General features: G+C 39.5%; 4 protein-coding genes across 5 annotated transcripts; 3 read left to right on the top strand and 1 right to left on the bottom strand.

Annotated features, from left to right (window-relative positions):
- Positions 1–304: 304 nt before the first annotated feature.
- On the top strand, positions 305–14,330 carry ube3d (ubiquitin protein ligase E3D; the record flags this gene model as incomplete). The annotated part of the gene is made up of 9 exons (XM_083897798.1): positions 305–396; positions 3,175–3,386; positions 3,866–3,956; positions 5,817–6,042; positions 7,122–7,194; positions 7,284–7,365; positions 9,219–9,327; positions 11,410–11,576; positions 14,150–14,330. The coding sequence occupies 9 exons, from the start codon at positions 305–307 to the stop codon at positions 14,328–14,330; spliced, it is 1,233 nt and encodes a 410-aa protein (XP_083753924.1).
- A 34,615-nt stretch (positions 14,331–48,945) lies between these two features.
- Positions 48,946–50,719, bottom strand: tpbg (trophoblast glycoprotein). The gene has a single exon (XM_083886821.1). It carries the CDS (start codon positions 50,576–50,578, stop codon positions 49,439–49,441), a length of 1,140 nt encoding a protein of 379 aa, XP_083742947.1. The 5' UTR covers positions 50,579–50,719; the 3' UTR covers positions 48,946–49,438.
- Positions 50,720–53,674: 2,955 nt separating this feature from the next.
- Positions 53,675–73,500, top strand: ibtk (inhibitor of Bruton agammaglobulinemia tyrosine kinase). 2 transcript variants are annotated; one of them, XM_083886497.1, is made up of 29 exons: positions 53,675–53,813; positions 54,811–55,683; positions 55,889–55,985; positions 56,772–56,896; positions 58,287–58,397; positions 59,590–59,760; positions 59,988–60,105; positions 60,354–60,534; positions 61,182–61,305; positions 61,673–61,847; positions 62,129–62,282; positions 63,991–64,375; positions 64,533–64,792; positions 64,882–64,968; positions 65,084–65,166; positions 65,781–65,818; positions 65,904–66,000; positions 66,104–66,205; positions 66,462–66,579; positions 67,139–67,199; positions 67,418–67,545; positions 67,742–67,854; positions 67,977–68,122; positions 68,306–68,424; positions 68,729–68,827; positions 69,011–69,160; positions 69,921–70,115; positions 72,000–72,132; positions 72,561–73,500. In XM_083886497.1, exons 2-29 carry the CDS (start codon positions 55,360–55,362, stop codon positions 72,684–72,686), a joined length of 4,020 nt encoding a protein of 1,339 aa, XP_083742623.1. In that variant the 5' UTR covers positions 53,675–53,813; positions 54,811–55,359; the 3' UTR covers positions 72,687–73,500. The 2 variants fall into 2 exon arrangements, with proteins under 2 accessions (XP_083742623.1, XP_083742624.1); XM_083886498.1 differs by having other exon boundaries at positions 67,980–68,122.
- Positions 73,501–82,652: 9,152 nt separating this feature from the next.
- On the top strand, positions 82,653–86,997 carry tent5aa (terminal nucleotidyltransferase 5Aa; the record flags this gene model as incomplete). The annotated part of the gene is made up of 2 exons (XM_083902165.1): positions 82,653–83,078; positions 83,538–86,997. The coding sequence occupies 2 exons, from the start codon at positions 82,653–82,655 to the stop codon at positions 84,315–84,317; spliced, it is 1,206 nt and encodes a 401-aa protein (XP_083758291.1). The 3' UTR covers positions 84,318–86,997.
- Positions 86,998–144,179: the final 57,182 nt, after the last annotated feature.

The raw sequence follows: 144,179 nt of genomic DNA on the forward strand, positions 1-144,179 counted from the left end.
AAAATTTAACATGACATAAAAAAATGGTAAATAGAAAAATTTATTTTATTTTGAAACACGTAACCGGATGTGGCCTCTGTCTAACAAAGTCGTACTTCACACCGGTTTGGTATCGTCACGCTGCTGCAGACTTGATGTACCAACATCTGAATGCATGAACCTCTTTAGAAAGGAGATACATTCACCCGTGCGTCCTTTTCTTTCCCCCTGAGAGTGACACACAATCCAAACACACCCAGTTAAACGGAGTTTCGATTATTGGATCATATGTTCACAGATTATCGTTAATATTTACGCTGACTGAATGGCAGACGTGGAGGAAACAGGCACAACACACGTGCTGGAGGTGTTTTTAGAGCTGAGAAAAAGGCTGCAGAGTGGACTCCTCATTGTCGGGTGACTATTATTGTTTTTAAAACGACTTATTTTATTCGGTAACAGTTTGGTAACGTTGTTATCTGTACTGACAGTATTAGTGCAGCTATGCTAGCTAAGCTAAGTAGCTAAGTTAGCATAATAAGTAGCTTCTTCTTTTATGGTGTGTTACAGAAGTTATTATCGCAGTGTTTCATTACTGCATCCTCGTCATCATCATCTCCATCTTATTTTATAACCTTTCTGTGTGAAACACGATATAACGTATAACTAGTTCCCTACTTAATGAACCTGTGCATTGTCAGATATGTGTAAATGAGGCAAATATCTAGGGCTGCAACTAACGATTATTTTCATAATCGATTAATCTCGATTATTTTCTCGATGAATCGAGTAATTGTGTGGTTCCGTAAAATGTGAGAGAGTTTTGAAAAATCTCCATCAGTGGTTTTATCCACAAACCAAAATTATTCAGTTTTAATTATAAAAAGAAATCAATTATCATTACTAAATGACGATTAATGTATTAATTAAATAATAATAGAATCACCATTGGAGCCCTACAACTATACTTATACTATTTTTGCCTTTTCAATTCTTCTTCATTTTCTCTTATTCCATTCCTCTTTTTTATTCATGTCACCTTTCTAATCTGTCCTATTGCTACTGTAAGAAGTGGATTTCCCCACAAGTGTTAAAGTGTAAATAAATTCTAATCTAATCTACAGTCATCTAATCGAATCTATCATTGATGCAGTGTGTAAATGAAACTCTGCCATGGTCACATAATAACCAGAAACTCATGGACTTCTCTCAGTGTATCTTGACTTCACACGGTGAAGTCCACATCATCATAACTTTTAGTTATCAATGCATAATGTAAATAATATATAATATATGTTACTTACATACCTATGTACATAGTATGTACAGAACAATCAGATCAGGCCCAAAGTGATGGGTTGCTTTGCTCCACCTGGTGAAATTTGAAAGTACATGTTTAATAACACTAGATGGAGCTGAAGAGATTTGTCGAGAAGTTGCACTGAATTGTGGGACTCCTCAATATTCGCTCACATTACATAGCTGTGTGTTCAACAACTAAAATAGGATTGGATGTTATGTGAAGAGAGGTTAAGATGAACTGTTATCTCATCTGTGTCTCTCATCGCTTTCAGGATACTTAGAGTTAACAAGTCATGTATACATGACATGGCAAATAATCTGATATGTATGTATGTATTAGGGCTGCAACACATGATTATGTCCATAATCTATTAATCTGTCAATTATTTTCACAATTAATCGAGTACTTGTTTGGTCCATAAAATGTTGACAAAAGGTTGAACTGTGTTTACCAAACCTGGAAATTATGATGTTTTCAAATGTCTCATTTTGTCCACAAACCAAAATGATTCAGTTTAAGGATTTTTTTTGTTAAGTAGAGAGAGAAAAAAACAGAAAATGTTCACATTTAGGAAGCTGAAAAATCAGAAAACTCAATTATCAAAATAGTTGACGATTAAATTAGTATTCGATTAATAATGGAATAATTTATTTATTATTCACACCCCCAGTGTGTATGTACTTGTGCTGGTTTTCTCACTGTTGTTATTGTTATTGTCTATTTTTATATCTTTTTACATGGCTATGAAAAGATGTGAAATTAAACTGATTCAGGGTCTGGCATTTCCAGTGCTCAAATGCAACGACCAAACTGGCAACCAAAACGGTGGCCCCAGTAACAAATTGTCTCTCGTCAGTACTACTCTGCTCTACATTCACATTGATAATATTTATTTTCTGATACTGTGTGAGGCAGAATATTGCATATTTCACCTTTAAGCTGCTCAAACGTAAGATCATCTCCACAACCAATTACAGGGACTGTCAGAGTAAAGTACTGTCCTATAACCGGAGGAGCTGCTCACTTCATTGTTCCCGTCAGCTACAGTGGCCTTCATCATTTTTGTTCAGTCATTACTCTTCACTTTCCTTTAGCCGAGACAGCACGACTCGGCACAAATTGGAGGTCATACGTATGAGTGAAGTGGTGTTTTATTTGTGCAAGTTAATTGTATTTTTAAAAAGGAGTAGAGGAGCAGTATCTGGAGTCACATTTAGATGATTTTGCTTTTACTCAAAAACATTTTTTTCACATTCAACAATGACCGTACCACATGAGATTCATCTCGAGATCCTCCTAAATGCGTGTGTCTTGGAGAAGTTACAAGGGGAGAAGATTGGTTTACTTAATGAGCAGAACTGGGACTATAAACTTACCCAGTAACTCTAGTCCTGGGGTCATAACCTGAGATGACTAATCATTTTTATCATTGATGATTCATCCCTGCAGTTTTCTAATTGAAGATGAGAAACCAGTTTTCCAGTTTTATACATGCATTTTTATTTTTATTGATTAGTTATTTCGCCTTGAATTCTTTTTATTTCACTTTTAATGGACTTTTGTCAGAAATTTGAAAGAAAAAAGAATCAGCAAACTAAAAGAAAAATCCACACCGTAACAATTCACAACAACAAATCTTCGCAGATTATGATAACTGATTTTCATAGTGAAAATACTGAATAAACATTTCATTTCAAACATATTGCTTGTTTTATTCAAGCAACAGACTCAAATCTGTAAAACTGATGAGCAGCAAAGAAAGTCATTACATGTCAGAAATATCATGAACTTGTCATGAACTGATTTGAAAAAAATAGTAGCTTAATTATTGTATAGTGTTGTATATCTTTAGTTCTCATAGTTAAATGCCTGTGTTGCTGTCTGCCCTCCAGAAAAGCTGTAGCCAAGCGTCCTGCTGATGTGGTTGTGACAGGTGGAGATTCGTCGCTCTGCATCCAGACGCTGCGCGGCGAGCTGAACCTGGCTTTGCCAGCAGGAGTCGCTTTGGAGCAGGGCTCCTGCATTCCCACGCCGGCGGGAGAATCCTGTGATAAGGAGCTGCATTACAGACTGCGCATCACTGTTGCACGGAGCCCAGATGAAGGTAATATCCAAGGAGAGAGAGAGGAGACGCATCCAGACATGTGGAAGGTCCCTCTGCGAGGGAGATCAAAGTATTTTTTGGTTGCTATTTAGAGCTTACTGTCTGTTTTGAATTAATTGGAATGAGTCACTTGGTCATCTGAGACGGTGACGGTGTAGATTTTGACCTCAGGATATTCAGAGGCCCTCATGTGATGGTTATTGGACTCACAAAAGTGCTCCCTTTATGTTTGGAATTGATTTCCTGTCTTAAAGTGTTCACTCCTGAGTCGCTGCTCACTTTATCATGTGGCATTTCCAGAATTTTTTTTCCTTTGATTACTGGTGTGAGACAAAACCAAATTAGCCTGATTGCCTGCTCTTGAGCCAAGCAGCCGTCACCAGCCTCAGTATTCTATCAACTTTGTTCTCTGTAATACAAGGTTACTACCCCTTCTCCTAGTGTGGATCATTCATTCTGTTGCCTTTGGCTCTCCACAGAGGCTCCTGTCACTGTGATGGAGACACTCCGGGCAAATGAGACTTATTGCTTCCACTGCCAGAGCTGCATGACCAGGTTGCTGGAGGACAGGTGAGCAGCAGATGGGCGGGGAAGAGCATCAGTGGAAATGTTTGGGTTTTTTTCAACAGGAAGAGGAGCCAAGTGTTTATTTATGGCGTGACCCAGCGGTGGAAGTGATAGTCTGAGGAAGAAAAAATGATGGATGGAGCTAGAGCTGGAGTTCACAAATGTGAGCCTGACTGCGTTAGAGTTATAGAGTCAGTCTGATGTGAAGGTCTGAACTAACCATTTAAAAGAGAGGGGAAAAAAACAATTGTGTTTCTTACCTTGAGGTGGTTTCAGCCGGACAGTTGTATTGTTCTTATTGCCTTCAGCTTGTACTTTTCTCTGCTCAGCAATGTGACATGCTGAAAATTGCAGCCGCTGCATTAACGGGACCCTTGCCCTGCGGCTGGGTTTCTCGGCAATAACCTGAAAAAAGTTGCGCGAAACTTCAAACGGCTCTGGGAAAAGAATGTAGAAATGTCACTGGGGGGGGGGGGTCTGGTGCTCGCAGCAGTGAGGACAAACATTTTCAACAAAATAACATTTGGCCTTCGCATGTATTGCAACAATATGTGCAGTTTTTGAGTGATTAATGTTTGCGTTGCCTGCACCCATCATAAGTTGCCCTCTACAAAATGGTCTTTGTATAATCTGAGACAAACACAGTTTGTCCTAGCGCAGATTCTGCCTTTTATGAAGGTTTTTATGGTCAGCTTGTGTCTTTCCGGGAGGAGCCCATTTTACTACATCACGTTTGTGCTGCCGCGTCGGGTTGTGTTACCTTATTTAGACAGGTGTTTCCATTCATATGCTTTATTTGTATTGAGCGCAGGTGAACAACAGCACAGACTGCAGCCTTCAACCAGAACATTATCAGCGGTATGACACTTAATATGTCATTATAAAGAATATATGTATTTTTAATAATAATTATTGAAAAAAACAATTAACTTTAATTTTTTTTGTATTACTATTATTGATTATTATTGTTGAAATACAAACATTCAAACCTCTGGACAATGTTCTCAGAACATTCTCTTTTATTTGTTAAAAAAATAAATAAAATAAAATATATATATATATTTTATAAAAAAATACAATCAGATGGGAACTTTGTGTGGAGACCACAGAGCAAATACAGGAGAACGTTTGGGTTTTTGGTTCCCTAAGGCTGAGTGAACATTCTATAAACGTTAGTTTTTGGTTTGTTTCTAACTAACCTTAGGAGAACCGTGGGCTAACGTTCTTTTGGCACCTTGAATTCCATTGGTTTTTAATTAATTGGCACTTGCTTCAATCAAGAGCTGCAACTATTATTAAATTCATTGATCAACTATTTTGATAATCAATTAATAGGTTTTTTTGATTATTATTTTATATATTATCTTTTGGAATTAATTTTCTTGTTTCTTTGCTCTATATAACAAAGAAATCATTAAAACTGAATCAGTTTTGGTTTGGGGACAAAGCAAGAAAACAGTCGAGAACATCCAGTTTTCATGTATTGGTAAAGACCCATCAACATTTTCCGGACCAAACACGTACTCGATATAATCAAGAACATAATTGACAGATTAATTGATGATGAAAATAATCATTAGTTGCAACTCTACTCCAACGTGCTCATCACCAGCCACAGGGAGCTGTTTCTGTGGGGTGGAAAAAAAAGCTCTGCTAAACTCACTAAACATTAGTTTACAAGCTCCAAGCAGCTGAAGGACAAGATAAGCACGTAGCTGATGTAGCACAAAGGAGCATTTAGTAACCAGCAATATTTGTGTCCCCATTTTTATTTGTACCTCCTGATTTTCAGAGAACTCTGATCCCTACAGTTTGCACATACACACACAAAAAAGAGAGTTTTCTTTTTCTCTCCCTCTTTAGAGTGTTTAAGCGAGTGCTCCCTCTCCCTAATGGCAACTGGAACGCCCTTGTGGACGACTGGTGTTGCCACCCGGATCCATTCGCCGACAAGAAGAAGTTGCTGCCCAGAGCCGAGGACTGTTTAGTGGGCGACACCTTCCTCCTGCTTCACAGAGACGACAGCTGTGATCAGACTCTCACGGACGAAGTGGGGCACGTCGGCGTCGAGGACAGTCACGATTCAAAGGTGAGTGTTGTACAACAGGAAGAGATAGTTTGGTGCCGTAGACACCAAGATAACCACCTAAAACATACTTACTCCCTGCAGTTGGGATGGACCAAATGGGAAAAACACAAAAGCAAGGAAACATTGAAATACACCACTGTTCAAATGTCTGGGGTTACTTAGAAATTTCCTTATTTTTGAAGGAAAAGCACTTTTGTTCAGTGAATATAACATTAAATTAAATATAAATACACCCTATACATTGTTAATGTGGTAAATGACTATTCTGGCTGCAAACCTCTGTTTTTAATGGAGTATGTACATAGGTGTATAGAGGCCCATTTCCAGTGTTCTAATGGTACATTGTGTTTGCTAATTGCGTTAGAAGGCTAGTGGATGATTAGAAAACCCTTGTGAAGGTTAGCACGGCTGAAAACAGTTTTGCTGGTTCTTTGACGAAAGGGCAAAATTATTATTTTGAATAAAAATCATTATTTCTAATCTTGTCAATGTCTTCACTATAGTTTCTATTCATTTTGCAACTCTTTTGATGACTAAAAGTGTGACTTTTAATGGAAAACAAAAACTTTGTACAAAAAAATTGTATAGGTGACCCCAAACCTTTGAACGGTAGTGTACGTCTGAGGGAAAACATCTAAAAATTTGTTTTTACAATGCATAAACATCATACACGGAGCCTTTGTTGTATTGATATTGAGGAAAGTTATATTATTGTAAGAATTGCTGTGTTGAATTCTAGCCCAGTCCATTCCTGCAGTGACGCAGCACAAAAATGGTCTAAAGATATTGTAATAAAATACAAATAAAAAATAAAAATAGATTTTTAGTGGTAACATAAAAGTATACTCCCCCGCTGAGACGTTGGATCCTCTTATTGCTGCATCAGTGAAGTTTACGTCCTAACACTAACACTATATATAGACGAGTGGATTTTTGTCTGTGCTTGACTGAAACTGAGAGAAATGGAAAAGAGCAGAGGAAGAAATGACAATCTACCTGCCGTACTTCTGTCTTCCACTTGCTACTGAGAACAGCAGTGGTACATTGTTGATTGCTTTTTTTACCTTTGTTCCATACAGAAACCCTGCCGTCGACTGGCCTTTGTCTACTGTAAGAGCTGTTCTTCAGTTCTGGGAGAGGCCATTGCACCAGGTACACACACTGTTCAAATAGATTCTCATTCTTAAATGTCACGTTCAATTCAAGTTGAACCTTTTTTTTTTTTGTCTTACATCTTACAGGGATCCTGAAACTGTACTTCACACAGGTGGTAGTGGAGCCCGCGGTGGGAGACAGGAAGACAGACACAGACTCACTTGACAGGCAGGTTTTTAATACAAGGCTTGAGTGGTGATAATTAGTAAAACTGCTGGCTCTTTCATAGGGAAATTATACAATAAATTCGATCTTCTTTTTGCACTTAATTAAATCAGCGCAAGGACTATAAATCACTTGTTTTTCAGTCAGTGGTCTATCAGTGTCTATAATATTAACCAGGAAAACAGAGCGATGAGCACGTTCATGTTTATTGGCTCTCACAGCAGTGAAGTGCTCTCAGAACTCGATGTCCAACAAAAAATTTCAGGGAATGAGGCAAAACGACATCTGTGTTCATGCTTTTAGTCCTTGTAAAGTGATAAGAAATATATATCCCTTCTGACTTTGTCACCCCACAGGAAAATGTGTAACCACCTTACCAAATTTGAGTGATTAAAAAGTTGCTTAAAAATGGGTTTTAAATGGGACATATTATGCAAAATCAACTTTTTAATCATTTAAATCCTTGTATTTGGGACTCTGGAGGCCCTATCAGTCGGCAAAGTGTGAAAAAGTACTCCGCTTTGTCCGTAAAACATGCGAGAGTGCTGGCAAGGGCGACGGTATTCGAAAACCTGGAAGTCAGCAAAGTCCACGAAAAGTTCTATTCTTGGCTCCACAGTGCAGCACAGAGTCCTACACAAACTTCCAGCCTGAGAGGATTTATCTGTCCGGTGGATACATGTACATATATGACTGCAATGTCTCTGCTAGAGCCTGCAAATTATAAATTTTCGAAATGCTAACTGCTGTTAGCTCCCAGTAGCCTCTGTGGCTGATGTCATTTCCTGTCCCTTAAGTTTTTTTTTTTAAGATGGACCTAAAGAGATACTACTAAACTGAGCGTTCTTAACAGGGCTGTTTTGGCAGGGTCATTGAACTGCTGTAGTGCTTCATCCTTATGGTAATTTGACCAAAGCATGTCACAGACATGTTCATTAGGACACCAGGGAACTAGGTTAAATTGGAGAAATAGGGTATAATATACCCCTTTAAATCATGTAAATTTCAGCTTGCACACTTGTGGGGGAGGGGAAGTTGCACTCGTCAGTCGTAACAAGTAGAGAACCGACATTTTCAACATTTCAGTGGTAGTTTAACGACATATTGCACAGATGCAGAGTTAGTTTAGCAGCAGTGCTCCACCCTCTCTCTCCCCGTCTCCCTCTTTATCAGCAGCACCTGCAGCCTCACAGCAGGAGTCTGCACCTCTTCTCCTCCACTTAATTTCCTCATCTGTAGGATTTTTTTATATAAAGTGACGGAGCTTTTCTGTGTGTTTTTTACCCGAGTGTAGGAGCAGGTGCAGTTACTCATGAGCAAACAGGCAAAGCGTTCATGAAGTGCACCACAGGTTTTTATATCGTTTTTAGAACGCTTGAGGAAAGTTATGAGCTATATTTTTTTAGATACGCGGAAAAATCCTGCACAGACGACTGAAGAGAAACAGTTTTGATTCTTCACGTCATAATTCTTTATTGCACAATTTTTTTCACATGTTCTAAGCCACTATTTTCTCTGAACCTCTGAATTTGCTTTGCAGAGTCTTTAATAATAATAATGGCACTTTCCCAATTTTTTACTTCTGAATTCTGAATCTCTCAAGCATCTGTGTGTTGTTTTATCGACCACGTTTGCAGCTACTGTACATAAACTCAATGACGAGCTGCAATATTGATACCATTTTCTAAATCCTGTGTGAGTCTTATGTGCAAAGGTTTGTTTTTTATTGTGTTAGGTGAGGAAAAAAAAGCATGAAAACCATGTCATCTCGTCAAAGGTCATTGAGTTGACACTCCTGTGTCTGACAGTTGACAGGTTTCAATTCCAAATGTATGAAGGTTGTCTCTTTTGGACAGATCCCTGTTCGTGGAGAGGACAGTCGCCGCCAGGCTGTTGGAGCTGTCCAACACGCTGAGCTCCTTCCACTTCTCCGTCCAAACGCCCGATGAGAAAAACTTCTTACTGGTAAGTGTAATCACATCATCAGAACAAGGTTGCGTAAAATGTTAAAAATAGACCAATCAGTCATTTCAGAAATGGGAACGAGTGATATGTCGGGTTCTTGAGGCAATGTAATGAGCTGATTGACTGTGATTTGTTTGAGGCACGGCCAAGAATTGAGCTCCTTTAAAAATCAGCTTGACATGGATTATTACAAGCAGCTCTTACAAAAGCAACACAAACACTCAGCTGTAATAAAATCAGATTGCACTTGTCTGATGCGTTTATTCCTGGACAGTATTTTAAGAACATGTGTATCTATATATTTTTTTTAATAACCTGTACTGATATGAATGGAACAGTGGGACCATTTGCATGTACACTCTTAGAAATAAAAGTGCTAAGTAGAACCATATAAGGTTCTTCGGCTTGTCCTCATAGGAGAACCCTTTTTGGCTCCAGGTAGAATCTTTCTATAAAGGTTCCACTTGGAACCCTTTTGGTGGGTTCCACCAAGAACCCTTTTAAAACCTTTTATTCAGGAAAGAGGTTTTAAAGGGGTCTCTGGATCAAAATGGTTCTTACTGGAACCATTAGTGTTACCAAGAACCCTTGAAAAACCCTTTCTTCGGGAAAGTTTTTCAGAAGCAAATGGTTCCAGGTAGAACCTAAGCCCTTGTAGAAGGACCCTTTTGGAACCCTTATTTCCAAGAGTGTACATGTTATGCAGACTGTGTTTGTAGCAGAGTTTAAACTAGTGGACATCAAACATGCTTCATTTATTTGAAATTATTATGTGAATTTATACCAAAATGGAGCGAATTCTCATTTAAATACATCATTAAAAACCCTGCGTCACATCAGTGGAGGCCGAAACACTCGTTAGCCCTTTTGTTTAGCAGATATTCAATTTTATTAATTGTACAAACTCCACAGTTGTATGAGAATAGTAATCAGACTGGGTTTTTACATATTTTCTTAAATAAAATCCAGTATGTGGAAATGCATTACCCAAATTGAACATTTTTAAGGTGAAATAATACACAATTGATAATAAAGCACCTGGAATATGTTATGTATGTATAGTGTATATGTTGTATAGCAGGGGTCACCAACCTTTTTGAGATGAGAGCTACCTTAAGGGTAAAAAATAATATGGAGGGCTACCACATTAACATTTTTTTGTTTGTTTACCATTTAAATGATTAATATTATGCATTCAACTGCATACACATTCATTCCAGTGCTTACTCCTAACGATTATCAGTTTTTATTAACAATATCAAAGATATTTTACTGAGCCATCATATGGATACATGCAAGTGAGGTGAAGTGAAGTGAGCGCCCGCGGGCTACCAGGTGCCCGCGGGCACCACGTTGGTGACCCCTGTTGTATAGTATGTGCAACATGTCTCACTTGGGAAGTCATTTTTTAAAACTTTAATAGATAGTTTAGGTTTGTTAAAGTGTGTTTGCATGAGTCAGCGTCTTTCGTACAGCTATGCATGCTCCCTGAGCTGAGAGAGGCTGGAGTAATAAACATTTTATCAGCTTATGTTTTTGTTATTTTAAGAATATACTGGATATACTATTCAAAATGCATGACACACTTTATTCTCCCAAGGGGAAATTTGTGTGAAAACAGTGCCACTTTGGGTTGATGTTTAGAAACAAGCATACTTGATGGATTACTTGTCATTCCTAGTAATCATACGGAATCAACAACATCCCGGCAGGATTTGAGGTGTTGTCACAGTGCATTTAGAATTCAATAAAACTTATTATAATGAAACTATATATACAGTGAGTGTATCTCTTTGTTCGTCTGCCTTTTCTCTCAACTGACTGAGTTTCCTGTCAGTCCCCCACACCAAGGTCATGATGTCAAATCCGCAATTTTGTAAAGTAACAAAAACTTACCCAGCTCAACGCCAGCATCTTATTTTTCTTTGGACTTTGGTGCAGGCGAGTAAAGTATCACCCTGACCTCTGTCGACATGAGTGGCTGCGTTGAGCTTGTTTGACGGAGGATGATCCCACTGGCGTGTGACGCGGAGCATGTGTACCTCTCAAGTGTTAAGTGACCTGTCTCTGCTTCTTCTGCAGCTCTGGCTGCTGAACAGTGACTCCATCATAGCGTCGGTCCCAGAGACGCGTGTCGGGGGTGTGAAGTCTGTCGGCTCCGCTGCTCTTCACAGTCCATCGCCCAGAGCTGCCGGAGCCCTGAAAGTCCTCTATGTTGTCTGCTCCAACCCAGGCCCCCAGCAGAGAGAGTAAATGAAAACACTTCACATGTCCTCCACCTTAGTCCCCCCCCAAAAAACTGCCTCTCCTTTTTTTTTTTTCATGCTTTGTTTTCAACTAACTTCTTAATCTCTTCCTTTCACCTTTCCTTTCCTTTCCTTTCCTCAATCACAACCTGTCTGGGAGGGATGAAAGACTACTTTGTTGGCGAGCAGGTTTTATTTGCTCAGGGTCCCTGCTCAGATCTAATTGCCTGTAATTTGCAAATGAGATTGCCATCAAAGGTGTTTATCATCTCAAAGTTGTCAGTTACATAAGCCGCATTCATGTTTGTTGCACATACAGGGGATGTTGTTTTGACTGGAGTGAAGCTCTGTGTACCTTGCTGTGATGCATCAGTGAGGTGTAGGTGGATGTGCTGCATGTGGTTCTCTACACTTGGTACAGCAGCACCCCTTTGGAGGAGCCTTCCACTCTCATTATTTTCAATGAATCAGCATCAGCATTTTTTTTCCCTCCTCCTCCTCCTCATCTTCCACCCTGAAGTCAGAGAGTGAAGGCAGAACAGGGAACTTTTGTTTTTTCTCACATTTTGACAAGCCCACTGGCTAACTGCGGGAGAAAGGGTAATTAGAGGCAAAGCTCGCATGAAAGGAGAAAGGCTTGTCTCCACTGTCAAAGCAGCGAGAGTCCATTTAAATAACATAATGAACTCTAGAAGCTGAGTGATGCCCCGGTAACTTTCGTGCTGACACAACATTATCCATTTCTACATGTGAAATGGGGCTGCATAATTGATTGCAATGAAATGGAAATTGCAATATTATGACCAAGTGCAATATCCGTAATCGAAACACACAGTAATTAGAATTAATATTAATATTGTGATAAAACTGCAATATGGTGAAATTATGCAGTGCTACGTAAATCCACGAGGCCAAATTTTTGCCGTCCAAATGTGAAAATATGCTTTGTTTTTTTTTAAAGACTCAAAAAGCAGCTTAATCATCGTGATTTGGATTTGTGTGTGTGTGTTAAGATCCCAAAAAATATAAATAGTAACAATTTTCACTACGAAATAATACACATCATGCAGCATTAATATGAAACAAAAATGTATTGGGCTGTGCTGAGTATGTGTGTCCCTGTCTGTGACATGCCACTGTTACCATGGTTACTGCTTGTTTTCACTTTTCACATACGCGTCTCATATTAAACGAGTGTCAATATGCTCATGAGATAGTAAATTAAAAAAATATATGTGGTGCTACACACCCAAACACGTAGATTGGGTTTAGCTAAATGGAGACTATACTACATTGCCTCTCGGTGTGAATATGTGCGAACTGTTGTTTGTCAGCTGTGATCAGCTCCAGATTTTCCCTTGACCCTCAATTTAGAATAGTAGAGACTCTACACCAAGCAAATATTGGCTGATTTAATATTGTCCCAGCTAATTTATCCCTCTCCCTATCCCTTAGCATTTCGTGTTTAAACCTGCTTGAAGTTGATTCCCAGTGTTTCATCATCTATTAAACATGCTCCGCATTAGAGTCTCCTCTGTGAAGTGCTCCACAGTGCAGCGATTGCCTCTGACATCTCTGAAGTTTTGCAAAAGCTAAATGCTGGTCTTACTCACGCTTCTGTCTCCCCCCTCCCCCCTACATAATTTACCATTCATCCTTCATTACTCATCTCTGACATTTTTAAATTAAATGTTATGCCTGGGGAGCCAAATACCCATGACGGTGGCCGTCTTATTTGGCATACAGTCGGCGACAGGCAACTGCAGCCAGCGGTTGCAATGTGTGTTGTTGAAACTGCCAATAATTGGTTGGAGAGTCAGTGAGCCAGTGCCTAAGTGGATTACACTTGTCACTAATGGGAGTGACGCGATTATGAGAAATTCACAGGCGCCATCACAGTCTGCTACAATGGAAAGTAGTAGGGCTCATAGATACGGAAATCCAGTCTAATGAAAATTATATGGACATCCTATTTTTTCCTCTGTACGATTAATTGTAATTAATGATGCATCACATCCTACTCCAAGCACACATGGTTATGATGGAGACTGGTTTGGCTGAAAAATGTCGGAACTCCATCATCTTTGCTAATTAAACAGACAAATCTGATGAAGACCCTTCTTCTTGGGTGGTTATAATTAGCAACGTCTACATGCACGTAATGTAAACAAAGCTTAAGCAGCAGTCTTCCCTCAGTGTGATGTCTTGCGTCGAACTGCCAAAACTTTGAGAAGAATTGCTTTTCTAAGGAAGTGCACAGATGGCTAAATGTCACCCAAACAAACTGGATCAGCGCTGCACACTGACACAGCATCAATCTTTCCCCATCTTGCTTTTCAGCTCAGTCTTCTTGCTCCACACACGCGCACACACTAAAACACTTGCCATCAATCCACTCGTATGTATCGCCGGTTATCCAGTTCACACTTGAAAACGCCTCAATTTAAATGACAGGGGCCTAATGCTTCAACACGAGATGCACGGCAGCTATTTCCAGGCATTGGCCTGATTGCGTAATCACGTGGCGTTTCTCTATAACTCACCCCCTGCTGTGTGTGTGTTGCGTGTGTTTTCAGAATTATGTCGAGTTGGGAGGTCAATGTCATCGGACATCCTGTGGTGCTGCCCCTGAAGGTGTGTGAGGAGCTGCTGCAAGTGATAGATGACAGCAATTCTGCACTCCCTGGGTCGATGCGTCACATGAGATCCTACGAGGTGAGACAGTTGCTGTGTACCGCAAGTGACACCAACACATGATCCCGAAGAACTGCTGACTCTTGGCTTTTTTGATGCATAATTATATCATTTCGGAGGTTGAAATGGCCTTTTTAAACGTAAAGTATGTGAGTTGGGGAGGTCTACTGACAAACATTAGCTTGTTTTTATGGTCAAAAATGTCATAGTTCCTGCACAATGAGCCAGGCTACTGCTCCTCTCAGTCTGCTTCTGTCAGCCGAGCAGTTCTCGAGCTTTTGCACATTAATGGTGATATGGATACCGGTACAATATTGCAAAAAAATAACAGTGTTGCCTGACAGCAAATAGATTGCCAGTTCCTTTCCCGGTTAAAGGCCTTTCTGTTTGCGTGTGTGCATGGCTTTTCTCCAGCTTTTCCAGTTTCCCCCCACTGTCCAAAAACATGCAGAGGTTAATTGGACTAAAAATTCAGCATAGATGCGAGTGTGAGAGTGAATGGTTGCTCATCTCTCTATGTTTGACTCCTGACCTGTCCAGAGAGGAGAGCTTGCTTCATTTGTTAGGTGAAATTTAACAAACTTAAGGAAGGTCCTGTCTGTTTATAAACAGTCCCAGCTGTGTGCACTTGAATATTTATGTTCCATCATCAACAACACGCATTCGGATTGGTACCATCCGCCAGTGAAACTTTAACTTGGGTAGCTCATGTAAAAGGTCACGCTAGCTTCATACTATACTTTCCAAAGATATGATATGATTTAAAGGGGACATATTATGCAAAATCAACTTTTTAATTATCTAAATACTTATATTTGGGACTCTCATGGCCCTATAGTTGGCAACTTTTTTTTAAGGTGGACCTAAAGAGATACTTCTAAACAGAGCGTTCTGAACAGGGCTGTTTTGGCAGGGTGATTGAACTGCTGTGGTGCTTCATTCTTATGGTATTTTGACCAAAGTATGTCACAGACATGTTCATTAGGACACCAGGGAACTAGCTTAACTTTGAGAAATGGGGTATAATATGACCCCTTTAAGTACAAATCCACTGCACACACCCTGTGTCTTGTGTGTGACTTTACCTGCTCTCACTCATTCTTATCTTTTATTAATACCTGTATGAGCAGCACAACAGTAACACTTTAAGCTGACGCCAATCACTCATTTCTCACTTTTTTTTTTAGGAGCATCACCTTGCTTTTCCATTATTTACTCGTGCTTGACAGTGGTTTTATTCCACCTTAATCAATTTCACGATTCAGTGCTTTCACCTTCCATATTCAAATGCAGGTAAAATGTAAAGTTTTCACTTTTGTCAGCTTTATTCCGGCTTCTATTCACCTGTTAATGTGCAAAAACGTGTATATTTAGCCCGAGTTGCCGAGGAAATCCCTTTGACTAGAAAATAGGAGGCGTTAACTTTGCTGACAACTCTATTCTCCTGGCTGTTTTAAACATAGTGACAAGGGTAATTAGCACCATTGTCCTCCACTCCGTGCCCCGAAAGTTTGGAAAGCGACTGCCACCACTTAAACAAGTTTTTTTTTTGTCTGCTGAGGAATAGGAAAGCTGAAATAATGTACAGTGAGCGAGTCTCGTATAGCAGCAGCAAACTCATGTTGTGAGCCCAGGCAGGGGGTTTTCAGCTGTAGGCCCGAAAGCAGGGGAGTCTGTACTGAAGAAGATGTTCTTACTTGAAATGAATGGAAAAATAACATGTCCATAAGTATAAGTTATTGGTGCAAATTTGGGCATATTTTAATTTAGTTTACTGCATATTTTGTTCAACTTAGTCTGCTAATTTTAATGAACTAACTAATAAAACCTACCAGCAACAGCTGTAACTCCAGCTGGTTCATTTCCAGTAGTTGCACAGTGCTTTAAAGGGGACATTTTATGCTAAATCAACTTTTTAATAATTTAAATCCGTATATTTGGGACTCTGGAGGCCCTATCAGTCGGCAAAGTGTGAAAAAGATGACTCACTCATGTTTTTGTGGTCCTCCTCAGTCTAAGTACAGGAGATAAAACACGCGATGTTGACTTCCTCGCTCACTGGGACTTCACAATGCGCTGAATTCTTGGAATTGCTGTCTCATGGCGCTCCACTTTGTCCGTAAAGCATGTGAGAGTGCTGGCGAGAGCAACGGTATCCAAAAACCGGAAGTCCGCCAAGTCCACGAAAAGTTCTATTCTTGGCTCCACAGTGCAGCACAGAGTACTACAAAAACTTCCAGCCTCAGAGGATTTATCTGTCCAGTGGATACATGTTATATATGACGGCAATGTGCCTGCTAGAGCCTGCAAATGATCACTTTTCCAAATGCTAACTGCTGTTAGCTCCCAAGTTTTGTTTTATTTTGCTTTTTTTTTTTAAGGTGGACCTCAAAAGATACTCCTAACAGAGTGTTCGGAACAGGGCTGTTTTGGAAAGGTGATTGAACTGCTGTGGTGCTTCATCCTTATGATATTTTGACCAAAGCATGTCACAGACATGTTCATTAGGACACCAGGAAACTAGTTGAACTTGGAGAAATAGGGTATAATATGAGTCCTTTAATAACAAATAAACTGCATGTATTCAAGAGAAATATAAGTCTTTTAGATACCAGTATGGGAAATGTCTCCAATATTGCAGAAAATACTCGATCAGGCATCAGCAAGTACGCAAATCTGTGCACTGATCCGATGCCAAGTCTTTAATGTACAGAATATTAGTTCCACTCCGATAACTGCAATTTACTTTTCTTTTTGATGTGCGTGCCCTTGTATACGATAATCATTCAAAAACCACTGTGCATGAGATGTCGACTTTCTAAAATCACATCAAGTGAAATGAAACTGAAACTGTGGTGTTATTTCACTTCCATCTGTGATCTGTTCCTTTTGTAATAACACAATTTCGAAGGAGAAAATCAACAGTATGTCCTCCTCAGAGGATGTGGAGTATGGAACAGAGGGTTCACTGCCAAACAGATTGCTTTTTTAATTTCTGCTACACTTTCCTGTTGTAAAAGGGTTTTTGTACCTCAAACTTTAAAATGCTTTCTGTCGTTTCACTGTCACTTACTGAGCCCCTCCAGATGAGAAACTATTGTAAATTCCAGACTATTTTGTTCTCTCCTCTCTCTCTCTCTCTGACACACTGGTCAAATGATAAGTTGTATTATTGTTTTCAGAGAAAACATCATGAGAAGTGGTAGGTGTGGAGGTGTTTTTGGAATCAGGCTATGATGAAATGGAAATGGCTTTGAGATAAAGGGAAACCAGAAACGGGACATGGTATCTTTCTGGTGGTTAGAGCAGGAAAAAGAGTGTGATAAATTGACACACTCCAACACCCTGACAGTAGAAGCCTCTCGAACTATAGGCGACAGAGGACAGGAAGGTAATGTGATCCTATAGCCATCTAGAGTTACTGGACATGGCCTGAGAGCTCCTCAGAATTCATGGTTTGAAGAAAAAGCAACCAGAAGTGGGAGCTATGGAATGGCAGTGGGGAAGCTTATAATGATCAGAGAAAGAGAGAATGGATGGAGACGATGACATGAAGATGCGTGCGAGGAAATGGAACAAAGAAGGGAGGGTGGTACGAGCCATGGTTTTTATACTGTTGCCTGCAATAACCAGCCTGAGAGGAGATGATGGCATCTCTGTTCAATCTCACTTCCACCTCATTTAATGGGAAAATGTGTATTGTGTTAACAAGTTTGGGAAATGTACTGCACAAGAAGAGGCTATGATACAATTTTACTCACTAACATCGTCGCTGTTCATTAGGGGGAAAAAAACAGTGCGAGTGGCGATAAGCTCAGACCGGATCCCGTGGCTTAAACTCTGCAATTTAAAATCACTCATTTGGAACAGATACTTTCTAATAGTGATATTAAAAACCCAACACACACACATACGTACACAGATGTTTTCTCTTATTCTGGCTGATTTGATCTCTGGTCAGGTTGAAGTAAAGCAGAGCTGTGCTCACACATCATGCATTAACCCCAATTTTTTGCAGATGATGACATGTAACAGCAGGACAAGCACAGGTGCAATTGCATTCAGGCTAACTAGTTCCTGGGCCTTGGTTCACTGGCTTTACTGCTTTACTCTTTACACCATCACAGAGCTGGATTTTAGTTTAAGTCGTTAGCAAGAGATGTGCATTTGGTGCTGTGACAAGTTAAAAGGGTCTATTAAGTGATGATGAAAGTGCATAATTACAGGTGCGACAAACCTTTAGAGGAGAGTTAGAAGAGCTAAGCACAGCTTATGTATGATAACAACTATGTATGCTTCCAACCTGGAGAAGCACTAGTCCAGCTTTTCCTCTTCTTGTCGAACTTGTACAAGCCTGCAGTCTGTTTGCTATTGTTGTGACTTTCATTATAGTCTAGGTAATCAGAATGACCTAAGGATTGGTTGTCTCAACCCAAGGCTTTTTTTTTTAAATCTGATCGGTCCATTTCTTGTTTTTTGCAGCAGACGAGTCCTCAGTTTGCTACAATCTTTCTCACCATTAGATAGCACTCATTCTTACAATCTGGACCGGACTGAGCCTGGAATCATCTGTTAAGGCTAAAACTGCATTGGTCTTCAGAAAGATACAACCTATGGTCTGTGATTCTAGCTTTTCTTACAAGAGATTTAGACCCTCAAGTGTCAAATAATAAATTAGTTTGTTTAATTTGTCTCAATGCTTTATAAGAACGTTGGCATCCCATCAATCACAGCACAGTGACATAGTTGAAATGTTTTGATTTGAATCCCTGTGAGCAGATCGAGGTCTGCCCCATAAACCAGCTAGTTATTACGCTGCCTGTGGAAAGTCTAGTGTCGTCTGCGCTGCTGCGATTCTTGTCTCCATCTCTGGGCATGCCAGTGATGTAATGGGCTGTAAAGTAATTCCAGCTCCAAGTGTCACTGTCAAACCCGGGAACAGACCCCCGCTTCCCTTCTCCTCACCCACCTCCCTCCCCCTGTCCCTCATTAATCTCCTCCACACAGACACACACAGAGACATATTCAAAATCTGATCCAGCATTTTTTACAAGGAAAAACTGTGGCCCTGCATCAATCACAACATCACAGCCTCAGTCTGAGAGCAAAATCTCACAGCATCACAACAGGAGCGACTGCACTTTGTCCAAATAAATTACTTCCACCACGATGCTAGCGTCGCGATTCAGTGCACGTGGACAAATGAATGCGAGGGGGGGGGGGGGGTATCAGATACTGTTAGACTATTCTCTCTTTGTGTTTATGTTTCTCTGCTTGATGATACAATGGCACAATGTTCTGTTCTCCAGAAAAAGGTAAATGTTATAGTGTTAGGTTGATGCTGTTACTCTCTATGGACTCTATTTGGATGCCTGACCATTACACAGCAGGGACTGTAATGATGTATTAAAATGCATATGAAGTACTTCAATATGGAGTTGTTCCCGCGTTTTGCACTCGATCTCCCACACCAAACTTGTCAAACCTCAAACTGTTGCCACAAAGTTGGAAGCATAGCATTGTCCAAAATGCCTTTTGATGCTGACGTGTTAAGATTGCCCTTCATTGGACATAATATAGATTTTGTCTCAGTGCATGCACGCACACACGCATACGTAGATGATCTGTTTTTGTTGATCCTCTGCACAATCCGTCTTGGTTTACAGATAAAACCACTGGGAAAAGACTTGTGAGGGTTTAGTTTTATGAAATTATTATTATTTTTTATCCTGGCCTATGAGACATTGAATCTCATAATAACTTGCTGACGGCTGCATGTAATGGCTTCTTGTGGTAATCTGTTGTAGTAATAGGAGCTTTTGAAATCTCAGCATTTCGGAGGCACAAGATCATTGTGGTCCCTTTTTTCTTTATGTGGATCATCTGTCTGTGAGGTGGCGTGGACACATGCCAAAGGGTAATGATAAAGTTCATCATTGTCTGGATCAGTGGGTTTGTTCTTTGCGCCAAGATTATTTGCTTGTCTGGTCTTGTATCTGCTTGAATTGCAGGATGCTCCTTTGAGTTTAATTTTCGGGCTAAGCATGTTCTACTTTTCACACTTCTTACCGTCTCTCCATCTTCTCGTGGGAAGCAATATTCTCTGTGCGGCTTGCTAAATTTGGAGTGTTATGATAACAGAGTCCCAGGCAGCGAGCATCAAAGTGTGTGTGCGCGCACATGCGTGCGTGCATGCTCCTTAACATAAGCCTCATGTCATTGTCTCAGTGCCATTTAACACCTAGACACTCTGTAAAGTCCCCTCAATTAAAGAGCTTGTGTATAGCGATGGAAAATAAAACTATCAAAGGTACTGTCTTGCTACAGCTGTAATGTAATGTATATTTCACTGTGCTGAACCTCAAAAGAATTCCAGTGAGATCAAAGAGCTGTTACAACCTGAGACATGTCGTCTTCCAGTGTTTGTGGGCAGGTTTACTGTCAGTGAGCCCCGCCACTCTAAAGACTTTCATGTAGTTTTTTTTTAGTTTTTTTTACAATAATCTGGTGAGTCTTCCTGATCAAACGCAGGTTTGTGTTCTTGATTTGTCCTTGCAGTCAGGCCGTCAGCCAGCTGGGATGGAGCTTGAAGTTCACAGTCGACGTGGCACAGTCATGGAACCTCCTCTATTCCAAAATTAGCAGCGCTGCCAACTCCACCTGTCATATTTATTGACTGAATTGTCAGACGTGTTAGAAATGTCCAGCAAGGTCGCGGTACAGTACCAGGGAACGCTCTGTGACTCTTTTTCCACCCATAGCAGTTCATTGTCAAGTAAAATGGTAAATGGCCTGTATTTATATAGCGCGCTTTTCTAGTCTTGGTGACCACTCGAAGCTGCTTTACACTACAGTTGTGCCATTTACTCACACTTTTCATACATCATATAGATGTGCAGTGCCTTTTCTATCACTCATCTTTCATGCTCATTCACACGCTGCCACCACAGCCGTCACAAATAACGTGGGGTTAAAGGAATATGTCACTGATTTGCATTTAGCTTTGTATTACTAGAATATGGGTAGTATTAAAAATTGGGCTTCCCAACCTCAGTTTCCCCTGAGTTGAAAAATATCTTAATTCTTTTTTTTAATTCCAACCAGTGACACTCAGCCCTGTTAGCGTACCTGTTAGCAAAGATGGTGGACACTGTTTACATTCTGGGAATGAGGTAATCTACAAAGTGTGGAATCTGCTTGGCACGTAACAAAAAAAAGAATGAAGATATATTTCAACTCCGGGGAAACTGAGGTTGGGAAGCCTATTTTTTCAAAAATGCTACCCCTATTCAAGTATTACTAAGCTAAATGCAAAATCGATGAAGTATTCCTTAAAGTGTCTTGCTGGGAATCAAACCCACAACCTTCAACTCGCTCTACCACTGAGCTTCTGTCGCCTGAAGTGTTTTCTGCTGAACTTTGACAGTCGGTATGGGTAGAGCTTACCTGGAAACAGGTGATCTGTTCCAGTCAGAGATTGAACTGCTTACGTGGGTTTTCTTAAACTCCAGATTATTGTCTGACAAATGTTTTCCAGAACTTCAAAATAGAGTATTTTGATATTACAGTTATTTTAAGATTTATTTTAAGATTTAAAGTATATAGTCTTCTAGTTACATTTAGTCATATGGCAGATGATGTTATCCAAAATAACTTAAGTAAGTGATCTGCATATTAAGGTTACAAGGAAACGGGAAAACGGTAAAAGGAAAATCAGTTTTTAACCGGCGACATCATTAGAGTTACAGCGCAGAGAGAGATCACCAGGAGGAAAGAAATAATAAGTGCTAGATAAGTTCAAGTTTAAGTTTTAAATTAATATGAAGTCCAGGTTTCATTCATTCACACTCCAGAGCAGCAGCTGCACAACTCAACACAAGTTTTGTTTAAGTGTGTTTTTGCTCAACAGCAGAACAAGCTCGGTAACTTGTGCGGCGAGAAGGCATTGGCATAGGAATGGAGAAGGCAGAGCCTTGAGTGAGGCAAAGGCTCTCATCCATCATCCCAATATAGAGCCTTAGGAGGAGCACAGTCATTGTCTGCAGCAGGCAGAAACCCAGGAATAGCAGATGGATGGAGAGAGAGGGAGACAGAGAGAGAGAGAAGTTCTGACTCTCTTTTTTTCTGGGCTTTGTTTCTCTGAATGTGTGTTTTTTTATATTTTTTTTAATTGATTAAAACTCCACCACCACCTGTGTTTTTTTCCAAGTGTTTAAAGGTGTTCAACAGCAACAAATAATGTGTTGCGGTGCTGATCAGCAGACCAGTGAGATTGATTACAGCTGTGCTTTTGGCAGCAAAAATCTACATTCTAACTGGGGAAAATAGTTGATTGTACAGTCCTTATCCCCAGGTCATTACTTACTGATGTTTTGGGATGGAAGCTTCTGCCACTACATGAGCATGGGTGCTTGATATGCAATATAGGGTGAGCTGAGGTAACATCTTTATCTTTGCAATGCTCAATCCATAGTGGAGCAGTTTTTTTGACATTTACTGTTTGATTCTATTTTCAACTCCCAGCTCCTTTTTAGATTTGCTTTGTAGTGTAGTCTGTTGTTGCCGATGCTGGAATAGCGATACTTCCAAGCAGCTGCTGAGCAGAACAGCCAGTAAGAGCACCCCTTGTACTGAGTTACCCTGTGACTGGTCACAGTCAGGATTTTCCCAAGCCTGGAAACAGAGAAGGTGCAAAAGTCTAGTTCTCTTTCTAATAATTTACATTATTCAAAACCAGCTTTTCAGTTCAAACTGGATATGTAACAAAGTAATGTATTTTAATTTGATTTTATGTCTCTATATACTGTATAAATTTATTTTTTCTTTTTCAGGTGGCGTACCTGAGACTCTGAGGTCAACAGTCAGAATCCAGGAGGTCATGACGTGTCACTCATTGAGATTTTAAATTTGTTTGTTTATCCCGCGCCAGGGAATTGAGAACACACAAGACGACGATAAAGCATGCATGAAATTGATTGTCACGCTTGTCTAGTTTTTGGATTTTGGTTGCTTGTATCAACATGTTTGATTGTTCATAATCACCTTCATGTGGAATCATGTTGACACAGGTTGTCGTCAGGCTCCTTAAACATGCATTATGTAATAAATCTAAATCAACTGGCCATAAAATCCCCCTTATATGTCACAGAGACTGAGGAATAATGTTAATATAACATACTGAACACACCAACAACAGTACAGCCAAAATATTTGCATTAAAAAAAATATTTTGCAGACTGCAAATCATGTTTATGTTTTGAAATCATGTTTTGGCATGTGGCGCCACCTACCGCCATCTACCAATCATTGCAGTTAGTAGAGTCTCAGCTGCCGAGCAACCACGGGTTGCCAGTTACGTCAGAAAACGAAACCTAAAAGACCTCGGTATGTTGAATTTGAATGTAGTAACCGTTTTTTGGCCACATTCTTACATATGGCACCTTTAATGTTAACACACTTCCAGTGAAAGCAAAAGGGGAAGAGGATGACGACAGAGGGTTGCATTTTTCTCTGTTTGGCTGTTTTTTTTAGATACAAAATTGTTTAATAATGATTGTAAAGCCTGTAAATGTACTCTGTAGGCCCATTTTTGTATCACTGACGGATTAAACTGTTGTATTTTTTAAAGTATCACCTCTTGTCTTTTTTTTTTTTTGGTCTACTGAAGAGCACTGCTTGTTGATATGTGGGACATTGTTCTTGACTTGGCTTGATGAAAGCTTATTATAGAGGCACTTGAGCTGCAGGGTACAGCAGTGCATCCTCCACTCCAATGTAATTACAGCTTGCGGAGCTAGGTGATTTTTGCCTAGTTGTGGATTTACTTGGAAAGCGAGTGTGTCGGCGATTGATACCATTTATGTAACGTGTATTAGCGATCGATGTGAGATGGTGTGGTTTAAATCAGGGGTGTCCAAACTATAAAGGTATACAGAGATGTTGTGCGGCTTTGGTTTTATAATATATTATTTATGGCCAGGGATGGACTTGGTCACATGTCCAAGGAAGATGCACTCATCTCGTATTATGTTATTTGACTCCAGATGTGGAAAGAAAGGCACATTTTAATTTAATACAATTTTTTCACTCCTGCGTGGTTGGTTACATTTCCATTTTAAATTGATAAAACGGCATTTCTATGTAAATATTACTGTTAAAAAAAGGGAAAAAAAGGACCAATCACATTATAAAATATGGCACTCGTTAAAAAATAGTTTGGACACCCCTGGTTTCAACATTACCAAGGCACAATATTGGCATTAGATAAATATATAAATGTAACTTTACATGTAAACATGACGAGCAATAAATATGATCCTTTAACTAAATGTGTGAATGTAACGTAATCTTAATTTGGGTGCAAGTAGTTATTACATCGCGTCAGATGGGGAGAGCATCAGCCAGATTAGCACCGTTAATTTAAAGACGGTAGAATACAATAGGTTAGAATAAGCTTTATTGTCATTGTAGGCACAGCATACAACAACTTTGGGAGCACTGTCGATCATAAACAACAACCCCACGTTTACTTCAGCCTAAAAGTTCATTGTGTCTCACTTAGTGAGTGCATCACTTTGTTTGAGTCTGAAGCATCACGAGGTTAGACTGTTAAAAAAGACATTTCTGTTCCCCAGATGAGGAAATAATGACTCGAGTTACCAAACCAACACTTAAGATGCCCTCACCTCTTCTTGGCTGATACAAAAAAATGGTGGTCTTCATACATTATCTGACCAGCAGTGCAGCACAATGTCAGACAACTGTTTCTAACTATGTCTATTTTTAAAAGCTCCCAGGAAGGCCGAGAGGACTATTCTTTTCCTGCTCCTGACGGCATGCCTGGATCTGCCGAATGCTGATGCAGCAAGTGACAATTACTTTTAAAAATACAAAGAAGTATTGTGCCCACTGAAGCGGCAAAGCAGAGAGTGAATTGGCTAATTAAATATGTCTAACGCTGAACCGTCAAGGGGCTCTCATTTCCTTTCTGCCCTTTCTCCACGAGTGCAAATGAAGAAGGCTCTAAATAACCCATTTGTTTCAAACCCGCTGAGCAGAAGGAGCTTCTCCACATTACTGGCTGCTGCAGCTGTTTTGAACACACCGCCAGACACAGTCACCCAGAAGCCTTGGGAAGTCGCAGGCATTCTTTGTCTTTCTCCCCTTGATGATAGTCAATGGATGTGTCAAATTAAAAAATCGGTGGGGGCCAGCACACCATGGTCTGTTGACACTGTGCAGCTCATTAGCATTTTTAGACAGTTATCTCATGAAAATATCACTCCGAACAAAGGTCTATTCAATACTGAGTTAACGTAATTACTTGTCCCTTGTGGAGGAATGTTTTTTTTTTTTAACTTCACACACTGTAAAGGATGTGGGTTTACAGTAAATTAAGGGCTTTGAACAAAATTTGACTATTGTTCACCCAGCAGTTTTTGAGCTATTTGGCAATGGAAATGTTGAGTGATATACATGTCCAAGCTCATATGACATTATCTTAATTTTGCTCATTTCACCTGATAGCAAAGATATTTAATTGTGTTATTACTTCACCCCACGGCGTGGGAGTGAAGTCCGTGTGTCTGGGCTTCCGCACTTGCACTTGCCAATATGACCAACAGAGGCCGCCAGAGGCTTGTTGCGTGATTGGGGTGAAGTCTATCATCTCTGATTGCCTTGTTATATATGGTATAGTACTGTATTGTTATGGAAGGAGAACAATCACAGACATTTTCTCTAGTTTTGGCTACTACTGATTAATAAATGGTGTGTATTTATACGGCGCTTTTGTAGTATTGATGACCACTCAAAGCTGCTTTACTCTACAGTTTGGCCATTCACACATATTCACGCCCATTCACTCACACTTTCATAGAGCACATCATCAAGTGCAGTGCATTTTCTACCACTTTCCAAACCCATTCACACACTGATTGCTGTGACTTAAAGCCTGTGAAATCCTGGAAATAATTTACGCCATATACAGTAAACTTCGACGTAAACACTGCAATTCCTCACACACACAGAACTTCACGTTTTCTCTGTGACTTCTGTCCTATTGGAGATAAATGTCCAATAAAACCACACATGATGTAATATATGGAGTGATCAAGCCCACTGAGGCCACAGTATGAATTTCAAAATGGATTTTCCAGGCCTGTACCTTTGCTAATGTGTTTGATATTATTTTCGTATTACACGGGACAGCGATGTGTGAGATTACGACGTTTCCACTGTAGGAAGAAAGGGACGCTTTTGGAAGAGGTCAAGCCATAACACATGTCTCATCTCTGAGAGGAAATGAGGCATTAGATTGAGTTGCAGTTTTAGTCACCCAGTCCTAATGGGTCATCTATCCTTAGAGTCTTGGGAGTTCCATGGAAGGAGGATCAAAGCATTTTTGATCTGGTTTTACTGAGTCACTCAAGTAAGAAGAAGGAAATAACACAGAAACATCCTAATAATATCCATAGGTTTTTGTTGTCTTTGTTGTCATGAGAAAACTGCATTGTCTCTCTACCCTGTCTTGGGGATCATCTGATTTATTGATTTTCTGTTTTTCATTTCATTCATTGCTTTTACATTGGAAAAACCAAACACTGCCAGAGTTTCACACTGAAATATTACATTCACAAGAGACTGTGTTACTTTCCATCCTAGAACAATGTGTATTGTATTTACATTTTCACTGCCTTACAGTGAGATGGATTGGCAGGGAATCAAGAGAAGATTAACCGTTGTGGCAATAAAAACCCATTGTTTTCAAAAAAGTAATAATATAAGGAAGTACATAGCACAATATACTATATATATTCAATATGCATTGGAGGTTGGAAGTTCAAAGTGGGAGTGACTTCACTTCCAAGTTGACAATGTTCTCGTTGAGAACCTAGATGTGAACATATCACGGGCTAGCCACCGCTAGCAATACCAGTAGACAATGTGTCCACTCAACGTGGTATTTTGTACACAAACACAGCATAACGGCTTGTCCATGAATAAAAAAAAATAACAGTATTATGTGTACAACTGACTTAATATGAAGCAAATAAAGAAGAAAGAAAGAGTAGATTGTTTTAACTATTAATGTGAGAAGCAGCCATCTTGGAATTTACTGTATGTTTGCTCTGACTTGAGGGGAGTTGAGGGCACGTCGTTCCTTCAGCTTGACCTAACTGGACCACCTCTACCTCTAGCTCAAGATATTGCTGTTTATCCACTGACTGTATATATATAAAAAAGAACAACATAGTGTTAATAACTCTGCTAGTTACAAAAATAACTCTTATGTATGAATGTCTACAGAAAAAATACCCTTCTTCTCACTTAATTTATAACTGCAGTACACATTTATGGTCTCTGTCATGATGTATTTCTTTTGTAAATTATATCCTCATCACAGCACAAATGAGTGGATGCCAGTGTGATTGATACCTGTTATTAGGGTTGCTTACTGTTCCGTAAAATGAGGATTTGTTCCATATTTGAAAGATAAAAGATGTGTTCCATATTGAACAAATGCACCTTATTTTTGATTTTCAAGTTAGTGTGAAACCATGACATGAAACATTTTCTTGAGCTTGAGCTCTCTTGTGTTTTTTTGACTGCTATTTTTCTTTGATCACTGTTTATTTGGATTATGAATTTATGCATGCCATCATGACTTGATCATCCTTTATCATTTTTATTATTATTTGTCGTCCGTGTCCTGTGTATGGTCGTAAAGTGCAATATGTAAACAGTTTAAGTGTTCCTGGTATCATCCAGTAGGTGCCTTGCTCCTAGGAATTGGAATCGGTCCTATACTGGTCAGAATCACTGGATTGGATATCGGACTGATAAAAATGCAATTTTGTGCTGAGTCGCGTTGTTGTAATCTCAGGCTCAGCGAGATTTCTGAAAAAACCCGGTCCGGTTACGTAAACAGCCTGGGCCGGGCACTATCCGTGCACATCCGGTTGCATATATTGAACCCCAGGAGAAGAAGAAGAACGTCCGTTGTGGAGGTGTTTCATGAGTGACAGTGTCTTCTGACTCTGGGTCTGACTCCTGGTCAAAGTCGTAAAAAGGGACTGCGGCAGGGATGACTAAACCATTGTAATGTTAAAATTTTTTTAAACAATGTTTAAAACTGCTGCTAATGAGTAGCAGTGCATCCACCGTTCCAGAGGGGGTGCTGCGCTTCTGAGAGCTGGTGTGCTGGTTACGTCACTTCCAGTTATTGACCAATCACCAGACAGTTGGGAAAGCTGTCGTTGGCTGGCCAATCACAACACAGTTCTGTCTTCTGGGTGTGAGATTTCAGTCTGAAACAGCGCGGCTGACGAGAGCTTCGGTGAGGAGAGATTTCTATCGGCTCGTTTCCAGCAATTAGGAGGTTTTTGACCATAAAAAACAAGTTAATGTAGGTAAGTAGACCTCCATAACTCACATATACTGTATGTGCGATGGGACCACTCTGTGGGAGCTTTAAAATACAGTCTATGGTTATTATGCTAATGTTAGCATTTAGCGCAAGACACACCTCAAATAACCACTAGCATAGCTCTGGATTGTCTGTTATCTCACTTCCAAAGTCATTTAGCCTCGGCCTCCAGCTTAATCCCTAATTTGCCCCACCACTCTAACAACCATATCTCCATCTCCCCCCCCGATCTCCGATCTTGTCATTTTAACAAGGCCATAGGGCATATCAGTGGGGCCTTCAGGGGCTCATTAACTTGTACATTGGTCTCAGCGAATCTCAGTGGCCAACTTACAGCAAACCCATGGCGGGCCTTCAAGCAGGTACAGGTCATGGAGTCAGTCTGCTGCTAAAGAAACAAATGACAAGAGCTGCCTCAGAGTGCACAAGGCAACTTCCCACCTCGAATAAGACACACAGAGAGCACTTTTGGAGCATATTGTGCCTGTGACAGGACAAATGTCAGACAGAAAACAGCTTACTGTCATCGAGTGTCTAGTCCAGTGTGAAAATACAGTATGTGGGAACGGAACTTGTCAAACACATCAGCAATATATCTGTTGTTTACGGCTGCAGAATTCACATCAGCTTTAGGTTTTTTCACTCATGATGCAAAACTTTTGTGAGTTCGACAGACACAGCTCTTGGTCTGGCAGGTATAGGGAGACATTTTGAGCTGACAGCTGACACGGGAGATGGAAACCCTGCTGAAAGAGGAGTGTACGGCTTTTGCTTCTGTTGCAGCTTGATATCTCCTTCTGCCCGGGGGAAGATTAATCGGCTGCTACTCCAGAGTCTGAGGATGGAGGAGCTTTTGTTTCACTTTCGTGGGGCAAAAAAATGCTTATCAGGGTGTATTATTGAAAAATAAGCAGTTAACTTTCCTGTTGGTTTTAATCCACACTCCTGGGGAAGACAAATATTGTGTGTTCTGTTGTAAGACTTTAATTCACAGATATAAGTTGGGCACAATGTTCAGAACTCATCATTCAGTTGTCTCCTGTGAACGAGATTACGCTGTATATGGACGGCCGTACGGCTGCAGGACATGAAGGATCTAAATGAGGGATGGGATAGAATTGGGAACAGGAAGGGTTGGAGACCGGGATGTTAACAATAGGGCAATCTGTCTGCACTCGTGGCTAAGACGAATGGTCCAATCTACACAGATTCATGTCTGCTCTGCTTTTCTCATGGGTGTATTGAGTTGCGGCCTTGTTGAACATTTTTTAAAAATGTGCAGGCACACACAGGGCAATTGATCTTTTCATGGTGTCATATCAGGCAAACAGATAAGCTGCACATTTCTATTGCTGTGGTAGAACTGGACGGATTAAGACCCTTTATGATAAATATCTTTCCAATTATCAAGAAGCCCAACAACTGCAGTGACCTGAGTGATGTGTTCAAAACGTTCCGGTCATAACAAGACAAAAGGTTTGTTCAGTGAGAGAGAGAGATGTGTGCTTGTGTGATAACTCCGCTTCTCTTCTGTTTTGGCTCCAGTCTTTTTTCACCCTCAAATTCCCGGTTTATTAAGCCTTGCACATAGTGGTCATATTTTTTTTTTTTAATGTTTTGCTCAAGCTGAAACCGTTTCAACTATTGCATATTTTGTCTTTTCTCTCGGTGCTAATTGGCAATATCTGCCATCTTTCTGTTGACTTGTGTGCAAAAATGTCTGAACACACTGCGAGAGCCTACAGCCGTGCTAGTGGCTCTGTCGAGTACCGATTTAAATGATAACGCTAACACACTGAACCCGTGGTTCTCAAACTGTGGCGCGTGTACCAGCGGCGGTAGGCAAGCTTCCTCTGGTGGTACTTGGGTGGTAGCGCAGGAAATTTGACCGCAGTGCGTAGAAAGTGAAACGGCGTTACTTCGAGATCTCTATATTTACTCAAGTGGTACTTGAGTAAACTGCACTAATCTATATAATGACTACATTCTTAAGCATATTAGCTGGTTGACATCAGCTAAGGCTGATACAACATTTAATCATAAATCTAAAAACTGGACAAATTGTCATTTCTCTGACCTGACGATGGCTGGAGAGTGAAGTTGGTAACACAAGTTTTCCTCAAGGGGAGATGAGTGGCTCTCCTGAAGGGCCCACAAATGTCTTGTGGGCCATGAAAGGTCAAATATGGATGTGACATGCTCCACATTGTAGCTTCAAGATAAAGAGTCAGAACCTGACCTCCAGAAGCCTGCAGCAGCACATCTTTCCCACGATAAACCCAAGAAAGGTAGCAACCTAAAACCAAAATGAATAATAGGTAGAGACATATTCCCACTGGCCAACGAGGACAGTGAACATTGTTTCTGTGTTCCCGTTGCCTCTTGCCAAAGACAAGCCTTTTGTCTGTTCCAATATATTTCCATGGATCTATCTTTAGATGGGATTCATGGCGGCGAGAGCGAGTCCAGTTTTCTCAATGGCTCCGGGACTGCGCACATGAGTGTCTGTGGCATTAACGATTGGAGTCGTGAGATTTATTTATTTTGTCTTGGAACTACTTTCAAATTCTAAAAGTCTGCACGCAGGTCTCGTATAGGTGGCTTCTTGTGCTTGACAGAAGCCTTAAATCAGTGAAGAATTTAGAGCTGAGACTAAGGGGAAAAGACCCTCTCTATCCAACAGAGGAGACAGATGTTATAGATGTACAGAAGATGTACAGTCAACTCATCAGCTTTCTTGTCAAAATTCCTCATTCATTTCTGCTGCAGCTCAGGGAGTGTATTTTTCTATATGTGAATTTTCTCTGTCAGTTGTAAAGGGTGGACGAGAGAAATATAAATGATGGATTTAAAGGTCCCACATTATTCAAAATCAACTTTTTAATCATTTTAATACTTATATTTGGGACTCTGGAGGCCCTCATTGGGACATCACAAGACGCTAAAATCCTGGAATTGTTATCTCACGGAGCTCCGCTTTGTCCGTCAAACACGCGAGAGTGTTGGCGAGGGCAAAGGCATCCGAAAACCAGAAGTCCACGAAAAGTTCTATCCTTGGCTCCACAGTGCAGCACAGAGTCCTACACAAACTTCCAGCCTCAGACGATTTATCTGTCCAGTGGATACATGTTATATATGACGGCAATGTGCCTGTTAGAGCCTGCAAATGATCACTTTTCCAAATGCTAAGTGCTGTTAGCTCCCAGTAGCCTCTGTGGCTGATGCCATTTCCTGTCCCTTAAGTATCGTTTTTTTTTAAGGTGGACCTAAAGAGATACTACTAAACAGAGCGTTCTGAACAGGGCTGTTTTGGCAGGGTGATTGAACTGCTGTGGTGCTTCATCCTTATGGTATTTTGACCAAAGCATGTCACAGACATGTTCATTAGGACACCAGGGAACTAGTTTAACTTGGAGAAATAGGGTATAATATGACCCCTTTAAGTTATTCTGCAAAATTTATAATTTCAACCCATTAAATTGTAACATGGATCATTATCATTGATCCACCAAGAAATGTATAGAAGGATATAATATGGGACCTTTAATAAAAACCTCAGCTAATAAAACTGAAACTAATGAATTACTGACTAGAAGGGGTAATTGGGGAAAAAAGCGTGTCTGCAATTTCTTTCAACTGACACTGTGTCCATGCTTGAACAGCGAAATATTCCAACCATCATCGTAAGGAAAATATTCTTGTTGTGATACCAAACACCCCAACGTTTCTCTGGGCTATTTCTCAGATCATTGCTTCTCTTTTCACCTCCTTCAAAAAAAATAATCCCTCAATCACTGAAAAAATAAACTATTTCCTGTCACAACTTGTGCACAGGGCATGTCTTACTGTATTGTTTTTGTACAGTTCGACAAAGTCTACAAACAAAGTTGTGCGAGTCGGATGTTAAAAATGTAAACGTTGAATGCGCCCGTTTCCCCCGCTTCTCATCTGAAACAGAGCCCGTCCTCGCGTAGCCTCGGGCTGTGGCTCTGGTGCTGCACTGACTTTAATAGCTGCAGTAACAAAGTTAAGAAATGATTCACTTCAATTTGCCCAAGGCTAGTTCGGTTGCCCTGTCCTGCACTACACAACGCTGTAATTGGAGAATGAATCATGGCCGTGATATGCAGTGTTTAAAAGTCATTTTTGCAAAGAAAATATGGAGAGGGTTTTGTTTTTTTCCCTGCTTTAATTGCAGTACACATTATTATTGTTATTATCTAGAGGCGTTAACAAGGAGGTTTTTAGCAGTGGCATTTTTATAATTACCATATTGGGGCATTTGCATATGTTTGCATAAAATGATCATTTTAACACATTAACCAAAAAAGAAAAAAGAAAGCAATACTCATAAAGTGGAAGAAATGTGTTCTGACACCCGCTGATGTGAAGTAGAAACACAGACTCATTTCACAAGGAAATAACGCAGTAAAATATCTAATTCTTTTTTCTGACTCTGATGAGAAGTTTTTAATGTGTTTTCTTAAATCTCATTTTTAACAAAACCTATTTAAAAGAGGCAGTAATGTCCAAATCACTTTATAGTTGTGGGCTGCTCTGTATTCTGTCTACGAGAGGAGGAGAAATAACTCTGTGTATAAGAATTGGACGTGGTCTTCTGGTTCAAGGTGGAGGAGGAAGTGAAGCAAGTAGCAGTTAAACCACCGGGGGAGACTCCAGTGGTTGCAAAAAGGACTCAGTTTGAATGGAAGTCTATGGGAAAATGACTGCTCCACCTGTAAACACACAGTTTTCACACACTGTATTGAGTACAGGGGTTTTGGCAGTGCTCAGAATCCAAATACACAGCCACTCACTTATTATGTGTGTAAAATGGAAGAAAAGTGCCTTTGGTCACATTTGCACATTGAGTGCAAACTCAAGTGAAAAAGCTGCACTGAATAAAAGAGTTAGTTAGTGTTGTAAACCCAAGACTAGTCTTGAGATCACTTTTTGAAGTTATCGAATTTCATTTTTCAATTCAATTTTTATTTGTAATAGCGCCAAAATCACAAAACAAAGTTCAAGGTACATGGTATAAGGCAGAAACATTTACAATGTTATAGAGAAATGACAAAGAACCAGACTCAAAGATCTGCCTCGGCCTGTTGGGGTGAAAGGAAAATTCAGGGGTAACAGTTAAATCATGTTAGGTTTAGAGAGGACAGTTCTGAATCAGTTATGACATTTCTATCGTACTACAATGTCATTTTAACGCGCAGCAGCATAGGTGGCCATACTACTGCTGCTGCTAATGATAATAATGATAATTGAAACTGGATTTAGAGCCATGAGGACAGATAGAGAATGAGAGAGAGAGGACAGGAAGGAAAGACACAGACCCGGGAGTGAAAGAACAAGGTTAATGGCATGTAATTAAGTCATATTCATACCTTGAGTGTGAGCGAGTGAGTGTGAGTGCACCACAGAGTTCCCCCCAGCAGTCTAGGTCTATAGCAGCATAACTATACGATGGCTCAGGTTTCCGTGAGCCAGCTCTTACTATAAGATTTATCAAAAAAAGGAAGGTTTTAAGTTTAACTTTATCTACAGAGAAGGAGTATACTGTCCGCCTCCCAGATATACGCATTCATTTAGGAAATCTTATACTTATTCATAATGTATAATGTAGAATAGACAGGAGGTGGAGCTGATGTTGGTAGAGCTCGAGATGAAGAGTGTGCTCAGGTCAAACGATGAAGGCCACAGAGACGACTCGTGGATGTTGTGAAGGACAGTTTGTGCAACATAAGAGGACGCAAGAGACGGAGGCAGATGATCCATCGTGGTGACCCATAAAAGGGTGAAGCTGAAAGAGGACGCATCATCGGCTGTGTTGGAGTTTAATACCAGGAAACATTTGTGAGGAGCAGGCTGTAATTAAGCGTATAGTGTAGCTTTTGTGTGTGAGCCCTCTGTTGTTTTCATACCACTAAATGATGCCTCTCAGTGCTGTCAGCGTCTCAAGCAGTGGATGTTATTACAGCAGCCTCTCAGTCTTTGATCTTCCCTTGCCTCCGCTTGTTATCCAATCGCTCCTTTATAACTTGAACAGATCCATCATCGCACTACAAAGTTGCTGTGGAGGAGCGCTCGCAGGCGCCGAAGACTCGGCTCGTGCTGCTCATTGCACACTGTGTGTGTGACGAGGTTGTGGCGCTCATAAGAAGCTGTTTCTGAACCGCCTCGACGCTTGTTGTAAAAAAAAAAAAAAAAAAAAAAAATCTGCAGCTCTTACTCAGGGAGGGTGACTAACAGGCCAGTAGGGACGATGATGTGATTACAGTAAGTGTGCATGCACAACCCATGAGTTGTCATTAACATTTTACGCTGCTCTTTGTAACATCAGTGTAGCACAGCATTATTGCCTGCAACCCTGCCAACCTTGTTCAGGATCACTGATGATGAGAGAAGGCTGTTTGAAAACTCTGCTAATGGGCACAAACCGAGGAGGAAGCGTTTCATTTCTCCACAGCAGCTGTCTGCTTGACTTTGTGCAACCGCTCACATGTTCTGATACACACACCTCCCCGCTCACTCCCTCACTAATTAAAGCTGGAGCGTACCTGGTGTTACCTGGAGGGTAAGACATTCACTGTAAAAGAAAAATAATACAAAGGAACTTTTATTTCACAGGGTAAACAATGCAGAAAGCACTGTTGGAAAGGGTGTTTTATATTTGCTATTAATGCTATTATTTTTTCAACACTAAAGTAAAAAACTAGTGTCCTTTTCTTAATTCAGAATTTATATATTTGGTTGTACTCCTGTTTTGTTCTTGTTTGTAGTTTTCTACGATACTGTCTAAAATAATTGTATAAATTACATATAAACCTTAATGGGATATGATGCAAAATCAACTTTTAATCATTTAAATTCTTATATTTGGGACTCTATCAGTCACCAAAGTGTGAAAAAGACGACTCACTCATGTTTTTGTGGTCCTCCTCAGTCTAAGTACAAGAGATAAAACACACGATGTTGACTTCGGCATCTCATTGGGACGTCAAAATGCGCTAAATTCCTGGAATTCTTGTTTCGCCCAGAGCTCCGCTTTGTCCGTAAAACACGCGAGAGTGCTGGCGAGGGCAACGTTATCCGAAAACCGTAAGTCCGCGAGAAATAGGGTATAATATCTCCCCTTTAAGTTATACTGTTTTTCAAAAGCTCACAATGTACCATTTCAACCCATTAAATCGTAACATGGATCATTATCATTGGTCCACCAACATTAAAGCATATATTGAGGTTTGAGTTGGTGCTGTTCTCTCAGCAGAAGGTCATAAATCATAAAAAGATGAACTGCAGCTTTGTACGAGAAATTTCATCATTTTATTTAAATAACTGACTTTTATGGGAGTTCAAAAAAAAAAAACACCCCAGTTTTAATTTTACAACAACATTTTTTACCAATCACGCATTTGCAGTGTATCATCCCTCTGTTTTATTTTATAGTGTCATATTTCATCATGGCACATTTTATTTCCTCGTGTCACCTTTAATGACAGTGGTGTTATCAACACCCCCCCGTCCACCCCACAATTAATCGTTTTTACTTAATTAACTTTGGCTGCTGACATTAATTCTGTCACCGCAGCGATGTTCTGAATCTTAAAAGTGTTTGATGGAGTAAAGACACACGACTGGGTGCAGAGTGAGACGCTGTTAACACGTTTATCAGTTTCGTAGCAACACGATTGTTTTTGCTTTTTTTTTTTTTTTCAATCTCTGTATATAAAATAGCACATACAGAGTATACTCTACAGTACATTTGCTTATTAATCCATCCTCTTATTATCTACTGCTCATCCTCTTGAGGGATGCAGGGGAAGCTGAAGACAATCCCAGCTGGTTTACAGCACATATTGATAATAATATGCACATTTACAGAACAGCAAACAGACGATTGTGAAAAATACCCCCACAACCTGAACACCCCCATTTATTAACGTGAGTCTTCATTAGTAGTGCGATGTAGTTCATCAAGGATAAGTGAGGTGATCAGCGTTTTATGGGGGAAGTTGCAATGTTGCATCTCGCCCTTCAAGTTTCAATAAGCATCATCATTCATTCATTCATTCATTCATTCATTTATCTTCTACTGCTTTGTCTTCCACATGAAGGTCCCTGGAGCCAATCCCAGCTGAGTGTCCAATTTGCCTAATCCCAAAAATCTATTTGTTTTTGGATCGTGGGAGGAACCAAAGAACCTGGAGGAAAAGTGGTTCCGTCCGGGTTGTAAAAAGGGTTGCGTGCTAACCACTGCACCACTATTGTAAAATGTGGTGGTCCAAAATGGAGGCCTTTGTAGAGCTGACACAGCTCCTGATATAAATATAAATGTTGCATTCTGGGGTATTGAAACGCATCAATGTATTGTTCACGTGTACACATTTTAACACCTAGGGCATGGGTGTCAAACTCTGGCCCGCGGGCCAAATTTGGCCCGCCGTGTAATTTCATTTGGCCCTTGAGGCAATATCAAATTAACATTAGAGCTGGCCCGCCGGTATTATACAGCAGCACCGCCGCTGTAACACCGCATTCACCGCTAATACTACAAATCCCATAATGCTCTGCTGTTGTTTTGTATTCATTGTTATTTTATTTTCAAATTTATTAGCTTGAGGAAAAAGTTAATAATTAACGTTTTATTCATGCATTTTCTCTTGCTACTTCAAGGCTTGAATGTTTGATTCATTCATTATTGTTATTTTATTTTCAAATTTATTATTAGCCTGTGGAAAAAGTTTATTTTGATATTTACCTCAGAAGGCTGCAAATAGAAAAGAGGCATTCAATTTTTATCCATCCATTATCTACCACTTATCCTGTATTTAGGGTGCATTCAATTTTTATTTAAATTTTATTTGATATGCCATTGATATTTTTTAATTATTATTATTATTATTTGAAACTCGATTTTGCATGTCACTTTAAAGTTATATAAGCCTTGCTTGTTCAATATTCAATGCAAAACTTGTTTGGGTCCCTATTAAAAGGTTAATTTGTTCAACCTTGGCCCACGGCTTTGTTCAGTTTTACATTTTGGCACACTCTGTATTTGAGTTTGACACCCCTGACCTAGGGAGTAAAACTTTGCAGGGAGGTTTTGAGAGTATAATCTGTAACCATCTCAGTGAGGTAGGACATGCTTGTTCCTACCATCCTTGCTTGGATGCTTAGGAGTTTGGGATCAATCTGAATAACAGTCTAAATGCACAGCCAGCACCTGGTATCACACTTTAGTACTTTTGTGGTATCGAATATCGGGAAAACAGCGTCGTCTTTCAATATCCGAGGAGGTTAATCTCATAATCTCAGTCTTGAGAAGTTAGTGCAGGAAGTTACAACCAGAGATAGCGCTCATTCCCTAAAGGAGCAGAGGAAGGTTGTTGCGTTATCAGACACTTATTTACTGCATTAATGTATGTGGAGAAGAGCTAGTGACAGGACAATTTCAAGTTGATACTGCATGGAATAAATGTGAGAGCAGTTATTAAGGATGTATTGAAGTCCAGATATAGAAACCATATTTCCATGGTTTCCATATTTCCATATTTAGAAAAATATTGTCATATTTTTTTTATCAATGCACAGTTATACTAATTAGTGTAGTTTTACTTGCTGGATTCTTGTTCTGGTCAGGCTTGAAGTAACAAGAGGAAGGCATTAAAGGGGACATATTATGAAAAATCAACTTTTTAATCATTTAAATCCTTATATTTGGGACTCTGGAGGTCCTATCAGTCTGCAAAATGTGGAAAAAGATGACTCATGTTTTTGTGGTTCTCCTCAGTCTAAGTACAGGAGATGAAACACACGATGTTGACTTCTGAGCTCATTGGGACGTCACAATGCGCTAAATTCCTGGAATTGTTGTCTCGCGGAGCTCTCCTTTGTCCGTAAAACACGCGAGAGTGCTGGCGAGGGCAACGGTATACGAAAAAACCAGCAATCCGCGAAAAGTTCTATTCTTGGCTCCACAGTGCAGCACAGAGTTCTACACAAACTTCCAGCCTCAGAGGATTTATCTGTCCAGTGGATACATGTTATATATGACAGCAATGTGCCTGCTAGAGCCTGCAAATGATCACTTTTCCAAATGCTAACTGCTGTTAGCTCCCAATTGCCTCTGTGGCTGTCCCTTAAGTTTCGTTTTTTTTAAGGTGGACCTAAAGAGATACTACTAAACAGAGCATTCTGAACATGGCTGTTTTGGCAGGGTGATTGAACTGCTGTGGTGCTTCATCCTTATGGTATTTTGACCAAAGCATGTCACAAACATGTTCATTAAGACACCAGAGAACTAGGTTAACTTGGAGAAATAGGGTATAATATGTCCTCTTTAAGGCTTAAAGGCTACTTTGGTTTTGTTACATTTCTATTGTTTAAATTGAAGTAACAGTGACACTTTTATATCTCACTAGCCTACAGGTTTGAGAACAAACCAGTAATCAAGCGTGTGATTGCAGCACATTCATTGCATGCAAATGCAAAGGCTTGAAAGCAAAGTCGGTCTTGAGGCGGCCGAGAGATGTTTATCAGACGAATGTGGGTCGAGAGGGTCACACAGCAAAACCCGAAAGAGACCTGGCTGGAGTCGAGGCTAACATTAACACAGCTGGTTTGCCTTTCATCAGCGTGTTTGCCGTCAAATCAGAGCGACATGTGGAGGAACAATGCCCCACAGATATCATTCCAGAACTCTTCTTTTTTTTTTTCTATGAGGGCTGTAATTCAAATATTTCTGATTTATGAGGATTCATCTCAAATGAATGATTATTTGACAGAGAGTGCCTCTGAGGCAAAAAAAAAAGAAAAGAGGAAACGTGTCAGGAGAAATTCCACAGTGAATTCATCCGTGCAGAGACTCCTCAACATACCTTTGGTCTGTGAGCTGATGCCTATATTTGGCTGCCCACTCATAAACCAAGGGCCAGTTGTCTGATCAGGTTTTTCTGTTCATGTTTATCCTCACATTGTTAAGGGAATTTGCACAGAGAGCGTGATACGTTAATCCGTCTTAAACTCTCTCAGGTTTTTGCACACATCGGTGACTTGCAGAAATGTGGTTTTTAACCATGAGAAATCACACTTTCATCTACAAAGGTAGAGAATATAATCCAGTGGGAAAAGTTTTTACCCTTGTGTTTAATCTAATATAGAAAGTACGGAATATGTAAGCCTGTATGTGGAGTGGGCAACAAAGGCTAATTGAGTTTTTATCCCTCTCATCTCGGATTGGCTCATGCACAGTAACCGGAGAGATCATAATTGCCCAAAGTGTTGGCTTGTGGATGTAATAGAGGTATCGTGAAGTACTATCCGATACCTACTTATGAAGCTCATGTTACACAGCACTTTAAGAATATTGCATTTCATTTGTGGAGGGGGCTGTCTGTCTGAGCCTGTATCTGAAGCCTATTTCATTATTCTCCAGCGCTGCTGCTGCCAGACTACTTTGCTGGCATGGCAGCTCAACTCATTTCATACAGAGAATAGAAAATGACAAGATGGAGTGCAAAAGGGCAGAACGACACACTTGACAACTGGGGGGGGTCTGAGATTGTAACTGGAGACACACGCCAATGTATTTCCACGTTCACTGAGGTCAGCGAGTGATCGGAATTGTCATTTGTGCATCCCACAGTCCAAAAACATGCAGATTTGGGGATTAGGCTAATTGGATGGATGGCACAGCGGCCCTCATGTGGAGCTTAAAGCGGTAGAAGACGGATGGATGGATGAATGGATTTCTGACTTGCTCCTGTTTGTATTAGAGGAAGAAGAGTAAACGCAACAAACAACAGCATCGAAAGAGAAAGTAATTGAATAGAAACCTTAGAATCATAGCAGTTGTGAATTATCGGAATCTATGATATTGAAACTCAAAGGTGTAAAATGTATAGTAGAATATTGTTATATAAAACTGTTGCAGCTGGTAGCAAGGAGGTTTAAAATCATTTTTTCTAACAAGTCCAAAGAGAGGTGGTCTTCATACTACGTCTCATCAGCCGCGGCTCCGTAACAAGGCAGGATTTTATTGTTTCCGTGCTTTCACGGGAACATCCCCTCGGAGAGCATAATCCAGACTAAATAATATGTGAGATCTGCCGTGAAATAGTCATAAAGCGAGGAAGGGATGCACGCAAAGGAATGAGGGGGTCAGTTGACCCGCTCTGCCGTGTGTGGGGATTTATGAAAAACAGTATCATTTTAGGCAACGGAACAAATTCCTCCGGTTACAGCTGTACCCCTGTGTCCACTTTAGCACCTCTTTTGTACGAACAGATTAATGGAAAGTGGATAGGTTTTGTATTCTGTGTGGACCTTGTTATGCTGTTTCTACGAGGCCTGCTGAGTTTTCTAATTTGGATGAATGTAAAGTATATGTTTTTTTTTTGTTTTTTTGTTGTTTTTTTTTAAATGGAGGCACCAAACGACCTTGTAAAGCAGTGTCGCCTTGCTGCCGCGCTGCCGAGGTCATTACTCATCGCGACACCTTCCGTCCGTCTACATCGTATAACCAAGAGTTTAATACAGTTCCCTGCTGACTGTGTGACCACACAAAACATCAACAAAGAGGACTGCAGTCGCTGTTGTAAATATGCGTCGCCATGGATATAAGCTCTATGTATGCTGTCTGTGAACATGGTGTGTAAAATGTCTTTTTTGGGGATTTACTGAAACCAAAAATCTACCTCAGTGCTGTGCCCTTTTCACGGCGCACGTTTCTTTGCTGCATACGTTTTATTTTTAGCACATTAAGCCCTGATGTCTTCCTTAAAGGGAGATGATTAAGACAGTATCATAAACACTGACATTAAAGGAACAGTTTGGGGAATTGGTTTATTTACTTCTTGACAGTTATATGCTTACATACTGTGTCTAAAAATAACGCCACAGCCTGGAGGTGGTTAACTGTGCGTCCAGCTTGGCTATCAACAACTTTAAAGAATCATAGTTGTCACAACAATTAACAACAGATTACAAGTCATGGTTTTATGAGGAAGATATGGACTGGAATATTTCTTAGATTATAGCAGCGGCCTCCTGAATTTAGTTTCTATTTGTTAACAGGAGCTTGACGGAAGTGTGATTGTGAGATACGATCAAAAGCACTGTGTTGTTCTAAAGGGACCCTCTGTTGAAACTGTTCTTCGAAGGTCAAGTGTTAATTTTGAACTTATGTTTTTAAGCCAAGAGTGAAATATGAACAGTATACTGTTCAGTGACAACGGGGGGGAATCTCCATCTGCTCATGACGATCTTGTGATGGATCTGCACTGTGCTTTCTAAGTGGACCTCTTAGTGTGATTTACTGGGTCAGATATAACAATAATATAACAATGAGCTTGGAATCTCTTATAACAACAAAAGAAAAGACAAGGAAATAATCCAATATTAAACCAGAAAACTCTCACGTCCATTTTAATCTTCACACTAGTACACATGACAATCTCTAATTAACATTTCACAGTTGATACAAGAGGGATAAAAGATATCAACAGCCTATGTAATTTATTGTAAATACGAAATGTCAAATATGGCACATATGCATTTTGATCATAAATTAAGTCAGACCAGAAATGGTGGAAGTAATACAATATAAACACACATAGTCTTGTATTTACATCTCTTTAAAACACGTGTTGATAATACACCCGTCACTTGTTATGATTGTGGCGCTGCACCTGATGGAACGCCTGTATTCACAGCCTGAATAATTAAGTGTTTAAATAATCGGCGCTCGAGCGGTGGGATTTGAGCCAAAATGGCAACTGTGCGACGCGTTGGTCGACTCAGCGCTGTGTGGATGTAATTTTGACCCAGTGTAAACACGAAGATGCCAGAGGAGTGACATGTTTCCATGAGCTCAGGGTTGAAGGTGAAGCAGAGAAGCAGTTACTCTAACAACTTGGCAGTTTTCCCTTTCTCTTCCACACAAACACCACATATCATTGTGATGTAGCGCCGCATTGTTCGGAGAGTGAAAGCCGCTGTAAAACCATTCTCGCTTTTTGTGGAAGAGCACAGACAAAGTGAGCTCCGGGGCTCATCCCAGAATTCAGATGTCCTTTTCTCCCGGTTTTTTAAATGCCACTGAAAGCCAGTCCTCGTCTCCCGTGTTTACAGGCCTTGCTGGGTTTTCAAGTGTGAGCTCCAAGAAAAGGTATTTGAAGGGGAATCACTGCACTTCCTTCTGGGACCGGCTCATTGATCAGCTGAGAAATCAATACAAATCTCGACACACGTGCGGTCGATTGGTTGTTAGCTGTTGTGTGTGTGTGTGCTCAGAGGTAACATTAAGCATCTGCTGTGTACGAGCAAAGACTGGCTTGTAAGACATGAAAACCTCCGGGATTCAGGTCTCTAGTGTAGACAATCCGAAAGCGAGGGTCCATCAAGATCACTAAATCGACATGTGTCATTACTGGGGAACGGTATGAGACTGTAATGGTAAATGGTCTGTATTGGGATCGCTCTTTTCCAGCCTTGATGAGAAGTCAAAACTGCTTTGCATCAGCTCTGTTGCCTTTCACCCATTCACATCCATTTACTTGTTTACTCATGCGTTCACCCTGCCATCTACATTCATAGTAAAGTGTGACCAACAGTTCATGAATCGTACACATCTTTTTCCTCCACTTCCTCGGCTGCTAAATCCTCTCCTTCATCGCCCACGGAAACAGAATCTTTGTCCTCCATTTCTGATACAACACTGGAAACTGAAACATTCGGAAGAATCTAAACGCCCAAGTTCTAGTAATACGCAAAAAAAAAAAGCAGTGACCTTATGGTCTCATTCGATGCAGCATGCAGTTTTATACTCTATGTATCTAAAAGTAAATATAGAATAGATATAGCTATAGAATCAATAATAATGAAAAATATAGAACACTTAATTGACCTCCGCCAAGGAGGTATATGTTTTCGCTGGAGTTTGTCTGTCTGTCTGTTAGCAACATAACTCCAGGATGAAATGTTCGTGATCTGTAGATGCTATCACTGGTTACAACACTCTGCTGTCTGACCCAGGAGTGCCGGCAGTGTGCATTTTGTAGGCACTGTGCTGCCTTGGCGGCGGTCTGTGCTCTCCGAGTGCTTTTCTAGTTGTTATTTTATTTTATTTTTTTTTGGGACGTAGCTCTGGTGGTCCAGTTGAAGCATTTGCAGCAAATCATGCCTAAAGCTGCACCCAGGTCTGACCTTTGGATTCAGATAATGTGGGTTATATTTAGCATGACAAAAAGCACATTTTATCCATGTTCAGAAGTTATTTTACATATAAAATTGCATCCTGTTTTTTTCATGAGGGATTTGTGCGTTTTACTACTAGAAAAACCAGACTTGAAAAGATCCATGTTGAGTCCAGCTTTAGTATGTACAAGGGCACGTGATGTGCCGAATATCATGAAATCCGTTAAACGTCTGGGATTTTTTGGAGGGAAATTTTATGCAAATGACAAATGACGTATTTTTTTTCGAATCATTAAATCTATTCCGTAAAGGTCGCTCAGGAAAGGTCCGTATATTATTAACATTTTTACACCCTCAACTTCCAAGCAGTACATCAACATTCCGTTAAAAACAAACAAGTAACCTCAGACGACCCTGGACACGCAAAGGTCGTTCTGTATCATGTATCATGCCGACTTCCTTTGTGTTTATTACTTTGAGCAAAACTGGCAGATTTCGTGTGTCTTCTTGGCTGTGTTTTTGCCTCTTCATCCCCACGCTCGCTCAGTATCTGTCCCACGAGCACATGTGGCAGATTCTGCATGACCGCGCTCACTCAGAAGAGCGGCAGCGGTGCTGTCAGCTCAGATCTGTCTTCGTTGCAGATAAGGATGCCTGTTCATTAAGTCCAACGCGGCTCAACAGGAGGTGAGCTCCGACGACGCGCTCATGTTCGGCATCATAAATCCACATTAGAGAGGACGAGGCATCTCGCGCGGAGAGACGTTGCTGCGTCGGTGGTTGAGGTGGTGATGACAAATGAATACGGCGTATACAGATAAAAAGCTGACATAGCCACTGTATCCTAGAGATCAGCAGAAATGATGGCACGGTCTATGAAGCACCGGCCCTTAAGACTGCCATTTACATAGCCTGATTCTCTTTCTAAGAGAAAGGTCAGTGGCTGGGGCAGCTTGCCAGGTGTTTGTAGAGCAGCAGACCAGTACAGTGTGATGAATGTAATTACGGCACTCTGGCAGTCTGATAACCTGCCAGTCTGTGTCTCTCAGCACCAGGAAAGTGCAGCAGAATATTAAATGAAAAATCTACAAACACGGTTGTTGAGCAGGGAGCAGTGTGTGTGTGTGTGTGTAGTGCACTGGGGGTACAGCCTTTTGATGTCCCGCTTATGCCAAAGCAAGAGACACACAAGACCTTACTCTGTGGAAAATTCCATTCCAAAGTTGAGGCCGAGCCGGCGGTGTCCTGGTAGTCAGGTCTCGGTGTCAGAGGAAGCATCTCCATCTTGTCTGTGTCTTTATTGGAGTGGTCTCATCTAACCACAGCACGAGTCAAGACTTTTCTTTCTTCTAGAGCTGCAACTAACGATTATTTTCGTAATCGATTAATCTGTCGATATTTTCTCGATGAATTGTTTGGTCCAAAAAATGTTAAAAAAACATTGATCAGTGTTTGTCAAACCTGGAAATGATGATGTTCTTGAATGTCTTGTTTTGTCCACAAACCAAAATGATTCAGTTTTAATGATTTCTTTGTTATGTGGAGCAAAGACTAAGAAAATATTCACATTTAAGAAGCTAAAACAATCAGAAATCTTGTTTTAATCATGAAAAAAGCTTCAAACCGATTCATCGATTAAATCATTTCAGCTCTATTTTCTTCAGTCTATCCTGAAGGTGGAGCTTTACCTAAGAGTGTATGCTCAGCTTTAAAGGCTACAATAAAAAGTCTCCCAGGTGCAATCAAAACCATTCTTTTTTTGTTATTTTGTTTTTAGACAATGCAATTCTTGTAATCTCTGTTTGATTTAAATAATTTAAAAAATTATAATATTCTTTATTTGGCATCCTTTGATTGATTGTTCAGCAGTTCTTTGCTTTTATCATTTTATCAAGTTATAATTATTTATTGGCTGCATCTTGATAGGCATGGTATTATCTATCTGATTGAAGGCTCAGCTGTTAATGCCATACTAACCATTTGTGTTTTTCCCACACATTCTGCAAGCAGTGTGACAAATATTACGAGTGTAATTTTAGAACATAACCACCTGGTTTGTGTAACTCAGACTGCTGAAAACTCATATTGAATTTGGTGGAATTTTAAAATATTTTTTCCCTCATGTCCCTTGCACTGCAATGAATCATTTAATAGTCGTTAAAAGGTGTCTTATTTGCACACACACACCTATCAGTTAAAGTAAAGCAGCAGAGATAACATTAGTGAGCAAAATCTCTTCCAGTTAAAATGAAGCTAGACTCGTAAAAGTCTCAACTTACCCCTTTAAACCTACATAAAAAAAGCCAAATCGTGCATAATCTGTCAAATACATTTCATAAATAAATCACAACTCACTTCTTAGAGTTTCAAGATCACTGATTTAAAACAAAACAAGCATCAATAAGAAAAAATAGTTGAGAGAAAGAATTTTTGAATTTTTTTTTTACCACCCCCTAATTTTAGTTTTCTTATTAGTCAATTTCAATGTCATGGCCTTTTTTGTTTTGTTTTAACTTGCCTTTATGATTTGTGTGGACTCCAGGAGGAGTAGCTGAGGGATCCTAATGAACAATAAACAATGCACACAAAGATTGTTTTTATTATTTACCTTCTGGTGAGGATAAGAGCCTATAGTGAAGGGAGTCTATAGAATAAAAAACAATATTCCCGTTCTGTACGTTCTCCTAGATCTAGTCTCGGAGGGAAAGATAGAACAAAGGAGTACAACAAACTCTGTCGACTGTCCGATTCCCAGAGCTCCCAGTATAGCTGCAATAAAGTCTCTGTTTAGTAGCAAGGACAAATATGTCGTTCTCATGTGGTGGCAATGAGCTTTAGGTGAGGGCTTTAATACAGAAAAGAGAGGGTCCAGGGAGCTGAGCACAGAGACACGCCGCTGCCTCACTGGACCTCGGCTGATGCCATAAGTCAAAGGCTGGCTATTTAGACGTCAGAGCTGTTTGGAGACTAGTGTTAACAAGCACAAAGGAGCCACTGAGTGAGCCAGAGAAGGTGTGGTGGTGCTTTGAGAGCGTAGAACAGTCTCTTCACTCATCTGTTTTGTTTTTTTCCCCCCTCTTCCACTTTTCACTCTTTCCCAGTTTTCGCCCCTTCACTGTAATTACACTGGCTCTGTCAAGCACAGCTTGAGGAGTGGCCCAGCAAAAATTAATATGAATATATGTCTTTAAGACGGTTAAGGTTAAGCATTAACTGCTTATGGGAAGGTGAGGGATAAGGCTTTGTTTAAGCTGTCCAAATAACTGGAAGTTACTTTGATGCCATAAAAAAATTGCTGTGCAAACCTGTGTGTGTGTGTGCGAGTGTGTGAGGAATAAGACTATTCACTGATGGTCTCTGTGGAAACATAAGGTTGTAAGCAGCCTGCACCTGCATATCCCTCCTGGGACAGGAGAGGTAAGGAGACAGATTTCTGGGGAATTATGCATGTGAAGTGAGGCCATCCATTTTAAAAGTCAACCTGCAACAATTACAAATTGAGGAGACAAGTGCCTGTTACTAACAGTCTTTTAGCTTCAACTTAATTTAACCAGAGGAAAAAGTGCAAATGAAAGATGTGATCATCATAATAAGACCTTGCGCAACACACCTTGAAGCCAATTAGGGAAAGAAACCTATTAAAAGTGCAAAAATATTACAGACATCTCCCCTTTTGGAACACGTGCCTTGGAGAAAAGGAGGTTTTCAGGTGGTAAGTGTAAGACTGAAGTTGTGACAGCACGGCTTTAGCCCACAGAGGCAGTTGCGCAGCTGCTGTGTTTGTCAGGAGAGCATTAACACCAGACCGAGCATCAGACCAGAACAGATAGTGTTACACATCGCTTCCCTTTCTGATGCCAAACTGGGCATAATCAGACACCTCCAGAAATGTGTCTGATTATGGCAGAATTACAGCAGCTGCAGCTGGCAGACAAAAAAAAAAAATGAACACACATTTCATACTGAAATACAAAGAAGTGTCAGATACGAAGACGGGGGCCACGTCGCAGCTGAGATGCAGGCCTGACGACAAAAAAAAACTGGGAAACAAATCTGGGCATGAGCCATGCAGTTGTACTACAAATTACAAGTAGCTACAGGCTGTGTGAGACTAGTTGTTAAGGCGTGTCGCGTGTGCGAGGAAGTGGAAATTTGTATCTCTGGATGTTCTTCAAACGGCCAGGGGAGGTCACAGTCACTTGTTTTGTGCGGATTTTCATTAATTTAGACGGCGAGGTGGCAACGTGCATGCTATAGTCTTCAAGAGAATACATTCATTATTAATTATTAATCTATAGCATACTGGACAAGAGGAAAAATAACAACGGACAACTATAAACAGTAATAGTACAGAACGCTTTTTTTTGTTTTTGAGCAAAATAAAAAAGCAAAGACGCTTAAGCTCATTTCCATAAAACCTCTGTGTGCCCCATGTGAATCGCGGGTTCAGTTTGCCTTCATTTGCATGTGCCACGGAAACAGCATGTACCATCTAAACTGTTTTATTTTTGCAGCGACTCACTGAAGTCTCTGGGCACATGTCAGGCCTGCACAACGACTACATTATTTGGGGGGTGGGGGGTGAATTTCCTGTGCAGTCTGGGATATTTATCAGATTCTCAGCAGGAAGCAAATTGGACTAGCGATAACAGCTGGTGACGATCATCACTTTCAGACCTGCACATACAGTAGACGCTCATTTAAATTCATACAGCACCGGCTGCTTTTCAACTTCTTAATCTAACTTGGTTCCTGCAGCAACTCGCTCCAACGGCACTCGCGCCGTCGCAGTGGAGACACTTTGGGATGTAAGCAGCACAGCTGAGGTGCAGACGTTTCACACATTGTTTAACATGCCGACAGCTGAAGTGAGGTTTAGTGTTTGTCATGTGTTTGAGGAATTAGTGCATGTTTATGTGTGTGCGTGCGTGTGTGTGAGGCCTTTGAATTGTCACTCTTGAGATTAAAGGCTCTCAGCCGAGATGGATATCATCAATCCAGACGCATTTTATTTTAACTGAATATCTTGACAGAAAAAGGGGGAACTATCACATCCACCGACTAAATCCACTAACTATGCAATGTGCACTATAGTCGTCCAAAAATGAATGGCATACTTAAATCACAAATTCACATAATCAAAACTTATAAACAAGTAGCATAGTATTTCTCTGCAGCAGAGTCAACATGAGAAGGATGCAACATTTTTTTTTTTTTTTTTTTGCTTAAAAGTCTACGCACTCCGTCCATTTATCCTTTAGGAAAAGTAAAAATAGAACATATTACTCTATATGAAACTCTTCCCCCATGAATCACTGTCCGTGAAATGTTACACGGAGGAAACGCAGTTGACGTCACAGCTTCCTTGAAGACATGCAGCCGTGGCTGAATGGAGGTCGCGAGATTAAGAGTCATGACAATGGGAATAGCATCATGGTGGGTAAATGGGAAGGAGAGGAAGATGCTCATGCAAAATGTTAATAGTTTAAGTTGTTTTAAGTCTCAATGCAGGGTCCCCAGACCATGTCCCATCCTGGATCTACACGTCCGAATTGATGCTCAAGTTGGCCAAACGTGGGTCAGAGTTTATCTCATACCTGTAATGGTACCCTTCCATGTGGTCCCTACAAGCATCCCGGATGTTGTACATCCAACGCTTGATGCCTTTTCTGTTCAGGTAGAGCACCAGCAGGAATATGAGGCCAATCAGTGCCAGCACCAGCCCCAAGAAAACATAAGACGTCTCCAGCACGCCCTCCATGTCCCCCGAACACTTCAGCTTTGACGGCTCCACCTGCACGAGCCGTCGTCTGCTCAGGGCTTCGGGGTCTGTGCAAGTCAGATTGTGCATGTCAATGACCTGAGAGGAATTTTTCAACCACAACAGCATCTCCTCGATGATGCAGTCGCAGCGCCAGGGGTTCCCCGCCAGCCAGATGCGGAGACCAGGCTTCAGGTCGAACTCTGCCAGGGCAGAGGGAGGCAGATACTGAAGACTGTTGTCCCTCAGGTCAAGGTCACGCAGTGGGGGCACCTTCAGCGTCCCGTTCTGAATGGAGATGATGGAACTGTTCTGCAGGCTGAGGTTGACCAGGTTGGAGAGGCTCCTGAATGTGTCCTCTGGAAGAATCAGGAAGTCGTTGTTGGACAGGTCCAAGACTTTCAGCATGAGGAGCTTCCCACTCTGCACAACGTTTAGGACCACATCTATGGAGGAATTATTGTGGAAAGACTTACTGAGGTTCAGGATCTGAAGTTTATTGTCATCAGGGAACGCTCTGTCGCTGAAACTCTGGAATTTGTTGTTGCTCAGGTCCAGTCTCACTAGGTTTGGCAAGTTGTCAAATACCATTTCTGCCACAGACTCCAACTCATTCCCGCTGAGATAGAGGTCGGTTAACATTTCGAGACTGTTTGGAAAAGAGTCCACAGTAAGACGGGATATGTTGTTCCCCGTGACAAACAGAATTTTAGTATTGGTCGGTAAAGAACGCGGGATATCGTCCAAGTCCTGGTTTTGGCATTTTACAGTTTGTGAGGAGCACAGGCATCTGTCCGGACAACCGTGGCAGGACAGGACGACTAGGAGGAGAACAAGTAAACGCATAATACCCGACTTCAGCGCTCCACTCCGGGTTTCTCCGCGTTCACATCCGCACGATTCTCTCAACGAGCGCATCTTGGATTTTACAAATCAGTCTGCGCAGAGCGTGCGTAAAGATCCAGCTCAGTTATTCGCGCCTCGCGGAAAGTTTTTCAACTGTGTGTGTGCCACCTTAATCCTTCCCGAAAACTGCTCCCACTTGCAGCCAAGGCTCCATATATGAACTACCCCCACACCATTCTTGCTTAGTCTACATGTCCACGAGGATGAAGGTGGGAGTGGGGGAACGTGCAAACTTCTCGGAATAAAAAAACACAAAACTCCAAGTTTCTTTTCCAAACCTCGGATTTTAAGGGAAGAAATGCGGCTGTATTCTTCACCAGCTGAGGGGAAACAGTCGAGTTCTTTGATGAAGTGAAGAACCGGCGGTAACTTGCTCGGTTACTGTTTCCAAAACACACAGCCCACTAGTGTCTCCCGAAGGTTCCTCCTGTTTCATGCGCACTTCCAAAATGCTGCTCTCCACTTTCTTTCTGTGTGTGTGTGTGGGGAGAGAGAGCGGCAGACCATTGGTAGGTGGGATCATACCATCATTCAGGAAATTGGAGGGGTGAACAGAAAACTCAAGTTTCTTTGAGACCAATTCCAATTTTCACTGTCAAACATCCACATGATCTGATCAAACAGAACGTTTACAGAAAAACAATGGAATAAAATGTTGTGTTTGTATTTAAGTTTGTTTAGGAAAACAGGACTCTCACACATCTGTTATCTGCACTCTGGTTACACACTGTCTATCTTGCATATACTGTTAATGATGCAATATAGACTAGTTATTAAGTAACTACTAATATTTTGATGTTTTGTCTATATATTTTATTTCCAGATGTTTGAAATGCACGTTTTTTTCTTATCCATGTAAACATTTTTTCTCTTTCATTTTACTGATACTGATAGGATGTCTTATTAATTGTATATAAGAGTACACAAAATACACCATGGGCTTCAGCCTTTTCCATTTTTGGTTGCTGGAGTACATTCTGTGAAATGCATCTGTTTAAAGGTGCCCTATGTAAGAATGTGGCCAAAAACGGTTACTACATTCAAATTCAAAATACATAGGTCTTTTAGGTTTCGCTTTCTGGCGTAACTGGCAACCTGTGGTTGCTCGGCAGCTGAGACTCTACTGACTGCGATGATTGGTATGCGGCGGTAGGTGGCGCCACATGCCAAAACATGATTTTAAAACATAAACATGATTTGCAGTCTGCAACAAAATGTTTTAAATGAAAATATTTTTGCTGTACTGTTGTTGGTGGTGAGTTCAGTTTGTTATATGAACATTATTCCTGAGTCTCTGTGACATATTAGGAGGATTTTATGGCCAGTTGCTTTAGATTTATTACATAATGCATCTTTAAATCAAATCAAACACAGCATTATCATTATCCTAAGGCACTTTCCATAATAAGAGAGAACGAAGATAAACCGTAGATGTATACAAATAAGTTCTTATCAGCATCATCAAACCAAAACTTCTTTATTTAAACAATATAAACAAGAATGGTCATAAAAGTTTTCTCATAACCACCCAGAGAGACTATATGTCACCTGTAACGTGATCAGAGCTCAGCTGTCCGTCTGTTCTCAGTTCAGATAAAAACCAGATGCTTTTTAAGCCAATTTAAGAGGGAAAAGTCAGCTGTGTGATCTTGGTAAATGTTCCTATGTAAAATGGCCTTTTTGTTTTATTGTCTCTTGTATCACGAACTTAGATACAGGCTTTTAAAAAAGACTACACAAGTTCATTTTTGGTGAATGCAATTCATTTCTGGTCCATCAGTGGCTTTTTGTTTGATCGTAAGAATATTGTGTATTGTGTATTGTGACTCACAAATCACAACCACAATATATTTACTTTTCTTGGAGCAGAAATACCTTCAGGGATGATTGGTGGGGAAATTAGTCCTCAAGTAAGGAAATGGGAAGGGGGGATTCCCCTGGATGAAGCCTTTTGAGCAATAAGACTTTTGTATGATTTGATATTCATTCAAAGTTCAAAACACACATTTCCAGAAATTATAGCCCTCGTGGATAAACACCAAAAGGTAACTGGTAAATGAAACACTGGGTCTTACAGGATCATTGGTATTTGTTGTCTCCAAACTTTTCTAAACACAATAGTATTTTCATTGAAATTGACCAGTCGATAAGAATATATTGATGAACTTTGAAAACATGTGGTTGAAACAGGGATGATGACAATGATGATAGAAAAACACAGCGTGCATTTGACAAAAAGCTGACAGAAAACAATTATTAAACAATTAATTGTTTACACAGTTCGTGTAAACAGTATGATAAGGTAAATTACATGTGAATGTGTCAGATAAACATTTCCATATCTTCTCTTCATAAAAGACTTGAATGGTGGCCCTGTGGTGAAAGCATCTGCTGGATTATACAGGATTATGCTGCCGAGAAGAAAAGCTGTGGACATGTGGAGCTTGAATTGCAAGGGAGGGCGTGCTCTCATCAATATGTCATATTTGGAAGCCCCTCTGTGGATCCCAATGTAACCTTAGCTTTACCCTCCCTTGAACCTGTCCCGTTCTTGGCCTAGATCAATGTGACAATCATCTAGGTAATTCCATGACACCTGGGTTGAGGCCAAAAGTGATACTGCACCCAAAGTCTTATCTTTTGAGTATAAAACAAAACTACCGTAGCGCACGCAAGGTTCTTGAGTGCAGCTTTCACATCACTTTGATTGTGGCATGGACAAAAATTGACTCAACTTCACTTTCTCTCGATAGCATCTTAACCTCGGGAATAGTCATCTTGTGCTCATTAGAATGCACTTATATGTGGACAGGTATCTTCTTTGATGTTTCACAGATAATTTGGAATGTTTCCTATAAAAATCCCCAAAAATATGTATCAGATTATATTTGTATACATTTGTATATAATTTAGATTCGTTTTCTATTTTTGTTATTTTCTAACTGTCTTTTTTAAAGTATGTCAATAAATTATCAAATCCTAACCCTGAAAAAAACAGCACTCACTCAGCCCAAGTAATGCCCTCAAAAATCAACCAATAGAAGAGAAGCATGCACACACACTGACCAATCAGAAGTCTCGATACTAACGCGGCTTCCTGACCTGGCTAGCTTGCAGGGCTTCAGTAAACTGTCACATTTTTCTCCAGAAAACTGTAAGGTGTCGCATGTTTGTAGTAATGACACGGTGTTTGTTGGTCGTTGATGCCACTTTCTCCATGTCCTCTTTTTTCTTCATCTAGCGGGAGGTAAGAAACGACAGCCGCGTTAATTTGATGTTCACAAACGCTAGCTTGCGATGATGTGTCAGTTATGCTAGCTGCTAACGTAGAATTACCGAACGCTAACTAACAATGTTTTCAAACCTATACCATTCATAGTTCATAGTTTTCTGTGCCCATTTTGTATATTAAACCAGCCGTGATCTGGCTATACAGTGCATATGAAAGGTTATTCTCACTGGGAATAGCGGTTTAGCTTGCTATCCACACACATAGCCTTATTTGGGAGATGTCAATCTTCTAAAGGCTATTTAACTCTAACGGCCTACTTCTTATACTCGGAGCTCAGTACGGTTTGAATAGGACTAAAACTGAAAAGCTAACCAGCGCATGGCATCTGGTCAAAATAGCCGGTTATATAAACCTCTTGTTAATTCAATATTTATTGTTATTATATTTATAATATATTGCACTTGTATAACTAGGACGTCCCTTGAGATTAATATTTCTTTGACGAGGGGAGATCTGTTCAAAACAGCCCACCAGTTACAATACAATATTCATCATATGTACAATACAATCTCTCTGTGTCTGTCAGTTACTGCACAGTCTGTCCATTTCCCGTTAAACTGAGAACAAAAATGTAATTTAACAACCAAGATTTGGTGCCATATGGCAATATAGTGTCTAGTACTCTCAAAAAGAACGTTGCCAGTTTGAATCCTGGTTTGGCTGGTTGCCTTTCTGTGTGGTTTGCATGTTGTGGAATTGGACACTCCAAATTGTCTGTGCGAATCTGTGAGTGTTTGACCTGTGCTGGACTGTCGACCTGTCCAGGGCCAAACTGACCTTTGTACTTGTAGTTTTGGAATATAAAAGAATAGAATAGAACCACCAACATAAAATCATAAAAGGAAACACGAGGAACAGCACTTGAGGTTTACGGATTGTGTGTAAACAAGCCTATGTTGTTGATTTTTATCACTATTTTATTTTTGAGAAATTCTCATCTTTTCTTCCTTAGGTGCACCCTACAATTATGGAGTTTTAAAAAGAAGAGTGGGTGTTTTGAGGGGAAAGGGGGCCTTTCCCCTCAAGTTTGATGGTTGGACTGCTGAATTAGAAAGTCAGGGCTTTGTGAAATTGTTGCCTTTTGTAATAGAGGAAAATCTATTTTTGTAAAAACTGAAATGTACATGTTTGTATAAAACTCAGAAGAAGAAGTTTTGTATTTATTGAAATCCTAATGCCAATGTATGCTGCAAGCACCTTAGTTTGTGTTCACGTCTTGGCCGAAATGGTGGACTGAAACAAGTCACACAGAGGCTCTGGGGTCGCTAGGGTGCAGTGGAACCTCAACACAAGCACAATTCTAGCACTCCAAACCATCTCGACCTTTTGTTGACTTCTTTTTTTTTTTATGCATTGTTTGCCTCATAAAGAGTATCTCTGTTTGCGTGTTTTTGTTTGTTATCTGATATATTGTTTTCAGTTTATTTGCACTAGTTAGTGGTTCCCTGTAAGAACATCTTTGTGAAACATAAGGGATTGTGAAGTTAGTGTGAAGGTCAGTATGAGTTTGACACCACTGAACTGCACCCACAAATGCCGCTCACTGCAGCATGCTGAGAACATTGTGGCAGCTCTGACGAGTGGCTCTGATGGGCAGTTGCGGGCATTCTTGTCTTCATACTGTCACAATGTGGGCACTTTGCGGGATGAGTTTGGCCGCACAGCCCTGCATATGGCTGCCTCAGTGGGCAAGAAGGTCCTGCTGGAGTGGCTGTTGGAGAATAAGAATGCTGACCTGATGGTAAAGGATAAGGAATCAGGCTGGACCCCATTGCATCGCAGCGCCTTCTATGGACAGATCCACTGTCTCATATCCCTAATCAAGGTAACATAATGGTTTGTGTAATGTGCTGTCCATTCTGTTATTAGCATCAACATGATGAAGAACATTTTTTTAAATGATTCGTCCAATATCAAGAGAAGCTGATTGTGATTCCTTGCCATTTATCAATTTCAACAAATACAAAATTTGTTTGGTTTGTTTCAGTGTTTAAACAAGTAATGTGAATGAAGTCCATGTTTCTTTTCAGCATGGTGGGCTTCTCTCAACTCAAGACAAGGAGAGTTTCTCTGTTCTGGACCTGACAATGAAGGACCGACCATCTCATGTTGTGTTCAAAAAAACCGGTAAGAAAAGATTTTGACATTTTCAGTTTAAGGTATGCTCTACATGAATGTGACACTCAACGCTGAAACTGTTACCTTTGTTTTTTTTGTCAAGATTCTCAAGCCTCATGATGGTTAGTTCTGTTTCATTATGCACTTCACATGTGGTTTATTTGTTCAGGCTTTAATTATTTCTCTGCAACATGACGTTCTTCTGTCTGTGTTTCAGTGAAATTCCTTTTTTAATGGCAGTGGGTTAATTGAAGTCCGATTTTTACGAAATCGCGTGACACTTTTGCTAACCGTCTCTAGCATCTCTAGTCATTTTTAGGTTAACCACACTCGGCTCTTTTGTTTACTTTATGCCTATATCATTCTGATATATCCTCTTGTCAGCTTGTTTATCTGTATACTTGTGTTATTCTTTTCTAAATTGAATGGGTTTGATGAAATAACTGAGTTAAACTGAAGAGGTAGCGATATTCAGATAGACAACAGGAGCTTGAGAAAAGGAGGGGAGATCTATGCATCCTTTGAAATAAACAAGAGAGCAACAGGGAGAATATATTTTGTTCCAATCACGTGGTGTGTTGAAATTATGATGGTGTCCATGTCTTCAGAAAATTCTTCAGGTGTGTCACATGTGAAGCACAAGTGTTGAGCAACATTTTTTATCTGCTTAAAATAGGTAATCTCTGCTCCTTGACACATTTTCAATGTGTTGGCGCTACATGGTATCAATCAGGCGTCACTCTTCAAGTGGAGGTTGTGTCTGTAATTGTAATAGTGTTTTCTTCCCAACTACAGATCCAACTGAAGTATACACATGGGGAAACAACACTAATTTCAGTCTGGGCCATGGTAATCAGGAGAGCCGGCAGCACCCTGAGCTTGTGGATGTGTTTGCCAGGACTGGAGTTTACATCAAGCAGGTAGGCTAACAACAGTGTTACCATTATTCTCTCGGGAAATAAGAGTTTCCCTGCAGGGCTTCCCTACCCTGAAAACCCCACTTGTGTGCTTCACACCAGTATTAGCCTCATGTGTCATCTCTGTGGCAACATGTGTTTTATGAAAAAAAAAAAAAATCAATGCTCATGTGTATTGTACATGAGGCAGACCACCTGGGTAAACCAGCAAAACAGTCACTCCCCAGAGTCATGTATTACACTACCTGTTCCTCAGGCTACATCAGCATTTGAAAATGTTTTTTAAAATGGCTCATGCTTAACTTGGTGAATCAACAGCTGGTAAAATGTTTGCTATGTTGAACCAATTTTATTATTGTGCATGCTATTGTGAAACCACAGATATATAATATATATATACATACATTTTTTAAATCGGGTTTTGGCCGGTGGTGGTGTTGGGATTAAAATAAAAAAAATAGAACACATGTCTTTCAGTGAAATAGGGCATATAGTAGTTGTGTGTCAGACAGGGAGTGATGGGCTCTGTCATCTTCTATATACTCTTATTTCGTGACTTTGAGCCACTCCGTGCATGGCCGTATCGTGCCAGCCAGGCTACAGTTTCATGGGTTTGTCATTTAGATGCTCTTAGTGTGATTAATATAGCTGCTGGCATCAGTGCATTTACCCCCCCAGTGGTGTGTGTGTGTACACATCAAGTGCTAGTTATAGTAGAGAAAAATAATGCAGAATGACTCTGTTAGATAAGTGGTCATTTAAGTCTATTCTTAACGCTTTGCATTTGAAAGCTGGTTTGTGTATTTGGTCAGAAACCATTAATCTGATGCTTTCCGACTCTATTATTGCTGAACTCTCTGTTTAAAATGTTTGTCTGACCTGCACAACCTGTCATGCTTGGCAATATCATAAAGCCTGGTGGGGGACGGGTGGATCTGATTTCATGACCACACAATGACCCATTGGAAGAGTGTATGGTCTTTGTCATCCCAGCCTAATTCAGCAGATGCAAGAGGTTAAATATTAATTCCACAATGACATGTTTTTAATTAAATGAACTACACTGGTGTGTATGCATGTGTGTGAATGTCCACATCAATGTGATACTTAGGGAAACATCCCTGCGCTCCATTGAAAGCTTGAGGGGACCAATGTATTAGTAATGATATTTACTTTTCCACTTGTGCCTTGGCCTTTATTGGCACGGTGTTTTACTATCACTACAAGAGGGCTTGGCTAAAGGACATGGAAAGAGATGCATCACAGCCTCTGCTCTGAGGTCAAAGATTAAATGACAAGAGCGTTTATCCAGCACAAACCAATAGATCAAAATGGTTGATTCTCTAACAATGGCAACAATAAAAACATGTAATGTCCTATTCTCCCCTTTCAGGTGGTCCTGTGTAAATTCCATTCTGTGTTCCTGTCTCAGAAAGGACAGGTATTCACCTGTGGCCATGGACAAGGAGGACGACTTGGCCATGGGGATGAACATACCTATCTGGTGAGGCTCTTTATTGAGCAGCATTTTGGTACAACCTTGTAGTGCAGTATGGACACAACAGGAAAGGTGTTCAACTGATGCATTTTAAATTGTGATTAATTAAAGACAAAGCCAGAAATAAACATATCAGTAGATGTAGTACATCTGTATTTTAATGAACTGATACTTGTGCTTTTGTTCATTACTTCAGTGTCTGGAATGACTTACTCATGACAATGCACGTCAAAATATATTGACTCCTTTGACCTGTGTTTGCTTACATGTCACAGTTTAAAGGACCTGCTGACATTGAACATTCATTAATCAATTCAACCAGTCATGTTGTGCACAACTGATAAAGGTGAAGGCTCCTCCCTTGCCACAGCCACATGAGCACAAGCTTCAAAATGACTGTTTCTGTTGCCTCTTAGGTACAATGCCTCACATTACGGACTCTAAAAAGACATTGAAAGGTGTTCCTGATGGCTGGGATACTTAATGTGGAGATTATGGGAGTCTATTAAATAGTGAAGCAGACCATGGCTTCCTCTCTGCACACGATGTTGATTATTTGTCAACAGGATATATGAGGCCAAAATGAGCACCGACTTAGAAACCAATGTCAAGCCATTCTCATTTATGTTTCTCCTAAATCAGCATTCTGCATGCATTGTAACTCATCCTAATGACACAGAATTTACAGCCAAAATGTATTTATTGCCCAACACAAATGCTTATCTTATATCAACAGTAGCTCTAGATTAGATTAAGAACCCTTTAAGTCCCGCAAGGGGAAATTCAATTTTGCAGTGAGTTAGTGAACACACACAGCACACAGTGAGGTGTAGAACATGTAACCCAGCGCAGTGAGCTGCCATGCCAGTGAGCGGCGCTCGGGGAGCAGTGAGGGGGTTAGGTGCCTTGCTCAACAGCACTTCAGCTGCGGACTGGTCGGGGATTGAACCGGCTACCTTCCGGTCTCGAGCTCGAAGCCCTAACCACTAGGCCACAGCTGCCCCAAGCAGTAACGCTATCTTAAATCAGCAAATGAATAAAGAGGAGCAGAAAATAAGACGGTGTCAATGCTGTCTCCTTTAATACATGAAAATAGTGATCCGTCTGATGCTATTAAACGCCTGACATTGAGTTTACAATGCTACTAACAGTTTTTTTTTTCCTCCCTACTCCTTGTCACTTTCATCACTCGCCTCAGGTTCCTCGGATGGTAGAGGGTCTCATGTCCCACCACTGCTCACAAGTGGCAGCAGCTAAAGACCACACAGTGGTTCTGACAGAAGAAGGATACGTTTACACTTTTGGCCTCAACACCTTCCACCAGCTCGGCCTTTCTCCTCCACCTACCTCAGCATATGTCCCTAAACAGGTAGGAGTCAACAGGGCTGATGACATCATGCAGTGCACTGTGTTTGTGCCGAAAACATATATAATATATTTATTTTTTAAAATAACAATTTAATTAGGTAACTGTCGGTTTAATACAAGTTAAGCTTCTTTTTTAATATTTAATATTAAGCACAGTCATTACTTTGGGAAATAGTTTTTTTTTAGCATATATTACAATACTAAAGTAACTTTTAATTACTTGTTTAGGTGTTTTCCAAGATGCTGAAAGGGAGGACAATTATTGGAGTTGCAGCAGGAAGGTTCCACACTGTTCTGTGGACCAGGGAGGCTGTCTATACAATGGGGCTAAATGGAGGCCAGCTGGGTAAGTGTCCCTATTAAAATGTCAGCACAGACAGTGTTATGGTGGCGATGCACCTCAGACATTGAATATAACTGACACGTTGTGGGTAAATGTGTGCTTATGGATATGCAAACTAATATTACTATGCAATATTTTTTTGTTTTTAAAGTTAAAAAATTAATTCTTTTAAGTATTAAATGTATTAACTGAGGGTAATGTGGTATATTACTACACAGTATATTTTATACCAATTGTGATGTAATCTCCAGGTTACCTCTTGGATCCAAATGGGGAGAAGTGTGTGACTGCCCCACGGCAAGTATCAGCCCTGCATCACAAAGATGTTACCATTGCTGTGGCAGCAGCTAGTAATGGAGCAACAGTAGTGGTGACGGAGAGGGGGGACGTCTACTTGTTGGCTGACTACCAGTGCAAGAAAATTGCTTCAAGGTGAATAAAGTTCATCTAATTACACTGCAAAAATGTAAAGTTGACTTGGTCTTCAATTTCCTTTCATGAAATGACACACTGTGCTGTTAACATTCTAAACACATGTCCATCTCTGTTATGTTTTTTTTTTTTAATAATACATTAAGTTCATATTACTACACATCTAAAAAAGCACCCAAACTGTTAAAAACGACATTGATTTTGAGCAACTTGTCTCTGAAACTCCATGATTGTGGGCACATTTTTTGTTGCAGCTCAGTTTGCAGTCGTAAATAACAAAAGGCTGCATCTTGTTAGTCAGCAGAGCCACTGACCACTCTGCACCCCCTCTGATATCTTAATCAGAAAGTGTGAATGATGGCTGAGGGTAAATCAGCCAGGAAATTGGAAACGTTTATCTTTATCTCTGCTTTGCATAGTGTTGATCTGTGAATATGAGTTGATTTGAAAGGACAGAGCTCAGTGCTTGGTCTCTATGAAATTCAGATCTACCTGAATTCTGATGGTCTACAAATCAGCCGTGATAATTAAATTTACCTAGTTCTATTTATAAATGGACAAATGGATTATTGTAACATTAAGATTGCAAATTCAATGTGAGGCTAACATAATTTTAATGTAATTTCCCCTTGTTTTCTTGTGTTCAGGCAGCTCAACATTAAGAAGGTTGTGGTCAGTGGCGGCACTCTGGACCACCGTGTGGACCCACAGATCCTGAATGAGGGCGGAGGGGAAAAGGCAGCCATCTTGGCATTAGATGAAGCAGGGAGGGTAAGTGCATTTCACTTTGTTGTGAATGTGTGTGTGTGTAATGTTTCTTTAATTTCACCTAAATGTGACTGTACAGCACAACGTGTGGTTTTTAAAAGTGTTGTATAAATGAATAAGGATTGGATAGGATAAATCTGCTTTGAAACAATGAAACCAATTTTAACCTTTTTACCTCAGTTTTGAAATGTTGTCACCGCAGGATAATGTATCATTGAGTTATGATTTTCTTTTTTTTGTGAAGTTCCTTTTACTTTTTGTGTTATTTAACTTATATTATACAAAGCAGAGTTGCAGCTATATGGAGTCTTGGAAAATGATGAGTAAGACATGCATTTCCTCCCTCCTATACTGTTCCCCTCTGTGTCAGGTGTTTTGTTGGCGCTCTGGCAGCTCGGTGAGACAGTGCCGGTGGGCGTACGGGCGTCAGGTTTTCATGTCGGACATAGCTCTCAGCAAAAACAGCATGATGTTTGTGACTCAGGAGGGTGAGGGCTTCAGTGGCGTGTGGGCTGGAGAATATAAGAAGTCTGGTGAGAAGAAAGGTGAGAATTTTAGGAACAAGGTATGTTCTGAATAATTAACTTTGCTGTTGTTTTTGCAAAAGTAAGCCGAAGTTCTCATGATTCGAATCAATCACTATGAACAATACTCTTAATTACAAGTTAATAAAAAGTAAATGGCAGCATATTCCAACAAAGCTAGTAATAATGAAGGCAAACCATATACATATGCTCATTAAAGCAGGTTTGTAAAATAAAAGGTTTGATTAAGACCATTTTTATTATTACCTAATCTGATTTACATGTTTTTTGTATTCTTACAGAGGTCAGTTTAGAGGTTTGTGGTCATTCAGATGCTGGGACAACATATGAGCGTATCCGCTTGGAGAGACTCCCGTATGTCCACAGAGCTGTCTGCGTCACCATGGACTCGAATGGCCGAAACTTTGGAGTGCTTCAGGCTGACCCCAAAACAAGGTGGGATCAGACTTCTGGCTAGGATTTTTTTTTTAAAGGGTGTCCCCTTGCCCTCGGGAAACACCCCCCCCCCCCCCCCCCAAAAAAAAAATGTATTAAAACATTTCCGGGCAAGCAGGGCTTTTGAAAATTTGAGGTAAAAATGGGGCATTCTGAGGCTTTTTGAAGGACCATTATGGTGACTCATGAAGTAAGGGCATGTAACTCAAAATGGAAAAAACTGAAATTAATTATTGTGCCAATTTTGTAGCTTTTATTTATATATTTATTTTTAGTCTAATTTTGTTGTTATGGCTGGGATTGTGTGTACTGACATCACTAGTCAAGGCATTGCAATTATAGAGGGTGCCCCTCATTTGGTGCGGGCCTTTTTTTTCTGCGCACCGCCCCTGCTGACTCTGCTCTTCTCTCTCCTGCATTGTGCGCCGCTGTAAGTGGACCCTTTGTATCCAACGCAGAATGGATAATTTCTCTATGCGCAGTTTTATCCCACATCCATATATGACACATACATAGTGATCTCTATGACAAGGATCGAGTACAGTCGAGATGAAATAGAGGGGATCTGAGTAGATCTTAGTAAAACGTGTTGACAGATTCTCAAGAGCGCACTTTTTATTGTTTTCACTCCGTGGTCTCATTCTTTCTGTAGAAGACCTTTTAGCGCTATAATTAAGGGAATAACAGATGCATCAGATGAGCTGATCTCTTTAGTTAACTGCTCAAAGAGAGAGAGAAGAGAGTGTTGCGGGGAGTTCATAAGTTTTGCTTTTGCGCAAAGAGACTTTCCAGCATTTAAAAGGTGCTGTTCCACCGTGTACTCGCATCTTTTTGGAATCTTGTGGTGTTCCAAACTGATCCTAGACAGACTCTAAGCGTCATCACAACATCATTTCGGTGTTTACAAGGGGGAAAATAGGGCGTCTTTAGGGCATCCTGCTAAAAGCCTGGGTGGGATATGTTTCTTGATGAAGAAAATTAACTGCTTCCCCTCATGTACTTATGTTTATGTCTGCAGAATTTGGCCGAAAGTGACATTGTGAGACCAATTATGCATGTTAACTGTAAAGTGCAGACTTATTATAAATATTTTCCCTTATCCAGTCTCAGCTGTAAGATAAAAAAAGGCAACAAAAAATTATGTAAATGCCGTAAATCAATCATAAGGTGAGTTTTAATAGGCAGACAGACATCCAACTTCATCAATTAGTGTATAGATGAGGCTAAATTATTATCTAAGTTTAGTTAAGTTTGTCATACATCATCACCCACACTAAGGTAAAAAGATAAAACATTTTTGTATTGTAATCTGAAGTTGGACTGGCTGTATCCTTTTGCCTAACTGTGCTGTATGGTTTAAAAAAAAAAATATGGTTGAAACAGCCAACTAGAAAATTTCCAGTAGATAAAGAACACACAATTTCTCAACTAACTCTGCCATCTAGTGGTGGTAACTTGCAGTCTTCCAAGAGAAAATGTATACTGGACAATCACTTATCACTCATAATTACTTATTTCCATATTCTTTTGTCGAACTTCACCGAAAACATTGGAAGATTGATCACAATTTTTGTTAAATTGTCTTAACACTTCTACCCTGTTGATATTACACACTACATTGTTATTTGTTTTTCAAGCATGGGCTCTATTGACATAGAATCATTATTGTGCATTGATTTCCATTGTCCACCCTGTGTCTTTAATCCAGCTTGTATGAGATTCCCAGCATTTCTCCATCATCCTTTTTCCAAAACTTCCGGAGCCTTCTGGAAGAGGCAGATGAAATGGACAGCATCCATGATGTGACGCTTCAGGCCGGTAATCGCACCTTCCCAGCTCACAAGTACATCTTATCCATGAGGTCGGAGTTTTTCCGGAAGCAGTTCATGTCCACAAACTGTATGGTTGATGAGGAACTTGATACAGATCTGAAGAAGAGTGAAGATGCAGTAGGCTGCAGCCTACTCATTTTTGAAAAAATCCCACCCGACATGCTGGAATATGCCCTCAACTTCATCTACACCGACTCCTGTGAGCTTCTGGTGCATGGGACGCGTCCAAGAGTTTCAGGTGCCTTGACAGCACATAACCAGGTGAGGAGGAATAATTCTGAGGTTTTATTCACCAACTTATATTATGTGTCAATATTGTTTCTTCACTCTACACAATGAGCTGTGATTAACTGTTACAGCAGACTCCGCTGTGGTTATTTTATGAAGACAGCCCTACTCTCTCTTTTGTCTTGGCTAGGATTCTGAACAGGAGAGGCTTATCAGTAGCCTGCAGGACTTGGGCCTGAGCAGTTGTTCAGCTCTTGAGGTGTATCGCTCCCTTCCTACTGCAACCAATGGAGATGGTGACAAGACCAAGAGCAAGGGATCCAAGCCTGGCAAGAAGAGTAAAGGAGGCAAAGGTGATAAGGCCGGCGCCAACGAAGGAGGAGGAGCCAACCCTGTGAAAACCTTGCAGGGTGTTGCAAAGAAGCTCGGCCTGGGGAGCCTGGCCGCACGGTAAGAAACCCAAGCAAGCTCTAAACCTTCAGGTAATATAACATCTTGTTTCATTTGTCATTTATCATGTTATATTTTGTCCTTGACAGACTTGATGCAGTAAAATATCAACATGGAACAATCAATGTCACCAATAAGAAAACTGGCAACAAATTCAAATTCTGCCAGAAGAAATGGTGGGTGTATGAGTGTATATCAGCAGTTGTAGATTTTAATGATATTGTAAACAACGCATTTGATATCATGGTGTACATTTTCCTGATAAAATTCTATCACTTTTTGTTTCCACAGCTCCTACCTGTGTGATGTTACTCTGAAATCTGAAGATGGCAAAGAGTTTCCTTGTCACAAAAGTGTCCTCTGTGCAAGACTAGGTAAGATAATGTGCTGATATGTCATCATGAAGAAACACATAGTTGCTAATAATAAATGTTAATTCAAAAATGGAACTACAGGTTATTTTACATAAACATTATTCAGCAGGTTAGCTCATGTGCCATTTTGGCTCCTATAATCTTGTGTTGAGCATGAACCTATAACCTGACATTCATTTCTTTTGCAGCAATACTACTATAATGTATCTATATCCTCTTAATAATGTAATGTATTTAACTTGAAATACTTAAAATGAAATTGATATTTTAACTAGGGCTGCACAAATAAGGCCTAAATGAGAATCACAATTATTTTGACTATAATTGAAATCACCATCATGATTAGTTGAAAAATAATATAATTTGTAATAATTGTGCATTTTTATATAACAGAGGCATTCCTCCATACACTCAAGGCTTTAAGTACAAACTGTGCTCTGGGAAGTCAATGAAAGATTCATGCAGAAAACATATTTACATTTACATGTTTATAGACGTTCATATTCACATACGTTGTTTATATCGTACGATTTTAACTTAATCTTGTTTAGCTGCTTTCCAAAAAGGAAAACAAGAAGCAGTGTATTAATTTTTCATGCTTTTTTTCTATGCAGAATATTTCAACAGTATGCTTGGAAACCCCTGGATTGAGGTATGCCACATTTTGCTGTACTGATATAAACCTATTAAAACTATTCTATGGTAGTGAATACAGATGTTTTGCACCCCCTCTTTAGGCCACATCCTGTAATGCTCTGGAAATGCCTATCGCTTCAGAGATTCTGCAGGTCATTCTCGAGTACATCTACACAGATGAGTCTCCTTCCATTAAAGGTAGCTTCCCCACAAGTTTTTTTTTTTAAGTTGGTGTTACTAGACTGATGTGCATAGTAAAAGGGCACTGTTAACAGTACTTGTTTCTTCCTTTGCCCTACAGAGTCATTGAATGTAGAGTTTCTCTGCAGTGTACTGGTTGTGGCTGACCAGCTGCTTATAACACGACTGAAGGAAATTTGCGAGGTCGTCATCACTGAGAATTGTAGGTTTATTCGTTTGTTTGTCTATTACGGACTCTGTTTTCTTTTTCTGTTCAAATGCTGCACTCATGCCATGTAGCTCCATTTTGACAGATTTGATATTTTTGAAGGTCAAGGTAAACCGACTCAACATGGACTTTATGGATATATTACCTTTCTCCTTATAATGTGAATGTAGCATGATTGTCCAAATTAGAGATATGGAAAAAGATAAATTGTCCTGAGTTGTTAATTCAACCTCTTTCATTTCTTTCGTAGTGACTCTAAAGAATGCTGCAGAGCTGCTGGAGTTTGCCACCATGTACAACGCAGAGCAGCTCAAACTCTCCTGTCTCCAGTTTATTGTGCTCAACATGGCTGCCCTGTTGGAGTCAAAGTAAGAATCAATTGTCATTACTTTCCAAGTGGTTTATTAAAGTATCATAATGGATAAGCATTGCGTTGCTAGAACAAATAAATCAACATTTAAAAAAGTGGAATTGTATATTTTTGAAATTTTTATTATCTGTTAAGACTCCCATGCCATAGTGTTGATTTTCATGAAACTGATTATGAATCTTGTGACGCTGTAAGAACAAAACTGACACACTATGATGATTAAAATGGCACTAATTAATGAACATGGAACATATGCAGAGGCAGATCTGCACTATGCCAGATGGACTGTCCTTACAGACATTGCTTTAATTTTGATTAAATTGAGAAGTAAATAAGTTGAGAGGCAAGATGAACTACCTGAGAGGTGGTGTAATTATACAGTATTTTAGTCCCGCTACACCACGTTTGGGATCAGAAAAACGTTATGCAGCAATTTAATAATTTGTATCCAGTCAATGTGAAGTTATGGAAACATGCACCAGTAGGCGAGAATAAAAAAATGTTTCTGATCTCTCTTATACCGAGTCTTTCCGTTTTTTTTTCTGTGTTACCGTCAGAGCTCTGGATGTTCTCAGTGATGAGGTGCTTGAGGATCTGTCTTCAGAATACAGGCGGATGGTGAGCCACCCCACCCTCCCCTCCCCAAATCTGAATGATTCCTCCCATGACAATACAATTTGCATGCTTTTCTTTTGGTTTTGATTTGTTATGTTTACTTGAGCAACTTGTACGGAAGTCCATGATGAACACACTTGAACGCAAATGCTACGGTTGTTCTTTTTGCTCCTATGCCTCCTCGCTGAATGAAGCAACGTCTGACTCACTGTTTTTTTCAGATTCCAGCCATGCAAAAAAGAATGATCACTCCCTACCATGGAATTCCAGATCTCAGTGTGTATGGAGACGAAGATTTGGACTTGGCTTTTAGCCCCAAACCAGAGACAGTAGTGGATCAGTCATCCAGGTACACAACAGTTTATCTCCATATTGATTCTTCATGTGTTTTTTGAGTAGACTTTTTAATAATCACAAGTGCCTTGTCATTTATTACATTTTAAATGTACTAATTTCTGCCAGTCCTTGCAACCCTATTTTACCCTTTAAAACGTGGTTCCTCCTAAAGTATCGGCTTTTCATTGCACATCATTGTCACTCCTCAGAGATGTCTTGTTAAAGAAAGCCAAGATGAAGGCTAAAAAGAAACCAAGGCGTCGATCTGACAGCTCAGGGGGCTACACTCTCTCTGATATCATCCACAGCCCACCTGCTACAGGTACACTCGAAAACAAATGGCATAACCACACCATCTCAGATCTATCAGCTCAACAAGTAAAGCACCAGGTTTCTTAAATGTAGGATGTAATGGTTTTATTAACATGTATTCTTTTCTCTCAGCAGTGTCCCAGTGCCTGATGAAGGCAGGCAAGGCTAACTCGACAGAGTCTCTGCAGGAGCTTCTAACATCAGACTCGGAGGGCAGCTGCATTGGGCTTGGTAGTCCTCGAGACATTCAGTCACCGGTCTTCAATGACAGAGCTGAGGTTACTATCTGACCACTACTAAAGTCTTCTGCGTACACTATCCAATGTCACACATTATTGAATTATTGTGCTAAGAAACCAAACTGTCACAAGCACATCTCAAGTACATTCTCATTGTGACATGGATAGAAAATTCTAATGCAATATCTCATTAGTAAGGTTTTTGTTGTTTATCACTTGCAGGACGAAAAAGCTTTCAGTCAGGGGCTAAAGACTCCACCTAGCACCCCAAATTCACAGAGAAATGGTCTCCAAACTCCCCCCAAATCTGCCTCACAAATCATCCCTAAGGTCCTGGCCTGGTAAGATATATTTGATCTAGCATCTTTTTCTTTTTTCTTTACAGTCTCAGTTTTCTATTATTCTCCTGCTCCATAAAAATCTCGAGGACAGAAAGTCCATAAGGCAGAGATGAGTTATTTTGCATGTGGCTTTGAGGTTTGAATGAAATGAAAGATTTTTAATAACAGACCTTATTTCTTCCCAATTTTGAGTTTTGCGGATAGAAGCAAATGCTTTCTTTCAGGGTTAACAAAAAATCTATTGAAAATTGAGCTGAATGTCCTACTTTCTTAATATGTGTGACGACATTATTACGATCTGCAGTCCCGCTCATCCAACCCCTGTCTTGGATCTGAGAACCATCATGGACATGGAAGCCAACTCTCTGCTGACACTCGGAGCAACTCCTAAAAGCCCTGGAAGGTACAAGAGTTCTGCTTCATTAACGAGCTTTTATTTGCAGTAACCAGTCAAGTTTGTTGATAGGAAACCAGACATGTCATAAGAAGAAGGAACGCTGTGCTGTTTCTTATTGATGGACATTATTTTTTCTCTCTGTTTACTTTGGCTCTATGAACACATTTTCCCTCCTGCTTGCGGTGTCAGCACGAGCATGAAGCACTCCCCTGTTCCCAATAAACTGTCCCAGAAGCAGAGGAAGATGCTGGCCATGGCCAACAAGGAAGCCAGTGTGGAGTCTACAGCATCCAAACCAACCCCCACAGTTACCCCATCCAAAAGCAGTGGAAAGGCCTGGTGAGTTGGTCGAAACATGAAGACCAGTGTCATCCACAGCTGTCATTAAATAACTTCCTTGTCCTCTTTTTTGTTGTTGTATGAACCTGAAACTAGAAGTTCCATTGTGTCAATACAGGCGAAGTAGACCTGCTCAGGCTTTGACCTACTGTCATTCACCCTCTTTTAAGTTGATGTTCCATCATGCAACATCCATAAGGATCTGAAATCAAGTGCCATATTGACATTTTGCAATGGGAAATTGATAGACTTGACCTCCAATCTGACATCTAGTGGACGGAACCAGCTGCCAATCACATTTGTGTCCTATGTGCTGTGTCTTCCGTTTTTCCTCTAATTGGGAACATAACATAGAGACCAGTGACTCCTCAGAAAAGTGTTTATGGAGTGGAACAATATGTCCACTTTTTTATTGACAGTCCATTCATACAAACTCCCCCTTTATGATCTGAGAATTCAAGTGTGGACATTACTTATGTTTTATGCACCTTAATCATTAGACCACTGGTATGAAAAGTCACTCGGGTGTGGAATTACAGGTCTAGTGTGTAAGAATTGTAACAAAGACAGAACCTTTTTGCTGTAGATGATTCCACTCAGGGGCACTGCATGGTATTTATTAAAAATGTTAATTGTTCAATTCAATCTTACACTTAAGTGACTGGTGTTTCAATAGAGACCAATATAAATGTCTAAGTAACGAAGGCATAACCATAATAATCTACATTTCACATTAATTAATTCATGTTCTTGTCTGCAGGGCAACAGCAGCTCAGTCCCCTCCCTCCTCTTGTTCATTTCGGGCACTGATCGAGGAGGAGAATCGCCTGATCAGATTGGGACAAACTGGAACACAGAAGAGCCAAGATGCTCCAAATTCACCGGTCACTCCCACCACTGCTGCCAGAAGGGTCACGTTCAAATGTGAAAACAGTGAGCCAGAGAAACTTGCTGGGTGAATATATCACTTTTACATAATTATGCACACTTAAGGCACAGACACATGTTTTTGCTGCTAAAACAAGACGGACAACTTCTGAAATGCTGTCCTTCCACTTGGTGGCACTGTTGAGCTATTTTTTGTTTTTTAAGCTGCAGGAATCGTTTCAAAACAGCACCTATCCATCCTATTTCATTGTTTTTTATTTCTTATCTGATTTAAAAAAGAAAAAAGAAATTTAAAACTGAAAACGGATTATAGAAATGCAATGTTTAGCTCAGACTGTTAACCCCTGTGAACATACAAGTCTAATAATCATTCAGCTTATACGTCGTGACTGTTGGTGGTGATTTGTTGAAGAGTTCCTCAGTTGCACAGATTGAGAAAGACAGAGCTCTGGTCACTTTGAGGTGAACAGCTTTAAATGACCCAGTACAGCTGCTCTGACCTGCTTGTCAACATGGAGGTCACGCTGACCTTTACAGTGTCCCCAGCTGGACAAACACAGTGCACATACACATGAACACATACAGTTCAACTCCAGTCCACAAAAATACAGTCTCTTCTCAGCTGTATTAATAACACTATTCTCATGTTTATTTTATGCAGATTTTAATGTGGGAAAAAAAATCAACTACTTGATGTATTAGAGCATCTCAGTTTTTCACTTGTCTCAGGTCTTTTCTGTAAAGACACTGTATTCTGCAATTTGCAGAGCAGATTTCTACATGGTAAGCTGAATGAGACACTCTAGTGAAACAAGTGATGATAATCAGAATTGATAAGGGCAGACCTTATGTCAAAGCAGATCATACATAACAGGGAGCAGGTTTCAGGTTCCTCCTGGTATTTGAATAAGATGGAGAGGTTCAAAGCACAGTAAGCAGCAGCAGCCTTGCTTTTCTTCACGTCTGGCTTCAGGGACAGTGTTTTCAGATTTATAAGGCAGGTTTAAGAGATTCCGCTCTAATACTGGGAATTAGATTTTTTTATTATTTCCTTGTCTTGCACAGTGAATTCTCTTAACTCACACACACACAAGATTGTGCAGCTATTCTTCTTAGGACACTGCATTAACTTTCATTCATTTGGACAGTCGGAATGAAGCCTCAACCAGTTCCTCAGAAATTATTTCTGTTTAACATACAGACATACAGACATCTTTTGCATGCCATTTAAAATATATGCTAATGATCCTGGTGTAATTGGAAATCAATATGGGTCATGAAGTAAGTGAATATTCAAAGACAAAATTATTTATTGTGCATTCTGGAGAAAAAGTAGGGTGTAAAAAAAAAAAGGCCAATTTAAAAAGTATGAATTATATAATCCACGACAGTTATACACTATTAAAAGAACTTTAAATAACCATGTCAAGTGACATGGCCAAACCCAGCCTTATGCTATGAAATAACTTGATCCTATAGTATTGTGAGTTGATCAGAGTTGTAACAAAAAATGTTGGTGGACCGCAGACAATTTATGGAAATAAAATTGGGCCACAGTTTCTAAGTATGGACATGGCTGCCATATAGGAAAAACAGAGACACAGCAGTAGTTCACTGTGTGACTTGATTCAAATTTACCCAAGAAACACAAACTTAATACAGTAGCCCAGCGACTCCTCTATCCTGTGATGGTAAAATGTTGTTTCTTGATGTTTGAAAACCTAAAACGAGTACTGTACTGTAGTTTGTTTTTGCAGACAGTATAATGAAGACATCTTAAAGCCAGGTGACCTGTTCACTCGCTGAGCCTTGTCAGTAGTGGTTGATTCAACCTTTCAAGCACATAGAATTGCTGCCTTCACAACCACAGCACAATCATTGACAGCCATCCTCTATCTGTTTCTCTCTGTGTGTGTGTATGTGTATGTGCGTCACCTGTCTGTCCCCTCAGGCCCTGGGTGCTGGGTGCAGTGGGCAGCCCTCCCCCCTGCTCCCGCATGACCTTTGCCTCCATCGTGGAGGAAGAGAAGAAGCAGGAAGCTGCATTGATCCGCAGCCGAGAGAAGCCGCTGGCACTCATCCAGGTAGGGCATCTTGTCTGTGTGCATTAGTGCTCACACTCTTGTAAATGACTAAATGTATAGCTTGTACACGCAGCATCCAAGTGGAAATGTTTGGTTCCTATCTGGCTTACATTAAGCTCATGCACATCACATTGTGAAATTAGAAATGAGGTGACTTAAATGTTAGAAGTGATTCCAGTTTTTTTTTCTGAGCTGTAGCTGGGCTTTAGCTGTTTTAGCCAATCTTCTGTCATCACCTTCACACGTTTTTTTCTTGCGGCTTCTTTTTTGCCTTCATGTAAAATGCTCTTATTATCATTACACTGTCTGTGTCAGCATTTTCTCCCTTTTTTTTCCTCACAAATGAAAATGTGGTTTTGATAACCACAACATCTCTGACTTTTTTTTCTCCCCGTTCATTTTTCTTGTCCCTTTTTGTGTTTGTGTAGATTGAAGAGCGAGCCATCCAAGACCTTCTGTTCCATTACAATGCGCGTGACAACCCAGATGAGCTGATAGTGGTGGAGAGGTCTTCCAAAGGTCCCATGGCAGCCCCAACCTGGCACAAACACTGATGTTTAACTGCTCAGCTTCGACATACCATTAAAGTGAGAACGTCCCCTGGAGATGTCATTGTCTTGTTGGCAGCGTTCGTGCTGCAGCTTCCCCTGAAATATCATCCCATCCATCAGAGACGAGGCTTGCACTTCCCTCTACAGTGTTACTTTAACTTTTCTGTTATTGCTGCTCAACATTTTGTTTGTGTTTGCACAACAGAGTGAGTAGTGTTTTACATTAATGTGGTCCCAAACAGATGCTTTAAATGTGGGATTACTTATGCATGTTTTGTTTTCTGGTGCCTTTTTGGCTATGCTCACATAATTAACCTTCCTAAATAAACATTTGTTAATTATATGAAGATAAAGTCACCAAAGAAGTGAAGATGTTTAAAGCACAAAATGGGTCCAAACCTGACCTTGAGTGTTTTTCAATTAATAAAAGCTCTCAATGTGATTAACAGTGCCAATATCAGTCCCAGCTGTGTGTTCTCCGAGGCAGGGCCCCCAGCTTATTTTCATGGTCCTGTTTTAATTTTTTTTATTTATTTTTTTGCTTCAGCTGTTTTGCTGTGATGATGGAATATGTAAATATGCACAGTTACCATATTTAAAAACACATGTATGGGGAAATGCTCAGCTGGGGTTGGATTTGTGGAACTGGAGTTCAAGCCTTTGAAATAATCATTGGATCATTCTCGAGGAGGCAGAGTTTTCTTCATCGTTTCAATCATTATTTTAATCCTCCATGAGTTTCTTTCTTTTTTTTTTGTATAGAGCCCACGGAAGCTTAGCAGGTACGTCAGTTCAAGACTATGTTATGTTGTCCACAGATGCCATTTGTGCGTGTGTGAGAGATGAAAGAATATGAACTGGAAAAGGCATGCAATAAAGTCTCAAGTGTGCAATGACCCTGTCTTCTGCCTGTGTTTCATCTTAGATCATCGGGAATGGAATGAAAAATAGACATGCACTTAATTTTCTCAATTATTTCCTTGTTTTTTTACGACTATTCTCGAACAGAACCGTGGCCCTTTACTAAAAGATGTGACTCTTGCGCTGCATCTTAATCAGGAAAACATTTAATTTTCACGTTTTATCTGCCCGGCATGAGCGAGGGACCATTATCGAGTCTCAGTCTGTGATTAACAGTGATGACCCTTATCTGAATAGAGAGTGTGGTGATTTAGAGATTTTATTGGCCCTAATTGCAGGTAGAGCATCCTGTCTGCAGTCAGAAGAGACAGCTTGTGGGGGAAATATTAATTGCACATTAAGCTCTATTAGCTGGTGCAGAGAGGACACACGAGTCAAGCCATGTTAAGTCAGACTGACACGGATAACCCGGAAACCCGGTGTATAATACTTAAGAGAGACTGCTCAACCTGAGTTTCTGTGCCCAGCATTGTAATGTAGTGGTTTTTTGTGGTGGAGGTGGAGGGCCACATGACATGTTAAATGGAATTAAGACTTTAATATGAGCGGTATGAAAAGGCAGCCGACTAATGTTCTTGAGATTGGTCTCTTGAATGTACTTGCCAATCAGCCAGAGAACAACTTATGTGCCTGATAAGTGTAAATCTTTTTATGTCTCAGCTTCTGGTTTCATAAAAATGTTGTTTGCTTGTTCATTTGTATTATTTATATTATATTGTAACGTTTAAACCCCTTTAAATATTTTTTTTCCTCCATCTAACAGAACTAAACCAAGGAGATTTAGCTGAATCTGGTGCTCCCCGTCTTTGTATGATGTTGGTAAGTTATCAGTGAAGTTCATTACTGGAGCTGTGCATTTTATTTAAATATTCTAAGATGGTTTTTTACATGTTGTATGTATTTATACATGTATAAGTACACACACATGAGAAACAACATTAAATAAATGCTTATGTCATGGCTGAAGAGTATATTTAGTGCAGCTCCAGTATTGACCTCCTGACCTGTTCCAAATATCTTTTCTAAAGGTGAACTTTTTCGGTGGAATAAATTGTTAAAACTGTTCTGTTATAAATAATTAACATATCGGGTGGTTGATCAGGACTTCATGTGTACAGTACAATACAGTGGAATTGAAGTGGATTTTAAAAAAATGTGTAATTGTAGCCACTTTTTTTCCTATTACAATTATGTTTCCATACACATTGAACCAAGCTAAGATTTGGCAGACAAAATCAGATTCTTCTATTGGCCTATTGCTGTTATGATCCTAGGTATGTCGATGAAATCATAATCTGTTTGTGTTTAATTAGTTCCACCATTTTTCCATGTCCCCCCGCTCTGGCGAAAGCAGAAATTCCCCTCAGGTTGGAAATGACTGCTGTAGATCACATAGTTTAGCAGAGAAGGCCATGACACAGCAATGGAGCATACTCTTCCTGTGGAGAGATGGTGGTGGATAAGGCCCTGGCCATCAGGGCTTCCTGTCAGGCAGATGGGAAAGTCATAGGGCTGTTCTCCAGACAATGAGGATGACTTCACTATTAATTTGTTTATGGTGGGGGAAAAAAAGGGGGGGGGGATCGTACCAGACACTCTATGGAAATCGCCCTATGTCTTCCAAACTGCGGCGAGGAGAGAGCCAAGGCAAAAACGAAGCAGAATCAAACACCCATTTATGAACGATTTCATCATTCGCCAGGCAGCGTGTCTGCGCCGTCTGTTAGGCTTTCGTGAATCTAAATGATTCTTCATTTCTGTACCAAACGGATGCAAATCCACCGAGTGAAAGAGTGCAGTTTTGCAGCATGAAAAGTAATATTCTTTAAAAAAGAATCCCTATATCCTTCTTGTCTGTGCTTTGGTAAGCAGCAAGTTGAAACCTGTTGATTCAAGGTTTAATATTTTTATTTTTTTTCATGAAACTGAGGATTTTTTTTGACTGAAATGACAGTAAAACAGCAAATTGTGGTACCAATCTTCTGCCCTCTATACTATATTGTCAGTCAGTGAATGCAACACAGATTTTTAACGGACAAATAATCTTGAAACAGTAGTGTCCGTCCATAATTTTAAACATTGCGATACACTCATGTTTACATTCAATGTGTATTTTCATTATTTTCGTTCATGTACCAGCTTTTTGCAGCCACAATGTTCTACTCTGACAAATGTAAATACTTTATATGTCCTGTGCAGTATTTTAGAGTCAGTTCCCAGGACATATTTGGTATCTCTGCATGAAACTTGATTCTACATTTGATTCTTATTAAATGTGGTTTGGACAGGGGGCCTCTCCTTTGTAAGGACTGCAGTATTATTTGCAGCAGCCACGGAAAGCACTATAGTTTGTTTTGGAACATGTATTCACATTTTTTCACAACATCGCCAAGAAATCTGGATCTCTTTGAATATACAGTATCCAATTAAAATATCGTCTTAGACGTTTTAAAAGCAGGTTCTGTTGACGTTGCAGTGCAGAGACTGAACAGTAGGTCGTTTAACAGCAGTGAACGCACGACCAGTCATCCATAATACCTTGAGATTTACTGAAGCGTTACTCGTACTGTGGTTCCAGTGCTGACCTGTTGCTTAAAGAGTCATCGGGCTCTGCAGTCAGAGCCTCAGTCACAGAGAGGGTCTGCTGGCCCTTTCAATCCTGCTTAATGGACATGGAGCCAGTTAGCTCTGGATTATCTGACCTCTCTGTGGCTGTCGCTCTGCTTTCAGCTTCACAAAGACCATTAGGGCCTCAGGAAGTGTCTTGTTATGGAGCTCGTGTAGCAAGAACGTTAGGACCTTTCTGATTGGCCGTCGCTCCTGTGTACGTCTTCTGGGATTCTGCTCGCTGTCGTGTCCACGTGTCTCCTGGCAAAGAATAGGAGCTTGTGATGTCTACAGAGTTTTGATTTGCGAGGTTTTACTGATTGACACTTCAGATGGAATTGTGTTAATTCAGCAGAAGTTGAAGAAAAAAATTATACTTTATTCTCTATAATTTTACAGGCATGTGGTTGTATTATTTGTTGTTCTTTATATTCAACAGAGGCCGCCATACAGGGGCTGCCATTTTGGACCACCATGTTTTTACAATATCAAACTAATCTTTCAGTTTTGACTCAAGGCTACATCTGTTCTCAAAAGCCATGTTTCCGTCATGGTACAGTTTGGTTTGGTTTGGTACAGTGCAGTGCAGTTTGGAAAGGTACCTTTACTTGTAACACACTTGGAAGGGAAGAGTGAAGTGAGGGAAACTATAAACTGCAACATGAAACGTCACCAAAAAATGTTGCTAGATTTCGCTTTAACCTGACTGCTTCTTCCTCTTCCTCAGTCTCCTACATCTTTACCAATAATCACCCTTTAGAAGTTTTTCAGCATTTTTTTTTTCGTAAAACATTAAGCTTTTTTTAATGAGAGTTAGACGACGAATTTGAAAGCGCAGCGTTTCCATCTTGCGGTCTTGACACAAGGTCAAACTAAGTGGATGCAGACAACCTTCTGGGTAAGGGCCCTTGACACAGCAGGCATTTTTCCATGTTTTAGCAGGAAAAGCACATGTTTAGCGGTCACATTAACAACGGCTCTGTTCAGGTAATTAAAGTCAGGATATTGAGATAGTAAACCAGCATGCACCTTGAAACTGAGGAAGCTAAATGGAACATGCGATTTTCTTACTGTGACTTAGCTGTCAAAAAGGACCAATGCACATATTAAGTTATCAATCTTTTCCTTGTCCCTTAGCAGAAAGTGAGCGTAAATCGCCGTAATTCCTCAAAACGGCAAACCACTTATTAGGTTGTTCCACAAAGGCCCCACTGATCCCCATGTCTTTAGTTTAATTTTCGATTTAATGCTGAGGCGTGTGGTTTTAAGGTGGTTTATGGTGGTTTCTTAATTTAACAATTAAGGGCGCAATTATATTTGTGCAGATGTGAAGTCCAAGGTGCGGCTGTTTGATGTGGATATAATCCAGCATTCAGTATGGTTTGGACAGAAGAGGGGAGAGGCTTTTCTCTTCAGGTGGTGGCCAAGTGTGCCAGAAACACCACGTACAGTATGAGAGATCACAGCACGTCTGCAGCATCTATTAGTCTCTCAAGTGCTTTAGCAGCGGCATCAAGCTGCTTTACTGTCTCTGGAGCTGCACGCTGTGAGACGACAAAGACCCTATAATAAGGAAGATTAGCTGACATGGGCCTCCCTACCTGCCTGTGAAACAGGACTCTCTCTGTAACCTTCAACTCGCACACGCATTCGCACACGCATTTTCAAGATCAAAAAAGAGCTGAAATAAAGGGACCCTCTGTGCTGATGTGAGCGCTGCTGCTTCTTCACATCCACAGACCCTGTTTAGCCCCACATTATGCTTCCATGTCGGCGGAGCAAATCTTTTTTTGTCACTGGGAGTCAGAGGCAGTTGGACTGAAAAGGCATGGAAATCCCATTTCTGTCTGTTTTGCCTCTTGATCCACGACCAAAACTAACTCGACCATCAGCAGTGGGAATATCTCTCCTGACAGCCGTGACAAAATAATGTGACCGTGCTGGAAAACCAGTTATCTCTGTGAGCGGAGGGCGAGCATGAAGGAAGAGAGAGGAGGCACTGAGGGGTGGACGATGAGTAAGATCTTTGTTTTCTAGTGATGTCACTGCTCGTGCTTCTCTTTTTCGACGCAGTGCTGCCTCGAAAACCACTCCACCATATGTCGGACCATCACTACGCTGCTGCAGAGCGTCTGAGGTCAAGTGCCTCTGATTGAATCGGACACCCAGTTATTCCACCGTCTTCACGATGTCACATGAGCGGCAACGTTAAAAGGGATTTCCAAAATAAAACGTCCGCCTTACTGTCATCATCAACAGACTCAGCGCACGTGCGTATTATATCACTCAGTACTCTTCATTGGCTCCTTATTCTATTTTGTTCCATGACACAAATGCACCAGAGTTGATGCATTCCACCACGGCTGATGGATTTTGGGTCTCTAAAAATCATCCCATCATATTATTGTAGGCTGGGGTAAATGATAAATGAAAGCTTACAATTACACTTAATTTCTGTCAATTCAGTAATTCAGCATCTGCGCAAAAAGTGTTATCCCCCTCAAACCTTCCTGTCAGTCCTTAAACACCGCTCCTTTGGATCACCGAGGCCCAAAGTGTGAGCCATGAGCCTTCAGCTGTCAAGATCCTCTCCTGTGGAATCGTCTCGCAGTTTCAGCTCAGGAGGCAAACACCCTCATCTACAGCATATGTGCTTAAAGACTTCACTTAGTGATAAATCTGATAGCTCAGGGTGGCTCTGGAGTGTCTTGGACCAGCTCTTAGTTGTCAAATCACAACAAATATCATCTGAAGACACAGTAAGACTGAGACTTAAGTAAAATTATAGACAAAAAGAGAAACCAAAAGTTCACACTGTGAGGCTTCAGGGGAGAGACGAATCCTGTGAAGGTGCAGAGAGCGTCGTTTTCATAAGGTTGTTTTTCTCTGTACTGTTCTAGTTTCAGAATGACTACTTTTATGCTCATTATAAATGATTGGTATCATAAAAGCATCAATATATGAGAGGAGTTTAAAAAGGGAAAAAATCTGGCCATCAGTTTGAGCAGCTCACAATCCCATATTATATTATATGTCATATAAAAATAATAATAATGTGATTGTAGTTTTGAATTGAGTGAGCTCCCCAAATTTTCTCAATTAAAAACTGCTCTCATTTTAATGATAGTTCATGGATCAAGTCTGGTGTTTAATTAAACATTTGATATTAATCCATAAGATCAGATTTATCGCAAAAAAGAAAAGGAAGAATTCTGTGCTCATATTTGTTCCTGGATCAGGATAAGTGATAAAAGGTTTGATAATGCACATTCCTTACCAGAGGAAAAGAGCTTAAAGCAGTGGGATATTACCCTTCATGGTAGATAAATCCAAATCATGCAGTTAGATAAATGCACTGGAAAAAAGGCATCACCTTTTCTTTTTATCCAGCTGTCCTGTCCACAAAATGCTCCACAGGAGAAGCAAGCACATGTGTGACTGTGAACAACGTCATACAGAGAGACGTGGGTGTGTTTTTGGTATAGTTTGTGTATGACTCTGTTTCATGTGTGTGAATGTTAGTCCTGAAGAAAGTCTCTAATGGCCCCTCATGGGCAAAGGTGTAAATGCTTTCTGAATTCCTGTGTCCACTTAATTTCTACGCCTCTCTTCGTCTCTTTCAGAATCAAAGATGAGTCACCCACCGCACGGTGTGTAATGAGGTGCCAAGTAATATTTAGACCAAACAGCTCGTCGGCTGCACTTTTTTGTCACAGCATGTGCTTGCCAACTGTTGGCCACTGTCAGCGGCTTTGATTCGGAGCTTTGATTTAGCTCCGCACAGATTGATTGCACTGTTAATGGCACCATCCCTCCACACCTGGGAAACACATATCTCGGCCCACTGGAACTGACGGAGAGTTCCACGAAGATTTTCCAGATGTGGGACTCGATTTCCGAGAGCTGCAATCATAACTGTCTACAGTAAAGAATGAAAAACAAAACAAAATTTGTGTTTGTAGAAACTGGTCATAAAGGTTCATTCTTGAAAACATTTTACTCCCCCCTTAATCAAACTACAGCAAGCGCTCAGAGAATGCAAACCGCTGCCAGAGCTGCTCACTTTTCCACACTGTATCAACACAGTCCCCTATCTTGCAAGGTTAACACTTTAAAAAATAATCCTGAATCCTGAATATCTGGATCACCACCTCGGTCTTCTGGGCCAAAGCCTACATTCCCCTAGAAATCCGTCCAAATCTGTCGTTTACTTTTTGAGTTATCCTGCTCACAGACAGACAGACAAACAGAAGCAGCTGAAAACATAATCTCTATATGTCCAACAGGACATTAGTTCTCAAATAGAGGTTAAAACAGGCCTACATGTTTCTATCCGAAGTACAAGAAATAGTACGAGAAGTAGTTTTTTTATTCTATAATCTGAAGTAGTTATGTTTACTTTCTAATCTGGGCCACACAGCACACACGTGGCTGGCGCTGCCTCACAGAAAGAGAGTTTGCATGTTCTCCTTGTGTGTGCATGGCTTTTCTCCGGGTTCTCTGCTTTCTTCCCATGTGTCCAAAACCATGCAGGGGCTTAAATCGAACCTCTACCGTTGTTTTGAGTAAAAAAGTTGTTGGCTCTAGATGTTGGTCCTACAATGAACAGTCCAGTATACTCCACCCCTTTAGCCCTATGTCACCTGCACCAGCAGCCTTGTGTCCCGCATGTGGAGGATAAAGAGGTAGATAATGAACTTTCATCCATCCACCATCTTTGGCTACGAAGAAATGTAGAACCTCAGCTATCGGAGCTCAGTATCACCGTAAAAACAACAATGCGTTAATGTAAATATCAGTAAAAGTGACTGTGTCTCGTCCCCGTAGAGGGACATTTGCAGAGGCTGATTTCCTGCATAGGTCCTGAGGATTGACACAGTGCAATTGAGTAAATGGGATAATCAGGGTTTACAGATCTGGGTGGCTGCAGTGACGCAGGGACTTTACGCTGCCTTTCTGGAGCATCAGTGACAGCAGCGGCCTTTCGCATGTCCACAACCGGACAGAGTGTTTGATTTATTATTTCTGAGAAAACTATATCCGAACCACTTTACTAATGATTGTTAATAATTTACTGTGTGCATTAAATCGTGTGTTAACAGGTATTTTTACAGTTCGAGATGAGGCTGCAAACCCCCCGACCCCTATAGTTGATGTGTCTAACAGGCTTATGAGATTACGGAAGAAAATATTTCCGTCTGTTTTAAACGGCAAAAGTCTCCACTGCACCTACGCGACTGAGCTGGTACAGGTATAATCTACAGTATAATGTAGAGTTTGATGGTGCTTTCATGTGGCGCTTTTAAGATTCATTTATTGCCAGGACCTGAACCGGCCCACAGATGGCGACATACAGCCAGGAGGAAGCTCGTTACAGCCTCAGAGATTGGAAAATACTTTAGTTCTTCCTAAATGTTAATTTGGATTATAGAGGGTTAATCCAAACTACAGGAGATGTATTGTGCGTAAATTTGGGCGCAAGTATCATGTGCAGGGTTTTTGTCATGTATTACTACTGTCGTATACAAACACTTGAGTTTAAAATCATTGTCATATAACGTTAAAATCAAGGAGATGGTGGATACAGTAGAGTCTGCAGACAGGGAGTGCGCGAGGGGGATGAAGCGCAGCTGACACTTGCAGCAGAAGGCTGCAGGTCAAGTGGGCAGATGACCTCCTCACTAACTCCCTCACAAGTGAGACAAACTGAACAGAGTCAGAGAGAGAGAGCGAGCGAGTTGGACTTCCTGAGCGCATACGCGTTGTTTTGTTGTTTTTTTAATCGTGGATTGTTGTGGCAGTTGCTGTTAGGAGAAATAAAACAAAAAATACGCGTATAGATCCACAGGATTCCTCTGAGAGGGTCGATCGTCAGAGAGAGAGGGAGGTTTTTTTTTTGTACCGAAAAGGAGCTGCGTATTCATGCAAATTCATCAGATCGTAGGCGTGCCTTTTGGCGATGGAGTCACGGGCGGAAAAGCAAACCCCCTCGTGGATGAGTCGCTACCCTCACAGACTGTGATGCGCAGCGCTCGGACGCACTGACAGCGGCACCGGAGCAAATGTTTGAAAAGCTCAAAGACAGAGAAGAGAAAGTTCGGACTCGTCTGTCTCCACGCTTCTTCTTCTTCTTCTTCTGATAAAGCTGCACTTCGTCTTCAACTCTAACCCTCATCGTGACTTCTGCGCCACTGGATCTCCACCACAGGCTTCGCCAATAACTGCGCTGGTTATTTAATATTGTTTTGTTTTGTTTTAATCATATATTTATATTTGACCGTCTTTTCATTTCGTATTCCAAATTCTTCCAACACTGACGCGGATGAAGTTACAGTCGCTCTACTTTACAGAATCTGTGCGTAAAGGCGCCACCGCTGTGTCGTTCCTGTTCTGAGAATTTCATTTTAATTTGTGGACTTTTTTTTTTTTTACATCGACGCCATGTCCGAGGACGACAGCAGCTCCAACACCAGCTCCACGTCTGACACAGTGGGGAGCACCGTCAGCGTCCTCAACTGGGAGCAAGTGCAGCGGCTGGACGCCATCCTAACCGAGACCATACCGATTCACGGCCGCGGGAACTTTCCCACTCTGGAGATGCAGCCGCGGCAGATCGTCAAAGTGGTGCGCAGTCGAATGGAGCAGAAACAGATCCACGTCCGGGACGTGCGTTTAAACGGCTCCGCGGCCAGTCACGTACTGCACGGGGGCAGCGGACTGGGTTATAAGGACCTCGACCTGATATTTTGCGCAGACATGAAAGGAGAAAGTGAATTCCAGACTGTGAAGGACATAGTGTTGGACTGTCTCCTGGACTTTTTACCCGACTGTGTGAATAAAGAGAAAATAACGCCGTTAACGTTAAAGGTACATGTATCCTTCACTTTGCTTCAGTTGTTTACTTTTATACTTGTGATAAGATTTACTTGCATTTGTGCCAATTCGGCTTAGCGGCCATTACGCGCAGCTTACTGTGCAATTAGATCAGTTTACTGATAGTACAATATTAGTTTTCTGTAGTTAAGAGGATTGAATTAATCCAATTTGGAAAGGATTCTGAGCTCAGCCATATACATCCTATATCCAAGTATATTCTATAGTCCTACACATCAGGGACAGTAACAGCAATAAGACAATATTATAACATGAGGTGTGTAGATAGTACTTATGTGGAAAATTGTCAATAGCTCCTATTGCATGATGCAAAATTTGTTTAAAATCTACACACATGTGGCTCTGAAAATATTACCCCCTGAAGCTGTCAACTAAATGTTTATTCTGTCTTCCCCCTGTGCTTCATATCCACACACACACACACACACACAGGAAGCCTATGTGCAGAAGATGGTGAAGGTGTGTAATGACTCAGACAGATGGAGTCTCATCTCCCTCTCCAACAACCGGGGGAAGAACGTGGAGCTGAAGTTTGTGGACTCTCTCCGGCGGCAGTTTGAGTTCAGCGTGGACTCCTTTCAGATCAAGCTGGACTCCCTGCTGCTCTTCTACGAATGCTCAGAGAACCCCATGTCCGAGACTTTCCACCCCACCATCATGGGAGAGAGTGTATACGGGGACTTCAGCGAGGCCCTGGACCACCTACGTCACAAGGTCATCTGCACCCGCAACCCGGAAGAGATCCGAGGTGGGGGTCTGCTGAAGTACTGTCACCTGCTGGTGAGGGAGTTCCGGGCTGCTTCCGAGACCGAGATGAAATCCCTGCAGCGCTACATGTGCTCACGGTTCTTCATTGACTTCCCTGACATTGGCGAGCAGCAGCGTAAGCTGGAGTCATACCTTCAAAACCACTTTGTGGGCCTGGAGGACCGCAAGTACGACTACCTGATGACCCTCCACGGAGTGGTCAACGAGAGTACAGTGTGTCTCATGGGACACGAGAGGCGGCAGACCTTAGGGCTGATCGCCATGCTGGCAGTGCGAGTGCTTGCCGAGCAGAACGTCATTCCCAACGTGGCTAACGTCACTTGTTACTATCAACCTGCTCCCTATGTGGCAGATGGCAACTTTAGTAACTACTACATTGCACAGGTACAGCCAGTGTTTGCTTGCCAGCAGCCTGCGTACTCCACCTGGCTGCCCTGTAACTGAGACAGCCCTAAGGGGAGGAGGAGGGAGAGAGTGTGATTTGTTTGAACAGGATAAAAGCAGCATAGTTGCCACCCCAAACCTGCCCAGTGTTTGTCGGCTGAAAGGAAAAAAAAAAAAGGAGTCTTCTTTTTATGTGGTTTTGCATCAAAGCTTGTGATTTTGTTCATACGTTCAGTATGGATGCTAAATATATTACAGCTGGCTTTTAACCCAAATATGTATTCCAGTGTGAATATTTCACATTTTCTTAAACACCAGTGGCGCCTGACTCCTGCGCAGGCTGGGATAGGTTTGGAAAAATACTTATTTGGTGTAGCTCGGGGGGCTGATGGCTAAATGCAAATATGTGACGGGCTTTTGAACGCAAGCAGCAGAGCTGTCATTGAGACTGATCGAATCTGCCAAGAACTCATTAGCCAGCATGTTCCGTGAGCAGGGCGACCGCCCACATCAGTGTCCTGAAGTTGACAGCTACTACAGCCCAGCTTTCACGAGTGTGTTTCTCAGTTACGCACACACTTACACACACCCACCCACCCACACTCTGGGTGCAATCGTAGGTGCACGCAGGGCTCCCACACGCACCCTAGACTGCTTTACTTCGGATGAACTAAGGCGAAGTGCTGCTAAAAATAGTTTGGATCACAAACTGGCAGCAGCAGCGCCTTATAGTTTGAACATGAAACTATGGTTTACAGACCAAAGATTATTATTTTTTTTTGATCGTTTCTAACAGTAAAAATCCAGTTTTGATGCAGAGAAAATAAACAAAAATATGAATATACTTTATGTCTATTTGTGTATGTAAACATATGTGTGTTTATAAGTGCCTATTGCCTCTCAGGGGGGCAGAGAAAACAGTGAGCAGGCCATATGACTTTTTGCAAATCAGCCCCAGTCTCAAGACATCAGCAGCCCAGAGGTTTGTGAATGTATACGTGAAATCGAGTGCAGTCAGTGTTTGCATTTGGATGCATTATTAGCACCAGGAGTCAGTGTTGTCTTTGAAGTAAAGTAGCAAGTGCAAGTGATTGTTTTTTTTTTTTAAATTCCAAGATTCACATTGTTCATATTATTGATGTGTGGAAACGCTCAAATGATCCAAATTAACACTGGCATCATTTTCAAATCATCAGCAACTTAGAAAACCTCTCATTCGAGCTCATACATTTTCCTGTATATTTTGTACAGTGGTGCTTCTCTTCTTCTTGTCAGAGAAAGAAAAAAAAAAACACATCACTTCACACGATGAAAGATAAGAGGAAAAGACCGCATTCAGAGTCTGACAGAGAGCTGCTGTGTGTGTTCCTGAGCTTCCTCCTGGTTGAAGTATATTTGTCGAGACACCGCAGATGACGATGAGACACTATTTGCTGTAGCACCTTGGCAGGGAATTCCTCGGCTGCAGCTGAAGAGCTTAAACTTAGCCGAAGTTTGATCTGTAGACACTCTGTTCAGGGTTCAGAAAACTGTTGTGCCAAAACATTTTTGGCGGCCCCGCTGATTGATGCCCTAAAGGTTGATGAGCCATTTGTTGATGTGTTCGCAGACGAAGGTGATGTCTTTAAAGGAGACGAGGAGAGAGAAAGAGTAGGGGAGAGAGAGAGAAAAGGAGAGGAAAGAGGGAAATGTGGCAGGAGGCAGAGTGAGTCAGTCTGGAGAGATGGGTGCAGCTGGTGATGGGGTTTATCACTTTAGGGCTACAATGCTGTACTGTACAAACTGTCTCTGTTTCAGTGGCGCTGCAAGTCAATGCACGGCGCTGCTGCTGCAGCTCATCCCGCTTTTTTTTCTTTCAGGGAACACCAAAACATCCTGTCGTCAGCGTTTGCTCTGTTTCCATCGTCTGAATATTGTTTAAAAAAAAAAAAAAAAAAAAAAGAGTGAAAAGAAAACGAAATGACGTTCACACCAGCTTCACGACTTTGTGAGCTTTTCTTTGTGATCTCGCTTTAATGATGTCTAATAATAATAATAATAATAATGTATGCTTCAATCCACACCGATTTTAAAGAACTGTGTGTGTATATATATATAAACTGTATATATTTAATGACATGCCATAGCTTTGCAAACTATACCGCGCCTTCCTTAATGGCAAAAAAAAAAGAAGAAAAAAAAGGTGATTTCAAGCATAAAGACGAAGGTTAGACTCTACGTCCAGCATCGATGCATTTCTTTTCTCGTCCTTTGTCTCACATAACATCTGCACTGTCCAGTTGTTTCCTCCTGTCAGTGACTGTCCACGTCGATGGTATCCTTTGGATTGTGCAGGCAAATGTATTGTCATTTGAAACTCTGTGACGTCTATAACACCTGACTAGCTAGTTAGCTCCAGTCTGCCTGTCAGTTAGTGGTTGTGCCTCTCAGTTAGAGATTGTGGGTAAAATGCATTGTCTTGTGTGTATGTGTGTGTGTGTGCGCGCGCGCGCGTGTGTGCGTGCGTGCAGTCTTTTACAAAACGACACTTTGGAAAAAGAAAGAAAAAGATCCATGTCTTGTATGTATATTTTTTAATGATTGTTATTTTTATAAATGTAATAACACACACTGCAGATTTGGCAGTGCTTTTGAATCTGTGACTGGGCTTCAACGGATATCTTCTCGATAGCTTTTTTTGCTATGTCATGTGTCCAATGGGTCAAAAGGTTAATGATGTTTTCGTCAATAAAATATCTGAAAACCCCGATTTGCAATGTCTCTCTTCATTCAAGTGGATCTAAATTGGGTTTACCGGCACCACTTTGTTTCAAGGAGACACTCGTTTTCTTACATTCATGCACATGAGGGTCTTGGGGTTATTTATTTATTAAGGAGTATCTCTTTGCACTGATACAAGATACATTCCCCCGCTCCACTCAAAGAAAATCCCAGCTATGGCCTGCTGGGCCCTACAGGCTGAGCCAGAAACAAGTTCAGATAGAAAGAGCTGTTGATGAATACGTAGGGGAATTGCAACCATCAAAACAAAATAATATCTTAAAAATAAGTCTCTCTGATACTAGAACCATGTCTCACCCCTCCACTCTCTCTCTCACACACACACACACACACACACACACACACACACACACACACACACACACACACACACACACACACACACACGGATAATCAGCCTGTAGAGCCACAACAGAGCTGACTGCCACACAGGTCACATGACAGACTTGTCCTAGATACAGAGGGATATACGGAAGAAAACACGGAGTGAGTAAGAGATTCACTGAACGACACAGTTCTATATATGGCAAACACGATAAGGGCTTTATCGCTCTCACTTAAGCCCATTTACAGCTCATTAATCTGAGCCATTAAGGGAATGATTAACAGCTTGAGGCTAAACACTAATGCACATACACAGACATATAGACAGACACTTTTTTTGGGGGGGGATAATTCATTCTGTTATCAAACTGTCTCAACATAAAGGATAGGTCGGCCCTCTGCTTTAAAACAATACAAACACCCTCTGTGGATATTCACTTTGACACTTTGGAGGACAGCCACTTGATTTCATTAATTCAACTCTCCGCCCTTGGGCTCCTCTTAAAAGGGACTTTTCCCTCCACTGTTGCCAAACCTTGCTGGAAAACGCTGGAAACGTTCTCTTTCATATTGTTAGGTCCCAACCCCCGCTGTGTGAAGCGCCGTAAGATAGTGTATGTTGTGATTTGGCAGTATAAATTGAGCAGAACCGAATTGAATTAAGAGCGATTTTTTTTTTCCAGCTGACCTTCAGAGCTGTGTTTTTTTTTGCACAGGAGCAGAACAGTGGCTTTGATCCATGACTCACACTAAAATCCCTTATGGAAGGGATTCACTTGTGGCTCATATATATGAACCGACGGGGAAACAGCTGCTGCAACCAGAAATGCTTTGAGAAGACGCTAAACCGTACAAATCTAAACATTTTTACTGCAACACAGCTCTGATGCTCCATGTGGAGACAAACCGGGCGGTGACATCTGCAGCGGTGATTCAGGAGCAGGTAGTCGTCTAACCGCATGGTTGGTAGTTCGAACCCCTCTTATTGACCTGCCAATGTGTCCCTTATTTTTGTGATATACTGTAGGTCGCATCTTACATTGGTAGTGTTAAATAAATATATGTATTATTTATTATTTATGCATATATGTGTATGTGTATGTGCATTTTATGTATATGTTGTCTTTTGTGTGCTCTTATGAAAGTCATCTTTACTTAAAAATGAGTTCAATAGTTGTATTACAGATTAACTAACTATTTATCTTTAAGGCTTTTATCCAAAATATGAACCCACGTTATTATTATCACCTGGTGCATAGTAATTTAGCTTCTAATTTGATCATATTGCTTTTATTTATCCTTTTATATTTATCCTTCTGCAGGATAAAGAGAGGCTAATAGAGGCTAATAGACCAACAGATATCGACTGTGGCCACAAACATCTCTCTAAGAGAATGCTAATATTTCAAATGATAGCATGGGGCCCAACATGTTTATTTTCAGTGTAATGTTTGTGTGTTAAGTACACAGAAAAATGACAAACTGCATGGCTTTGAATTCCTTGTACATGCACTCACACGAGCTGATTCTGATTATGATAATATGTGAGTCAGTGGTGTGTTTATAGCTGCTGAGTCTAAATACCAGACCATGGAGCCTCTCTCTCTCTCTCTCTCTCTCTTTAGTGATCCATCCAGAGCCATGCTAGAGTATTTAGAACAACCGTCATCAGAACCACACCTTTGCGTTAATGTCGGTGAATGGCAGGCTGCTTTTCACACACTTAATTTCAAGCGCGGCTTTACTTAATCCCTTCTTCTCATCTGAGCTTTGGTTTGAAGAAGTCAGATTGGTGTAACAACAGCAGCGTCAAAGGGGCCTGAAATCTCTGCTCCTTAATTTGAGATTCAGCCTCAAATGAAATGGGGCTTTTAATTTAAGGGAGCTTTCTCTTTTATAGTTTAGAATACTTAGAAGAATATTTTAGAAGAAGAAGGTGAAATCTGAGGCTTAGCACAGCATGAATTTAGCAGTGAATGTGGTTATAATTACCTGTTTACCTTTAAATTAAAACCTTAGATGCTTTGACAACGATCCATACGTTCCTCATCCCTCCTGCTCGTCTGAGTGCTCTCTGATGGCTTTTCCACTGCAGGGATTTCTGTCTCTCCTTTTTTTTTTTCCCTTTCCCCCATTTCTTTAAAGAAATTTTTTCCAGATGAAGGTTTTTATGGAATAAGCAAGAACCATTTGGAGGGTGGCTTGACCAAACTGGCTGCTGGGGTCGGTCCGGTTAAGACACCAATCCCGACTGGTGGGAAACAGTGACCACAGCTAATGTGCTATTTCAATTAACATCGATGTGTGGCTTCGTCTCTGAAATCTCTGAAATAAGACCATTTTTAACATCAGCTTCTTTCTTTTTTTTACTTCTTTCCACTAATTTTAGGAGTGTGGGATAACGCTGAACAGACAGCGAGAGAGCAGAACCCCAGGGCCTGTAAACAAATTCCAGAGGGGTGAGTTTGTAGAAGCAGTAAGGAACCATTCATCATGCAAGTTAACAACTGTGGGGGACTTTCACTGCGTCAGGAGACAAGATGCTTCCAAGAGAGGTGAGAGTCAGCTGCAGGTCACAGTCAGATTAACATCACTACTACTGTTTTTAATAAAACATCATCTGAGAATAGGTGTGGGCCTCTGAACACCCACCTGCCTCATGCACACAGGAGGCCTGCAATTGGCTCACTGCTGATCACTGTATGTATCTGTCTGGTCTGACAGTGTGATATTGACCTTATTTAACAATAATAACTATTGAAATCCTTTTTAATCTTTTACTTTAGGGAACATCTGTCTTTCCCTTAAATCCACTGATGCTTCACAGGCATGAAACTTGGCTGGTGACATACTAAAGACACTGGTGTGTTCAGTGCCAAAGTAAAAAAAACAAAAAAACGTTTGGACAAGAAATGTGAGACTTTGAATAAAGAAAATCAAACAATAAAACAGTGATTGGCGTGAAAAGAAGAAGAAAAAGACACCTTTACCAATCTGCATTTGTAGCTTTCACCTTCTTGACCATACGTTGTCCTTCAGGATGTGAAACTACGCCGTCAAAATTGTCATGATAGCAAAACTGTTCTAATATTTTATGATTGATTGGTCAAATCATGATGTGCTGCTCATCGTGTCAACTCTGTAGTTTACCCTCTACAGGACATTCTAACGTGTTTGCGATGTATTATTTTTTTTCCGCCTGGATGTTTGTAGTTTTTTTGTTCAGCTCTGATAAACACTTTAGGTAGTTTTTCATGCTGCTCTGTCTGTGTTACCGGTTTGTTCTGTTGTGCACTGGAAGGACAAGAAAACCAGTAAATGCAGCATTAAAATCAAATAATTGAATTATATACAGTATATTACTTGGGTCAATATTGTCCCGTTTGAGTGCAAAAGACATTGTGTTATAAAAATACAGTTGAAAAACAGAAAAACGAAACTCAAATAATTGAATTATATACAGTATATTACTTGGGTCAATATTGTCCCGTTTGAGTGCGAAAGACATTGTGTTATAAAAATACAGTTGAAAAACAGAAAAAACTAAACTTAAATGACAGGAAATGACATCAGCCACAGAGGCTACTGGGAGCTAACAGCAGTTAGCATTTGGAAAAGTGATCATTCGCAGGCTCTAGCAGGCACATTGTCGTCATTTTTAACATGTATCCACTGGACAGATAAATCCTCTGAGGCTGGAAGTTTGTGTAGGACTCTGTGCTGCACTGTGGAGCCAAGAATAGAACTTTTGGCGGACTTCGCGGACTTACGGTTTTTGGATGCCCTCGCCAGCACTCTCGTGTGTTTTAGGGACAAAGAGGAGCTCCGTGAGACAACAATTCCAGGAATTTAGCGCATTGTGACGTCCCAATGAGTCAACATCGTGTGTTTTAACTCCTGTACTTAGACTGAGGAGGACCACAAAAACATGAGTGAGTCTTCTTTTTTCACACTTTGCTGACTGATAGGACCTCTGTAGTCCCAAATATAAGGATTTAAAAGATTATAGAGTTGATTTTACATAATATGGGACCTTTAATAATTAGAGCAGAAACATGAATTCCTTTGAGACCTTGAGAAGTATCCTCATTCTAGCTTCATAAGAAAATGTAATGTCACTTCCTGGGAAAGTACTCAGGTAAACTATCAGCTTTCCCATTTGTTGTGGTGACAGCTTGTGACAACTTGATGTTTACTAGAAAATGTGGAGCAAACATGAGCCGAGCTGGGAAAAAAAAAAAAAATAAAAATCTGTGTCAAAAGGTGTGTCGAACAAAAGGTAATGCAATATAATTGTTGTTGCTGCTGTGGAGCGTCACACTGGTTTAGTCTTCACCTGTGGTCAACCATGTGCTGAGTGAGAACACAAACGAGAAATCCAACGCTGGGATGAGACACACACGGACACAGAAGTCAGCAGCAGATGTCAGAGAGTGATGCCTGTTGTTGCTAATGTTTGAGGATTTATGAGCTCCAGTAAAAGCAAACCTCAGCTGACAGTATCACTGAGGAGGAAACACAAAACTGAGATGAGCGAAGGGAGCAGAGTGATTCATGGAACCTTGCTGAGGTTATAGTTTTGGGGAGGGGAATGGAAGTGGAAAAAGATTGGACTAAGTAAAGACAAAGAGACGGTGTGTGGGTGTGTTTTATATCACATATGCGCTTCTCTTGTCAGGACCAGCAGTCATCATCGGGACCAAAATCTGGTCCTAATGAGGCAGAACTTTCAGTTCTTATGAATTGTTTAAAGGTGCATTATGTAATAAATCTAAATCAACTGGCCATAAAATCCTCCTAATATGTCACAGAGACTCAGGAATAATATATATATATGTATATATACATATATATATATACATATATATATATATATATATATATATATATATATATATATATATATAATATAACATGTTCATATAACAAACTCACCAACAACAACAGTACAGACAAAATATTTGCATTTAAAAAAATCTTTTGCAAACCGCAAATCAAGTTTATGTTTTGAAATAATGTTTTTGCATGTGGCGCCACCTACCGCCGTCTACCAACCATTGCAGTCAGTAGAGTCTCAGCTGCCGAGCAACCACGGGTTGCCAGTTACGTCAGAAAACGAAAAACCTAAAAAACCTTGGTATTTTGAATTTGAATGTAGTGACCGTTTTTGGCCACATTCTTACATATGGCACCTTTCAGTGTAGTCTAAGATTTGAATTGTGGTAAGATTACGGTTAGGGTTAAAAAGATAGCTCTGTGTACCTGTGTGTCTGGACCTGGTATATTCCTGGACCTGGTTGTGGGGACCTAAAACTGTTTATATAGTCACATTATGGGGACTTGTCTTCCTTAAGTAGACAAACATCAAATTACTACATTTTAAAGTGAAGACTAGTTAGGCTGAGGTTAGGGTCAGGGTTAGGATTAGGCCAGTCGTTATTATAGTTTTTAGAGGAAGTCTTCAGGAAATGAATGTCAGTCAATGCACTGTCCTCTGAAGTGATGGAAACCAATGTGTGTGTGTGTGTGTGTGTGTGTGAGAGAGAGAGAAAGAGACAGTGAAGGTGAGAGAGTGCAAGAGGAAGGTGATCCTCTCAGCTCAGAGATTAGTGTCATTGAGGTTAGCGGGTTTATCTCATCTAAGACTATGGTCCTGCAGAAGAGAGGAGCGTCCTTCTCTCTATACCACAGCAACTCGGACAGAGACAGTGAGGGACACACAGACAGACAAAGAGACGAAGAGATGGAGAACATGTTTTGTAACACAATTCCATTTGTTTGAGACGTCATGGTGGTGGGTAAACTGTTGGGTTATATAACAACGACATCAGTATTCAGAATAAAAGCCTGATCAGATTAGAAATACCTCATGTAAACATGCCAATTCCAATACTTCCATAGTAGTTCAATAGTTCCATACATTCAGAAAGGAAAATCCTTCTGTGTTTCTGCTTTTGATATAACTGGAAATGTATAGAAATAACTGGTAATGTATAGAAATACGAGAGTCAAAAAAACAGAGACTTTTGTAACAGAGACTTAAAAAGAACTCTGTATTGTAGAGCAGTAAATTAACTTGAATGTTTTACTGCCTGCAGCTTTTTAGTTTTTGTCTTTTTGGCTCATCACTTTCATTCAGCTCTGATAAACCAAAGCAGGTGAATATAGTAGAGAATTAACAAGAATGTCACAGAGAGCATCCTCTCTAGAGCGAAAGAGTTAGTGAGAACAACAGAGTAATTGTTCATATTTGATAAATATAGCGTTTTCATAAAGCCGTGTTTATGTCAAATATTAGGGAATTTGGGAGAGAGTGGGAAATTCATCAATATTGTATATGAACACGCTCTACTAACACTACTGTACAGTATTAAATCATTTTACTTTACTTAACATAAACATTTACACATGTGTTATTACAGCTAAGCTGAATGGTATATACTATAGAATTTCAAAATAGTTTGACATAAAAAGTGTCATGACATCTATCGTCAACTGATCTGATTTTAGTCACTTGGATTACGAAATAAGATCTGGAACAACAGTCTTGTTAGTTAAAGTTTGTACTATTATTATAACAAGTAAAAATGAAAGAGAAACATTATACAAATACATTCTGTGACATTTTGATTGTCTGCTATGGATGCATGTTATTTCAGAGGTACTTTGTAAGAAAACATACATTGCTGTCGCCCAATTAGCTGACAGTTGTGGGTCTGGCTCCATCCATACAAAATGGAATGGTTGGAGCTGGTTATTTTGGTACTTTTCCTAATGGAAACAAAACAAATGGCTACCGTACCATACTGAACCGAACCATTCCACTCACACGCAAAAGTGTGTGTTCTCAGTTGTTAAGGTGTTTGAGTTTGTAACACCAGACTCATCATTCATTTCCTCTAAACTCTTTGGCCCATTTCAGCATCTCTACGTTTATTGTTGCTGTTTTACAGTTTAAAAGTACTGGGACTGTGGATAATTTAAAAATACGGCTGCTGCGTCTTCCCCCTAGTGTATGTTTTCCTTAGGTTTTACTGCAGCTTCGTCCAGCTGTGGACGGTCAGCCGTCAATCAGTGGAGTGCAATCAGCCAACCAATTCCTAACAGCGGCCAGCTTTGTAGTATAAAGACACCTGGGAGACTTCAGTTGGTGCTGGCTTTAGATGGTGGCGTCTGCACATTCTGTTTTATGCATTATTCTGTTAATCTTACTTTATTTTGTAAAACACCTGATTATTTTTATGTTGCTTCCCTCCCCCCTTTGCGAGCTGGGTTGTAACACCGTCCAATAGACACTGAGATATTTCAGAAAGTAAATAGTCCAACAACTGGACCTTTAGAATATGCAGATGGATCTCTAAACTGTCGTCCTGCTCCAGGAGACGATACAGGAGCCAGGATGTGAAATATTTCTCCTCACATTTTTTTCAGTTTCATTGCTGTCACTGTGTCATGTTTCCCTCTGGGCTTTTAACAACCGGCAAAGAAAAGCCTTTCTGACTGGCTGTCATGTTGGCTATCATCCATATTTCCCCCCTAACAGATGACAACCTTGGCCTAATGCAACCAAGTGTTTTGAATATGAATAATGCCTTCCGTGGACCACATAGACTTAATATTTATACACTGTAAACGCCCAAATAGTGAAATAAAACATACATTATCCTCCAGAGCAAACCATGTCAGTAATTTGAACACTGTGGTAAGCTTTCAAAACCTCATATTTTAATTGAATTCAGGTTTGTTTCAGTCTGTGACTCTCCATGATTTACTTTATGACACATGACACTGTCATTTCATTATCATTTTCTGGTGTCCACATCCGTCTAAAAAAAAAAAAAAAAGCTTTGCATTTACAACAGGGTCCAATATATAATAGGATTGGTTCCATGCAATTTGGTTGCGTTGAAGCTGACCTCGTATAACAAACACACCACTTGCTGGGGGAAACAACAATATTCTCCTCTCAGAGACAAATCGAACCATTTTAGACCGTCTCAGAGAGTTGCCGAGGTAATAGGACCCAGATGGTAGAGCTGATATAAAAGCCAGGTCATTTCATACAACAGCACTGTGAAAGGAGGAGACACACGTCTTGATTGAATTGGAGCAGGCTGTTGCAGAGGTTACTCCTGCGTAAAAAACCCACACTGAGATAAAGCTATCCTGTGTCTCCCCAGTGAGATGATCCACATGGACATGTACGATTTTTGCTTAAAAAATACATTTCATTATTTTCCAATTAAATCGGATTGTCTTATGATGTGAAGAGAAAATGCCAAGAATGTCTGCCAGTGGAGAATTATTTTCTTTTGAAAGCAGCACTTTTTTTTTTTTTTTTTTAAATAAAATAATTAATAATTACTCTTACTGCACACATGCTGGTTTTGCATTATTTGTGTGGACACTCATAATGCGTTTCCTAGCCCTTTACCCTTAACTTAAAGGGACACTGTGTAGTATTTATGGGTTTATATAACCCAAAATCCACTTTTTTATATATGCTCCTGCATTGTCTAGTCGTTGTATAATATTTTTGTTTCATTTTCGTAGTGTTTCAAAAAGTCATGTAAAATAACATGGTCGCGGGCCGCGGTTGCATTGCCACTGTTAGCAGCGAGACGCCATGTTTCTACCGGAGCCTGTAAGGACAAACGCGAGAGAACAAATCAAGCGTCGCTTTACTTGTAGCGGAAGTCCCGCCTCCACTCTCTCCGCTTCGTCTGCTACGGCCGCGGTAGCTCGCCCTCTCCCTCGCCTCACGAACCTCATCTGCTGACACGGAGAAAGACGACGAGGACTACATTTGACCGGCTGCGGATACCGTAGCGCTCAGGGAAGGGAGGGGGTGAGCAGAGGAGCAGTTCTTTGTTGTAAATTTCAGCCTCTCCTCTAGATGGCACTATAAACTACTTACTTCACCTTTAACCATCACAGCTAAACCCTAACCCTAAAACCAGGTCTTAAAGACATGTACACAAACACACACACACACAGCCAAATGTATTAATAATTCAGATTTTCGTGACTTTTTCTTGAATCTCGATTGTCATGCTGGCATTTTCCTTAATGCATGATGTATATGAACAAATACTGTATAATAGACTATATCTACTACTCTATATAGCAGATTTTTTCATCTTATCCTTTATAAGATATCTCCTTTTGTATATTTTGTCTGTTTCTTTTTATTTTGTTTCAGGGTTCTGCCAGTGAGCACGATGACTCACTGTAACACTGCTCCCTTGATAAGAGCGGTGCGATTACTAATATAATTGGCAAACGTGCAACATGCTTTTCCAAATCCAGTCAAAATGTCCTCTGCAAAACACAGTATGTCCATCTCATCTCACAACAAAGCAAATAAATGTATTTCCTCACGAGCCACTGAGAAAGGAAACATTATATCCATTTATATCACAATTTGTTCGAAAAATGTCCTAATAATTTGCCGCTCATTAGGCCTGGATTGTGACAATTTGCACATGAAAGTGCTTGCGCCCTTCAAATGAGTTCATCTAAGAGCCTCCTCTGTGCCATCGAGGCTCACTTGCTCACAGTCATGTGTGAGACTGAGGCAGCATTGAGATCCACAGGCTCTGGGGTCGCTCTGTGGAGCCGCCGGCTCGGTTCATGGGGGTCAGTCCGAGGATGTGCACTGTTTGCTTTGCAAAGCCGCGCTGCTGCCAAAGTGAGCCGTACAGACCTTTTAGACCCTCACCAGAAAAAGAAAAAAAAAAACAACTGCATTTTTGTGAAGTCTGAGATCCCCCCCCCCCCCCCCTTTCTCGCTGCAGGCTCTTAGAGTAGCACTGAACATGTGGATGTTTATATACAGAGAGGGAAGTCTGTCGAGTTGAAGCTGTGTTTGCTGAGCAGTGAATGAACTATTTGACACGTGTGAAGAATAAAATAATATAGGTTTGGTCAGTCGACAAATAGTGGCCGTGATTTACGTTCCTTCTTTATATGTGTGACCTCATGAGCAGCTATGCATTCAGTATGTGTTCTACCGTATGTGCAGATGAGAGAGAGCGTGTCTATGACTGCGTGTGATTTCTGACACGCTCCAAGCTTCCTCATCCTTTCCTCAGAAAAAAAAGGCACTTGTCTGGTGACAGGACAGTAATTCATTGTCAGACAGCTGTTTTCTTTTCTGCTTGGATCCTGGGTTGTAATTCCACACATGGGGCCAGCTGGAGGTTTTCCTACAAAATAGCTGTCTCCATGTGCTGCAGTGCTGACACATCTGCCAGCAGAAAAACCAACAGAGCATCTCCGGACCTGAAATTATGAAATCAACACATATTATCTCCTCCACTCCACACACTGTATCCACCAGTCTTTTGTCCAAAATGCATAAAATCAATCTCCGCTGGACTTTCGTACACACCTGCTTCATTTGCTCTGCTGAAAACTGCTGAAAAATGTATTGTTTTTGTATAAACAGAACAATAAACTCTCAGGCTAACTAGGGTTACCCAACTGATAAATATTGATCTCACACTCAGCTGCACTAACACAGGGACACACCCGATTAAGACATTTCACTCAAAAGCACAACTGTCAACAGATCGTTAACAGGGAAAACCATCCAAAAAAAAAAACAAGCATCCAAAGAGTCACACATTTGCATGGTATACATAACAATTGACAATCATTGTGAAGCTAAAACATGTTGTTTTTCTTCTTTGGAACATGACCGTTGATTTTATACAAGCCACAAATAAAGAAAACCTTATATAATCAGGTCATTTATCTTGTTAAATGCTCTGATGACACCGACATGAACAGTTGGCCTCTTGTCGACCTGGAGACTTGAAAATAAGCTTCTTTTTTTTTTTTTTTTTTTTTTTTAACATGTAGGTGGCATGGATGTGAACAAGCGCAGGCTTGTGGGGAGACATTTTTCTCATTTTGAACCTCCGTCTTCTGACAGGAATTTAAATAGTCGATCACTGGATGAGTTATTCTTTTAGTTTAAAGCCAGACTTTTAAAACACACGTAAGCCCGACAAAAGTGACTGAAGTAGCTAACCCTAAACATCAAGCACTTAGGAGTATTACTATTATGGTGTTCATTATATTACTATTGCATGTATATATTCGCATGTGCTCCCTGTGTGTGTGTGTGTGTGTGTTTTTTGTAGTCCAAAAACATGCAGATTAGGCAAATTGGATGCTCTAAATTGACCATATGTGTGAATGTGAGATGGTTGTTTGTCTCTATGTGTCCCTGTGATGGACTGGCGACCTGTCCAGGGTGTACCCCGCCTTTCGCCCTATGTCAGCTGGGATTGGCCCTCATTGTGGAGGATAAAGTGGTAGAAGATGGATGGATAGACATTCAATCAGCTCCAAACTGGTCAATGCGCTCTGCACCACCATTCCCACTCTCAGGCTTTGACCTGGAAATGACAGAAGCTGCTTCACAGAAGAACGACAGAAACATCGTAAAATCCAGCTTGGAACAATTTCGTAGTGAGCAACAGAATGCTCGGCAGCTCAAAGACAAAAATGTTTGTAATTTCATGGTCAATATTATGCGACCAACGTTTCAGTCTGCGATGTGATAGAGCACCTGGAAATCGTCAAACGAGTAAAACAAGCTGAAACGGGAGCACATCGCCACCGGGTGACATAGAGGTGGACACACTTCAACAAATCAACTCCCTGCTCCTGGGACAGAGACAATAGTCTGAATGAAAACATGAAAATATGTGCAGAGTGAAAAACGATTAAGGTGTGGTGATATTGTTTCGCTTGTTCATGATCTCCCCAGGAATGAAAGGTAGGTCGATCATTTAATGACTCATCCCACACATGTTCACTTAGCAGGGGAGACGGTTTCAGGGCGATTAGTGTTGCCATATTCAAATGAGTGACCTTAGCTGACACACGAAGGTCAACGATGGTACGTCATATTGAGCTGAGGCTGACCTATAGTTGCTGGATGTCAGTGAATCCCACCAATCTAAACAAACGCCAGTTGTAGACGCTTCTGTTTTATTTGAAGCTGGAACAAACGGCTTTTTGGCTTAAACACTATTACTGATAGAAACAGTTTATATTGGTCCTCTACAAGCTGGGGATTTTATAGAAGCACTGCATTATTCCTTCTACAACATGTTGAAGAACAGTGTTATATTAATTACATTTCAATTGACTTTAAATGTAGGATGCTTATAATGACACAGCACTGGCTCTGAGGAAAAGAAGATTGAAGGTTCCACTGATGAATCTGAGGTAAATATCCATCCATCCATCATCTACTGCTATATCCTCCCAGCTGATATAGGACGAAAGACGGGGTACACCCTTGCACTCTCGCTCTCACACCTACGGCCAATTTAGAATGTCCAATTTGTCTAATCCCCAAATCTGCATGTTTATGGACTATGTTGAGGAGGTAAATAATTAAAAAAAATGATGTGATATTACATTGGCTTAATTCGTTAAGTCCTAATTTTTCTTTTAAATAAATGTACTGTTTTTGCAGCAAATTGCCCAACACCGCTCAACAATCTCCAGTCACTTATCTGAGCAGACCTGCAGTAAATTTATGTGTCTTTGGAGAAACATAATTCCAGCCTTAAACTGCTAAATGTAAGCAGACTGTCAAACACCAATAACACAGTTTGGTACAGATATAAAGGCTTGTAGGGGTTTCCATGGAGGACAAATAATAACATGATATAATTTATGATCAGCTTTCTGCCGTTGAGCATGGTGGTTCACTATCACTTGATAAGAACACGGCGGTTATTAATATTACTGCTAGCACTCGAATACTCATATTAATATATATTTTAAAGGACACAATAACAGAACATGGTTAAGAATTAAGTTTTTTATTTGTCAGACAGCACCTCTATTTCAAACATATACATTTACATCACAATTTCCAAAATGTTGCGCAACAAATTAAAATTGTTTGCTGCTCTTTCGGCTTATATTGTGACAATTCACATTCACGCACACAATAGTTAGAAAACTTTATTTTAACTCTGTCAAACCATTTTGTCCAACACCAATAACAGAGTTTGACAATGTTGTTTGTTTTAGAAATACGCGATGACTCTGTGCAGTCCAGGTCTGAACATGCTGAGGAACGAGCTACAGGCTGCTGGGCTCCCAGTGCCAGAGCCTCTTGATGAGTCATGAGCAAAGTCCATTTTACAACCGTGTTCTCTTTCATTTCCTGTCTGGATGACCCCAACCTCTCTGGAGGATCACTTGTAATGTAGCCCCATTTTAGTTTGGACACCATCTCCACTTGTCATTTGTAGACAGGATGTTTTACTGCAGTGCCTGGAGAGGTCATCTGGGGGGAGGCCCGGGGTGACTTTCCCCCAGATGGTGCGGCAACAACAGCACATTTGCCTTGGTGTGTTTGATGAAATCCTCTCACCATTACAACATACTGTAATTTCCATCACCGAGTGTAAAACCCTCATAAAACTTTCATTTTCATGGTTGTTCTGCAGATGAAGATTCTCTGGACTCTTAACCTCATGACACATTGATCTGATCCACTGGGGGAGCAAAAAACTATTAAACTGATGTTTATCTCAGCTGTTAAGCAGCTAATATTTTGAGACGCCAGTTCCAGCCAAATGTCCTGTTGTGCAACTTTTCTACTATAGCTTCCATGCATGTGCTTTGATCAACTTTTATTTACCCAATGGCCTTAAATGCACAGGTACTTTCTACTTTTTTGGTACAGCAGTGGATATTTTCTTGTCTTATTTATTTATTTAGTTTTATTTATTCATATCACCAGAATAGTATTTAACATTGGTAACACTTGTTCTTGTTTTCCAAACAATCCCATGGAACAAAAATAACAATGTGGTGAGGAGGCATAATAAAATACTTTTTTGTCACAATTGGGTGGCCCGAAGAAAGTTCCCAAATGAGACTCAATCCCACGCTTAGAAGGCCAGTATGTTATTCAATAGGCCACTGGGGCTGATTGTCTCTTGGGCAGTTGTTTTTTGTCACAACTTGGACAACATACCAAAGTATGACTTTTTGGAGACTTTTTGGACGACATCCTAAACTATGACATTTTGGGCGACAAACTAAACTATGACATTATGGTGACTATTTGAACAACATACTAAAATATGACTTTTTTGGTAAAATGTTGGACAACAATCTTTATTTTTTTAACTTTTTGTCAAATTTTGGATGACAAGTTAAGTTATGACTTCTTTATTTATCCAAAATTTGCCAAAAACGTCATACTATACTATGTCGTCCAAAAAAAAAAAAAAAATAAATAAAAAAAAAAATTTCTGGTCCAAAATTTGCCAATGATGTCATGCTATACTATGTCGTCCAAAATGTGACAATATTTATTTTTTTAAATGTTCTGGTCCAAAATTTGACAAAAATGTCATACTATACTATGCCGTCCAAAATTTTACAAAAACGTCATACTATACTATGTCGTCCAAAATTTTTCCAAAATATCATAATATACTATGTTGTCCAAAATTTGACAAAAACATCATACTATACTATGTCTTCCAAAATTTTACAAAAACGTCATACTATACTATGTCGTCCAAAATTTTTCCAAAACGTCATACTATACCATGTCTTCCAAAATTTGACAAAAATGTCATACTATACTATGTCGTCCAAAAAATAAATAAATAATAAAAAAAAAAATTTCTGGTCCAAAATTTGCCAATGATGTCATGCTATACTATGTCGTCCAAAATGTGACAATATTTATTTTTTTAAATGTTCTGGTCCAAAATTTTACAAAAATGTCATACTATACTATGCCGTCCAAAATTTTACAAAAACGTCATACTATACTATGTCGTCCAAAATTTTCCAAAATATCATAATATACTATGTTGTTCAAAATTTGACAAAAACATCATACTATACTATGTCTTCCAAAATTGGAAGAAAACGTCATACTATACCATGTCTTCCAAAATTTGACAAAAACGTCATACTATACTATGTCTTCCAAAATTTGACAAAAACGTCATACTATACTATGTGGAGCAAAATTTGACAATTTCTTTGAAAAAATAATTCTGGTCCAAAAGTTGCCAAAAACGTCATACTATACTATGTCTTCCAAAATTTGACAAAAACATCATACTAAACTATGTTGTCCAAAATTTGACAAAATATCATACTATACTATGTCGACCAAAATTTGACAAAAACATCATACTATACTATGTCTTCCAAAATGTGACAAAAACGTCATACTATACTATGTCGTCCAAAATTTGACAAAAACGTCATACTTTACTATGTCGTCCAAAATTTTAAAAATTTTGGTCTTAAATTTGCCAATGACGTAATGCTATACTATGTCGTCCATAATTTGACAAAAACGTCATACTATACTATGTGGAGCAAAATTTGACAATTTCTTTGAAAAAAAATTCTGGTCCAAAATTTGACAAAAACATCATACTATACTATGTCGTCCAAAATTTGGAAAAAAATTCTGGTCGAAAATTTTACAAAAACGTCATACTATACTATGTCTTCCAAAATTTTCAAAAAACGTCATACTATACTATGCCGTCCATAATTTGACTAAAACGTCATACGAAACTATGTGGAGCAAAATTTGACAATTTTTTTGAAAAAAATGTTTACGTCCAAAATTTGACAAAAACATCATACTATACTATGTCGTCCAAAATGCTAGCATTTTTTTTATATACATATTTTTTGTGGTCTTTTTGCTTTTAATGACAGTATAGTGGAGAGAGACAGGAAACAGGAGGCAAAGAGATGGGGAGTGACATACAGGAAAGACCGCTTGGTGCAGGTTTCGAACCAGGGTCGCCTGCAGCCAGGACTACAGCCTCAGCATATGGGCCAGGTGCTCTACTGAGCCACCGCTGCCAACAACTTATAAATAAAATATTTCGTCCAAAATTTGTCAGAAACGGCATACTATACTATGTTGTCCAAAATTGGACAATATTTTTGGTCCAAAACTTGACAAAAACATCATACTATACTATGTGGTACGTCATACTATACTATGTAGTACGTCATACTATACTATGTCGTCCAAAATGCGACCATTTTTTGAAAAAAAAATTGGTTCCAAAATTTAACAAAAACGACATACTATACTATGTCGTCCAAAATTGGAAACATTTTTGGAAAAACATTTTTTTGGTCCAAAACTTGACAAAAACGTCATACTATACTATGTAATACATTATACTATACTATGTCTCCTAAATGTGACCATTTTTTTTGAAAAAAAATTGGTCCAAAATTTGACAAAAACGACATACTATACTATGTCGTCCAAAATTGGACAGTTTTTTGAAAAACATTTTTTTGGTCCAAAACTTGACAAAAACGTCATACTATACTATGTAGTACATCATACTATACTATGTCTCCGAAATGTGACCAGTTTTTGAAAAAAAAAATTGGTCCAAAATTTGACAAAAACAACATACTATACTATGTCGTCCAAAATTGGACAATTTTTTTGAAAAACATTTTTTTGGTCCAAAACTTGACAAAAACGTCATACTATAGTATGTAGTACATCATACTATACTATGTCTCCTAAATGTGACCATTTTTTGAAAAAAGAAATTGGTCCAAAATTTGACAAAAACGACATACTATACTATGTCGTCCAAAATTGGAAATTTTTTTGAAAAACTTTTTTTTTGGTCCAAAACTTGACAAAAACGTCAAACTATACATTGTAGTAGGTCATAATATACTATGTCGTCCAAAATGCGACCATTTAAAAAAAAAAAAGAATTGGTACAAAATTGGACAAAAACGACATACTATACTATGTCGTCCAAAATTGGACATTTTTTTTGAAAAACATTTTTTTGGTCCAAAACTTGACAAAAACGTCATACTATACATTGTAGTAGGTCATAATATACTATGTCGTCCAAAATGCGACTATTCTTTAAAAAAAAAAGTTTGGTCCAAAATTGGAAACATTTTTGGAAAAAAAAATTTTTGTCCAAAACTTGACAAAAACGTCATACTATACTATGTAGTACATCATACTATGCTATGTCTCCTAAATGTGACAATTTTTTGAAAAAAAAAATTGGTCCAAAATTTGACAAAAACGACATACTATACTATGTCTTCCAAAATTGGAAATTTTTTTGGAAAAACATTTTTTTGGTCCAAAACTGGACAAAAACGTCAAACTATACTATGTAGTACATCAAACTATACTATGTCTCCTAAATGTGACCATTTTTTGAAAAAAAAAATTGGTCCAAAATTTGACAAAAACGTCATACTATACTATGTCGTCCAAAATTGGACATTTTTTTGAAAAACATTTTTTTGGTGCAAAACTTGACAAAAACGTCATACTATACATTGTAGTAGGTCATAATATACTATGTCGTCCAAAATGCGACCATTTTTTGAAAAAAAAAATTGGTACAAAATTGGACAAAAACGACATACTATACTATGTCGTCCAAAATTGGAATTTTTTTTTGAAAAACATTTTTTTGGTCCAAAACTTGACAAAAACGTCATACTATACTATGTCATCCAAAATTGGAAACATTTTTGGAAAAACATTTTTTTGGTCCAAAACTTGACAAAAACGTCATACTATACTATGTCTCCTAAATGTGACCATTTTTTGAAAAAAAAATGTAGTCCAAAATTTAACAAAAACGACATACTATACTTTGTCGTCCAAAATTGGAAACATTTTAAGAAAGACATTTTTTTGGTCCAAAACTTGACAAAAACGTCATACTATACTATGTAGTACATCATACTATACTATGTCTCCTAAATGTGACCATTTTTTGAAAAAAATAAATTGGTCCAAAATTTGACAAAAACTACATACTATACTATGTCGTCCAAAATTGGAAATTTTTTTGGAAAACATTTTTTTGGTCCAAAACTTGACAAAAACGTCATACTATACATTGTAGTAGGTCATAATATACTATGTCGTCCAAAATGCGACCATTTAAAAAAAAAAAAAGAATTGGTACAAAATTGGACAAAAACGACATACTATACTATGTCGTCCAAAATTGGACATTTTTTTTGAAAAACATTTTTTTGGTCCAAAACTTGACAAAAACGTCATAATATACTATGTCGTCCAAAATGCTAGCATTTCTTTAATGATAGTATAGTGCAGAGAGACAGGAAGTAGGAGGCAGAGACATGGGGAATGACAAGCAGGAAAAATCGCTTGGTGCAAGTTTCGAACCAGGGTCGCCTGCAGCCAGGACTACAGCCTCAGCATATGGGCCAGGTGCTCTACCAACTGAGCCACCGCTGCAAATAACTTCTTAAATAAAATATTTGGTGCAAAATTTGTCAAAAATGGCATACAATACTATGTTGTCCAAAATTGGACAATATTTTTGGTCCAAAACTTGACAAAAATGTCATACTATACTATGTAGTAAGTCATACTATACTATGTCGTCCAAAATGCGACCATTTTCTGAAAAAAAAGATTGGTTCCAAAATTTGACAAAAACGACATACTATACTATGTCGTCCAAAATTGGACAATTTTTTTGAAAAACATTTTTTTGGTCCAAAACTTGACAAAAACGTCATACTATACGATGTAGTACGTCATACTATACTATGTCTCCAAAATGTGACCATTTTTTGAAAAAAAATTGTAGTCCAAAATTTAACAAAAACGACATACTATACTATGTCGTCCAAAATTGGAAATTTTTTTGAAAAACATTTGTTTCGTCCAAAACTTGACAAAAACGTCATACTATACGATGTAGTACATCATACTATACTATGTCTCCTAAATGTGACCATTATTTGAAAAAAAAAATTGGTCCAAAATTTGACAAAAACGACATACTATACTATGTAGTACGTCATACTACTGTGACTATGTCGTCCAAAACGCTAGCATTTTTTTTATATACATATTTTTTGGGGTCTTTCTGCTTTTAATGACAGTATAGTGGAGAGAGACAGGAAACAGGAGGCAGAGAGATGGGGAATGACATGCAGAAAAGACCACTTGGTGCAGGTTTCGAACCAGGGTCGCCTGCAGCCAGGACTACAGCCTCAGCATATGGGCCAGGTGCTCTACCAACTGAGCCACCGCTGCCAACAACTCTTTAAATAAAATATTTGGTCCAAAACTTGACAAAAATGGCATACTATACGATGTAGTACATCATACTATACTATGTCTCCTAAATGTGACCATTTTTTGAAAAAAAAAATTGGTCCAAAATTTGACAAAAACGACATACTATACTATGTAGTACGTCATACTACTGTGACTATGTCGTCCAAAACGCTAGCATTTTTTTTATATACATATTTTTTAGGGTCTTTCTGCTTTTAATGACAGTATAGTGGAGAGAGACAGGAAACAGGAGGCAGAGAGATGGGGAATGACATGCAGAAAAGACCTCTTAGTGCAGGTTTCGAACCAGGGTCGCCTGCAGCCAGGACTACAGCCTCAGCATATGGGCCAGGTGCTCTACCAACTGAGCCACCGCTGCATCAACTTCTTAAATAAAATATTTGGTGCAAAATTTGTCAAAAACGGCATACAATACTATGTTGTCCAAAATTGGACAATATTTTTGGTCCAAAACTTGACAAAAATGTCATACTATACTATGTAGTAAGTCATACTATACTATGTCGTCCAAAATGCGACCATTTTCTGAAAAAAAAGATTGGTTCCAAAATTTGACAAAAACGACATACTATACTATGTCGTCCAAAATTGGACAATTTTTTTGAAAAACATTTTTTTGGTCCAAAACTTGACAAAAACGTCATACTATACGATGTAGTACGTCATACTATACTATGTCTCCAAAATGTGACCATTTTTTGAAAAAAAAATGTAGTCCAAAATTTAACAAAAACGACATACTATACTGTCGTCCAAAATTGGAAATTTTTTGAAAAACATTTGTTTCGTCCAAAACTTGACAAAAACGTCATACTATACGATGTAGTACATCATACTATACTATGTCTCCTAAATGTGACCATTTTTTGAAAAAAAAAATTGGTCCAAAATTTGACAAAAACGACATACTATACTATGTAGTACGTCATACTACTGTGACTATGTCGTCCAAAACGCTAGCATTTTTTTTATATACATATTTTTTAGGGTCTTTCTGCTTTTAATGACAGTATAGTGGAGAGAGACAGGAAACAGGAGGCAGAGAGATGGGGAATGACATGCAGAAAAGACCTCTTAGTGCAGGTTTCGAACCAGGGTCGCCTGCAGCCAGGACTACAGCCTCAGCATATGGGCCAGGTGCTCTACCAACTGAGCCACCGCTGCATCAACTTCTTAAATAAAATATTTGGTCCAAAATTTGTCAAAAACGGCGTACTATACTATGTTGTCCAAAATTGGACAATATTTTTGGTCCAAAACTTGACAAAAACGTCATACTATACTATGTAGTACGTCATACTATACTATGTCGTCCAAAATGCGACCATTTTCTGAAAAAAAAGATTGGTTCCAAAATTTGACAAAAACGACATACTATACTATGTCGTCTAAAATTGGACAATTTTTTTGAAAAACATTTTTTTGGTCCAAAACTTGACAAAAACGTCATACTATACGATGTAGTACGTCATACTATACTATGTCTCCAAAATGTGACCATTTTTTGAAAAAAAAATGTAGTCCAAAATTTAACAAAAACGACATACTATACTATGTCGTCCAAAATTAGAAACATTTTTGGAAAGACATTTTTTGGTCCAAAACTTGACAAAAACGTCATACTATACTATGTAGTACATCATACTATACTATGTCTCCTAAATGTGACCATTTTTTGAAAAAAAAAATTGGTCCAAAATTTGACAAAAACGACATACTATACTATGTCGTCCAAAATTGGACATTTTTTTGAAAAACATTTTTTTGGTCCAAAACTTGACCAAAACGTCATACTATACTATGTAGTGCATCATACTATACTATGTCTCCTAAATGTGACAATTTTTTGAAAAAAAGAAATGTAGTCCAAAATTTGACAAAAACGACATACTATACTATGTCTCCTAAATGTGACAATTTTTTGAAAAAAAGAAATGTAGTCCAAAATTTGACAAAAACGACATACTATACTATGTCGTCCAAAATTGGAAAAAATTTTGAAAAACATTTTTTTGGTCCAAAACTTGACAAAAACGTCATACTATAGTATGTAGTACATCATACTATACTATGTCTCCTAAATGTGACCATTTAAAAAAAAAAAAAAATTGGTCCAAAATTTGACAAAAACGACATACTATACTATGTCGTCCAAAATTGGACAATTTTTTTGGTCCAAAACTTGACAAAAACGTCATACTTTACTATGTAGTACGTCATACTATACTATGTCGTCCAAAATGCGACCATTTTTTGAAAAAAAAAATTGGTTCAAAAATTTGACAAAAACGACATACTATACTATGTCGTCCAAAATTGGACAATTTTTTTGAAAAACATTTTTTTGGTCCAAAACTTGACAAAAACGTCATGCTATACGATGTAATACGTCATACTATACTATGTCTCCAAAATGTGACCATTTTTTGAAATTTGTCCAAACTTGACAAAAACGTCATACTATACTATGTAGTAAGTCATACTATACTATGTCTCCTAAATGTGACCATTTTTTGAAAAAGAAAATTGGTCCAAAATTTGACAAAAACGACATACTATACTATGTCGTCCAAAATTGGACATTTTTTTGAAAAACATTTTTTTGGTCCAAAACTTGACCAAAATGTCATACTATACTATGTAGTGCATCATACTATACTATGTCTCCTAAATGTGACAATTTTTTGAAAAAAAGAAATGTAGTCCAAAATTTGACAAAAACGACATACTATACTATGTCGTCCAAAATTGGAAAAAAATTTGAAAAACATTTTTTTGGTCCAAAACTTGACAAAAACGTCATACTATAGTATGTAGTACATCATACTATACTATGTCTCCTAAATGTGACCATTTAAAAAAAAAAAAAAATTGGTCCAAAATTTGACAAAAACGACATACTATACTATGTCGTCCAAAATTGGACAATTTTTTTGAAAAACATTTTTTTGGTCCAAAACTTGACAAAAACGTCATACTATACTATGTAGTACATCATACTATACTATGTCTCCTAAATGTGACAATTTTTTGAAAAAAAAAATGTAGTCCAAAATTTGACAAAAACGACATACTATACTATGTCGTCCAAAATTGGAAAAAATTTTGAAAAACATTTTTTTGGTCCAAAACTTGACAAAAACGTCATACTATAGTATGTAGTACGTCATACTATACTATGTCTCCAAAATGTGACAATTTTTAAAAAAAATAAATGTTGTCCAAAATTGGACAAAAACGACATAGTATATTATGTCGTCCAAATTTGGAAACATTTTTGGAAAAACATTTTTTTGGTCCAAAACTTGACAAAAACGTCATACTATACATTGTAGTACATCATACTATACTATGTCTCCTAAATGTGACCATTTTTGAAAAAAAAACATTGGTTCAAAATTTGACAAAAACGACATACTATACTATGTCGTCCAAAATTGGACAATTTTTTTGAAAAACATTTTTTTGGTCCAAAACTTGACAAAAACGTCATACTATACGATGTAGTACGTCATACTATACTATGTCTCCAAAATGTGACCATTTTTTGAAAAAAAAAATTTGTCCAAAATTTGACAAAAACGACATACTATACTATGTCGTCCAAAATTGGAAATTTTTTTGAAAAACATTTTTTTGGTCCTAAACTTGACAAAAATGTCATACTATACTATGTAGTATGTCATACTTTACTATGTCCTCCAAAATATTTAATATACATATTTTTTGGGGTCTTTCTGCTTTCAATGACAGTATAGTGGAGAGAGACAGGAAACAGGAGGCAGAGAGATGGGGAGTAACATACGGGAGAGACCGCTTGGTGCAGGTTTCGAACCAGGGTCACCTGCAGCCAGGACTACAACCTCAGAATATGGGCCAGGTGCTCTACCAACTGAGCCACCGCTGCCAATAACTTTTTAAATAAAATATTTGGTCCAAAATTTGTCAAAAACGGCATACTATACTATGTTGTCCAAAATTGGACAATATTTTTGGTCCAAAACTTGACAAAAACGTAATACTATACTATGTAGTACATCATACTATAGTATGTCTCCTAAACGTGACCATTTTTGGAAAAAAAAAATTGGTCCAAAATTGGACAAAAACGACATACTATACTATGTCGTCCAAAATTGGAAAACATTTTTGAAAAACATTTTTTTGGTCCAAAACTTGACAAAAACGTCATACTATACTATGTAGTACGTCATACTATACTATGTCGTCCAAAATGCGACCATTTTTTGAAAAAAAGAATTGGTTCCAAAATTTGACAAAAACGACATACTATACGATGTAGTACGTCATACTATACTATGTCTCCAAAATGTGACCATTTTTTGAAAAAAAAATGTAGTCCAAAAGTTAACAAAAACGACATACTATACTATGGCGTCCAAAATTGGACAATTTTTTTGAAAAACATTTCTTTGGTCCAAAACTTGACAAAAACGTCATACTATACGATGTAGTACGTCAAACTATACTATGTCTCCAAAATGTGACCATTTTTTGAAAAAAAAATGTAGTCCAAAAGTTAACAAAAACGACATACTATACTATGGCGTCCAAAATTGGAACCATTTTTGGAAAAACATTTTTTTGGTCCAAAACTTGACAAAAACGTCATACTATACTATGTAGTACATCATACTATACGATGTCTCCTAAATGTGACAATTTTTTGAAAAAAAAAAGATTGGTCCAAAATTTGACAAAAACGTCATACTATAGTATGTAGAACATTATACTATACTATGTCTCCTAAATGTGACCATTTTTTGAAAAAAAAAATTGGTCCAAAATTTGACAAAAATGACATACTATACTATGTCGTCCAAAATTGGACATTTTTTTGAAAAACATTTTTTTGGTCCAAAACTTGACAAAAACGTCATACTATACTATGTAGTACGTCATACTATACTATGTCGTCCAAAATGCGGCCATTTTTTGAAAAAAAAATTGGTTCCAAAATTTGACAAAAACGACATACTATACTATGTCGTCCAAAATTGGACAACTTTTTTTGAAAAACATTTTTTTGGTCCAAAACTTGACAAAAACGTCATACTATACGATGTAGTACGTCATACTATACTATGTCTCCAAAATGTGACAATTTTTTGAAAAAAAAATGTAGTCCAAAAGTTAACAAAAACGACATACTATACTATGTCGTCCAAAATTGGAAACATTTTTGGAAAAACATTTTTTTGGTCCAAAACTTGACAAAAACGTCATACTATACTATGTAGTACATCATACTATACTATGTCTCCTAAATGTGACCATTTTTTGAAAAAAAAATATTTGTCCAAAATTTGACAAAAACGACATACTATACTATGTCGTCCAAATTTGGAACATTTTTTGAAAAACATTTTTTTGGTCCAAAACTTGACAAAAACGTCATACTTAAGTATGTAGTACATCATACTTTACTATGTCTCCTTAATGTGACAATTTTTTGAAAAAAAAAATTGGTCCAAAATTTAACAAAAACAACATACTATACTATGTAGTACGTCATACTATACTATGTCTCCAAAATGTGACCATTTTTTGAAAAAAAAATGTAGTCCGAAATTTAACAAAAACGACATACTATACTATGTCGTCCAAAATTGGACAATTTTTTTGAAAAACATTATTTTGGTCCAAAACTTGACAAAAACGTCATACTATACGATGTAGTACGTCATACTATACTATGTCTCCAAAATGTGACAATTTTTTGAAAAAAAAATGTAGTCCAAAATTTGACAAAAACGACATACTATACTATGTCGTCCAAAATTGGAAACATTTTTGGAAAGACATTTTTTTCATCCAAAACTTGACAAAAACGTCATACTATACTATGTAGTACATCATACTATACTATGTCTCCTAAATGTGACAATTTTTTGAAAAAAAAAAGATTGGTCCAAAATTGGAAAATTTTTTGAAAAACATTTTTTTGGTTCAAAACTTGACAAAAACGTCATACTATACTATGTAGTACATCAAACTATACTATGTCTCCTAAATGTGACCATTTTTGAAAAAAAAACATTGGTCCAAAATTTGACAAAAACGACATACTATACTTTGTCGTCCAAAATTGGAAAACATTTTGAAAAACATTTTTTTGGTCCAAAACTTGACAAAAACGTCATACTATAGTATGTAGTACATCATACTATACTATGTCTCCTAAATGTGACTCTTTAAAAAAAAAAAAAATTGGTGCAAAATTTGACAAAAACGACATACTATACCATGTCGTCCAAAATTGGACAATTTTTCTGAAAAACATTTTTTTGGTCCAAAACTTGACAGTATGTAGTACATCATACTATACTATGTGACCATTTTTTGAAAAAAATTTTTTTTCCAAAATTTGACAAAAACGTCATACTATACTATGTAGTACGTCATACTATACTATGTCACCTAAATGTGACCAATTTTAAAAAAAAAACATTGGTCCAAAATTTGACAAAAACGACATACTATACTATGTCGTCCAAAATTGGAAAAAATTTTAAAAAACATTTTCGTGGTCCAAAACTTGACAAAAACGTCATACTATAGTATGTAGTACATCATACTATAGTATGTAGTACATCATACTATACTATGTCTCCTAAATGTGACCATTTTTTGAAAAAAAAGAATTGGTCCAAAATTTAACAAAAACGACATACTATACTATGTAGTACGTCATACTATACTATGTCTCCAAAATGTGACCATTTAAAAAAAAAAAAGAAATTGGTCCAAAACTTGACAAAAACGTCATACTATAGTATGTAGTACATCATACTATACTATGTCTCCTAAATGTGACCATTTAAAAAAAAAAAAAATGGTCCAAAATTTGACAAAAACGTCATACTATACATTGTAGTCGGTCATAATATACTATGTCGTCCAAAATGCGACCATTTTTTGAAAAAAAAAATTGGTCCAAAATTTGACAAAATCGACATACTATACTATGTCGTCCAAAATTGGAAAAAATTTTGAAAAAAATTTTTTTGGTCCAAAACTTGACAAAAACGTCATACTATAGTATGTAGTACATCATACTATACTATGTCTCCTAAATGTCACCATTTTTTGAAAAAAAAAATTGGTCCAAAATTGGACAAAAACGACATACTATACTATGTCGTCCAAAATTGGAAAACATTTTTGAAAAACATTCTTTTGGTCCAAAACTTGACAAAAACGTCATACTATACTATGTAGTACATCATACTATACTATGTCTCCTAAATGTGACCATTTTTTGAAAAAAAAAATTGGTCCAAAATTTGACAAAAACGACATACTATACTATGTCATCAAAAATTGGAAAAAAATTTGAAAAAAAATGTTTTGGTCCAAAACTTGACAAAAACGTCATACTATAGTATGTAGTACATCATACTATACTATGTCTCCTAAATGTGACCATTTAAAAAAAAAAAAAATTGGTCCAAAATTTGACAAAAACGTCATACTATACATTGTAGTCGGTCATAATATACTATGTCGTCCAAAATGCGACCATTTTTTGAAAAAAAAAAAAATTGGTCCAAAATTTGACAAAATCGACATACTATACTATGTCGTCCAAAATGCGACCATTTTTTGAAAAAAAAAATTGGTCCAAAATTGGACAAAAACGACATACTATACTATGTCGTCCAAAATTGGAAAACATTTTTGAAAAACATTTTTTTGGTCCAAAACTTGACAAAAACGTCATACTATACTATGTAGTACATCATACTATACTATGTCTCCTAAATGTGACCATTTTTTGAAAAAAAAAATTGGTCCAAAATTTGACAAAAACGACATACTATACTATGTCGTCCAAAATTGGAAAATATTTTGAAAAAAAATGTTTTGGTCCAAAACTTGACAAAAAAGTCACACTATTGTATGTAGTACATCATACTATACTATGTCTCCTAAATGTGACCATTTAAAAAAAAAAAAAAAACTGGTCCAAAATTTGACAAAAACGTCATACTATACATTGTAGTCGGTCATAATATACTATGTCGTCCAAAATGCGACCATTTTTTGAAAAAAAAAATTGGTCCAAAATTTGACAAAATCGACATACTATACTATGTCGTCCAAAATTGGAAAAAATTTTGAAAAAAAATGTTTTGGTCCAAAACTTGACAAAAACGTCATACTATAGTATGTAGTACATCATACTATACTATGTCTCCTAAATGTGACCATTTAAAAAAAAAAAACTGGTCCAAAATTTGACAAAAACGTCATACTATACATTGTAGACGGTCATAATATACTATGTCGTCCAAAATGCGACCATTTTTTGAAAAAAAAGAATTGGTCCAAAATTTGACAAAATCGACATACTATAGTATGTAGTACATCATACTATACTATGTCTCCTAAATGTCACCATTTTTTGAAAAAAATAATTGGTCCAAAATTTGACAAAAACGACATACTATACTATGTCGTCCAAAATTGGAAAAAAATTTGAAACAAAATGTTTTGGTCCAAAACTTGACAAAAACGTCATACTATAGTATGTAGTACATCATACTATACTATGTCTCCTAAATGTGACCATTTAAAAAAAAGAAAAGAAATTGGTCCAAATTTAGACAAAAACGACATACTATACTATGTCGTCCAACATTGGACAATTTAAAAAAAAAACATTTTTTTGGTCCAAAACTTGACAAAAACGTCATACTATACATTGTAGTAGGTCATAATATACTATGTCGTCCAAAATGCGACCCTTTTTTGAAAAAAAAAATTGGTCCAAAATTGGACAAACACGACATACTATATACTATGTCGTCCAAAATTGGAAAAAAATTTTGAAAAACATTTTTTTGGTCCAAAACTTGACAAAAACGTCATACTATACTATGTAGTACATCATACTATACTATGTCTCCTAAATGTGACAATTTTTTGAAAAAAAACAATGTAGTCCAAAATTTGACAAAAACGACATACTATACTATGTCGTCCAAAATTGGAAAATATTTTGAAAAAAAATGTTTTGGTCCAAAACTTGACAAAAAAGTCACACTATTGTATGTAGTACATCATACTATACTATGTCTCCTAAATGTGACCATTTAAAAAAAAAAAAAAAACTGGTCCAAAATTTGACAAAAACGTCATACTATACATTGTAGTCGGTCATAATATACTATGTCGTCCAAAATGCGACCATTTTTTGAAAAAAAAAATTGGTCAAAAATTTGACAAAATCGACATACTATACTATGTCGTCCAAAATTGGAAAAAAATTTGAAAAAAAATGTTTTGGTCCAAAACTTGACAAAAACGTCATACTATAGTATGTAGTACATCATACTATACTATGTCTCCTAAATGTGACCATTTAAAAAAAAAAAACTGGTCCAAAATTTGACAAAAACGTCATACTATACATTGTAGACGGTCATAATATACTATGTCGTCCAAAATGCGACCATTTTTTGAAAAAAAAGAATTGGTCCAAAATTTGACAAAATCGACATACTATAGTATGTAGTACATCATACTATACTATGTCTCCTAAATGTCACCATTTTTTGAAAAAAATAATTGGTCCAAAATTTGACAAAAACGACATACTATACTATGTCGTCCAAAATTGGAAAAAAATTTGAAACAAAATGTTTTGGTCCAAAACTTGACAAAAACGTCATACTATAGTATGTAGTACATCATACTATACTATGTCTCCTAAATGTGACCATTTAAAAAAAAGAAAAGAAATTGGTCCAAATTTAGACAAAAACGACATACTATACTATGTCGTCCAACATTGGACAATTTAAAAAAAAAACATTTTTTTGGTCCAAAACTTGACAAAAACGTCATACTATACATTGTAGTAGGTCATAATATACTATGTCGTCCAAAATGCGACCCTTTTTTGAAAAAAAAAATTGGTCCAAAATTGGACAAACACGACATACTATATACTATGTCGTCCAAAATTGGAAAAAAATTTTGAAAAACATTTTTTTGGTCCAAAACTTGACAAAAACGTCATACTATACTATGTAGTACATCATACTATACTATGTCTCCTAAATGTGACAATTTTTTGAAAAAAAAAATGTAGTCCAAAATTTGACAAAAACGACATACTATACTATGTCGTCCAAAATTGGAAACATTTTTTGAAAAACATTTTTTTGGTCCAAAACTTGACAAAAACGTCATACTATAGTATGTAGTACATCATACTATACTATGTCTCCTAAATTTGACAATTTTTTGAAAAAAATGATCTCGTCCAAAATTTGGCAAAAACAGCATAATATACTATGTCGTCTAAAATTTGAAAAAAACGTCATACTATACTATGTTGTCCAAAATTTGTCCAAAATTTGAAACAAAAAGTCATACTGCACTAAGTCATCCAAAATTTGACAAAAAAAAGAAGTAATACCACGGTATGTCGTCCAAAATATTTGCCAAAAAAGTCAAAAAATATGTTTGTCTAAAATTAAAAAAAAAAAAAATCATTCTGCACTATATCGTCCAAAATTTGACAAAAAAAACTGAAAAAAAAAATGTTGTCCAAAATTTAAAAAAAAAAGTCATACCACGGTATGCCGTCCAAAATGTACGGAGTCCCTAAAGGGACATGGAGAAAAAAAAAAAAAGAAACTCTTTGAGCTCACGTGATCGTGTCGTGTGCTCACCAGATACTTTCGCGTGTGCGAGTGATCGTTTTGCGTGCTCACCAAATGCTGTGCGTGCGTGTGACGTCAGTGAGTGAAACAGGAAGCGTGTGTGCGCCGTGTTGTTGTTTATGTTGGAGAGCCGCAGCGAGAGACTGTCACGCTCCATACTGTCACGCTCCATACTGTTGCTTGGTTATGTTCTCGGACACCCCAAAATATTTCTCCATACTGCAGCCAACACATGGAAGGAAAAGCCTACAAACTGGAGTAAAGACGGAAGACTTTGAAAAATGAGGACATGCCAGGAGCTTGGTTTCAATGTTTTATTGGCACAGACCACCAATTTTCAACATACCTCTCTCCTCAAGTGCTCATTAAAGCTAAAATTATACCAGTTAAAGGCTTATAAACCACCATATCGCAGCAGCTTAACGACAAAAAGCACAGCCCCTTGAAAGCCAGTCCTGTTGTCCCTGGACAAGTCTCTGTGCACCAGCGATGGAGCAACACTCTGAAGCAGAACCACTGATCCACAGCTATACTTACCCAGGATAAAGATGACAGTAATTATCAGGTTTTCCACCGTCATACCTGCGCTAACAGAATCCCTGTCCCACTGTACACAGCTGCCCAAGCGCAGGTAAGTACAACCCTCCTGCAGAGCTGCCTTTCTTCAGCTTAAATGACAGATGCGTCCTTACCATGATGAAGCCTGGAAATAAAGGGCCACTGGAGAAAAGTGGCAAAGTTGAAAAAAATAAAATGGTTTTATGGATAAAATTTAGGGTTGAGTAAGATTATTAGTGAATAACATGAAGGGACAACTTGAAAACAATGAGAGTGAGATAAAAGAATAGGTCAACATTTTGTGAAATAATTCTATTGCCATGAACTTCAAGCCACAACTAACTAAAATGTCTGTTTTATTGTTCATTCCAATTTTCAACAACTGAGAACTGCTTTCTTAAAAACTACTGTCTTAATGTATCAGTAAACATTCCAGTGGAATTCATCTATAATTTATCTTCTTTATTAATAGCTCATCATTTTGATTTTATAAATGATGTTCCTGTTTAGAGGAAAATATATGATAAAGTACATGAAGAGGACACCAGTGTGATTGACAGCTGGTGCCTGGCTGCATGAATTTGTAGTTGCAAAAACTGTCAAGGTGCCAGTCAAATGAAATTTCACAACAGGAGTTTGTTTTGAAACTGGAAGACTACATCCATATTCAGTTTGTATTCAGTCCAATTCAATTCCAGTTGAATTGATCAAGTCTACAGCATTTGGTCCATTTTTATTTACTACTATCCTAAACCACTCCAACTCCCCCTCTCTACTTTGTGCATGTCTGTGTTTTTTATTTTTTGTCTTGGCAGAAGACTTCTCCTCTGTGCTTCATGAGGTCATTGTATCTGAGTTACAGTCTCATCCAGGGTCACGAGTCTGTCCAGTTCATGCTGAGGCCCTCATGTGACTGTAGCTGTTGTTGTGGGATCCAGCAGTGCTCGTCCTCGAGTGCTCACATATTGACAAAAGTCTTGAGGGAGAGTCAGTGGCATTCGATCCCTGTCTGGCTGTGGCTGCCACACCAAGAGCGTTTTTTTTTTTTTTTTTTTTCTTTTTGGCCTTTTATGTTTTGGATGATTTTGCAAGTCGTTGCTTCATAAATCAGCAAATGATTCATTGGAGGGGGATGGTGGATGGATCATCTGCTGGCTCACATGCACATTGATTAAAGCAGATCAGAAACAAAAGCTATGATTCTTGAAAAGACTTCAAAAATGAACCGATGTGAGTGTGCGTCCAAAATCCCGTCCGAAGATTTGAAGAACAAACATGATGACTTGAACAAAAAAGTGATGGAAAAAGACTTTTGAAATTATAAGTCTGTGCCTTTCCCCTTGGAAAAAAGCTTTCTCCATTTTGGCTTAACCATGTTCTAAGTTCACTGACTCATCATCTGTGTGTTGAAATTCTGCTGCTGGACAACGGTCCCTCCACTCTAACCACAGTGGAGCGAGAACAGGCGTCAGCTGAATGCCTTCCAGTGCAGTGATAATACCTGCAATAACCACAGAGACGTAAAACTGACAGAAGATAGATGCTACACTGTATTCATCTCTTTTGACATGTGTAACCGTGCATGCAGTTCTCGCCTCTTTTATGATATGGTGCTATAATTGTAGACACTTAGCCCCACCACAGAGCTTTTGTCTACAGCTTCCTGGCTGCAGACACTCCTCAGCTGAAACAATAAAGGGATCAATGCCTTGCTTTTCTTCTCCTCCTCGTGCCAAAATTTCTACTGACCTGTTTTATTTTACCCTTCACCCCCACCCTCCTCCTCCTCCTCCTCCTTCTCCCTCTGTAGTATGACTCCATCATGTGCTTGGTTTCCAGAAATCAAATTCTGCTTCTTATTAAGAGCGACCACAATGACCCTGTACAGTCATCAGGCCATCATGTCCCTTTTCAAAACAGGAAACGCCATCACCTACAATTAGCCAACCAATACAGAATCTCTGGCTCTGACGGCAAACCTCCAAACCTGCATATTAAATTCTGTGAAACATGACAGCAGCTTTGTGGATGGGCCTTCGGAGACTTAACCCAAAACATTGTGAGCTTTTTTAATGCAATGGGGAGTCTCAGTTTGTATGCTTACAACACTGTGTACCAAAAATGACCAGATGGATGTGACAGTAACCAGCCAACAGGACACTAAGGAACATTATTGTCCAATCCAAAGAACACTATTGCTCTCACGATGAGCTGAACAAGGCTTCTTGGTTCTCCGTGCGGTACGTCCAGAGACTGGAAGGTTGTGTAATGCAAATTCTGCCACCAAAAACAGACTCTCTGAAATGAGGCTTAAAATATCTGTTCTCCGTTGCTGCGAGGGGATCTGTGGGAAAAGCAGCCATTTCCGTGTCCTAGAACTGCCTGATGGATTCACAATGACAGGGTCATGAAAGCAATTCAGAATCCATTCTCCATGTGATCCATCTAATTTGTTTTTTACTTGTTACAATTTTTGCAATCCAAATTATTCCTCAGCCTGCGTCATCCAGGCAATCATATTCCATTAATGCACTAAACCATGTTCTATTCCTGTTCGTGCTGTGTGTTTTTTGGAGTGCATACAGTAATGCATTAGCAATGCAATCAAATGAGAATATTTAATATGAATGATGCCAGTGTAGTGACTAATCCATAAAATGCGTCACTTAACAATGTGGCTTTTAAGACGTTTTCAGAGCGATGTAACATATTAAACACATTTTGTGTTTAATGTGCTTTTGCTGACAATTTTACTGTTTTGGTCACACGACTGACAACTGCAGCAAAACAGTTCTCCAAAGAAAAGAAAAAAAAGGGGGGAAAAAAAGCCATAAAAAACTTTTTACAGTCATGGTCAACGAATGAGTAGAGATCAACTACAAAGAAGCTGTTTCAAGTATCTTTAATGAACGTAATTGACATTAATTCAAAGATAATTGATTGTAGTCAAGATGTAGAAGTAAGAAAGTTCAGTAGCTAATTGTCTTTAATCCTAAAGGGATACTTCACTTAAAAAAAAAACCTCTCAATTGCTTTGTTAAGATGTGCAAAATTTCTTCAGTCTGAAAAAGTCCTGCGTTTACATAGACGTAAAAGTAATTGATCTGATTGTTTGCGTACACATGCATCAAGCGTTCATGTGGAATGGACTATTTAGACGTACGCAGTGTTGTCTAATTCTCCAAAAGTTGAAGCAGCAGAAGAAGCTTCACTTCCAATTCCTTAGATAACAAACTCTGCATCTGTCCGCTCGTCCCCTCAGTGTCCACGAGCCATCTAATTTTCCTCCTCTTTAACATCTGTGACTTTTTGTAACGGTGGTGCAGCAGTAACAAAACAGAAATCCGTCACATTTACGTGCATCAGACACTTGATGGCACCAAACCAGGGAGTTAGCGCAAGTTCAAGAACCCCTAATCCCCTAGGGGCAATTCATTTCACAGCCAGTATAGAAGCAAACGTGAATGACAAGACAACAAACACACCAGATCACAAAAGGTGATTCAAAAGTCTAATCGATACAGGGACATAATGAGTTTTTTAGTTTGTTAGTCCTGCATCTTGGCAGCAGATATCCGCGTCCAGAAGGAAGCAACCTGAACTCTTTATGTAGTGGGTGGTCTGGTTCTGTTGACCTCACCTTGTGCAGATCTGAGTTATGGTCAGATCGACTTACTGTATATCTGCATGCACCAGCCCTCTCGTTTGGAATGAAAAATCCTAATGGGCTGTTTACACGACATATTTTCCACGCATTTTTGTCCATGTAACCTACTGAAAACAAGTGAAAACTGGTTTCTGCCACGTAACAAAAGGCTCACGTGATAAACTCCACCACTGCTTTAGTCGATATTTTAAGAATATGCTTTATTAAAATTAGACAATGTCACAGTTTTGTCAGCTCACTCCCCAGCACCAAAAGAAAACCAGCAATTTTACATCATGTCTCACAGGAGTTGCTGCCTCCATCTGCAAATTTAAATCACCCATCCATCCATCTTCAACCACTTTATGGTGGACAGGCGGGGTACACCTTGGACAGGTCGTCAGTTAATCGCAGGGCCACATATAGAGAGAAACTACCATCCACTTTCACACCTATGGTCAATGTAGAGTGTCAAAACTACCTTATCCCCAAATCTGCATGGCTTCGGACTGTGGGAGGAAACCCACGCACACACAGGGAGAAACATGTAAACTCCATGTAGAAAGGCTCTTGTTCCCAACCGGCTCTGCAAAGGCAAGACTGCACCAACCGTGTGGCGCCACATTGCATGCATATTTGTTATATGCAGTATGTTGTATAGGTTTGACAAGCGTCAGTGAACTCAAAATCAATATCTCTATAAATCATGTGTCCGCAGGCGCATGTAGCTGCACATACCTGTACATGAACCATACATCAATTAATGCACTTCAACTCACAGTCAGTTTCAACGCCATACAGCACAGCACACACTCTTGTTCAAGTGAATACCTGCCTGCCTTTGGCTGTGGTACAAGAATGATCAGGTCAGACCCCACTGTAAAGTCAAGTTTTTGACAAAGATGACAAATGGATTGGATACACCTACTATATCTACTGAAAAAAAAACAAAAAAAAACTTTAATACTGTATTCAGTTTGTTGATGCGTGGGAAGTTTTCGAAGAAATTCCACAAGGAATAATACAATCTGTCAAAGGACATATGAGAGTGTGATAAGATAAGAAAAAATAATGATTCAGAGATGATTCAGAGATGTGCTTTTGCTCTGTTTAAAGTCTGGAAACATTGCTCATGTTAGAGTTGCTCTCTTTTTTCACACTCCTTCTTCCTCAGACTACTTAGTTCTTTATTATTCATATTGCAGGGGAGTATTCTGTCCATTTGGATGACGATCATGCAAAACACAGGGAGAATGTGGTGGCTACACTTCATATCTCTCAACAACACAAGCAGAACTAAATACATACTGCACGATGAAATATATAGCCTACTTTCTTTCCTGAGTGTAAACACACCTGAGCCTCAGACTGTTTTCCCGGGATAACATTATGAAATAGGTACCATATGAACCCAGAGAAGTCACCCCCAAGATTACAGAGAACTATGGAACAGGCACGGATACACAATTCCAAGTGGCTGCTGCCAGAATGCAAGATGAATGAGGGAGGTTATTCTGGCCAAATGTGTTTAAATCCAAGCTGGATTGAGGCTCTGAAGGAAAAGCTTTAGTACTTTTGGTGCACCATGAAACACTGTCTCCTCCAAACATCCCTTTAGACACAAAGACGCTCATTTCTACCTCATGAATCTCTGTGAAAGCAACACCCGATAGTGTTTGGGTTCAAATGAGTCAGTGCAGCTTGCTTGAACCTTTTCTGGAAACCTCTGGAAGTCCCTGCTCCACTGGTATAGTAACTTGAACCTGTAGTCAAGGTTTAAAGAAAAGGCTCCTCCATAGAGGAAGAGAGAGCGAGAATGATGCTGGTGTCACTTGTTTTAAAAAAAAAGTTTTCACTTCTGTCCACTTAAGTCTTTGGGGGTTTAAAAGAACATACATATATACTTGAGTTTAAGCCCTGAGGTGATGGAGTGCAGCTGTCTCAGAGGCACCTCATCCAAACCGGCAAACCCTTCCGGTTACAAGCCCTATTCCCTTCCACATGACCACGGCGATACTACTGCTGATATTAGCACCATATGATTCTCTCTGTATTACCTGTATTTCCCAATGTATGCAAATGTTTTTAATCTTATGTGTGGACGTGATTGTTTTACATCAAAGAGACAAGTTGAGACAAGGAGGAGGCACAATGGCAACATTGCTCAAGCAAAATAAGATGGCTGCATGCAACAGGTTCAAAAACTGCAAGAAGCACTGGATCAACACGCAGAGACACTAATTGATTAGTGCTTTTGTAATCAATCAGAATTCCTCAGGGGGGTGAAAGAGGTTGAACACTGGATATTTCCTGTTTTCATTTGTCTGCACAAGATAGCAAATGAATGTCGCCTTTGCACGGCAACTATTTTGATATGTTTCAGCAGGAAAAGCACATTAACTCTGTTCTAACAACAGCATTCACCCTGAAACTGATGAAGCTATAATAGAATCATTAATCACTCATTCATTTGATTCTTTACACCTGTGTCCTGTCAAAACGGCTGCTATGCAAAGGGCCCATTCCAGAATGAAAGTGGGAGAAAGTCTTCACTTTTCCCCATCGTGAAACAATTTCTCACTGAGAACAAAAAAAAACTGTGGGTGAACTATTCACTGTAAAACAAGATCGTATTCTAAAAATATTTGAATGTGAAAAAAGGTCTGTCATCATTCAAAAGTCAAAGGTTCCACTGTCAAAAGAGAAAGGCAGATGATGATATTAAGGATTTTCTCAAGAGGAGAAATTATTCACTGTGAGACAAACTGCTGGCACAGGACAGAATTAAATAGTGAATAGTACTATTAGGTAGCCAATACCTAATAGTACTGTGAATGGTTGGATAGTGAAAATCTGAGGACATGCTGAGAAAAAGTTGTGGAACCAGAATACAGCAATTAGCATATGACTGAAACATGGCCAATTAAATACATGTTACCAGCAGTCACTTCTTTCCAAGTCATATTCGCGCTGCTGATAAAATCCTGGTTTATAAAACGACGTCATTTGACAAATTAACCACAGAGACTTGGCAGCGCTGCGACTTCAGCTTTATCTACATGCATCGTTCAGAGGGAAAGAGTTTGGAAGAGACAGAACATCTTTCTCATTTTGTCTGCGACAGCACATCGCAGCCTCCATCTAGAAAGCCTCGCTGGATTTGTGGCTTCAACCTTGTGTCCCAAAAAATGAGGTTCCCACAGAATTAAACCACATTTATTAAGGATCACATTTAAAACTCCAATACTTATTTACACAAGTGCATATCAATGTAATAGTGTTTTCAACTGCTCGTGGTGCTTTTGGCAGAAATTAGGGTGATTACTATTTCTTTGGTTTGACTGTGGTTAGTTTTAGCCATAGTAAGTAAACTGTGGTTAGGTTTAGGCGCAAAAAAACACCTGGTTAGGAGAATATCTTTCCACATTACATCATCATTGACTCCATTAAAACAAATTGCGACATGTAAAAACAGGCACGGGGATGCCCTCTTAAGATCACGACAATCCACAAAAATCTTTCGACATTTGGCACTGAACTGGTCTCAAACTGTGGTTTCCTGCTTCACAGATGTTTTGTAGCATCTCCCCTTGTCACAGCGCCACAATCCGCTCTAATAAAAACAATTGTGAACTACATCACCATTAAATATTGTTGGAAAAACATTGCTTTTAGGCCATAATTCTGGAAATCATTTTTAGTTGAGCGGGAACGTAATATTTGTGAGACACAGCGCTGGTGGAAAAGTTGAAAATGAAAAGTTGCTAAAGAAGTGTGAAAAATTGGTAAATAGCAAAAACTTCATAATTAACTATGAATCATATCACATTCTGAGATGAAAAATACATCTTCCATACAAAATGCATAAATTAGATAACACCTAAATATATAATATAACAGGAAAAAGTTGTACATTAATGGCATATTAACTAAACATGCATTTGTCCATTAGAGAGTACATTATGATGGAAAGTATGAGCCTGCACATACAGGTTCACACACAATGTGCATATAAAATACACTGGCAGCAGATGTGTGTGTGTTGGCATGGCACCAGTCATGTCAGTCATGTCAGTTGGGGTTAGTTCCGTGCTTTGGCACAGACTGAGGCACTCACTCACTCATCTTCTACCACTTTATCCTCCACCTGAGGTTCACCGGGGGACGCTGGTGCCGATCCCAGCTGGCATAGGGCGAAAGGCGGGGTCACACCCTGGACAGGTCACCAGTCCATCACAGAGAGAAACAACCATCCGCTCTCATACTCACACCTATACGGTCAATTTTGGGTTTTCATCAATATTTTCCTCTAAATAAATAGGCCAATCTCTGTTTTTCTTTCACGTAGAGCCACTGTCACATCAATTTTTAATGAATCTAGTATCTCTATTGTACCAAATACCTGCAAAACTAATGAGATTTGATGGTAATTTCATTGTAACAACAAAGCATTGCTGTGTCTGCATGGCTGTAATAATCTAATACCTTAAATGACATTAATCAGAACAAAGCATAATGTATCCACTATGATGCAATTTCAATCCAAACAGAAAAGAAACTGCATCGTTTAGAAACAATGAAAATATCTGCATTATTTGAAGTGGTTACCTGCTGCATTGGTTGCACAACACGACAGCGTAAATCAGCAGCAGCTGAATGAATATGACAGCATGTCTTGATGAGGTGCTGAGTAAAACCTGAGCAAAAATTTCACAAGCATTTTTTAAAACCATATTTTCCCAGAAGCTGAGCAATGAGGTGATGGTAAGAGTGTAGATCCATTAGTGGCAGAGGTTTGACTCTCTGGATCCAGCGTGAGTCAAGTCAAATCACATTCATGTATCGAAAAAGTATAAAAAAACCAACAAGAGTTGACGCAGAGTGCTTTACCAGTAATGAAAGAGCAAATCAAGATAAGAATTAATTTAATTAACGGGAAGACGGAGAGTATCAGAATAAAAAAGAAAAAAGGTCGGACTCAAGTCAAATGTAAGTCATTTTGCCAATAGTGGATCATGAACTAATGTGGAGTATAAATGATCGCAGATATTTGGAGCAACTACAGAAAACCGCAGAACAAAAACAGACTGACAGGATTTAAGGGGAGAGTTGGAGACAAAAAGAAGATGTTGTGATGATGATCTCAGTGACCTGTGAGCAAAATATGGAAATCAGGATGTCAGTTATATATTGTGTTGCCAAACTATTATGAGTTTTAAATAATAGTTTTAAAATAAATCCCACATTTTGTCAATATATGAGTGAGGACTGTAGGTGGACTTTTCTGCACCAGATCTGGCAGCTTTGTTTTTGGCTTCACAGAGAAGCCGAGGGCTGACAGACAGATCTGCCTCCGTGGAGCTGCAGCCTGGCCGTAATTTAGACCAAATAGCCAAAGTCTTAGCAACGAAACTGGGAAGCAGGCCCTGCCCTGCCAGACAAATTATGATCATTTAAAAGCCAGTTGCTCGATAGATGTGGGTGATTGATCGCCCACTTCTTCAAGCAACTGCTTGAATCCCCTAATCCCTGACTAAATGATTCACTCAATTTGTTCCTGTATTTGATTTAGTTCAGATTAACATAGGAAGACGAATGCTTTCAAATGTGTATGTCAGTAATTTTTAACACCAAGGTTTCCATTAGCTCCACAAAACTGTGGAAAGTAAAATGTTTTATTGGATGTAGCTAGTGTTAAATTATACAGAAGAAAAACGTCCAGGTGTGGACCATGTTGCACTTCCACGAGGCTCCACAGAGTTGCTCTGCAGCGATGAAGGCAACACAGAAATCCCCTCTACGCACGTCAGTGGACAGGAAGAGAGAGTTTCCTATGATTCTTGAAACTCTCCAAACTCTCCGTCTGTGTGCTTCTGTGTGTTTAGTCTGCACGACGTGCGGAGCGTGAAGCAGAATTCACTTGTGACTCACTGGCAGAGTTTAGCTCATACCTACGCCTGATTTGTGACAATCTATCCAGTGTGACTCATCGGTCGCTGGAGATGACACACTGTTAAATTCCTTATGAAGGATTAATGGTAAACACAAGATACCAAGGAAGGCAGTTAGAAAAACATAGAAGTGAGATTTATTTTATTTTTTTAAAGAGAAAAGACAGAGGGACGGAAAGAGCCTCAAGGCTACTGTGGATAAGAAGGAAAGTTGGGAAACAACATTCATAAAACTCAAAGTAAACACAAGAAACATAAAATAAATGTCTCATGTACAAATCAGTGTTTTTCTTATAAGCTATTTAGAGTCAAGACTCAAGCTTTTTACATCTAGAAAGCGAAAAATGAACCATACAGCATTGTCGAACTGGAGCCACGCATGAATTACTGTGTTTCTCACATGAAGAAGCGTTTTCCAGCTATGCATTCATTGCATGCCGGGCAGAAAAATGTGTAAAATTAGTAGGGCCATAGAGTTCAGAATCTCCACAATGTCAGCGCGACATGGACTCAGTAAAAACCACTTTCATACGACCAGAAAGTGCCACAGCAAACCCCAAACCTCCTTTTAAGAGACTCCAGAGTTTCCCCGAACTGGTTGGAGTGTGGGAACCTTTCTCAGCCTGTAGTTAGTGAGTTTTTGTGATGACAATTTCTATGATAGTGAAGACATGACTCTTAAGGCCTTTGCACACCAGACACACAAATGATGGTATTTCACAGAGTGAGTGATATTGTGGCTTTCATTTTTTTATTTTTTTTTCTAGCGGTTACACATCAAACCAATTACAATGTGTGTCTTCTACCGCTTTATCCTCCACATGAAGGTCACGGTGAGTGCTGGTGCCAATCCCAGCTGACATATAGGGTGAAAGGCGTTTAGAGTGTCGAGTTTGCAGAATCCCCAAATCTGCATGTTTTTGGACTGTGGGAGGAAATCGGAGAACCTTAAGAAACAGGGGAAGAACAGGCAAACTCCATGCAGAAATAAATGCCCTTGTTTCGACCGAGGTCACAAACCCAGGTCTGTGCTGACCTCTACACCAACCGTGTGTCCCGTGACATTAAAAATGTTCAAATTAGCAAGGACTGTTTCATGACACAGTCAAAGATTCAGGAAACACTAGAATGCCAGAATGTTGGGAAGATTCAGGGCTTGTAGTTACTGATCAGTTGGATTTGATTCAAATGCTGTTTAGTTTAAAGAGGATATATTCTATCCTATTTCTCCAAGTTAACCTAGTTCCCTGGTGTCCTGTGATGTGTGTCTGTCACCTACTGCCTTTTTTGCCATGTCTCTCGTTGTCGTATTCTGGTCTTGTGTTTAATTTACCCGCAGCGCGCCAACGTTACCGCCCTATTTAAGTGACTATGATGATTGGTTAAATCAAGGAATATTTATCAGTGTAAGCCAATCAGAGGCAGTGTTTGCAGATCCGTCAACAATCCCGTTTCCTTGGTTACCGCGCCGGCCGGAGATCTGGCAACACTGATTCTGTACACAAGCGCACAGAGAGAGAGACAATAAAACACACGACTTGTCGATCCCTCTCAGGGGTCGTCGACTTGTGCTACAAGTTGACAAGTCGACAAGTGGACTTTTCTGTTAATTCCCTAGGATGAAGCACCACAGCAGTTCCATCACCTTGCCAAAACAGCCCTGTTCAGAACGCTCAGTTAAGTAGTATCTCTTAAAAAAATAAAATAAAATAAAACAAACTTAAGGGATAGTAAATGACATCAGCCACAGAAGCTACTGGGAGCTAACAGCATTTGGAAAAGTGATCATTTGCAGGCTCTATCAGGCACATTGCCATCATGTATAACATGTATCCACTGGACAGATATAAATCCTCTGAGGCTGGAAGTTTGTGTAGGACTCTGTGCTGCACTGTGGAGACAAGAATTGAACTTTTTGCCGTTGCCCTCGCCAGCAGTCTCGCGTGTTTTACGGACAAATCGGTCCGTGAAACGTCCCAGTGAGCGCGGAAGTCAACATTGCGTGTTTCATCTCATGTACTTAGACTGAGGAGGACCACAAAAACATGAGTGAGTCATCTTTTTTTCACACTTTGCCGACTGATAAGGATTTAAATGATTAAAAAGTTGATTTTGCATGCTCTGCTGTTATTTTTTTTATTATTATTTTTTTAAACCCTCAGCCCCTTCATTATGTTCTAAAAACCATTATTAAACATATTGGATTTCCGTTAACTTGCTCTGACATCAAGATAATTTTCTCTTCTTTTTTGACAGTTTGGAGATGAATTGATTTCACTAAATAGGAATTTAACTCACTACTCATGTTGCAGCGCTTTCTACGATGCGTTTGATGCTTGTGCGTTGATATTTATGCTCTAGAAAAAAGAACATGAGTCACAGACTGTTTCTCTTTGATATTAAGTATGATCACAGATGGCTTTTGAATGCAACGGAAATATTATTTGCACGATTTCCAGACTCAAAGTCACGAGGATTCCTGGCTAACGCGGGAAAAACCCATGGTGAATGATCGGAGCACTGGCCACAGATAAACCCTGTATCTCCCTCTCAGTGCAACCTGCAGCCTCATAACTATCCATCACATTTAGTTCACATCTGTGGAAGTCTTTAAACACTGAATATCTCAAGCTTGCGACAGCTTCTCTTCTCTATCTAACCCTGCTGCAGGGATGTTGCGGTAGACTCTGAAGTATTTCTGCTCTGTTGTTTACCGTCTGTAGATCAATTTGACAACTGATGCACTTTGCAATCTCACCGCTGATGTCACCTGAGTGGTGTAAACAGCGGCGAGGGAGCCGCAGATGTGATCTACAGTCAAACACGACAGCATGAGAAAATATTAATAAAATAAAGTTACGAAAGCCCCCACTGGCTCATTCATGGCGAAGCCAGGCATCAATAATGCAACACTAGACAGAGAACCAGCAGGAATGTAAGAAGGGCCTCTCCTAATACTCAGGATATAAACAAAGCCGTGGTGGTAATTGGATATTTACGACTGTGTGTCTAAGGTTCGCGCTGAAAGTGTGAACACTTTACTCGGCGGTAAACACACCCAGGACCAAGGTCGAATGCTTTGACGTCAGCATCCGCTTCGCTTCCCTGCTGCTTGGAAACGCAGGGTTACGCACACTCATACATATAAATCACTTTCGCACATACTGTATATATATATACCTTTATATAGATATATAGATATAGACATTATATCCTGCAAAGATGCTCCTTAATCCTGTCTTTCTCCCTGTGCTTTTCTCCCTCTTACACACAAAAACGTGTTATCTTAATCCATACACATGTGATGAGCGGTATTGTTCCGTCTGTTGTCGGTGGCTTATGTGACTCTGCAGGTTGCCATAGAGATCAATGGACGGCTTAGATTATTCAGAGCAATAGGCCTGGAAATAAAGGAATGGATGACTTTGAACATGGAGCCAAGAAGAAGAAGAAGAAGACAATGGGGAAGAGGAAATGGTTTTACCTCTGATCTGGACTGAATGATGTCGTAGGAATGCAACATTAATTTCAGGATTTATTGCAACTTCGAGTTTTAATTACTGCATGAGACCAGATGTTGGTAAACAACGGCTGTTAAATGGCCTTAAAGGACAATTACACAACATCACATATAAAATCTTTTATTGTTATTATTATTATTATTATGCACATGTTTACATTTATTAAGTAAGGAATGTGTTGTTTGTGCTGTGACCCAGTCATTACTGTTTATTACTGATCATGCAGTAATATTTAAACGACGTGGGGTAATAGAGCACTTGACTTATCGCTTCTAGAGTTTGAAGTACACTATATGGATGTATATATACACATACATGTGTAAATAAACATCATATAGTGTAGTGTTTTGCTTTTTTATATATATGTCATTTAAATATACATATTATTATTGTTTTTTAATGATTATCTATATATATTGATTCTTATTAACTGCAAATCCTTTGTAACTTTATATATTGGTTTCCCCCCTGGCTCAGATTGTTATTATTCTATTTCCACAGAGTAATATTTCATAATTTAAGGTTTTGGAACAGTTTTGTCACAAGGTGTCTGAATGTGCCGACTTAAGTGCCGTGTCGTATGATCAGGAAAAAGCATCCCTGAGTAACGATCTATAAATAGCAGCAGCCTCAGACTGCGGTTGTAATTACGTGGCGACCAGAAGTGATGTCACCCAGAAGCATCTGAGCTCCCATTTTGAAGCAACATTTCCGAGTGAATGTTCATTCAAATTGAAGTTAACACAAACTCAGATTCAATCCATCTTGATAACTTGAGGGTTTTCATGAACACAAATATTTTAAAGGAGCATCTCTCTTGCTTTGGAAGAACAGGAATTATGATTCCGCTCCTGTAGATGTGGTCAGATTATTAATTAGTACACGGAGCAGTGAGGTAACTGAGGCTGTAGTGGAAGAAGTAAGCAACTCCTATTAGACTTTGAAAGTAGATGGAACCCGAGACCCCACCGGGAATATCGATTGTAATCCGATTTGTAATGAGGTCACAGAGCGTCTGCTAACCATAGAAACAGCTGACAAAGGTGACGCGCAGGTATTAACAGAAGCTGGTAAGCAAGGTGTTTAATGGAGCTGCTCTGATGTTTAGGAAGCGTGCCGGCGTCCGGACGTTACTGCGAGAGACACTAGGTGGGGAGAGATGATTTGAAAATTGAAAATGTATCTGACTGAGGTTTGATCAGTTTAGATCCTGCCCTTTAGACTTCCGATACACTGTCTTTTCAGAGGTGTGCATGTTTTGGTTTGTGCTGTGATAGCTGTGAGGGCTGCTCTACGACCACTGTGTCATCATCCATCTTCTATTGCTTTATCCTCCATATGAAGGTCGTGGTCAGCTGACATAGGGCGAAGGCGGGGTGCACACTGGACAGATCGCCAGTCCATCACAGGGCCACATAGAGACAAACAACCATTCACTCTCACACTCACACCTACGGTCAATTTAGAGTCACCAATTTACCTAATCCCCATATTGCATGTTTTTGGACTGTGGGAGGAAACCTGAGAACCTGGAGAAAATCCACGCACACACAGGGAGAAACAGTATATCTTGTCATGACAAAATGGATGCGAGTTCAGTATCATAGTTTATGGTTAAACAGTGTGTGTGTGGGGAACCTTTTCTAGAATAAACACTGACTTTGTCAGGACCAGTACTCCTCATTGAAACCTGGTCTTAATGAGGCAGTTTGGGGCTAAGATTGAAATTGTGGTTAAGGTGAGTGTGTGTGGGCTTGTGTGTCCATCTAATTGCAAATACAAATTGTATGTTGAATATTAAATATTCAAGGTATCTTTATGTAGAATGTTGACCAAAGTGCTGAACAAGCTTAAAGGGACAGTTCAGGTTTTATGAAGTCTTACCACTGACTTCACCGAGCACGCCGCTGTCTCCATGAATCACACAGGGACAGGGACATTGGCTCCCACTGACAACATGGCAGCGAGCAGGTTACAGAAAGAAGAATTGATTTTAGCCCCGCTAATAAAACCTACACGTGCTCAACAGACACTCCAGTGAGCGATGCGAGCTGCTCATGTGACCTGACGCAGCTGGTCCTGATAGCTCTGGCTGTGCAAAACCATTTTAAAGTTATAAGAACAATATGCAATATGTGCAAAAGATTAGGGTCTTCACATGGTATTCTCTTCACAAGGCAACGCCTGACACAAATGTTTTTTTTTGTGTATTTATATTTAAAGAAACATCTTTGATGACTTGATTTCAAACGGGTGACGAATATTAACCGTCCACAGGTTTATGCACTCATTCTTTATGTTTGTTTGTGGCATTTTAGATTTATTTGCAGAGATTCCCAGCCACATGACTTGCCATCGACTGAAGCTGTTGTGGATTATGCAGAGATTGATGCAGCAAATCATTTATCATTGTGCGCAAACACATCATCTCTAGTAAGAGTCTTGTCAAAGAGAAAAATCTTGGAGCTGCCTGGAAACAGCCTCTATAAAGCTACAAAGCCATAAAGCAATAATGAACAGTGGTGAAAGATTTAATTGTTTCCTATCATCGGGCTTTCCTTCCCTCGCCAATATCTTGTTGAATAATAAACAGCTATTTACATTTGCCAGCCTTGTCAGTGGATAAAACTTTCTTTTGAAAGTGTTCCGGGGCTGCCAGATCGAGACCAGTAAGTGATATTAGCTTGGTAAATAAACGCAAAATAGGAGACTGCAGGCTTGCTGAGCATCTTAATGGTTTTCAGACTTCATCAGATGGAATGTAAGAGATCTAAGCAGCAGGACTGCTGAGTGAGAAACTGCGTCTTTCCTGAGATCTGCTGTTTGCTGCTCTTGATATGCTGTGGAAAAATTCAAAGAAATATTAAGCATGAATTTATGCAGTGGCAAAGAACATCTTCCAAGTGGTGGAGACAGTTCGAAGTCATTGTGCTTGCTGACAAACGTGCCCTTGTTACTTCCCCGGCTCTCTAAGAGACATGGGAACCAGATGAGTTTTCACACTGGTTCAATTTAATCCCATCTGTGTGGCATGCTTGCCCACTGATTCACCCCTGCTCACTGCTCTCCATTGAAAAACACATTTAAGCAATAAATCAGCCTTTAGTCTCATGTTGTAGAGACTCTGGGGCACTTCCTTTATTCAGGATTATCCACGTCTCAGTATCAGATCATGCTTATTATAATTTGTCCTCTAATCAGAGTGTGGTTCTATTTACTTCCACGGGCCAATATACTTAGGCAATGCATGTCTTTGTTCAGCAAGATCACAATACGCGCCACTAATTAGTGTTACTTTTATGTTGTGTTCAAGGTATTGATGAGATCTGGCTGCATCCGAGCCACCGAGATACAACAATTCCCTCCACTGGTGCTCTCACAAATTAAAACACGTTCTAAACAAGAGCCCAGCTTTTCCACCATTCCTGCAATCAAAAGCATAACAAGATGCTGAAGCTGCAGAAACACTTCCCAGATGTTGGTCATTAAGTGCAGGAGACTGGCTGTACAGTGTGATCACTCTGTTGCTGCTTGTGCTGAGCACAGGAATCATAAACCCCCATATAATACTCATCGGCTTCTGATGACTCTGTGACGAATGTACCGAGTACGAAACAAAAACAATGTACGTCCTTTGAATGGCATCTGTTGGGGTTCCAGCAGAGACAAGCGGCCTGTGCCCAAACACATGTTAAATGGCTTAGTCTTTTCAAATAATTTCCATGTGAACACAATTTCCCCTTTGGCAACACTTTCTCGTGTGCCAGTGTTTGTGTTTTGAAAATTTTTTGAGGTCAATAGTGCACGTATTATTTTACAGCCTGCTCAGACTTTTGCTGGACTGCCATTTAGTTTTTTTTTTTTCTTCCTTTTTTTATGTCATGTAAGACAACATCCAGGAACCTGGCATGAGCCCTGAGAGTCTTACTGGTTTCCAGTCTGAATCCCTGCGTGTACCCCGTCATCATGTCTTTCAGGTGGAGAAATGACAGGATGTACTGCACATCATGTCGCGCAGGGACTGTCCAGCCTGCCGCTCTCTCCTTCTCGAGGCCATTTGCCGAGGCTCAACAGGGTCTTGGACGTCAGTAGGTATCTGCGAGAAAACCTTGAGGGGTTATTTGAGTGTGGCCTCTCACTGCTGCATGTTGGCTGTGAGGAAAGAAGCCAAGTCCTCTGAGACCAATTCATACTGAGACGCACAGAGACGTGAGGACAGCTGCTGAAAAAACTTCACTCCTGGGCCTGCCAAAGAAAAGAAAACAACACAAGGCTACATCCCACATGCATGAAGAGGACAGAGGAGTCACATGATGCTGTGCAGAGCTTTTTATGAACTGTGATCAGCTGGCCATCATCTTGTTTTGTGTCTGTCCACTATTGTTAATTTCCACTGTGTTGTTGGATCATCTCATGCCTTTTGGCTGAGACATCCCATCATCAACACAACTTAATTTACATTTTTTGAAGTGTTTTTTTTTACTTCTATCGCCTAAATATTTATCCAATAATTCCAGTGTATTATTCCCAGTCTTTGTTTGATACAATGGACATTTTACACAACTTAAAGGTGCATTATGTAATAAATGTACGCAACTGGCCATAAAATCCTCCTAATATGTCACAGAGACTCAGGAATAATGTTCATATAACAAACTGAACTCAACAACAACAGTACAGCCAAAAATCATTGTTTATGTTTTGAAATCATGTTTTGGCATGTGGCGCCACCTACCGCCGTCTACCAATCATAGCAGTCAGTAGAGTCTCAGCTGCCGAGCAACCACGGGTTGCCAGTTACGTTAGAAAACAAAACCTAAAAGACCTCTGTATTTTGAATTTGAATGTAGTAACCGTTTTTGGCCACATTCTTACATATGGCACCTTTAAATCACCTTTTGTCTAGTCATTTTAGATACCTATAATGAATAAAACACATGGCTAATGGTGCTTTAACCTCCTCGTGCTGGTGGGAGGTGTTTATTTTAAGGTCCACATCAACTATTTTGGATGTTTCTCAATTGATTATTATTTATTTTTCAAATAAATAAATAAAAAAATAAAAATTGTTTTGTTTTCTTTTAGTTGAGCAACTCTGTGACCTCTCCATTTAAATCTAGCATCTGCAGTGCATTACGCACCCATGGTTGGGAGTCACTGGTTTCGAGAGGGGGACAATTTTTGCCACAGTGTAAAGAATTGATTAACTAGGATCAATGGCACAAATGTGTCCATAAACGAAAGCATATTCCTCTTAGTTTAGAACCAGCACAGCGTGTCATCCTTTGAAGCACAGCTGTGTACCATGTTTTTTTTTGTTGCCTTTTTTTTTTTTTTTTTTTTTTTTTAAAGACAGAGGAGGGGGATTCGGCCTGAGCCATGAGGTCCATCTTGGGGTTCTAACATTTACTGTACAGGAATGTCCACTGCCAAGGACCGCAGTATGTTTACCTTATGGTCGCTTAAACACACTGAGTGAATATATCATCTGCTTTGTGGGGAAAATTCGTCTCACAATATGCACATACACACACAGAGGAGCAGGTGTGCGTCGCCTCACACATGCTTGCCGATAAACTAACATGTTGGTCGAGCAGAAACAGTTGCGTCTCTGTATTTAGGTGTGGGGTTAACACGCAGCTCCTTGTGGACCTGCACATCAAACATTCCCATGAAGGCAAAGTCTGGAATGGAACACTCCATGGAACACTGGAAAGCCGTTTCCATGTCTGTTTGAGCCCCGCCTGTCTGTCTGTCTGTCTGTCTGTCTCTCTGCCTGTCTGTCTGTGAGGAGGAGGAAAGACAGGATGCAGGCTAAGCACGGCTGGCTCGAGGCTGAGGTTTGCTGTAAAGTTTATGTGAGCATGTGCGTGAATGTTGCGAGGTGTGGGACACTAATACGCACCTTTGCGACTGGTGTGCGACTGGTCGAGAGGCGTTCGGTGAAACAGGCTGAAAAGCTTCCTTGACATAATTACACAGTCTGTCAGCGCTAAAGAGAAGGTTCCCAATGAGGGGAGGACCAGGCAGGTCAGTGTGACGAGAGGAAACCAGACTGCTCGGGGGAAAAAAAAATGAGAAGTTGTTGACCAAACATCTGTGAAGTGTGTGTACTTGTACTTTGTTATCTCTAACAACCTCATTCCTGAAGAAATGGAGTGAATGGAGGTCAACGCAGGGTCCTTAGAAGGATACATGTGTGTGTTTGTTTGACCGTGTGTGTGTGTTCTTGTTTTTGTGCTTTGTGAGGACCAACAATCTAAACCATAAAGAGCGAGGGCATTTTGGCTGGTCCTCACTTCTTTAAAGGGCTTTTTTGTGGGTTAAGACCTGGTTATAGGGTTAGGGATAGAATTAGGTTTAGAATAGGGTTAGGGTAAAGTTTAGGGTTAGTCACTTAGTTGTGATGGTTAAGGTTAGGGTAAGGCGTGAGGGAATGCATTACGTCTACGAGGGACCTCACTATGAAGCACAAACAGATATTAAAAAGAAAGATATTTCAAATGATGGAAATGTATTATTTCTAATGGTTAATAAGTCATTTAGAGAAGTAAACAAAGAAGAATATTTTCACAACTGACAAAAAACTAATTGACCAAGAACCAAAATGACTTTTTAACAGATAAACTAAATATGCTACAATATACACTACAAGTCCAGTCATTTTTGTTTTAGCTCCACAACTTCCTTTAACAGTAATGCAGTTTAAGACAAACAGCTCTTTGTTTCAGTGCAGTATATTTGTATATTTGCTTTTAGTGGTACAGTATTAATGTAATGACCTTTTCCTCTGCTTACATATCCTCATAATATCTGTTAATCTAAAAGCTTATACATTTACCACTGAACTGATTTTACATGGCATATGAATTACATATTTTCTATTGTGTATCCTCGTGTTATTTTCAGCTTATATAATCACATCTCCTTGGGCTATTACTTCATAGATAATAAGAAAACTACGCCCACTTAATAAAGTAGTGGTGCCTTCAGGAACTTTAGAGCAAATCGATTCATGTCTGACATTCTATACTGTCAGCTTTGATGGCGGTCGAGAGGTTTTGCCCTGAGGCGACGTTTAATGAAATGTCTGTGCAAACTGTCAAGCACTAATTGAATTGTGAAGACAAATACAGAAATGAAAATGACATGTTTGGTGCATATTTGTGATTGAATCAAGTTGAGTTACCCTCATATTATTTGATTTGACTAGGCTTGATTGGGCTGTAAAGCTCTTTTTTAAAATAATTATTATCATGATGTTATTTGTTACAAAATTCAACTATAAAGTTAATTCCGAGGCGTCAAAGCCAAGGCACAAGCCGTTACACACTTTATGTAAAAATGTCATGTCAAATTCATCTGATGAGCCACTGATGTGGAGCAGTGATGGTGGGAGAAGTAGTAACTGCAGTCCAGGAGTGGAAGTGGGAGCTTTTTTTATTTTTAATTAAGTGAGAGTGGAATGTATGAATTAGTGATCACAGGAGGAAAATTTGGCATGTGGACGGAGAGGTCAGAAGACAACTGTATCACACAGACGTTGTCTGACCCAGCGTGACAGGACTGAACACACACACTTTTCTTCTTCCCAAGATCCTTTACTCTAACCTAACCCCAACCGCTAACCCTGAACTATAACCAAAGGTTCATTCTCAAAGTCATTCAAACTTATAGGCTCCAAACTTTTAGTTTTCCTATATAGCTGTCAGACCCCATAACTACGATGGTTCACTCTTGAGAGTCCTCTTAGAAAACTCCCCTCTTAAACTCTCAACATTTTTAGCCGGCTCATGATTTAAGAAACTCAGAGCCAATCAAAACAAGGAAGGGACAGAAATGTTTACCTGAGAGCGGTGGTGTGGTTGACTCTGTTGTTACTGTAGTCTCAATTCATTCTTTTTAAGGTCCAGGGTGTAAGAATTATGCATCTAATGGTGAGACTACAGAGCATAGGAAACTAAGGTTATTCAAATGCAAAGAACACACTCTGGCTGGTTTGTCCAAGATGCCATCGAAACATGGGTGGTACAAGAAAGCAGCCCAAGTAAAGTACAAATAAAAGGCTTATTCTAAGACGACGGAAACCTAGCAATATTGTTCACACACTCTAAATGTATTGATACTTCTTCAGTACTTCGTTGTGGGCGACTGGACTTGCTCGAGTTGAATTGAAGATGTTTCACTTCTCATTCACTCTTGGATGAGAGGTGAAACATCTTCAACTAAACTCAAGCAGGTCCAGTCGCCCCCACAGCTAACTACTGAAGAAGATTATGACCTGGATGCTGAGATCCTTCACCAAAACTGTATGGGTAGTTTATTCAATTTCTGCCAATAAACCATCCTAAATGCTATACACTGGACCTTTAGACAGTGTAATTGATGGGCCAATTTACCAAAAAATACCAAGTGGTAAATTTGGATACATCACAGGCAAAGGTGGCAGGTGTGGGAGAACACAGCAGCAGATCAATATCTTATTGTCTCTGCTTGTGCTGCATCACACAAAGTGGATTCAGATTCTGTTCCATGAACTTAAAGCTAAAGTTGACGTAAACACATCAAAGAATCTCATAAGCCTCTTGAAAGTCATATAATGTACTTTTTTGCCCCATGAGCTGTCTTTACTGCTCTGTAAGTTAGTTTTAATACATTCACATTCACTTTAAGAATACAGAAGGAACACCACAAAAAAGCATTTAGAGTGCACTTTATATTTATGTCATTGTTGTTCATATTACGATGTAAAACAGGATTTGCTACAGTACTGGTTATTTAATACAATTGATTTTGTCCAATACGATTGATTCATTCTGTACTGTGTCCGACAAAAGCATTCTTTATTTTCGACTAAATACGGAGGACAAAAAAAAAATTGAAAGCACATGTTTTATACAAAGTGGTTTCAAGCAGTTGCACAAAAAGCAATAAAAAGCCACTCTTGAGCTTACAGTATATTATGTGTGAAGAGGAGAAACGCTGCGTTGGCTTTGCACACACTTTAAGGCGACAAGCTCCCCTTAATAGATGCTCACTTTAGGACCAAAAACCACCCGTGGCATGATGAAAACACCATAATAAGGAGTCATTTTTCCGACCAGGACAAATCAAGTTGGCTGATGACTGGACACCATCACAGGGGTCACTTCAAAATAGCTGTTTCAAAGTTTCAAACTAACTTAACCTTTCCCCAGTGTTCCTTAAACCTGTCTAAATGTGTATTCTATCTGCTCTTCGATTAACACAAAGACCATTAAATTATTTTGTTTATACCCTTTTAAACTATTAAATAATGCAGTGTGCCATCAAGTGGTTAATATGTGTAACTGCAAAGGGGCAAATAAAGCTTTATATAAGCACTCTGTAAGACGATACATTACCCATTGTTCAGTGTCGATTGGCGTGGTTCACATGAACTAGTATTGTGAATGTGTGGGAAAGTGTGTGTGGGTGAGCGTGAATGAACTTAAAATATCACCCATTCATTTCCTGCGGCGTGTATGACTAATTAACCACTCGCAGTTCAACGCAAGAGGTGATCAACATCATTAGACCAAACACTGGAGAAAAAGATAACAGAGGTAGAATTAAGGCATCCTCTCATCAGTGGCTGGTGTTAAAAACATCGCTCTAAATGCAATCGACAGTTATTTTACAGCCGCCTTGATGTTCAGTTGTCCCCCTGTGGTGTTAATTGTCTTTAAGGAAACACTTGCCTCCACTCAAAGTCAAAACACAATGGATTCATTTCTCTTCAGAGAATAGATCAGAGTGTTGCCAAAAACACATGAGCCAACACACTGTAGAGGGACAACTATTCTCTCTGAGCCCATAAAAACGGGGAAGATTGATGAGATGGTTACGTGTGCCAAAGGGAAGCCACTCACTCTCACACTCTCATCCACAGACCGTCCGCCGACATGACTACACCGGGTACATGCATCACCCCGTCTGTTGCATCTCCTCTACTTTAGATCACACTAACAGACGTGCACCACGGGGGGGGGGTTTACTCATTTATGGCAGGTGTCCTTAACTTTGGGGTCCCACGAAGACTTTTAGAGACAGACTTGTCTGAGAATGTTTAAAAGGGGGGAGCGGGGTTGAAAGCATGCAGATGCTCCGAAGACGCCGCTCCGTGCACGTCGACCTCCTCCATTCTAGAGTCAAACTGCGACGACGAGTGGAGAACATCTATAATAAGTGGCTTTATCCTCGCGCAAATCATCTCTGACATTCCGTCCATTCCATTCGCGGGGCATGAGGTGTCACTGACAGTGCTGGGGAGTAGCCACACAACACCTTTTAGAGAGTTTGGACTCATGTGTTAGAAGCTGTGCTAAAATAAGCAAATGACTACCCTGATGATGAGGGTGTGTTGCTTTGGATCCCAGTGAGATAATGAAGGAGTACATCAATGACAACGGAGGACAGAATTATACAGTATATCTCAACTTATCACAGTGGCAATCCTGTTATCATGTGTCATGGCAGGTTTTTTGTTTTGTTTTTAGTTAAAGAGTAGAGCTTAAATTCTTCTTTAACAAAATAATCTGACAGGAATCTAACAGAAGATGACATGTTGCTGTTGCTTGTACCTCTGCCGGGGAGGATTTTTTTTTACTACCTTACATCTCTGTGTGTTTTGTTTGTTTGTAGGATTACAGAAAATCAACATAAAGGTCTACTGTGTAAGAATGAGTGACATCTAATGGTGAGAACTATACGGTGGCCTTCGTATCCCAGAAATGATGTGTTTTTTCATTTGTTGGCATGAGAAGCTTCCACTTCAAAATGTGAAAGGTACACTCATCCCTTCACCGTTGTCTTTACAACATTACACATACATTAGTATATATTTCAGCCACCATTAGCTTTGTCGTTGTTTCAAATGTGCAAAAACAGGGCAAAAAATGCAAACTATTTACAGGCGTTTTTCCAACGCTCTCCTATCTGGTGACAAAGACACCTGATTCACCACATGTTGACTTTGATGTTCAACCTCTCAGCTTTCAGAAACTGTTGGAATTTTTCCATCCCGTAATTACGGCAACGCAAGCGATTGCACAAACGCATCATCTGTGATACACTCAGTATTAAAGGGGTATTAATTAGGGTTCGACTCAATGTTAAAGAGAGCCAGGGCCGTGCTATTGTTCAAATGTAAGCTAACTTTACACTAAATTCCTAAGACTTTTACACTGCCACTGAAAAGAGAAATGTTCATATTGTATTTTTAGCAAATGATGTCAGTATAAGCTTCTCTCGCTCCAGTTTTCCAGTCCTCCATGCCAACAGGTATCCAATCACACCTACAAACAAAGTGATGTCAGCTGTTTGGATGTTTCTGCTTCACATGGGTGTTTACATATGAGCAGATACAACAGCAGGGTTTCATTTTGTGACTGTGAGATCTGGAACTCCATCAGGGAAATTTAATTAACAATGCAAAGCACTTTGAAGTGCACTAATTTGCATGTTTTGGAGGAAATGCCATATGGGTGCTGGTTTTGGAATGTCAAATGTCTTGAATCTATTAACACAGTCGGTGAGAATGGAGATCTGCATCGAGAGTCAAAATAGCATCTCGTTGTGGTTTTAAGGCTCACGAGACGCAGTATGAGATCCATATGGTGAAAAGTCTGGACTGCTTTTCACAAACACATTCGACTAAAATGTTGGATTGAAGAGCCTCATAAAAGCATGCTGGGCCTATCTCTGTGTGCTGCTGTCACTGATCTGCTGTCAGCGTCGTCTGCCAACAAAGTGCACTTAAGCACGACTCTCTGTTTTTTCACCATTCAGTACTTAGTCCATGTGCATGACTGTGAAGTCTCTCTTGCTGCTTGCAGCGCGATCGGTCCTGTTGGAGACTGGAAGTAAAGTGAACAGATGAGCCGTTTTCTTGTTCTACTGTGAGCACAGCAACTTGCTTGTTTCCCCATCACTGCGCTGTCTTTCGATGGAGCGACACATCGGTCAGCATGGAACCAGAACAAGCTGTGTTCCATCATGTTTGCTCATGCCAGAACATCGTTATTTTGTTTGGATGCTGGCCACGTCACATGTGTGTCACACTCACATGTGGATATTTCACTGCTACCTATGCACATTCCTACGCTGCAAAGAGCATTTGTATTCATGAGGTCATTGGGCGTAAGAGTAATCAAAATATTCAAAATGCTTCTCTGTTCAGTAAATGATGGACAGAGGCTGGTTGAGAATAAGACTGTGGTACAGTTTTGAATAATTGGTTTGCAACTGTTTCCTGCAGCATAGAGGAAAAGAGCCTAATCAAAATCAGAATCAAATCTGGATCTCACTGCACTGGAAAAGATCTATTCTCAATCAAATATCAGGTCTTCATTCAAGACTTTCAGGATGTTTCCTTAATAACAGCAAAAAAAAAAAGACAATTTCCAGCATAAAGCCAAAATAAATGAATGAAGAAAAGGTTGAAGGATCGCTTTTGCCAGACACATGTTTTTATTGCAAAATGTCTTAATCTGAATCACTGTCTAAATTAAAACCTGTGATGGACTGGCAACCATTGTGTACTCGATGTCAGATGGGACCGGCTCCAGTGGCCCCGCGAGCTTCACATGGAGGATAAAGCGGTGGACAATGAATGCATTAATAAATTGAGAAAATGATCCTGCATTCTGTCTTTATCACTACAACATGTCACCGGAGGCTAAATGTCCCCAGTCCTCTGACTCACATCCTCACAAATTCACGACACTGACAACATCAGTCATTGCAGAGGCACTGACGATGACACAAAACGTCACCGAGGGAGACAAAGGTGAAAGCAGCAGGGATTAATAACTACCAGATTGTATTTGCGACACGTGGACCCATGACTCAACACCGTTAGCCCTAATGACGTATGTCTACGGGCATGAATCACAGCACAGAAGCTTATCAGGAGTCTGCGGAGAGTGTGAAAACCTACTGAACCCTGGAAATACGAGTCGAACTGATGCAAAAGATTTAACAACAACAGCGAAACCGACACGCGCCTCGAAGGCTGTGCTCCGGTCAAAGCCGTATAGACCAATCAAACACTGTCTAGGTTAGGCTAAAGTAACCATGGAGCTGTTTTATTTATCATGAGACGAAACAAACACATTCCTGCTAATGGATTCACACTGTTGAACTCATGAGATGGTATCATCAGATGGCAATGATGTGTCAACAATCTCCGCCATGTGCCACTAAAAGGAAGGAAAGTGGACGGCAGGCTAATGTAGAAGATTGTAAACATGGAATA

Source organism: Microchirus variegatus, assembly GCF_963457635.1.
Source record: "Microchirus variegatus genome assembly, chromosome: 1".
Lineage (NCBI taxonomy): Eukaryota > Metazoa > Chordata > Actinopteri > Pleuronectiformes > Soleidae > Microchirus > Microchirus variegatus.

Bases quoted from the DNA above. Each gene is read 5' to 3' on its own strand.
- tpbg (XM_083886821.1), bottom strand. From the start codon at position 50,578: ATGCGCTCGTTGAGAGAATCGTGCGGATGTGAACGCGGAGAAACCCGG.
- ibtk (XM_083886497.1), top strand. From the start codon at position 55,360: ATGAGTTTGACACCACTGAACTGCACCCACAAATGCCGCTCACTGCAG. The intron at 58,398-59,589 runs GTGAGGCTCTTT...CACTCGCCTCAG, and splicing joins GGGATGAACATACCTATCTG to GTTCCTCGGATGGTAGAGGG. The intron at 72,133-72,560 runs GTAGGGCATCTT...GTGTTTGTGTAG, and splicing joins AGCCGCTGGCACTCATCCAG to ATTGAAGAGCGAGCCATCCA.